The following is a 144,179-nucleotide window of genomic DNA, read 5'->3' as shown; positions in this document are numbered from 1 at the left end:
TAGACGAAGTGCTGCAGGTTATCAGAAAATCAGGATCTTTGAAGCAGTCTTTGGTTGTGCCGAAGGGATAAGAGATTTTCACGTCCCCGCACATGGTATCGCAGCCCGCTTTCTTGGCGGCTGCTAGCGCCGGCGCCGGCGATGCCAGTGTGGAGGCTACTAATGACAGTTTGATCAAAAGCAATAAACTCAAGCCCATGGTTTACCACTGTGTGACGGTGATAATGCAGTGCATTCTGATGATCAGGAAAGCTGATGATCACTATATAAGATGTTGACGAAGACTCGATTGCATTTCCATGGCTCCACAAGTCATTAAAGATGGGTAGTGGCTATTGACGAAGACTCTTGATTGCATTTTCATGGCTCCACAAGCCATTAAAGATGGAGAGAGGCTTTCAGGTTTATTTGATTCTGATTTCTGTTTTTATCTTCTCAAAACAATTTTATACAATAATTTTTTAGAAAAAGTTTTAAGAAAAGGAATAAAAAAATACGATTGAATTATTATTTTAAAAATATATTTAAATTGGTAAAATAAATAGCAAAAAAAAAATTATTTTATTAACATAATTGCCATTAATGAAGGTTTGATGTGATCGTTTGGCTGCCTGTTTTCAAAAGAGTTTTTTGTTCTAAGAAAACCTGTTTGAAAAATGCATATTTTGTTATTTATTTTAAAAAACAAAAAGATAAAAGTTGTTCTAAAAAATTTAAAAAATTCGTTATTTTTGTTCTAAAAATTAGATGTAAGGTGAAAAATTCCATCATTTCATAAATAATAATTATGTTAATAAAATAAATGATTTGTTCATATTCTTTATTTCACCAATGTGATATGTTTTTCAAAATATTAATTCAAACCATTTTTTTAATTTTGTTTTCAAAACCCGTTCTAAAAAACTATTTTACAGAATTATTTTAAGAATATAAAAAAAAAGAAACAAATTAAAATAGTTAAATATTTTCTGTCTTTTCTCTAGTTTTACAAAATAAAAATAACAAAACATTTAAAAGATGTTATGATTTTTTAATTTTTTAAGAATAGATAACAGAAAACATATTTTTAAATATATTTTTTATTTTTTATTTTGCCGTTATGAAAACAGCAAAACAAAGTGAGAGACTTTGACCAATAATGCGACAAGTAACGAGCTAAGTTACATGTATGAGAGAGGACTTGGGCGAGTCCAAGTCTTTGGACGTGTGGTGCTGTCTACTGTGGCCCCCATCTTATGAGTTGGGACCATCCAATCACCATATAATTCTGAAATTAACTTAGATTTTTCTTATTATTATTTTAGACTCCAAGCGTCCTGCAATATATTAAAGTTTTAATTTTCTATCATTTTTATTTGTCATGGTGTTCAAACCAATAATATTTTGTCCTTGAGCTTGGAGGCAAACTTTGATGCTAGTAATGGCCTGTTTGATTTCTGTTTTTAAAAATTATTTATGTTTTTAAAAATAAAAAATAAAAAAACTTGTTTTGATAAGTATTTTGAATTTAATTATTCTTAAAAATGTTCTCTTTTTTTAAAAAACAAAAAATGGAAACATCTTATAATTGTATACATTTTATTTTCTTTGCTTTTAAAACACACTATATTTGATTATTAAAAATTATACTTAGTTTGATTAATTTCTATTATAAACCACTATCATTAATCACTTGTAATAAGCCTATTTTTAATTCTAAAACTATTTTTAAATAACATAACTAAATAAATTTTTATTTTATTTTGTTTTGAAAAATAATTCTAAAACCTACATTACAAAACAAGTTTTTTTTTTTTAAGAGAACAAACACCTAGCAAGCCCTAATGGCATGTTTGGTTTTTATTTTCATTTTTTGTTTTTTTTTAAATTGTTTTGCAATGTAGTTTTTAAAATTGTTTTTCAAAATAAAGCAAAAGAAAAATCTGTTTAGTTGTGTTAATTTAAAAATAGTTTTAAAATTAAAAAATTGATCAATAGTGATGGTCACTAGCGATTAATGATGGTAGTTTATGATAATTATTGTTCAAGATAGCTGTATTTTTTAATAATTAAATGTAATGTATTTTGAAAACAAGAAAAATAAAATTAAAACAGCTTATGATTAATGATAGTGATGGTCGCTGCGACCAAGTCACGATATGTCAAGGCCTATTAACTTCGTGACATGCGCCATGGTGAAGGTAGCATTAACCGTGGTGCACTGCACAGCAATAATGGCAGCACTTTGCTGTAAAACTAGATCTGGGGGCTAAACTTTTGATATACCCTAAATCTCCGTTTATTGTCTAATTAGGGTAATTTAGGTGTCCGCATATAACTTATTTAGCATACTAACTAATGGAATCAGTTTCATTTCCAAATTAATTTATATCATTAAGTTGGACACCTGAAATCACATTAATCATATTTTCACACTTTTAACTTTTCAAGGTGTCCAAAAGCCCAACCAAAGTGCTAAAAGCCCGCAACCACACCTTGATCAAATTCAAAAGACTTATGATAACCTGTACAATGAACCACATCAAACAAAACCACTACCAATATGATTTTCAACCCTCAACCCTAAATTTCATAAAATCAAGGGGGTTTAATACCATTTTCCAACATCTCATTTCATAATTCCTCAAGATCTTATTTGCACCAATAATTTAGTCCTATTCACAAGATCTATTTAATACAACACATAGATCTAGGGCCTCAATTACAACCCATCACATAAGATATGCCAATAGTGCATGCATATTGAATAAATGACCTACTTGGCAATATAATTATCATTCACACATACTACACAATTACTAAAGGCATTTCATTATGAAAAACTTAATCACGTGGCTCTAATGCTTCCTTTTTGCCCTGATCGAGACTAGTGCTTGTAATACATTAAACGATAGGTGAGTGTGACTACTCAATAATTAAATAACTCTAAATCATGCACATGTAAGTCAATCAATCATAAGCATGTAAAGTAGGCAATTTCTTAGTAATCATATTCACGCTCATGAAACATACCAGAATATTCAAATTTTATATTCATCACATATGACAATATTCATTGAGATGCATTAACCTCCCTTATCATCCCATGATACCTCTAATTAAATCCATGGGCTATTAAATCAACAAGTCTGCATCTATATGAATGGACTAACCCAAACTAATCAATTATAAAGAGCCACCCAGTTAATGTTGTTACACTCACTCTTGAATCATGGATTCTTCATTCTCAAATGCTTAAGATGTTGTTGTTGAACCATGTGTTTTGATTACCACAAAAGAAAGAGAGAGGTGTTTGTCACTGGTGCATATTGTAATCATAAACTAAGTAACAAAACCTCTAAGAGCATGAAGACCAAGAGAAGAGTTAGTTTAATAGGTTTATTTATGTTGTTCTTCTTAGATTTAGTTGTGAAAACTAATGAAAGCTATCACATGATTTGAAAACGGTAAGAATGCATCATTTTAAAACCAACCTTAGGCTCATAAGTCCTTTGATCTTAAGTATCAAACCTTCATAATGCACCTAAATTTATTGTTCTAATTCATGCTTGATATAGCAAGGGCTACATGTGATTTGGCTACCCTAAGCGCATGATAGGACTTAGTGGATCCAATTTAAGCCTGAACTAGATTAAATCTAACATGAATTAGATCATAAAAGTTAGATAATACACTGTAAGACATCCCACACTTGAAGCAGAGATTGATCAATGCATGATTTGGCAGCTACATGTAGGGAGTGTCTTTGAGATACTGATGTGTTTTGATTCATGCTTGATTGCATTTTGTGCTCATATTTAAATTGTCCAATGTGTCAGCTTGAGTTTTCCTTAGTGACATTTCACACTTGAATCAAGGTGATCACGCTTGAAATGTAAGTTGCCTATTTTAGGTTTAAATTTGACCTTAAAGAGCCTTAAAACTGAATTAAACAAATTAATCTTGTTTTATAGTATTTTAAGTGTGTTTCATCTCACAAAGAAGCTAGGTGCTTCTATTATCCATTTCATACTTTAATGCGTAAAGTACCCACTTTTGATTTCACTCATAGAGAAGATAGGTGTTTCCACCTTCTATATCAAGCTTGAAAGCATTTTAGCCTTATGCTTGAATTATCATGAGTGAACTAAAGTCAAAGACCTATCTGCCATTCCACGCGTATCTTGTTCCAATTCAGGCATGAATTGGCTCCTTACATAAAATTAAATTCTTCACAAGAAAAGTGACTTTTTTTAATGTTCTTTACTTTTACATGACTTTAACAATCATAATCCCTTCCTTGAGTATTCCTAACAATCTAAACCATCTCAAACTATATATAGGACCTTGTTTAAGTGAGTGGATAAACTTATTAAATGAATTCCCATGCATTAAGTGTTAAAAGTGTTAAAATTCTGCCGTTATGCTTTCAGTCTATGTGAAATAAGCTCTTAACTAGTTTACAGGCCATAAATGTATTATCTACTCTTTTGAGAGTTATATTTATGAGGCCCTAAATTGTTTCTATCATCTCATTAAGTAAAGATTATTTAGGAAATGCCTTCCACTCATTGTTAAGTAAATCAAGGGTTGTTATCCCTTATGCTATCATAGAAAAGAGATCTTCTCTGTAAAAATTGCTGTTAAGAGAGGTATTCTCTTAAGTTTGAGAGAAACAACTCACAATTGTCCAAGTAAACTTGTGGATTCTATTGTAGTGGCAAGAACCAATTTAAGCTTATGAATATAGTAAAAAATCTCAAAGGTGATCTTATCGACTGGATATAAGCTAAGTGATTGGGTTGAACTAGGATAAATTATCCATGCAATATCCTTATCACTATACTCTTTATATTCAGCACTTTCATATTCTGCTCTCTATCTTAGTTCTTAAATTAGGTTTATGAAAGCTTTATCTTCATCCTTAACTATCCTTATTTTCACCCCTTTCTACACTTGATTGTGAAAATCTGATTTTATTTATCCTTCAAAGTGTTTTGATAAATCTCTAGCAACATAAGAACTTGACCTTCACTCCTTCGTTCCTTCTAATGTTCTTGCTGCATCTTCAAATTGTGCCAAAATCATGAAAACTTTTATTTAGTAAAAAATTTTCTAAACACCCAATCTAACCCTTTTGGGTTTTTTTGCATTATATAAGGTTTTCCTTACTAATCCACTACTTAAACTCCACATATGGGTAATCATGGGATTAGTCTCGCTGGATTACTAACTCATTAAGAGAATCATTTATTTTTCAAAGTGTTAGAACTATTTGAAATGGGATCCTAAGTTTTCAATGTATAAAATCCTTATAAAAATCATTTTCATACCAAAATAAGAGTAAAATGTATTTACAGAAGCATGGGATACCAATTTGTAACATATCACTTGCATTTAACTTGAGAAACAACATTTAAGCACAAGAAGGCAAAGATGCACCATGGCATGATCCTCTTTATACCATGCACTGTGGTACATTACACTTATTTGACAACATTGCTGCTATCATTTAACAGTAACAGGGGTGAATTTTCAATGCCTCTCATTTCTCCATTTGATGTCCAATTGAGGGGTTATAGGAATTTACGGGAATCTTTTTTAAAGCTCTAACTAATGGCATTAATTTTACTCATAAATCATTTCTCAATCAAAAGTGGGACACTCAAATTCTAACTTACTACCTTTAAAACACAGTTAATGTGTCTAAAATCATAACTAAGTGTCATAATCTCATAACTACCTCTAAACCACACTCAATCGACTAATATTGACTGGTATAACACACCACAGTTCTCCAATAACACATACAACACATTGTCAATGCTAACCCCTTAATCTAAAAATAATAGAGGGAGTCTCAATAATGTAATTCTATATCTAATTCCTTATCATTCACAAATATACCCATTCCTTACTTGTACTAGTACTTTGGCTATATTTAGATTTCACATTTGAATCACATACATATTAGGGCCTGAAATATGATAGTAGACTCGAGTATTCGATAGTATAAGTAAATCAAAATATGTGATACCTAGCTAGTAACATCATTAAAATTATGCACATGCATACATAAAATAAATGAGGCCTACTAATTATGATAAGGCCTTAAGTTGTTTTCCTTTGTCCTAACCTAATGAATACAATAAACCCATAATAATGCATGTCTATTAATTAAATGCAAGTGGCATACATAACTTTCACATATGCATTTAATTCAAGGATTAATACACAATTACATCATCCATCCCATGTTTTCACATAAATTCTCACAAGGGTCATAATACTAGCAATCATGTGCCATTAATAATATATGCATGATCCCATCTCCCTCATAACCTCTTTATGCCTCTAATATAAAATCGTGGGCTATTACTCAATGGGCTTGTACATATGATAAGATTACTCTAGCCTTACATTTGTGAGAAACTACCTAACCAAGGTTACTTAACTCACTTGTGATTCAAGGTTTTTCCTAAATCTCACACTATGGGGTGTTGTTCCCCTAAATTATCCTCCTCGTTGAACAAGTAGAAACTAGGTCAGGTTCTAGTTTCTCGATAAACTATGGGACAATCCCTTATCAAATAAGTGGTGTGATATGAATATAATTAATCAATATCTGAATGGAAGCCATATCACATGGGTTTAGATTCTCTACTCCTCTCCTTAAGTGAAGTTTTGCCTCACATGGTCATGCTATATACAAATGCACAACTCATAGTTTAACATCCTAAAAATTTACCCTTAATAATAAACCTAATTAAGAGTAATTAAGTAGAATTTATGCGGTATATGGTCAGAAGAGACTAATGGGTGTTTCTAGTTAGGATTTCAAGTATAAATTGAGTTTAAAATAAAATTGGGTCACTTAGGGATCAAAAAGTGGAGAAAAACAAGTAAAAAAGCCTTTGTGCTACATGCTATAGTGCGTACATGGTGTGCCATGGACCACAAGGCCAAGAGATACCAGACTACCTTCTTTATACTACATGCCACTGCGTGTGGTGTGAATTCTGTGAAAATTTAGTCGCGGATCAATGTCAAAAAATAGAGGAGTAGGAGACAAAAACAAAGAGCATAAAGAGGGCTCTATTAAGGCATGACTTTAGGATGGATGTAAGAGGATTTGAAGCTTCAAATCACATAAGGTAAGATTTCTAAACCCTTTACTCCCTTTCTCTTCCATTTTCTCAAAGATTAAAGTTAGGGTTTAAGATATGATGATGATTTTTGGTCCATATAGGTTATGGGTCTGAACCCATTAATTCAAATAGAGTTAATGAGAGTTGTTTAGGGTATTTAAACTTAGAGATTATAGGTCTTGATATTTTTGTTTGGTGAGCTTACTTAATGTTTGAAAATGAACATTTAAATTGAATTATGAAGGTTGTTGAGTCATTACTAATAATGTGATAGCTTAATGAAGCTATTGAGAGCTAAAGAGAGTTAAAATACCTAATGGGTAAGCTCAAAGGTGAGAAATAAAAGTGTTGAGTATTTTAAAAGTGAAAATGTAAGAGTGGAAATGTGTTTTTGATAATGTTGATGAGTTTAAAATTGATTAATTGTATATTAAGCATTTGGGCACCATATTTGGCTTGGGAGTCAAGCTTGAAAGCTAATTATTAAGGGATAAACTTTTAACCTCTCAAAAATTTGAGGTAACCAGGGAAACTTTATCTTGGGTAGTTGTTTATTAATTATAGTACAAAGTGACATATGTTTATCTATATGTATTTTTGTGATTGTGAATGTGTAAATACGCTATGAAACATATGATAGTGTATTCATTTCGATTTGAACACAAATGCAAAGGTGAATTTGAAATGAATTTCAAACTATAAAGTTGTATTATAATGAGAAGTATGTGAGATAGGATGTGATGATAATATGTTTATTTTAATATGTGAGTACTATGTTGTAGCTAAACAAGAAATGGGAACATGTTATGAAATTGAGAATTCAAATAAATAATGATTATGAAAATAATAATTATGCTCACTTGGGTAGTGTATTGTCATAAGTCCAATATGTTAATATTGAATAAATGAAATTGTGAAATAAGTGAGTATTGTACATTCCATAATCAGTTGGCAGGAGTTGCCTAGGAGTATTCAAAATTCATATGATATTTTTGGCTGTCTTTCGGTGTATGAGGGTATAGCCTTGTCTCATAGTTTGTTGAGGGACTAAAACTTAACTACCTCCACTAAATTATCGAGGAGATTAGTTTAAGATATATTGACATCCTAAAGATTCGAGAGTAAGGGAGACTGTGGTTCGAGAATGAGTTATGTGATCTTTGACGAAGTCATACCTCACAATTAATAAGCTTGGGTAGTCTAATCACATAAACGGAGCCCTATTTAGTAATTATAGTTAATAGTTTTAGTTGAAATACATAAGGTGGTTTAATCATGCATATGTAATTATCTGATATTTCACATGGTTGCTTAAGTTTGTGGTAAGTCGTGATAATAATAATTTAGGTCATTATCACATGTCTATATGTCTTATGGCAATGTGCTTTCTAACTTGAGATGATATATGTGAAAGTAAAATGAATTTTGGAATTATAATCTTATGTCACATGTAATTAGACGTTATGAGTAATCAGCTCATATTATGTATTTAAATAAATTGATATACAACTACATAGAGTAAATGTACCTTGGTTATTTAATGGCTAGACTCACCCCTCTTTTTCAATATTTTACTCTAGCTCTAGTGTAAAAAGAGAAAAGACTCCAAAGGCTTAGAAATCTAAGTATTCCTATTGTAATGCCTCCTTAATTTATTTATTTTGTGTAATAGTTTAAATATTGCCAATTAGGTTTATATTTTGCATACAATTACACTTTTGATGTTTATGATTTTTGAATGTATTTTGAACCCTGGTTTGTTATTTATATGTTGCTCAAAAGTATTATAGGGCCAAAATACTAGTACAAGTATATGAATGTTCATTTGATTACAATTATGAATGTTGATATTGAAATATAATGCTAAAATATCCCCTTTTTGTTTTTGGTATTAAAGGGGTTAAAGGGTGAAAATTTGATATGGTGATCTATATATGTGTGCAATGTGTTGCATAGATAGTCCTAGATCTAATGAGTATAGTTTGGATGTTAAAAATGGCTTTTGACACTTGTATGGGGTTTTTAACACCCTTTTAGTTATGAAAGTTGTGAAAATGTGTTTAGGTATCTAACTTTCTTGTGTGACTTATTCTAGAAGTAAAACTTATGCCCTTAGCTAGTTTATAAAAAAAGCTTTTCGTATATACTTAGATTATCTCATTTAGATGTCGGATGGAGAAATGAGACACATTGAAAATTGCCCAAAAATTGATGCCATGTGCAAAGTTGCTGTTATAAACATGCAACACGCCGTAGAAAGTGGCACAAAGAATGAGAACCCACGGTGCATTGTGCACAAGCCGCAGCGTCTTACTTTATTTTTCAAACTATAATATTTGTCAAATATTTTCAAATCATCTCACTCTTCTGAAGTATCCCATACTTTTTTAATTAATATTTGACTTTGATTTGAGATTTATTAAGTGATGTTTTAATGAAATTGACTTACGAAAACTTAGGATTCCATTTCTACAAACTTCAAACTTGGTAATCCCTTAATGGTTAATTCCCTTGATTGCTTTGGATTATGATTTTTAACAATGATTAGATAAGGAAAATTTTACACATAGTGTAACATCCTGAGTTTTAATCCCTTGATTAACTAAGCTTAATTACATTGATTAAGTAAGTTGATATAGTGTGTAGCCAGGGAGGTCTAATGATCATATTTGTTTGTGTTTCAGTCGTAATTATGGGTTTGGTCAAAGTCGGGCCAACTAGGCATTAGAAGGAGAAGAAATAAAGAGGAAGTATTGCTGTGCCATAAGCCGTGACATGAATCACGTCCGCCGCGGTGCATAGACTAATACCAAAACAATTGTAGATTAACTCTTCAAATTCATAATAATCAATGGATTAACCCATAAAGGAGATTACCAATTTTTTTTTTGGAATCATTTTCACATGTTTTAATGCACATCAAAATAATTATATAAACATAAGGTTTCATTGCATAGTATACTCATTAAAAAGTCAAAATTTACATATTAAACACAAGATTCACATCATACTACAATTAACATATAACTACCCAAGTAGGTTCCCTTAATTACCTCAAATCTTTGAGAGGTCAAAGATTTACCCCTCAATATTCTAAGCTTCCACAAGTTGAAATGGTGTCTAAGAGTTTCATCTACAATCCATAAATTGTTAGATTTATCAATATGGTCCACCACAAACTTTTCAACTCTTTTCTTCCCTTTCTAGACTTTAAAATGTCCACATTGTATACGTTTGGGCCTATCTATTAGGTTTATTAACTCTCTTTAGTTTTTAATAATATTAATGGGTCATTAAACTCTCATTAATGGCATTGCACTCTTCTAACAATCCTCATAATGTCATTTTCACATAATAATAAGACCCAACCATTAAAAGTGCTAAAACTTAATATATTTAGGTTTAGATACTCTAATACTCTCATTAACTCCATTTGAGTCAATGAATTTAGACCCACAACTAATATAGACTAAAAATTATCTTCCACTATCAAACCCTAATCATAACCTCATAAATGTGGAAGAAAATGGGAGGTTGATGAATATAATACTTACCTTTGGCGTTTGTAGCTTCCAAAATATTCCAAATGTCACCCTAGCAAAGCTCAAGTAGTTGGTTCTCGATTTCTATCTCATTCTCCCTAATTTCTAACTTGATTCTCAGTTGATATTCTGCAGAAATTGGCAATACACCGTGGCGCATAGCACAGAGAGGTCTCCTCTCATTCCAATTAGTCTATACATCGCGATGAACGTGATTCATGCCGTAGTATGTGGCACAGCAATACTTTCTCTTTATTTATTCTCCTTACAATGCCTGATTGGCCTAATTTCACATTGAGCTCATAATTAGGGCTGAAACACAAACAAATATGGTCATTAGACTTCCTTGGTCACACACCACATTAACTTACTTAATCAACATAATTGAGCTTAGTTAATTAAGGGATTAAAACTTGAGATGTTACACATAGCATGCATATCAATCATCATAATTAGTATGCAATTCTCACATCATTATCATGCACTGGCTTATCATTATTTTCATCATCTCACAATCATCATGTGTTTCTCACATCACAGCTTTACTCATAACTTTACCCTCATAATTTTCACCGCAAAACTCACAAATTTACCTTTATTTCACATTATTCATCGATGACATGAGGTAAAGCAGAGGATTTACTAAATCATATTATATCATATCAATCACTCAATTGAGTATGTTCACACACATTTATAGCTTTTCAATATAACACAAATCATGCTCAACATATAAAATTTTAAGGATATCATGCCATACATTTAAAAAAAAAACCAATATCACATGTCTCAAGAATAGTTTACAAAATAACACGACTAATTAACATACAAAGTTATAAGTAGGTTTTTCTAGTTTTCTCAAACCTTAAATGATCAAAGGTTTACCCTTCAATAATACACTTGCAAATCTTCACAAAGCTTGAAGGATACCAATATACAATTACTTTACAATTAATCATACCAATAAGCATTAATGTCATGATTGTGTAATTCTATACTCCTCGACTCAACACTTTAAACTCCCAAAATCATAATCTCTTACTTTTAAATATGCCCATTGAGTTTATTAACTTCTATTAACTCACATTAGCTTTAGTGAATCACCAAACCATTATGAATAGCTATCTAACTCTTCCAACAACCCTATTTATGGCACAATCTTGGCTATCAATGGCCCTCTAACAACTAACACCTACCAAGCCATATAAATACTATGTTTAAATAACCCAAACATTTATAATTAACTCTACTTAAGTTAATAGACTCGGACCTATAGCCTTTATGTACTGAAAATCATTTTATTCAAGCAAACCCTAACTTAAAAACTTGAGAAAAATGGAAGAGAAAGAGAGTTTAAAGTTTAGAAAACTTACCCAAGGTATTAAATACCTCCAAACTGTCCTCAATCCTTCAGAAATAAAACCCTTAGTAGAGCTCTTGAGTTCCTCTTTGTTTTCTCCTTTTCTTCCTTTTAATTTTGAAATGATGCACACTCTAACTTATCAAAGTTTTTGGCCATGCGCTAAGGTGCATGCTATATGCACTGTGACATATTGCATAAAGAGGTTCTCTTAGATTTTTTGTGACTCGTGCACCATGACATGTGGCACGAAGAGACTTTTCCTTGTTTTTCTCCCTTCTTGAGGTCCAGATGTCATAACTCCACTTCAAACCTAATTATAAGGCTAAAATCATAACTCAAACACTTACTAGCTCTCTATAACCACATATCACATTAATTCACTTATTCAATCTCGTTTAACTTAATTAAGCAAGGATTAATTTTCATGATATTACACCTAATCTTATAGTTGCTAGCCCTAAACTAGTTCCCTCAGTGAACAAGTGAAGACAAGTTAAAGTGATGTTCCTTGACAAACAATGGTACAGTTCCTCAATGAATAAATGAGACATGAGTGGGTCAGCCATCAAGCTTCAAATAATAGCCTTGCCACATGAATTTTATGTCACTATTCCCCCTGAGGTGAACTCTAGACATTAATCATGATCATGCAAACAACCACATTCTTAGCACGCATAACAAACCTCATATCACGATCATGCTTAACACATAGCATGTCATTCCTCAATTAACCATGCTTCACACACATAGCAAAGTTTATTTCTCAACCAATTATGCTTATCATGCATAACATATCTCATTTCACTACAAAACCATAACCATTATCACATAATTTCATTCAATTTCATCACACTCAAGAATCATCATTTCCAAAAATCAGTCATCATTTTGTTACTCATTTCTTTATGAAAATCCACCTAGCTATGTTTTCCTATATACTAACCATGTCCATCATCATATAAAACTTTCTCAATTATTTATAAAAGCCACACTTGCATATAATTTCAAAAGCAATTAAATATATTCAAAGATATAAAAACATGTTCAAAAGTTCATAAACACCCATGATCAATTAAATGAGAAATTAACACAAATTAGATTTTTAAAAGCAATTAAACATCTCGAGAGATATAAAAACATGTTCACAAGTTCATAAACACCCATGATCAATTAAATCAGAAATTAACACAAATTAGATTTTTAAAGTTATCTCAAACCTTTGAAAAATTAAATATTACCTCTTAATTAAACTTGCTCTCCAAGCTTTGTTCTGAGCTCACTATGGTGTATAACAAGGCTAGTCTACAATTACAATAATAGTCATTAATATGACTTCCATTAACCCACTTCCAACTCTTTAATTTCACAATAAATCAACCCACTATCAAAACCTCTTTCATTTTCTTATAACCAATAGGTATATTAACCCTCATTAACTCTATTTAACTCTCATTAGCTTTTATATCACCATTTATAACTCCCATCTACACAGACTCATCAATAAAGTGTATAGGGTTTGCTCAAACTTGAGCACCCACATTTGTATCCTTAAATAAACCTTAACCTTAGGTTTAGAAATGTAAAACAACTCTCATTGATTCCATTGAAACCAATAGGTTTAGTCACAAGCCTCCTATTACAGAAATATTCATCCTCTAAATTCATAAAGGAGAAGGAGAAGGAGGTAGGGATGTTACCTTAATGATTTCTAGTCCAAAAAGCTTCAAATGGCCATCCATGACAAAACCCTAGCAAAGTCATATGTCTCTCCCCTTTTGATCTTCCTCTTCTTTATGTTTTTTTATCAAGTTGAGTGTTAGCTGATTTAATTAGAATTTGAGTTATCCATAATGACAAATGATATAGATAGGCCAGCTTAATTTTTAATTTACAAGTTGGGCCCGAACGGCCCAAAATCACTCTTTGGCCCAATACAAAGCTTGTAAACAAGTTAAATGGGCTCATTGGCCATCTATAAATATCCTCTAAATAATTAACGCTAAAATTGCCCAATTACCTTAATTAACTCATTTAACCTAGGAATTGAATTCCAAGATTTTACATAATGTGTTGTAGTGCATGACACAAAGCACTTCTGCTACAAACGTGTTAAGGTATTGGTCGTAGCTTGTACTCGTTGTGTCATCTGCCGTAGTGGATGGATCAATATGGGAGAAAATGACATTTTTGCCTTTATTTCAATGTCAACCGAGAGCTAACTGTTAGCGTCAACCCAAATCGAATTGCTAGCACCAACCGGGAGAAAATTGCAAGTGCCAACCAAGAACAAATGACCTACTTTGGTCGAGACCAGACTGCCAACATCAATCGAGACTGAACCACTAGCGAAGACTAAGACTAGACAAAAAACTTCAACCGAGACTTGACCCAACACGTACCTAGATCAAATGGCCAACTTCAATTGGATTGAACCAGTAGAATTCAATGCCGATTTAGTGCTATTATCTAGTGTCAATTCTACCACCATTCGATGCTGGTTCGTTGCATCCAATCGATGTCAATTCGCTGTCTGAGACCAGCCTGTGATCACTATCTTTGATCCATCCACCTTCATCATCCGATTGACCGAGACTAGACTATCACTGCCAATCAAGATTGAACCACTGATGTCATCTGAGGTTGAATAGTTAGAGTTGACTGAGACTGGGCCACCAACTTTGACTATGATCAGACTACTGACGTAATTTGAGTTACCTTTAAATTCAAATATAGAATTTAAAATTTAAAATTTTATTTAAAATCTAAACAAAAGATTTTAATATTATAATTTGATATTTTTTATATCATCTAAACAAATAATTTAAAATGTATGAATTTTAAATGTGAGATCTTAAATATAATATTTTAAATTTAAATTCCTAATCTAAACCCGTACATTCAAATGCAACATAATATGATTATGCATTATAAAAGGGTTCCACTCAATGTGTCTTTTTAATTTTTTTTTTTTTTAATTCGTCGGGCGATAGAGGAACGAAACAACAAGGCCAAATTTCAGATGGTCAACCATTTTATGCCTCCATCAATTTTTCTTTATAATTTTATGTGAGATAAGAATAAAATTAAATGAGAGGGTTAGTTTTTCAAGACTCCGGGAGCATTCATTGAAGACAACGATAATAAAATAAATTAGCATGATCCACAATGTTTTATTTTTTTAAAAAAGAAAAAAGAAAATGCTACCGTAGTGATCGATGTGATTACCATGATAATGATTAGCATTTATAGTTTGAGGTGACATTAGTGTATTCATAACGAAGAAGAAAGGGAAGATAATGTTTTAACACTTTATAAAAACAATAATTACAACTAATCCAATTGGTTCTAGCAAGATTAATTAATCCATCGTAACGTGACGAACCTATTAAATGGAAAACCACACTAGACTGGCAGGGTAACATTTTTTTTAACCGGCACAAAAGAAAAAAAGATGAAAAATGGGAAAAGAGGAAAGACTTTTTTCTTTTTATGTTGACGCCCTAATCAAGTGCTCGTTTTGTTTTTTTTTTTTTTTGGTGAGGATGAGAAAAATGAAAGAGATTCAATAGAAAAGTTGAGAAAAGAAGATATTTTGCAGTCAGGTTCCATCTTAAATATATTTTTTTATTCAAAAATTACCAAATCTTCCGCCAAATCATCAGATTGATGAGGCAAAGGTTGAAGTGCCAAAGCTTCTGGTGACGCACGGCGACAAATAGACGAAGAGAAAGTAACAAGTTAGGCTTTTACTTCTTAGGTATAAGTCACAATCCATATCCTCTCTCTGCATGTGTATCTATCAATTTTAATTCAGACCCAAAAAAAAATTAAACTTTAATATTATTATATTATCTTAAAGAAAGGGAGCCCGGGGACCAGGCAGGAAGTGATTTGGAATGGGAGGGAGATGAAAATAATCATTTATTTCTTTTAGACTTTCACAATGAAAATATTTTAATATAATCATACTCAAAAAATATCTTAATATAAATAATTAAAGGATTGTCAAGATGAATATTTAGAATATTGTATTCTATTAGTGTTCTAATTAGTGGTATTTGTATTTTTTATGAGACATTAATCTTGAATGTGGATGAATTTTTTTATAATTAATATCTTTTTATTTAAATTTTATTATTTTAATTATGATCAATTTATCTCATATTTAACCCCCGATTCAATCCCGCTTGAACCATTGACCCTTGATCCGATATCTCGGCCGATTTATTGACCGATTTGGTTTTCAGGATCTTGACACAAATCTAAATTCAAATTTCTGCTAAGAGATGTACTTATTATATTTAATACTTGACAGTGCCTAAAACAAAAGATTATCTTGAGGGAAAATGACAACTAGGGACCCCTTGAGGCCATTAATTACAATTAGAGATATTAAATTATTGATATCTCAATAATGAACTATGGTTCTTATTTGAAATTAAAAACATGCATGATTTTATAAAATTGCCCTTCACTTAGAAAATAAAGAAATGACCTTGTTGGAATTACTATCTTAGGATGAGAATATTGTTAATTTTAGTTGAAAAACTAAGGAACAATAGTTGGAAATGGATTATTTCTTATTATGAAATTAAAATTTGCTTTTGAAACGTTAGAGTGACACTTGTAAACATACAATAGTCACTTAAAAATTTACTAAATTTACTTTTGCATATGAGCTCAATCACTTGTGAATTTTTATACTTATTAATATATAGGTAGATCACTTTGGAAAATAAAGAAAGGGAGAATCATATCTAACCCCCCTCAAAAAAATTAATCACAGATAATGACGAATGCGAAATGAATTGTTATTAAAATAAAAATATGACTTGTTTTTTCTTGAATGAACTTGTTGTTGGTCCTTATTTGTGATTAATTTCCTTGAGAGTGGCTGGATGTAATTCTCTCATAAAGAAATGCCATTGTTGAAATTACTACCATTGAATGAGAATATTGTTAATCTCAATTAAAAAATCAAGGAACAATAGTTAGGAATGAATTGTTTTCCAGTATGAAATCAAAATTTACTTTTGAAACTTTTCAATGACACTTGTAAATATACAATAATCACTTAAAAATTTACTAAAATCACTTTTGAGAAGCATTTTAGATTATTCATATTTTTTAATTATAAGTAAGAATTATAGTCTATTATTGATATTTTAATAAATTAGGGTCCTATTTGTAATTCACCTAGATGGAACTGTTTTTTTTTTTTAAGTTAAAGATTTTTTTTCTACTTGATAAAGGCAAGGTTGGAATTTGGTGGAAAAGTTTAAGAAATATTAGTTATGAATTTTCATATTTAGAATATTGATGTTTTAAAATGATTCATGTAGGTTTGATACTGAGATGATGAATTTATACTTTGAAAGCGATTATATGCTCGCATGTTTAAAAATTATTTTTGAAGGGACTATATGTAGAACACTAATTGCTAACAATAGTTCCATTAACCCTTAGCGCGCTATGGATATGACTAGTTAGTTTGATTTTCGTGAGCATCATACTCACATTTGTTATTAATGAGTTTCGTACCCGCATTTGATTTTCATGGCTTTGAGCCACATTTAGTTAGTATTACCCTTGTAAATTGTGTGTTCACATTTGTTTCTAGCTCAAGTTGCATTTAGTTATTTACCCTCATGAAATGTGTGTCTACATTTGTTACTTGTTCTACAAAGTCCTCAGAATATTAACTTTTAATTGATTTGTGAACATACATTTTATTGATTTTAATTAATAAATGTTACTATTTTTATTTATTTACTTAATCTATTTAGATCAAGTGTTAATGCTATTTCGTTATTGTAAATTTAATGGTTTAGTATTTTTAAAGCTATATAAAGTCTCTTAACCTTCAAGTTCAATAATTATATTACATTGATTGCTCTGTCTTTAATTTGTATATAATTACTTGAATTTTTTCATGTAATTATTTTAATCTTATTATTTGAAATGTTATTCACTAGAAAATATTTTTGGCCTCAGATAGCTTGTATCTCTGTCAGATCAGTCAAGAAATTTTGCTACTGGATTAAAGTTGAGGTGCCATTTTGGTTAATCTCTATTGTTGATGTAAAATTCTAATCTATATATTGTACTTTTATAAATAATGTTTATAAGTGCTTCACATAAGCTATACTTAGGGTTTTTATTTTGTTAAACATTTTGTCTGCCGGTTGGAAGCAACTGAATTCCTAGATGTTATAAGATTTCTTTTAAAATTTGTATTGTAAAATTTCAAGAAAATTTTATTCTCAAGGGAGACTTTATCGAAATTTTCACAAAAATATTAAGATTTTATTTAAATTAAAAATATTTTAAAAATGAAATATCTTTTGAATTAGGCTTAAGGGATGTATGTTTAAATATACATTCTGTGCCGGTCACTCCCATATTTTTGGGTATGACAAAGTCCTATGGAGTTAATCATGTCTACTTAAGGCTATAATTAAATAATTATAAATTTTACATCTTAATTAGATCAATTATAGCGTTAAGTATGTATAATTAACTTTATAGAGACTCTATATTATATGAAGCGTTAAACAATAAATTTAACTTATAAATTATGAATTTTTATTTGTAAACAGTGAAGTTACAATTATAAATGAAAGTCAAGTTAATTGTCAATAACTTTATTAATTAAATCTAGTCTTAAACAATCCATAGGCTAAATATTTAAATATAAAAAACGAGCTCTATACTTTCCAGGCTTCCCAATTAGATCAATTATAGCATTAATTAGTAAATATAATTAACTCAATAAAAATTTTTTTATATTATATAAAGTGTTAAATGAGAAATTTAACTTATGAATTATGAGTTTTTACTTGTAACTTTTAAAATTGTATTTGGAAGTAAAAGTCAAATTAACTAGAGAAGTATTGTCTTAATACACCAACCGCAAATCTCCCTCCTCTTAAATTACCGTCAAAGCTTCACGGGAGTTCTAAATTGGGGGAGAAAAACAAGTCATGGAAAAATGTGGCCTCAATTGTTTTTGACCAGCCGGTGGGCCTAAATTGGAAATATATGTAGGGGTGGCCCACATTTTTCTTCCTCCTTCTAAGAGTTGTATATCTTAAATTTAATTTTTTAAAGTTAAGTTAAATAGATTTTCATTAGAAATATTATTAAACAATTTTATATATATTACTAGATTAAATTTTAAACAGTATATTTTTTAACAAAAATTTAAACCTTAATTTATCATGTTGCGGAGAATTAATCCAATTTTTTAAATCCAACTCCCATTTATAATTAATTAATTATTTGACTATCATCTTTATCATCATCTTTTTTTTTTGTAGGAACATCTTTATCATCATCATCATATTATTGTGGAATTAATTTGAATCTTTTATAATTATCTTATTAGACTCTTAAAAGATCCTTATAAAGTTGTTTTTTTAATCATTTTATATGTAGTCGTGTTAAAATCATATTTTTCAAGGCTTTGTTTCAGTTATTTTGATTTTTGATCGATGACAAACCTCTAGAATATATTATTAACTCATGAAGTCAACCTTAATTAGTAGGATTTTTATTTTTTTAATTAACTCATGGTGTAAAGATACGTTCTATGTTTTTTCATATTTGTTGGAATGTAATTCCATATTTCTTCTTGCTTATGAGGGGCAAAATTATTTGTATTGTTTAGGCAACGTTTTCTTTTTGAAATTCTAGTTCTATGATACAAATTGTCATCAAGTATTCCTTTGAGATATATTAACTTAATTTGTCTATTCGAATTGTGGCTTGTTGATATGTCTGAGGTTTTTGGGACATTTGAGCCTAGAGTAGCCATTTGTGAAGAGCATGCGAGTTTTTTTTTTTTTTCCCTATGAGAAAGGAATGTTAGGATGGGTGAGTGGGTATTATTCAGTTATCCTTTATAAAAAAAAAAAAACTTAAGAGATGATAAGTTATGATTCACTCCAACCCCTATTCTAGTATTTATTAAAGCAATATTTCTATTGCATGGGCTCATTTTTACCTATCTTTGAGTATCATTGATACCTTTTTGTGATTATGATGACAAATCCTTTGAATATCTAATATTTCCTCTGATCTCTATTTTGAGATGTTTTTTAGAAAAAATCTTTGATTTTTAATATAATATATAAGGTAATTGACAGGAAAATAATAACTTTTTAAAATATTACTTCTATTAATAAGACTCAAACTTTTAAGACTTTGTTTAAAAGATATTAAATCTGTTATCGCTTGCTATAACAATGATTAGTATTGAATATTACTCTTCTAATTCTATTAAATTATAATGATTTTTAATATATTTCATTAAAATCAAGAAAACTCTTGACTTTCACGATCTTGACATGCTAGCATAAAATTCCACGGTGAAATATAATTAGATAACAAACCTAGTCTTTTTGTCACACCAAGTCAAAATTGTACCATTTTAAACAATGTTACAGTGACACTGCATCAAAAAAAAATTATCTTAAGATATCAATTGTGTTTGCATAGAAACTTTGATGGTAGATTTATATATTGACCCTACAATATTTCATTTTCTATCAATAAGACACAAAATTAGTTATTGCGATATATCATTCTCATTCAACATTGACTTCATTTGACTTTCCTAATGCATATTTAGTCGACAGGCACTAATGCCTGTGCCACTATTCCCAAAACATTCAATCATTCATAAACTAAGATAATGGAAGGAAATGATTTTCTTATACATGTTCTCTAATTATATATTGTCCTCAGGTTAAAATAAAATTAATTTATTAATAAATATTAATTAATTAATTAAAACCAATAATGGCAGTGGAAGATGATTGGTGCACTTGAATGTTCTAGTGTGTGGCGTTCTCCTGCAAAGCACACATGAAAAGATGAAGATAATATAATTATATAATAATGAGTGTTAATTAAATTAGGATCAGAAAGTCGCTTCACTTTCCTAGCTTCTCTTGTGTGTTTCCCAAATAATGGATCAAATTGGCCATAAAAAATTTTGGTGGGTATGATCGGCATCTATTTCCTCGAGCTGATCCTCGTTACAGAGTGTTTTGCAAACACAAAAATATCCTTATTACAAGGTGTCGAACAAAAAGTTAGAATTAACTTCCTATTTTACCTTTATACTTGAAAATTTTTTTACACAGATAGCCAAGTGACCTAGTTTTATCTCCATATTTTTAATGAGAGTATAATTGAAGAGTTGGGATAAAAGTTAACAAAAAAAAAAACAGCACAACAACTTTTCTTAAGATGTCTTGAATACTTTATAAATAATATTAGAGTGAGTAATTTGTAGAATAATCAATTCTATATTTAACACTGACTTCGAGTGATTAAAAAATCAAACCAGATTGAACAGTCGGACTGGTTTGAAACTGTTTTGGAGGTCGAGTTAGGTTAGGCAGTTTTAGACTGACAGTCGAATCAAGAATTGCGATCAAGCTGGAAATTAGACCTAGCTTTCAAAAACCAGACCGTTCAAAAATTTTTTTATCAATTTTCTTTAGAAAATGACCAATTTTTTAATCATTTAATGTTATATTGTATCATGTGGCTTGTCAAGTCATGATAAACTTAAAATATTTAGTTTTATTTTAAGTTAAGTAGAAATTCCATAACTTATATTTAGATTATTATATACATATATAATTTTTTAATTTAATTATTACGTCATCAGTTTAACCATTAATCCAACCTTGTTGAATAATGCGAATCATGAATTGCTAACTTTTCTGATTCAATATCTAGTTTGATTATAAAAATATTGCTAACTTTGCCTATGTTTTATAGCCAATCCTAAGTCCAAAAACAAAAAGAGAATTGTGTTAGATTGTAAGACACGGAGCTAAGGAGGGCAAGAAGGGATGCTTGGCCCCATATTTATATTTCTTTTAAAAATGATAAAGGTGTTTTTAGGCCCCCCCTATTTAATATGATCTGGAAATCTCCCCCCCCCCCCCAATGTATGAGAGTTTGTATTCATCTTTGTTGACTAACATAAAACATTATCAAATCACCTAGTGAGATAAATCTTGTTATTGTTCTTCAACAATACAACAATTTTTACTCCTTTTTATATAACAAGTTTTATATAAGTTGGATTTTAAAAAACTCACAAGAGTATCATATATAACTAAAAACTCTTAATCAAATACTTATAACTTGCTTATGATTAATCAAGTGTAATGAGAGATTCAAATCCAAGACTATATTGATATAATAGTGTATAGAGCATAAGTCATGCTTTTATTTTTATTTTTATTTTTAATTTTTTTTTGTTCCTCATATGTGTCCTCCTAATATAGGAAATTCTATTTTAAACATAGCCAAATACTAAACGTTAGAACTCCTCTATGAAGAAATTTGAACCTTTATTTGACCTTCATGTTATTAGATATTGGTATGCCCCTTCCACTACCTCAAATTTTCATTGTTCGAGTCATGCTTTTATTAAATAGATTAAGTATTATTAGTTTAGCCCAACTATTTTATGGATAATCAAGTTATATCTGGCCAATTGCATCTCAAGAAATCTCTTAATATAATTCTGCTTAATGAAGGGGTTCCACTCCATATATCTTTTTATTTTTTTTAATTCGTTGGGCAAAAAGAGGAACGAAACAAAAAATCCAAGTTTCAGGTGGTCAACCATTTTATGCCTCCATTAATTTTCTTTATGATTTTATGCGAGATAAGAAAAAAATTAAAGAAGAGTGTCAGCTTTTCAAGACTCTGGGAGCATTCATTGAAGACAACAATAATAAAGCTTAGCGTGATCCACAATGTTTTTTAAAAAATGCTAGTGTGGTGATAGATGTGATTACCATGATAATGATTAGCATTTATAGTTTGAGGTGACATTAGTGCAGGCATAACAAAGAATAAAGCGAAAATAATGTTTTAGCATTTTATAAAAACAATAATCATAACTAATAGGATAAGGTGTAATGAAATAAATAAGCACCGCACAACGTAACAAACCTATCGAATGAAAATCGGATTAGACTGGCCAACTCAATTGGCGAACCAGCCAATCAACTCATTGGTTTGTCATCCGAACCGTTTTGGCATTAATTCATTCAATAGAACGCGGGTAATCAAATGAGTTGGCGGGGTTACATTTTTTTTTCTGGTATAAAAAAAAACCAAAATGAAAGATGGGAAAAGATGAAAGACGTTTTTTCTTTTCATGCCGACACTCTGCTAAAGTGTTCATTGTTTTTCTTGTGAGGATGAGAAAGACGAAAGAGATTCAAAAGAAAAGGTTGAGAAAGAAGATATTTCGCAGGTAGGTTCCACCTTAAATATGAATTTTCTATTCTAAAATTAACAAGTCTTCCACGAAATCATCAGATCGACATTGAGGCAAAGGTTGAAGCGTCAAAGCTTCTTGAGAGTGGGGCGCACGACGGCAAGCAAATGGAAAGAAGATGATTAGGCTCTTGCTTTTAGGTATTATTAGTACATAGTAAGTCATAACCTTATCCTCTCTCTCCACGTGTATCCATGAACTTAATATACATTAGTATATATATACTCCTTTTAATTTTATTTATAAATCACATTTTAAAAAAAATTAATCTCTATTTATAAAAAAATACTTAAATAGATTAGGTCACCATATTATGTACGTTTGTCCAATAAAAATATAATATTTATGTGACATTAAATATAAATTAATTTTAATATTAATAACAGTAGAGAGAGAAAATACAAGAAATCAAATGTGTATTCTGTTATAAAAGTAAAATCAATTAAAAAATGTCATACTAAATTGTTTTTAGATTACTTGAAGCATTTTAATTGAATAGACCATAAATGATATGGTGCACCCAATCGACCTAAATATTTTATAAGTCATGACGTGACTTTCTAAGTAATATTTAAAAGGTATTTTTGAAATTATCCTTTCATGAGAAAAAAAAAAGTAACATGTCATTACTTTTTAAATTTGTTATATAGGGGGATATTTAAATTCTATACACTTTTATTTCTTATACTTTTTTTGTATTAATATTAATGAAATTTGTAGAATAACTTATTAAGAGAACCAAATGAGTATATTATATTAACGAAAGGAAGCATAGGTGGTTGGTGGGAAGTGATTTGGAATTTATTTTTATTTTTATTTTTTAATATAATTGTATTTTTAGTTTAAAAAAAAAAGGGAAGTGACTTGGAATGGGAGGGAGATGAAAACAATCATTTATTTCTTTCTGACCTTCACAATGAAAATATTTTAATATAAATACATAATCATACCCAAAAAAATATTTCAATATAAATAATTAAAGGATTGTAAATATAAATATTTAGAATATTGTAATTTATTATTGTTAGAATTATTGTTGTATTTTTATTAAAAAAGTCATTGTTGTATGAGAGACATTAATCTTGAATTAGATGAATTTTTACAATTAATTGTATTTATATAAATTTTATTATTTTAATCATGATCAATTTTTTCTGATTTAACCCCTATTCAATCCCAATTGAACCACTGACCCTGACTTGGTGTCTTAATTGATTTAGTGATCAGTTTAATTTTCAATACTATGTCACAAACCTAAATTAAAATTCATGCTGAGAGAGGTGCTTATTGTATTTAATGCCTAATAGTAACTAGATCTCAAGGGGAAATGACAATTAGAGACCCCTTAAAATTATTAATTACAATTAGGAACTCTAAATTATTGAAATTTTTATAATAAATCATAGTCTTTACTTGAAAATTAAAAATATACATTAGTTTATAAAAATTACCTTCCACTTGAAAAATAAAGAACTGACACTATTGAACTGACATTATTGAAACTACTATCATGAGATAAGAATTTAACATTAGTTAGGAAACCAATGAATAATAGTTGAAAATTGATGTTTTTCTCCATATGAAATTAAAATTTACTTTTAAAACTTTACAATCGCCCTTGTGAATATACTATAATTACTTGAAAATTTGCTAAAATTACTTTTCAATATGCATTCAGTCACTTATCAATTTTTATATTTGTTAATAACTAGGTAGACCACTTTGGAAAATAAAGAAATGATACTATTGAAATTACTATCATAGGATAAGAATATTATTAATTTCAGCTGGGAAACCAAGGAGCAATAGTTGGGAATGAATTGTTTTTCAGCATGAAACTAAAATTTACTTTTGAAACTCTTTCAAAGTAATCTTGTTATGTTGCCTTGGCCTTGAATGGTGCATTAATCTTTTGAATCCAGTACCAACGAGTATCATTCCTCCTAAAACAACGTTCTCTTTCAAACCTTTCAACCAATCGATACGACCCCAGAGAATGGCCTTTGCTAAAACTCGAGCAGTTTCTTGAAAACTCGCTTCAGATATAAAACTTTGATATAATATTTGTGAACATACAATAATCACTTGAAAATTTACTAAAGTCACTTTAAGGAGCATTTCAGACCATTTGTATTTTTTTTTTAATTCAAAGTAAGGATCATGCATGCTCTATAACTAAGATTTCAATAATTTAGGGTTCTAATTGTAATTAATAACCTTATGGGGTCTCTAATTGTCAATTTCCCTTATTTTTCTAACAGAAAGATATCGATTATTAATAACAAAAAGTAATAATTATAGTTAAAGAGAACATTGGAGAAACGGACTTAATAAGTAAATTAATTTAAAAAAAACCTTTACCTGCTAAACGTGAAAGAAAAAGTATAAAATCATGGGGAGAAAATGCAGATTGTGAAAAAAATAAATACAGATTCTGGCTTAGTCCCTTTTTCCCAATTAATTAGCTGATCAGGTCATTTTTCACATTTTTTTTTTCTAAAGACTAAAAACATTTAAAAATGTTATAGAAAGACTTAAGTGTAATGTTATATGTTCATTCTAGCTGATTAGGACAAAACCTTAGGTGAGAGAGTTAGAATTTTTGATGCTTAAAGAATGAAAAAGAACGTAACCTATATGCTGTTAATGAAAAAATTGAGTTCGAGTATGTAACATAGTGGTCGGGCAATGAGAAACTGATAATAGAAATGAGTTTAGTTAGCTTCACTTAATTTTCGTCCACTTTCTACAAAAATATATATTTATAAAATCTGATCTGACATGGCATGCTGAACTGAAGTATTAGTTAAAATGAATTATTTAGAAGATGAAATAAAAAATAATAAAATCTGATCTGGCATGGCATGCTACACTTTACTTAGTATTCTAGCACGCACGCACGCACATCTCGATTTTATTCTTTGTTTTTTTTTCAATGGTTGGTTTTTATATGAAATAAAAAATAAATATCTTGAAATTTGGAAACAGTAGAATTCTGCATCTTTTTACAATTTAATAAATATATCAAAATTACATAATTTTATGGTATTATTTTGGTAAATAAAGTGTCAAAAAAATACAAAATTAGTCTGCCATGTCATGACTACAAAATATCATGATGTTTCTTGTTTTACGTAAAAGTCATTATCTGAAAAACGAAAAGCAAAATTGAAATGTAAGACATTAAAAAAAAAAACTATTAGAAAAATTGGCACATTAGAGATCTCAGCGCTGTGTGTGTGTGTGTGACTACTAAAAACAAGAACCAAAGTTGGAATATTTTACAACTAATATCTTGGAAATACAAGATAAAGTGCCTGTTGGATATATTTAGAATCAATCTTTAATGTTAAAATAATAATTTTGTGAAAAGATATCCAAATAACCCTATTACATGTTATAATCAATTATGAATCTAAAATTATATTTTCTTAAAAATATCAAAAAACTCACTATACATATTAAAATCAATTATAAACTCAAAACTATAATTTTTCTTTAAATATCCAAACACTTTTATACATGTCAAATCAATTATGAACAAAAAATATGATTTGTAAAATAATTTATATGATTTTTGGATAATTTTTTAAAAAAAGTATAATTGAAAATATGAAATGAAAAGTAGGTAATAGTAGCTTATAAGATAATTATGGTTTTAAATTTATAATTGATTTTGACATACATAATGAGTTTGGATATTTTTTGGAAAAACATAGCCGTGGATTCATAATTGTTTTGAATATGTAATAGAGATGTTTGGATATATTTTTACAAAATCACAATTTTACTTGATTTTCAATTCTGCATTTCTGCTTTTCAATTCCACTTCTCAATTTTGATTAAAAATTAATTATAAGTTTGTTTTAATTTTAGTTGAGTATAATTAATTATAAAAAATTAATTATTGTGATTGATTTTTATTATATTGATTATGTTATAATGTAATTATGTTTTGATGTTACTTTTTTGAAATTGATTTGAAGAATTGAATATGTTTAGATAATTTATCAAAATTAATTTTAAATATATAAATTATCATAATTTAATCACAATCAATATTTTTAATTGATGTATGTAATTAAATAATTATTTATTTAAATAAAAATAATTGAGACAGATTTTTTTGTTCAAAATTCTAATTGAGACAGATCTTTTAATTCCAAATTGCATTTGCAATTCTAGAAGCACTCTCCCTTAGCTTATGATAAAATCAATTAATTGTCTCAATAATCAATTATCACAAAAATTGACTGTTTGGGTAATTCTATTCCAATTGATCTTTTGGGCCAAAAAATTAATTAATTGCTCAATCCAAACAAGTTGTATACACTTCATAACATAATTAATTATATTCAAAATTAATCATATTAATCAGTTTTTTTATAATTTATTATATCCAATTAAAATTAAAATATTAATTTAAAAAACTTTTGCAACGGTTAAAAATATATTTTTGCACACAAGATAGAATGTAAGAGAAATAAATAGAGTAAGGGTGTGTTTGGATTTTAATTAAAAAATTTAAATATTAAAAATTTAAATATTAAAAATTAATTATTAAATGTGATGATGTTTGGATAAATTCTCAAAATTGATTTTAATATAATTAAGATGTTTAGATAATTATTTCAAATTAATTTTGAGTGGATAATTTTACTATTTAAAATAGCAAGTCATTAATGATCGGAATTAATTTTTTAAAATGAAATAAATTTTTACTTATTTTAAATGAAGCTTCGAAAATTAAATGAAGTTTAAAAAAATTAGGATGTTTGGATAAAATTTTTTAAATTTATGTTTTGAACTTAGAATTAATTTTAAAAGGGTATCTAAGGGCCTGAAAACATAACATCTATTGCAAAAAGACATGATGGTGTCATGATGATGAATATGGTGATGTGCTTAATTATGCCAAAGACAGCATGAGGATGGAAAGACAAACCAATTTCGTGCCGTTAAATTTTTTACATTTCAAAATTAATTTCAGGGTTGTTAAGTATAATTATTGCTCTTGCAGCTTGTTGAAATGTCACTTCCCCTTGGAAGAAATACTTTTTGACTACAAATTTGTCCTTGCATAAGCTTTAAGAAAATATTTCGTTTTCAATTTGAATATATTTGAGCTTTTCACATGCTTTTTTAAAGAATCTAAAATACTTTTAATATGTCTAGGTCAAGTCATGGAAAACTGTTTACACGATTGTGCTAATTCAATCTGTTTATAAGTTTTTTAATTATTAATTTATCAAGAATAATAATATAAATTAGACAATAGAAAAAATAATAATAAATAGTTAACCATCTAGTTCTATTCTAACATACCCCTTTGGATCATGTTACAAGTTACTTTCAATTATATCACCACAATTAAAGAAGAGCGGTTGAGTCATTATTAAATCTGTTTTGAAAGTTTAAATTATATACATATTTTTGATAATTTTAATTATATTTTAATTTTGCTCTTATTAAAGAGGAAGAAACACAATATTCGAGTAGCCAGGTAAAAATATTAAATTAAATTAAATTAAATTTTTCTTTAGTAATTTTGCTAGTGATAATTATTTCTAATTGATAATATATCTTCCATGTAATGACTGATATCAATCAATTTAAAAGAGACATGTAACCGGATTTACATCTCTAAAGATGTACATCCAATCTAAATTCTCATCTTTCTTTCTTTGGTCTATAGATGTCATGATGATGTAAAAGCTGAATCCATATATCCCATATTTATAATAATCAATATATCAATATACACTATAAAAATTAAAAAATCATATTATTTATAAATTTTAAATATTATGACCCATCTTAAATACCACGCAAGCACAAACTCATGGTTTAGTTAAAAAGTTAAATATTTTTCATTTAATTGAAACTCTAACAAGTTGCAATATTGATAAGTTATAAATAGAGTATAACTTGCTCTGAATTTTATACCATTTCACGCAACCAGAGAGATACAGTTAAAAAATTAGGGTAAAATAGTAAATTGATTCTTAAACAATAAATTAAGGAATTTTTGGGATTTTGAACTTATTTGTAGTGTAATATTCTCTATCAACTTTTTAAATTTATGCAATTTGACCCTTATCATTAATAAAAGTTAATTTTGATAGTTAGTTAACCAAAAATGACATAAAAAGATTTTAAAAATTACAAAAAATACCAAAAAATTATAGTAAAAGATCCAAAAAATAACAAAAAAGGATCCAAAAATAAAAAAAGGACCGAGAATATTTTATTGTCTTTGTTGTGTAATTTTTTAGATCTTTTTCTGTTTATTTTTTGATTAACTAATAGTTAAAGTTAACTTTTGTTAACAATTGAAATTAGATTATATCATTTTTAAAAGTTTTAAAAAAATTATTGTACCAAAAATAAATATAAAGTCCTAGACATTTTTAGATCTATAATTTAGTAACCAATTTTCCCAATTACCTAAAAAAACTATATTTCTAGCATTGAATTGAAAAGAAAATTGGGATATAAAGGATTATAAACTTAATAATATTTGCAAACCCTGGGCATGTTATCTAATGATTTTTTTTTCTTTTTTTTTCCCTTCTTATTTTATTTGTCAAATATATTCCTGTGTTATTGCTTTGTAGAAGCAGACAAACCTAGGAAAGTAAATAATATAATTGGAAGGGATCTTTAGTGGAGAAAATTAATAGTAGTAATGTCATGCCACCCACATAGGTCTCCATCACACTTTGGTACTACTAAATAGTATTGATTCTCCCACTCAATCTAGCTATGGCCTAGATTTGTTGGGGAACTTGCAAAAACTTTGAATCATTCTTTTCTCTCTTTTTTTTTAAACTTTTTCAATTAAAAAATTCATAATATAATATACAAGGACATTGATTATGGGAAAAAATTACATATAAATCTTGAAATAAAAAAGAAATTATCTTTAGATCTCAATGACTTGTAAATACTAAAGTTTGGCTTATAAATAAGTTGGAAAAATAATTAATTTTTTTATCTGGGATCTGATTGCAATTTTTCCTTAGTCTTTCTTTCTTTTAACCAAAATAAAATTAATTAATTTTGATCCTCCAATCAATTTAAATAGTCTGAATTAAAATGTTCATTTCTGTCCTACAAATTCCCAAGCATCCAAAGATAGTTTGTGGAACTTTAATTAAATAAAGCTGTTTGTGGTTTAGAGTTATGTATGCAATAATTTTCTTAGTTGATTCCCTAATAGTATGTTTCCTACATGATACTAAGCACTCTATTATGTTGGCATCAAAGGCCACTCTTCATCAAAAAAATTTATATATGGAGAGGGGGGGAGTTTAGACCATATCTAATTTGTCTTAATCAATTAAGTGAACAAACTTTATGTAAAATAATATTCTATTTCCCTCTAATTAAAACAAATTGTCTGATGACATGCATGTAGTCATGGTTATGGACAAGCTGAAGTTTGTTGTGATTTTGAACTATGAAGTTGTTCTTTCGGGTGAACCTATGGTGGTTCATGGTTATACCAATAGTTATATGATATCATGATTAAACTATGGTCGCGTTAAATAAATTTATTATTAATTATATATTAAATATTTCAAATAAGAAAGATAATAAATAACGTAACAAACAAAACATGTTAAAAATTCATAACTAATTGTCTTTACATTACAAGTAATGATGTGTAGATTTACAAGTTTATCTATTCATTTAAAATTGGCTAATTTTAAATTCACAAGTGATAATAATTAATTCACGAGACTATTTATTTATATATACTCTCAAATGACTTTCTACTGATTCTCACATATGACATTCTTTAAATTCATGTAATCTTTCATTAACTATTACAAAAATTATTTATTTTAATTGAAAATAAAAACCAAGATCTTTCATTCACATTTCAATAATTCAAAATCTTCAATTATATATCTCATCAATACAATCACAAATCAGGAATTGTCATTTCCCTAATATCTTTATGTGACAATACAGGCTAATCCAAAATCAACGTACAGATGCAATGTCAGAATAAAGATAGATTGATTATCTCAAGATTATGATTCTGTGATGAATTACTAATCAAATTGATTAGTCACCCAAATAGGGTTCAATTGAGTGACCCATATAGTCTCTGATCAGACCTGCATCTCTCGTTTTTGCCTTGACCTTCTTGTGTTTGTTGGGACCCTCACAACTTTGTTCCCATGTGAACTGTAAGTTGGTCCTTGGAAAATTCCGTCTTTCTTTTGAAAAAAATTCAAACCAGACAAATCAGAAAGCAAATCAAGGGGCGAAAGTTAAGTAACTATGCAATTTATTTATATTCAATAATAACTGCAGTTTTTTTTTACTATTCACGGATATTCTCTTGTTAAAATAATCTTATTTAAAATACGATCCAACATTAAACAGGGGCAGAACTAGAATAGGATGAGCGTGAGGGGCCAAGGTTATGCAAAAGTTATGCTTTTATATTGATAATTTGTTCTTTAATATTTAGAATAAAATTTAATTCAAATGTTTTACAATGTGGAAAAAAATCTTAAGATAAGAATCATTTAAAATTATATCATATTTTAAAAATTTTAAAATTAAGTCCTATATTTAATTTATACATTTGAAAGAAACTCTAAAAAATTACATGCTTGATGTACTGAAATCAATATTAATCAATAATATATGCAAATTAAATAATAAAAATAAATTTATTAAATTAATTACTCAATTTCTATAATAATAATTTATACAAGAAAAATGTTTTTTTTCAAACAATCTAGTGTTTGTGTGAGAAGGGGAAGGTATAATTTTATTAAATGTGGGTACATTTCATAGTTGGAATTCAAATAGTTAGTCACGTTGTAAATGAAAAACTCTTTAATCCAATTTCTGTTAATAGATTAAATTTTAACCTTAAAGAAAATAAGTTGTAACTTTAACAAGTACCAATATTAACTAGAGGTTCTAGTTAAACATTAACTTTTTCCGAAGACAATAAAAGTAAAAGTAGGTTTTAATTAAAGTTACAACTTGTTTTCTTTAAAGTTAAAATTTAATCTTCTTAATGTTAGAAAGATAATTTAGATTTCTGTAAAAAGAGCTTTCTTGAATCTATAATTTATGGACAAATTTACATTTAACTAAATTATAAATAAAAAATAAATTTTTTAATTTTTTAACAGAATATTTCAAATTATGTTAATGTGGACTAAAATGTAATTTTTGAAAATAAAAGAATTGTTTCTACAATTATAATAAAAAAAAGGGAAGTCACAATATTTTATTCTAATTAATATCAATTACTAATGTTAATTAATATTAATATATTAATCAATTTATGAAAAACATGTCATATTTTTTTAATTATATGTAACAAATGGGATTGGAACTAGATTGATGACAAACAACATTACTTGTAATCTATTACTTCCGTTTAAAAATATAAAATATTTTTAAAGAGTTAGATGTTTAAAAAATATAAGGCATTTTAAGTTTTTTAAGGTGAAATCATTACTTTTTTTTAAGTGTTCTTATTAATAATGATTTTATATTTATTATAGAATGTTTAATAGAGGTAAATATAAAAAGATAAGGTTAATTAAAAAGTAGTAATTATTTTATTAATAATAAAATTTGATTAAAAATATTATATATTTTTGAATGGAAGGTATATAAATAATGTGACATATATATATATATTACATTACACTTCCTCTAAGAAAAATATCTTTGATTAAAATATAGTAAATAATAGGGATGACAAGGATGAGAGTGAAGCATAGGCTTGGGATACATTACACCCTTATAGATTATAATAATTACTCAACATGTTCCGTCTCTTGTTATTATTATTTTGCTTAAAGTAAGTGCACAAAAGGGGTCCCAAAAAAAGGCACCAAAGATATTTTTACTTATAAAATTATTTTTAGTTTCGTTTTCATTTTCATTTTATTTATGAGCATATCAGACATAAAACTCAACTGCTCATTACTTCAACTCAAATGTTTGTGAATTGAATATATATATATATATATATAATTGTGCAAACCATCCAATCCGAATTTTATTTAATGTGTTAATGTAATTAAATACGACAAGTTATATTGATTTATAATTTATAATCTGTTGTAATTTTTTTATTTTGTTCAGGTTGACCTATCATTTTTATTGCAATAATTATACATTGATTGGGTATTCATTAATTCCAATAAATTCTCAAAGAATGAATGAAGAAGACGCAAGTTCGAGCATTTCTTCTCTCTCTTCATCTTTCTTGTCTCTCCTCCTCTCTTTTTCTTTCTGCCGTTCTACAATATTCTTTCTCTGAGTATGCTTATTTCTTTCAATTTTAAGAAAAAAATGGCAAATGTCAATTGAAAAATCCAGCTAGAAAATGGCAATGTAAAAAATGAGAAAATTAATTGTAAAATTTCGATATTTCAATTGTAAATTCTTGATATTTCAGTTGTAAAAAATTATTAATATTTTTTAAGGGTTCTTACTTGTCATTCTCCCAGAAAAAAACTGCATGAATTAACTAAGAATGGTTAAAATAATTAAGTAATCTTTTAAGCTCATAATAATAATTAGGAAAAATTAGTCAATAGATCCTTCTATTTTTTTAATTTTAAATTAGGTCTATATAGTTTATTTTATTTTAATTAAAATTTTATATTTTGATTGATTAAATATGTTATTCACTAAAAATTAAAGTCATTAAGAAATGATTGAATTTTTCAAATTAAAACACTTTTAAAATTCATAGAAAAATTGGTATAATACTTTTAGCCAAAAAAATTATTTAATACAATATATATTTAGAAAACATAACCTAATTATATAAATTTTCAGTTATAAAAATTATGTAATAGATTCTAAAAATATATAACCTTTTAATAAACATATAAAAGTCCTTATTTCATTTTTAAAAAAAAAATTAAAGGATTTTAATAATCAAAGATTAACATATTTAATTAATTCAACTATATAGATTTAATTCAAAATTAAGTAAAACTATATCGAATTGTAGGTCAACTTTCTCTAATAATTAACAAGAAACAGACAATAGGTACTTGATCAAATCAACTGTCATTGTGAACCCTGAATATAACAGAAGGTCTAAATTAGTTCATGTCATATCAAGTCTCTCTTTGTTCAATTTTCTGATATCAGAATCTGTATATTTACGGAGGCAACATATTTACAAACTCCATCCATTTAAAAATAATAAATATTTTTTAAAAAATTAAATATTAAAAAATAAAAAATAGTTTTAATTTTTTAAAATAAATTAAAATATTTAATAAATAAATATAAAAAATAAAATAATTTTAAAATAAATAATTATTTTAATTAAAAATAAAATTTAATTAAAATATTTTATATTTTTAAATTGACGTGTATTTTATATGACTTTTGTCACAACGTCGTAAATAAAACGACAAAAGTGAAACCCTAATTTTTCAAAAGGGGGGATGAAGACGAGTCTTTCCCTACGATAATAAAGCACCTTTGTTGCAAGTTGGGACAGATGTAGGCCCCACCCTCTTTTTCTGTACAAAGAAGAAAAGAATAATTAGATGCTACTATGTGTTAGGACGTATAATCCCCCCCCTCTCTCTATACATATGCGCACAAATTACATTAAAGGACCAAAGTAATAGAATATTTATTTAAAGAGAGTTATTTTTCTTTTTATTTTTCAAGAGAGTTTCTTTGTTTTAATTATAGGCTAATATTTTTTTTATAGAAAATTAATTTGTAGATCCTCATGGTTCTTATTAATTTTAAACTAAATCCTTAAGTTTATTTTATTTTAATAAAATTCTTGTAGATTTGAATTTTTGATTCATTAAATATGCTAATCCCTGAAGATTAAAATTGTTAGTGAATGATAAATTTTTGTCCACAAAAATGCTTTTAAAGTTTATAGAAAATTTGACTTAATATTTTGTCCAAAAATTTTTTTTATTAAATTTTGGATGAAAATTTTATATGTGTTAGTTTTAAAAATTTATGGAATTAATACTAAAGTTATATAATCTTTTAATAAAATATAAATTTTATTAATCTTATTTTAAAAAATTTATGAATTTTAAGCTTTAGGGTTTAACAAAATCTAACTGATCAAATTATAAAAGTTGGATTAAAACAAGATAAATTACAAGGGACTAACTCAAAATTAAGAAATATAAAAACTGTAAGAACTTTAGATTAATTATTTTTCTCTTTTTCCTATAACTTTAACTTTTAGTCTTTTCAGGGATTTCTAGTACACTAATTTAAAACATTTATATTCAACAAAAAATTAATATGTTGATGTGACTTCAAGGGAAATATTCCTTTGGAATGGTCCTCTATTATAATTTTCCCTAGATATATTTATTGATTGTCTTAAAAAACTATATAGCAGCCATTAAGCTTTTGGGATAAATACAAGCACTAGCCAGCAACAAAAAGTACATCAACACCACCATCCACCGCTGAAGAAACCATTATTGAAACCCCTTCAAGCTCTTTCTTTTTCTCTTAAGCTATCTGATCACTCATCACTCACTCATCACTCATCACTTCACAACCCTCCTTCATAGAAAACTGATCACAAAACCACTCTCTTCATTTTGAACTTCTAGCTTCCTTCCAAAGCAAAAAGATCAGACAACAAAGATATATAATTGTCGAACGATATATGATGTGGCGCCTTTTTGCTGCTGTGGCAAGGAACTTGGAGAACATGAAGAAGAGTTCTAGGGTGCAGATGAGAACATGATTGCAGCAGAAGAGGAGGAAACCTGGTGATAGAGCTGAAGAAGAAGGAAGAAGAACAAGAACAAGATCAAGAAGACAAGGATTATCTCTGATACATAGTATTCTTCTTGCTCCTATGTCTGTAATCTTATGTGTTTCTTCTAATAATGGTGATTATTATAATCATGGAGCCAGTGGGAGAGGGATTAATGATGGGTTTTGGGGATCTGGGATTATGAACGTTTTTCTGATATGAATCAGATGATTGTGAGTGATAGTATGAGGTTTGCAATTTTGATGTAGAAAGGGGGGGGGGAACTATGTTAGAGAATAATTTCCTGGTGAAATTAAGAAAGTATGTACAGACTTTAGTCGTTTGCTACAAAGTTGTTGGTTAATTAGTATACGGTTCATGTGTTATAGTTTTTTGAGTTGATCTCAGAGAAAAAATACAAAGAACTTAATTAATGCATCTTTCTCAATTCTACTTTTGAAATTAGATCCTTTATTGGATAAAGCTCTAACTTCTTCATAAAATTTGCAATTTTAGATTTAATTGAAACAATTTGAGTATTAATTTTTTTTAAAAAAGTTGTTAGGATGCTTAATCAAAATAATCCTTCATTTTCAACTCTCAAAAGAGGAAAAAAAATCTACATGTCAAAATTACAAATTAAAATATGAATTGTCTAAATTAATATGAATAGTTAGATATAATGATTGAGTTGATTGAGAATCATGTCGGTTGAGAGCAAAGCGCGCTCTCTCTCCACACACACCACAATATTTCACTGTTTGTGGATTTATAATATAGATAGCATTCCTTCAGCAACATTTATAAAACAATTTTTAAAAATAATTTATAATTTAAAATATAAAATACTTTATAATAATTAAATTATTTTTTTAAAAATTATTCTTCTTAATTAGTGTGAAGAGATTTAATATAATTGTATTATTATTCAAAATTAAAAGTAAGAATAAAAGTATATCTCACTTTTTTTATGATATTAAAAAAAATTAATTTTTCTTACAATGTGTGAAAGGTTGAAAGTGTTTTTTATAAAGAGTGAAGAGCGGTGGAACACTATGTTCAAAAGAATAATGAATATATAACATTAAAATTATAACAAGCATTACTATTTATAAAATATCAATGCTATAGTTTATTTCTCAAATTCTGTACAAGACTTAAAAAAAAGTATCTAATCTTTTTTATATTTTCGAGTGTAAAGGATGGATACCAATGAGGCATATATATTTGGATATGTATGTAGTTATCAATCAAGTTCCTCTTTATCTCCACTTTCACCCTTTCTCACTTTCCTTTTACTGCTTTTTCTCTGGGGGGCATCATGTCCACTATGCTTATAAATAGATTATATAGATATTTATATAACATAATCCATATCTAATCAAGTAGTTGATTCCACCGCACGCATCCTAAGAACTGCGGGAGTTTTATCACCTTTTTCAAGACTAATATGAACTCTTGCTATATGTGATCATTTTTATCAACAATGAACCCTTGAGGATTTCAAAAATTTCTTTAATATTTTTACTTAAAATCATTGCAGATTTTAACACTCAAACCTAAGCTTTTAAAATAAGCTAATTTAATTCCCTCGACCAATATAAATTGTTGATATATTTGAATGAGCTAAACCTATTTTTCTTTTAAATCATCAATTTGAGGTAGACCGTAGAGATCAAATATGTACACCAACATAGGGAGAATCTAAGTTAAAGGGCTTGTTATTCTGTTTTCATATTATTAAAACAATTTTAGTTTTTCAAAAAAAATTGAAAAAATAGAAAATCTGTTTGAATCGTTATTATTTTAAAAAACATATCTAAATGATGAAATAAAATGTAAAAGAATAATTTATCTTAATTACACTAATTTTTATTGATAAAAAATAACAAAATACCTAAAATTTTTATTAACATAATTGTTATTGATAAAAAAATAACAAAACACCAAAAGATATTTTTTTATTGTTTCTTAGAACAGATAACAGGAATCACATTTTCAAACAAATTATTTCATATCGTTTTGTTCAAGCTTTTCTTGCCTTGTATCGCACAAAAAAAAAGTTTTTTCACATTTTTTAAACTGTTCTGAAAACAAATAATCAACCCATGCTCTTAGTTTTTTCTTATATGCCTAGTTTATGGACAAGGAAAGTAAAAGATCAGAATATATAGGCTGTGGATTTCAGTTCTTGATGTGTTTTTTTAATGAATAATTGATGTACATTGACAGAAGAACAATGGGTCACTTCGAGTAAAATCAATAAATGATTCCCTCTTCTTTTTCCACAATTCTTTGACTTTGCTGAATCAGCTTTAACCACACCAACCGTGCATGTTTACTTAAAGGTAGATTGATAAATAGAACAGTAAAATATAGAGCCCAAAAATATTCTTCCGTTACATAAATTATAAATACTACAACTTATTGCTTCTTATATTTTATAGACCACGGGAGTTTATTTATTAAAGGAAAAATGAGTAAATTATTTTATAAACTTTAATTTTAATAGCATCATAAACTTTGAATTTATTTATCGTGCAAATTATTTTTCCACTTTAAAAACAATACAATTTAATCCTTATTGTTAAAAAAAGTTAATTTTAATTAGATAATAGAAAAAATAAAAAAATACAAAAAATGAAAAAAAATTATCTTTTATTTTAATTTTTTGAGTCCTTGTCTATATATATTTGGGTTCTTTATTGTAATTTTTTGTCCTTTTCTGTAATTTTTTAAGTCTTTTTTTATTATTTTCTAATCAACTAACGATTAAAGTTAACTTTTGATAATACAAAGAGCTAAATTGCATTATTTTCAAAAATTGATAAAATATTTGTCAATAAATGAGTTCAAGGTTTATGATACTACTTGACTAAAGTTTAGAAGATAATTTACTCATTTATCCTTTGCTAAATAAGAAGGATAAAAGCCTTTTGATTTCCAATTAGTATCGAATACAAAATAAGTAAATCAATAGCTGGATTAAACAAGAAGAAAAGAAATCCTAAAAATAACTACAGCAATTGGGCAACACCGGTTCAATAAAATGTCACAGGACTCAACAATTAGAGCCTCAAATTTCTTCATAGAGAAAATAGATAAGCCCCTTCATCATATGTTCCATCATACTTACGATTTACAGATTAAAAAACCATACATCTCTATGGTCAGTTGGTCACACAAACAAAAACAAAAACAAAAGGGAAAATCATACCTAGATGACACAGAATAAATTTAATTAGCAAGAGATCTCATGAAATATGGAAAAAACTTTCGAGTCTCAAATCTTACACATTTACAACCATACAAAGGAAAATGATAACTTGAGTAAGAATCTAATATCAAGTTATCATTTTTCATATATCTCCGTGGCCACACGAAAACAAAAACCATACATCTCAAGGAAAGCTGACCAAGAGACAGCTTGTGCTAGGAAACCATTTTGTTTTGAGCAGTCATTTATTGGAAAGATGACACAGAAGTATTTTTGTTGTTGATGGATAAAAAAGGCAAAATGCATTACTCAAACTAGCACAAAAACTGTTCACCTTATTGTGAACACTTGAGATGGTACAAACCCCACACACACGTACACACAAACATGCAGCGACAATGAAACAACATGAGCTGATAACGAGGTGAGAGGCCATCAAAGGCATTACCAAAACAATAATGGTCTGTAACACAAGAGTCACGCAGCTTCAAATGTGGGTTTCTTCACTTCAATTCTCTTTTTCCACCCTCATCAAAATCCATTAGAATACACTTACCATTGTTCTGCCTCTTCGTTGGCATCCATGTCAGCATCGTCATTGGATCAATGACAACTTATTAGACAGAGATATAATGTGCAAGAGGAGACTTATCGAGGCTTAGAAGCAAGAATGAGACATCTGAGTTAACAAGAAAAAAATTGGGAGGCAATTTTTGTAGTCCTATAGTTCTTAACATTAGAGTAAAAATAACACTAAAGGATAACCATAGGACTCTAGGACAATAATAAACTTCAAGATTCCTGGATAATAATGGATTCTCAATCCCTTGAAATTACATTTTACTTAGTAAACACTTATCAACATTTTCCAACAAATTTCATCTCAAGCTTCAACATTTTTAAGGAAACTTCACAGAGCAAAAGAAACAACCCAACAAAAGGCTTTTTGGAAAAGCTTGGCGCAGATGAAAGAATGTTTTCAGAACTTAACAAAAATATAATTGAGTTTTATGTCAAAGAGGAATGAGGCAACTGTAATGAATAGCAGCATGCTTAGATCATCCAAGTTTTTCAACACAATAAAAATGGAAAACATGTAATAAAGAATATGTAAACAGTTGAGAAAATACATAAACAATTATCAAATGATTGTTATTATACCTAAGAAAATCTAGGAAAATAATTTTCAAGTTTCTTAAATTAACTTCTGCAAATAGAAAATGAATTTATAAGAAAGGCAATAGCAATGACCAGAAGAAAAAGAGTGTAGAACAAAAGTAATTGAAGTAGCAATGGCCAATGAAGAAATTAAATTCATGCAATCTCTACCTTATTTGCAAGATTCCCAATCTGTCCCACTTGTCTTCACATTTTCTATGACTTACATAATGGCAAAACAATTTACAAATGCAATGCATTCATCATCTTTGCTCCTCACTGAAGAGTTATTTCATAGGTACAATCACATAGATCTTGCAAAAACGGCTCTAGAGTCTTAGCTGCAAAATATTATAAGTTAATTAATCAGAATGAATGGATTGGCAAATAATGTTTGTAAAATGTTCGAGCATTGTTTAACAAAATATCTTGTTGCCTTCAAGCATTGTGTAACAGTTACCTTCATCATCATTGTCTTCAAAATCTTCACCCATAGCATCATCCATCTCCCCAAATTTTTGCAGCACACAAATAAAATTAGCATTAGTAATATCAGCGAGAGAGGGGTAGAACTTATGAATTACAAAAGAACGTTGCATGACGAGAAGTACATCCCTCCCAAGCCCAAGCCACCAAGTGCTCTGATCACAAAGTGACAAGTCATTATGTTGGAGCTTAGAAATAAAGTATCTTTTTATGACTTATATTTTAGAATTCAAGTAAAATAACATGACGCAATACGAGAGCGGATACTATACAAGGAAAATAATAAGTTTGGTCAATTTATAGAAATGAAACTTTTTCTTAGCATCAAACAAAACAAGGTTACAATCCTTTCATAAAATAATCCAAACAAGCTTTTGGTGAGTAAAATTCAAATAAGGCAGAATGACAAAAAGACAAAGATATGAACACAATCTACACATATAATATGAAAACTCCAACAAGTACTACTTAATCATAAACAGTTATTTTTTAAACTCTATGCAATGAACAGGGCTCATGCTAGTCTCTGTCGAGAAAAAAAATACGCCGTATCAAATGAAAAATAGCAAGATACTTGCTTAAATTATACAGGCATGCTCTTATTATTCATGAATGCAGCTATCGGATGCGAAGATTTTGTTCTTCTGTTGTTCTTATTCTCCTTCTTCTTCACATTACTTGCATCGCTACTCGAGCCCCTTGATTTGCCCTTCTCACTTTTGTAAAGATGATTGGGTTGGTCTCTGAATTCGTGTTGCTTTGGCAATTGAATCAACTCCATGTATGCTCCTCTACTTTGGCTTTTCAATGTCTTCTGAAGTATCACACTCTTGGGCTCTGCTTCGTCCGGGATCTTAGGCTCAACCGCAGAGTTAGCTTTCAACTGTGTAGGTGGAAAAGTCAGAAGAGAAGGCAGTGGCGTGATGGGTTTGGCCTTGGGTGGTTGTATTATAGTCTAAACCACCTGTTTCTCGAAGGGACTAGACCCACGAGCCATGGCCTCACCTTTGGCTGGGGAAGAAGTAGAAGCTAGTTGTTTGATCTAAAATTGTGTCGTGACATTGTCATCATTTTTGCCTAATCAATTAACGGTTCAGATTTTGCTTTTCTCTCCTGCACTAACAATTTCTCAAATCTCGTCCCTGGTTTTTCCTTCTTATCTTGCTCTCATCCTATTCTCCATCAACTGATCAAGAAGTCCTAGCTCTCAAGGTTTGATGCTTGGACTCGCTTTCCTGAACCATCACATTGCTTCTGGGTGGACGGAGAGAGGAAAAGCAAGAAGAAAGGATGAGAAGTGGAAGAGGAGGAAAGAAATTGATTAACTTCATGTCAAGGCATTACACTCCCCCAGGAGGGTAGCTCAGTTGAGTGTCCTATACCCACTTACATAGTCAAATCTTTTTTAAGTGTCTCTAATGTAGAATGTATCAGCCCTCTAATCAATGTGACGCCCTCATCACGAATTGCCTACTCAGAGGGCCCATTATTTAAATAAATTTGGGTTTGATTTTGATATCTTTTTCCAGAAGGCCATTACTCTCTCTTCAAATGGCTAGTTTGGTGGGATGTACAGTACACCCACTTATATAGTTAGAACCCTCCCCAACATGAATGAATTTAGAACTCAGTAATTGAGGGGCCAAACTAAAATAAATTAAAAATGGAGGGCCAAAATCTAATTTAAACTATTTTACAAAAAAAAGTAATTTTCACCAAAAGGCAATGATTTATGGGGGCAAGGGGGCGGCATTGCTCCCCAAGTCCCTCCAAAATAAAATGAAAAATTCAAATAATCGAGGATTGCACTATAGAGAAACTTCTTTTAGGTTGTGTTTGGATGGATGAATTTAAAGTAAGAATTTTGAATTTAATATTTTATATTTGAAATTTATAGATTTTAAATTCTTTATTTGGATGATATAAAAAATTTTAAATTATAATATTAAAATTTTTTATTTGGATCTAAAGTAAAATTTCACATTTTAAATTCTATATTTGAATTTAAAAGAAACTTGAAAGATTGATCAAACTCAACCACCTGAATGACCAACTTCCAACAAGATTAGACAGTCAAAGCCGATTAGGATTGTGGCACTAGTGACGACGGGAGGGGACGCCCGACTTTCATTGGGATCGAATTGTCGCATTGACAAGAACCAGACGGCCAACTTCTATCGGGTCTAGATCGACGACAATGACGAGGACCAGACGGTTGACTTTCAGTAGGAACACACCAATGGCGACGATAAGGACTTGACAATCAACTTCCATCGAGACCTAACCGATAACAACAATGAGAAGGAGGATTGGACAGCAAACTTTTATCGGGACTGGACTAATGATGACAGCGAGGATTGGACAACCACTTCCACTAAGACTAAACGGCCAACTTCCATTGGGACCAGACCGATGGTGACCATTGAGACTAAACCCATGGTGACAATTGGGATAGGACAACTGACTTTTACTAGGACATAACGATCGACTTTTATTAAGATAGGAACGGGATAAGTGATTGTTAGGTCCCCATCATTGCTGTAGATCAAGTTCATATGGAAGTCGGTCATTTGATGGTCGTCGTCGATCCAATCTAGATGGAAGTCGGTCCTCCAATCTTGACATCATTGTTGATTTGGTCCTAATGAAGCCGTTCGGTCCTCGTCATCATTGTTGATCTGATTTGAGTGAAAGTCAGTCATTTGGTCCTCGTCGTCGCCTTTGGTCCAGTCCCAGTGCAATTCAACGTCTGGTCCTGATCGTTGTCGTCGGTCTAGTCTCGATGAATTTGGCCATCTCGTCTCAATCATTACCATCGGTTTAGCCCCAATGAAAGTTAGTAGTCCCACCTCGATTAATGGTGGTAGCTTGTTTCTGTCAACTTCAACAGTCCGATCCAATTACTATTGGCAGGTTGATCGAGCCTTCATGAATTTAGGTCAAATTACAAAAAAATTGAGTTAAGATTTAAAATAATAGGGGTTTAGAAAGGATTTCAAATTACAAAGAGATTAAAGTAAACTTAGGATTTGAATTTGAGTCCTAAATCCATACATTTTTAATTACTCAAATAATGGATTTAATTCAAATCCAAATTCAAATCAAAATCCATGTACATTCAAACATATCATAGATGTATTTAATGTATTTTAAAATTTTAGTTAGTCAAGGATATTTTAGTCATCACAAAAACTTGTTCTTGGATAAAAGTATAAACAATCACATTCCTAAAATTTAATTTCAAAATTTCGTGATCTCAATGGTTATTTGCAATTTTCGGATGTCTTTGTTTGTGATTTTCCCTTTCCTAATTATATTTATAAATAATGCGAGTCCACCTAACCATCACGGACTGCGCTACAGAGGAACTCCCCCTTCTTTCTTCTCTCCCTAAACCTGATCTGATGCCCTAGAGCTCGTGGCATCTTGGTAAACCCTTCGACTTGGCCCCGAACGACACTTAATTGACTCAGTGTATAGCTTTGTTCCTTTAAGCCATGCAAGTTCTCTCGAATGCTCGCCGATTTTCTAAGGCATTGCATTCTCAGATTTTTCTCAACTCCTATCATTTCCTTTCTTTTGACCTTCAGAGCATCGGAGATCCTCACTTGGTCACTTCATGGCGGAACACCAGAAGCTTGCCTTCAAAGGCCCCTTGGTTCTCAGGTGGCGTCCATGTCTTATGATTTCCGTATAAAATTTTGGTACTTCACTCTATAGTTTTTTGTTGATTTGAGTTTTTTCTGCTACTTACTTAATTGAATGATTCATTGACACAGGGACGACTCAATCATTGACAACTGAATCATTGCCAATGCACTTCTTGATGTCAAAATCATTTTCTACGTCAAGAGCAAATACTGATGAAGGGGATACAACAGGTTCTTGATTTTAATTTACATCATTCCTTTAAAGATTTTTTTTTTTAAGTGTCCTTTTTGGATGCCTGATTTCCAGTGTTAAATGCAGAGGCCGTGAAGGAACTGTATGACAAAATGCTGGAATCTGTAAATGTTAAACGATCAATGCCTCCAAATGCTTGGTTGTGGTCAATGATTGAGAAGTGTGGGAACCATGATGATATTAGACTTCTGTTTGACATTTTGCAGAACATTCGCAGATTTGTTAGTTTCTATTCTTTCTTCATTGGCATCGTCTGCTTCAAATTAAATTAGTTGTTTCTTCTCTTTGCTATAGTGATCATTTTAATCTGTTTTGGAAGCAGAGGCTGTCAAATCTTCGCATTCATGCAAACTTCAATGACAACCTCTGTCGTGAAGTTTCTAAAGCATGTGCTAGAGTAGGAGCTCTTGACTTTGGTGGGCATACTGAACCTGTTCCTGTTGTTTTTTCTGGGTCTTCTGTTCTGCCAATCATGCTTTATCGTCTACACTGCTTAATTAGTTGTCTGTTGGATAATTTTTCTCTTATGAATTAATACATGCTACTTTGTTATGGATATGAACTATTATTTGCATGTTACAGAAACATCCAATGAAATTTTAAAAGAATTTTCTTAAATGTTTATGCAGGAAAGAAAACCTTGTGGAAGCATAATTTGTATGGATTGACTCCAAGCGTTGCATCTGCTCACCATTTGCTGGTATTGTTAAAATACTGAAATTCTAAATGTTTTCATTCTGTCTCAGATTTGCAACTCGTAAATTACCAGCAGTTGATTGCAGTCATATGCTAAGAATCACAATGATAGTAAACTGTTAATGGAAGTGATGAAACTTATAAAGACCAATGACCTACCATTGCAACCAGGCACAGCAGATATAGTTTTCAGGTATATTGAGATTCTGGTGGTTTCATGCTTTTATTTAGCAGCGTAAGAGTTCTCATATGCAAAGATTAAGTTTTGCATATGCCCTAATACTGCACCTGGTTTGGCCATGTGCAGCATTTGTTACAATACAGATAATTGGGAGTTGATTAATAAATATGCAAAGAGGTTTGTTAGGGCTGGTGTAAAACTTCGACAAACCTCGTTTGACACATGGATGGAATTTGCGGCAAGAAAAGGTGGGTATGTTTTCACTTTTCTTTTTGATTTTCTATGTTGCTTGCTTATCTAAAAGCATTTCTGTTGATTCTTTTCTGTTTGAGTTGAAATTGCATCTTGTTGAATTTGATTCATCTGTTGAGCTTTATTTTGTTTCACTGTTTCTCTTAACTGCCTCTTTTTTCCCACATTGCCAAAGTTGATTTTTCTTGCTTTGAAGAAAAATAGGCAAAGCCCCAAAAGCCATATCATGAATACATAGCAACGTTCTGGAGCAGCAAAAGTGTTGCTTGCTGTCAAATACGTTTTTGCTCGTTCTCTCTTGTGCTCTTTATTTAAGTTCTACAATTAAAAAACCTCTTCTTTTCAAAGAATACTTGTTTTATGAGAAACTGCATGCATGGAAACCTGCATGATTGAAAGGTTGCACCATTCTGTTTGTTTGGGCTTGCTGCATCAGTTGCTGTTGATGATGAATGTTTATGAACCTTTTGATGTGCTTATTTGTAGGAGACACAGAATCATTGTGGAAAATTGAGAAGCTGAGATCTGAGTCAATGAAGAAGCATACCCTGGCAAGTGGTTTGTCATGTGCCAAGGTAGAAATTTATCTATGTTTTTGTCTGAATTGCTAGTGGTTTTATTGAACTTTGGTTACTGAGTTTATTTGCTGTATTTACAATGCATTTCATCATGTTGGGTCCTAAGTGATATTATAACCAGAAATTTGGTCTTATTACTTCTATTTCTATCAATTTCATAATCTGCAGTCATTAGAACAGAATCTAGGTGTACATTTTCTATAACTTACAGTAAACTTGCCTTCTACTCTCTGAAGAGATGTTTAGATTACAAGGTGCTCTCCTTTATCGTGACAATGTACATCAATTCTTCTGAAGTTAAACATGATAAAATACTCGTGGGAAAAATATTCATTTCTTTTATGAGAAAGTACATTAAAATGAAAAAGGAAAAAAAGAGAATTTTTTATTCCAATGTATTTATTTTGTTTTTTAAAAACTATACATTCAGCTTATTCTAAATTCAAAAATTGACTATTATATATTGGTCAAATACATGTTTAATACTTTTTATGTTTTATAAACAATAGATAGGCAGGTATTTTGATGTAGGGAAGATCAATGCATCACAAGATTTGATTTCAGGGGAAAGGAGTGTAATTCATCTTGAAATTTTTCTTTTTTCAATTATGGAAAATGTGGCCAGTCTAATAAAATTTTACCTTTTCTTCACATAAGTTGCCCAGAACTACTGCCTACAGTTGCTTGGTACTTAGGTTGGGTCATAAGTCATAACAATGTTACACTTTGAAGCAACTTTATGTTTATGACTGTGCAGGGTCTTCTGTTGGAACATAAACCTGATGAAGCAGCAGCTGTCATTCGGGCCTTAAATGAGGTATGTGTGGTGCTGTGCATGTTCTTTTGTGCCTGCAATGTGTTATTTTACCTGATAAAATGAAACAAATAATTGCAATAGCATTTAGAAATAAAAAGTGAATAGATAAAATAATTTGGCTATGCCCTGAATTATAGTCCTAGAATTAGAAAAATATCCTTTAGATAAAAGAAAATTTATGTCAAGGTGTAACGCAAATATGTTTTCAAAGGGAACTAAAAACTAAATTGATTCTGCACCAACATGGGTGATGAAATTTTGTTCTTTTCAGCTATTTTTGGAGAGGTGTTTTTGGAATTTGGATTTTATGATACCATTATTCTTGACGGATCTTAGACTATTGTCAGATTCAGAGAGTCATAGAAGAAGATAGAGAGGAAATCGAGAGAAGAACATGGAGAACAGAAGGATCAAAGGGGAAGAGATTGAGAGGTATTAGAGAGGAAAGGAATTCTAAGAACTGTGAGTTTATTAGTCTGTCATCATGCCATGCATTCAGACGTGAGGATTATATATATATATATATAGAGAGAGAGAGAGAGAGAGAGATATAGGGACTTAACCATTAACAGAACCCAACGGCTACTTAACACACCTACAGTACCTAACGGCTAAATCCCCTAACTAACTAATGTCATCATTATAAAATCATAACAATACCCCCCTCCCAAAAGACCTTTGCCCCCAAAGGTCATGCTGAACTATTGGGAAAAAAAACATTAAACTCTTAGAAGCTACTGTTCATTGTTCTCTGTCACTGTTCACTGCTACTGTACACTGTGCTGAATAAATGGAAATAATGAGTTGAGCCCAAAAGCATTTTTAGTAATCCTCCTCTGTACCATAGAACAACAAACAAGTGGGTAGGGAAGAGTTGAAGACAAAGAAAAGCCCAACAAGACAGATTTTTCAATGGGCTGATTGTAACATCTTTGAGTGATGTTGGCCCATGCAATTATCAATTCAGAAGCTGGTTCAGGTTCAGTAAGGATGAAAGGTACAGCTTATGCGTCTGAGGTTTCCACCTACATGGCAGAATAGCTCTTGACTTTTTAGGACCTAGCGACATGACCTTCTGAACAGAAAAATCACGGAGTAGTTCCTTTTTCTTTCTGGAAACTTGAACCCATGTATTGACTATCGGTGTTGGCTGCCATCCACTAAAATTAATCCCACTTGATATGAAAGGTAGCTATCTTTGACCCATGCACCCATGTGTGCAAACCCCCCCCCCCCAAAAAAAAAAAAAAAAACCCACTGAAGCTTACTCTCACATGCCCCCTCTGTTGCAAAAAGTTCACCCAGGTTTTGTAGCCGTGAGAAGTCTAGAGTCTTTAGATGGGTATGGGTAAGACATACACACGTTGATAAGAAGACAAAAGGGGGTGGTGATGATGGAGCAAACAGCCATGAAGCATTTGAAGTTACAGAATCAGATTGCAATGGAGAAACCAGAGAAGACAGCAACGATGACACCCTAGGAACAAGAGACAGCAATGGAGAAGCTTGTGGTGGCAGCAGAAAAACATAAATGGGTAACGATAGGCTGATCAGAAATAGAGATGAAGAGAAAGTTGGAACAAAGGGTGACGATGGCTTTGCAGGTGGGCAACATTGATGTTTCGAACAGTGTTGGGTACCCAAACTCAAGTCAAGACTGACGGTTTTACCCACACCAACAGTGAAAGAGCTTAAGAAGTCATGTTTAGAGATGTTTGAGCCTACTTTACTTTCCAACTCACACAAAGAAACCTTGAAATCATTGCCATTATCTTGCAGTTCTTGCACTGGTAAGGAAGACCCAACTTCAACATCAATTGTCCTAGGTGCAGGATCCTCATGATTTCTAATGCCATTCTTAGCTTGCTGATTCCTGCAATCTTGTAGAGGGGTAATTCCTTCATTGTTCCCCAAAATCTCTTGTGACCCATAGTTATCTTGTAGTGCCTGTGCCTTTTCTTTTCTGCTTGACGTGTTAGCTTGATTTCTTGCAAGATTTCTTGCAATCTTGCAAGACTTCTAGTTTCTTGCATCGTTCTTGGTTTGAAGAGACGAACTGGTTCTACAAGTTTTGGTTTGAGCCCAGCCACATATGCAGAAACCAAATATTTTTCTTCCAATTTTAATTTGCTGGTGTGGCTATCAAAGAATTCATTGAATTCTTTCACACTTGCCCGCTGACGAAGCCACATCTGGTGGTCATCCTCATATTCCTAGAATGAATGGTGTGCCATGGCCGAGGATGATTGGCTCTGATACCACTCTTAGACTATTGTAAGATTCAGAGTCATAGAAGAAGATAGAGAGGAAATCGAGAGAAGAACATGAAGAACAGAAGGATCAAAGGAGAAGAGATTGAGAGATATTAGAGAGGAAAGGAATTCTAAGAACTCTGAGTTTATTAGTCTGTCATCATGCCATACATTCAGACATGAGGATTCTATAACGGCTAAATCCCCTAACTAACTAATGTCATCATTATAAAATCATAACAATGGATCGTGAAATTAGTCTGAGGTGTGAGCTGTTGCATTATAACTGAGGTGTCACTTTGGAGATGTCAATTTTGTTCCTTCATATATTTTTGTTTTGCTTGCTCTGCTAAGATGGTGGTTGTGTTTGATTAGATTGTTAGGGAACTAGGTTATTTATATCTTGTCTTTCTTTTGACACTATTGGAGTTTATGCTTGCCAGGCTTTGCCTGATGCTAAAAAGACAGGCATGAAGGATGAACTTCAGAAGCTTGTATCTGAGTGGCCTTTGGAAGTTATAAAGCACCAAAAAGAAGAGGACCGAAAGGTATAACTTATTGGGTTGTGGAAGAAAAGGGAGAATTGCCATTTAGGAATTCCTAATGGAAATATTTCCAGATTATTATTTGATTCTCCCCAGTTTTTACTGCTGAATTTGTTGGGTTCCGCCATGTCAAAGAAACTAATATATGATTATACGCTCTTTTTTTTTTTTTTTCCTACCGGACTGCTAGGCATTGGCAGCCTCTTTGAAATCTGATGTTCTTTCCATGGTTGATTTACTAAACATGGGACTGGAGGCAAACGTTAACATGGAAGACCTGAACAGAAAAGATGAAATCCTTCAATAACACAAGTTCAGAATTTGATGAAGGCCTTGTCTAGGAAGGAGCTCCACACAAGGATTATCCAATGGCTCTTGTTAGATAGATACTGAAACACTGACCTCAGCATTTCTTGTTGGTTTAGATTTTGAAATATATTTATTCTTTTTTATGCGAGTCTGTTCCATTTCTTTATGTCTCTCAAGTGATATGCAAATTTGTAAGCATGTCTATGCAATTTAGTTCTTTAACGGCTGAAATTTTGTTGTCACTGGTTTTATTGTATAAATAATCTGGCTGGTCTCTGGCGCATGCAAGAATGTTCTTCACTACGGGTGACATGGAACAGAAGGTTGGTGTTCTGTTTTTCTAGTTACGTTGCATTTGAATTTAGATTCGTGAGGCGAATATTGATGATATTACGTTTTCTGATTTTAGTTTACAACTCCAAATGTGTGTGTGTGTGTGTGTGTGTGTGTGTGTGTGTGGGTGCGTGCATGTATGTATGTGATAGTTTCCTATTTCATTCATATTGCTCTGCATCCTAGATTCCTAGTGGCCACTTTGGTTCCCTCGTTTTGTTTCCTTCATTCACATATTTTGAGAAGTTCTTAACTGCAAACTGGTGATAGTGAGCCTTTTTTTTTTTTTTAATACAAGGGAAGGCAGTGTGTTGGAATAGGGGAAAAAATTATTCCTTAGGAGCAAACATGTCTCTAGTAAAATCAAGCTGCATAAACTTCACACTGAGGAGGGGCTCTCTTTAACAACTGTTTCCTCTGTAATCATATCTTGAGCTACTTTCGCCAACCAATTTGCATAATAAATTGTTTCTTTGCTAATATGGTCATATGAGACTTCCCAATTTTGCATGATCAGATATTTTATTTCTTCAGCCATGTTGAAGCCGGAAGATTTCTATTATGAAAATCGGAGATGTTATAAAGTGCTTCTGTGAAGTTCGAGAACACTCGAACCTTCTTGTATCCTTCGTTTCAGCAAAGCTGCAAACATTCAGATTTTCTAGATCATTTTCGTAGTAGTAATTGGGTAAAATCCCAATTTTTTCCTAAAGCCACATCCCCAGCTACCATTCTTGTCTCGCCTTCACGTGTAGCTTTACTCTGTGGCTTGATTTGGATGGAGAGAAAAATAGGGTAAAAATATGATGAGGAAATTAGGGGAGATTTTCTCAAAATTAGTAATTTTTTTGGGTCAATGAGCAAATTATTTTCTGAATTTTAAATCATTATAAATTTTAAATTCATTTATTGTACAAGTTTTTTCAACTTCTAATAACGGTGCAATTTGATTTGTCCTATTATTAAAAGTTAACTTTAATTGTTAATAAAAAATAATATAAAATGTTCAAAAAGTATAAAAAAAGGCCAAAAATAATTTTGGTCCTTGTTTGAATTTTTTTGGGTCCTTTATTATGATATTTTTTGGTTCTTTTTTTTAATAATTTTTTATGTTCATTTTTGACATTTTTGATCAACCAATGTTCAAAATTAAATTTGATTAGCGACAAGTTAAATTATATTGTTTTTAAAAGTTAAAAAAAATTACATAATAAATGAGTTTTTGATTTATGGCTATTAGATTTAAAATTTAAGCAGATAATTTGCTTATTTATCAATTTTGTTAATTATTTTTAGGATTTTTGTTTTCATGGTTGTCCTATCTCTCTATTTTTCTCCACATCAATTGTAGGGTAAGTGTTAATTGATCCATCCATCTTCAGTCTAATCCACCCAGTTCAGCTTCCTCCTATTGGCTCTTAACGTGCTTTGTCCACTTCTTAACTTGTCTTTGAGCAATTCTAGTATCGTGTCACTACTTACTTCATGAGTAGCTTGGAATGTTGTGTCCTTTTCCTTGACCTCCATGCTCCCAAGAGCTTTGCTGCAATGAGCCTTGGTTTTTGAGTGGGTCTCTATCCGCGTTCTTGTGTTAACCCCTTTGCGAGTTCTTCCACCTTAAAAGGGGGTTGATTTCATCAATTTGGCATATGAACAAAGATTTATTAAAAACAAAAAAAAATTTATTGTTTATGTTCTGTTCAAGGGTTGAGAGTTAGAATATAGAAAAAATTTAATTAAAGATCATTGATGAGACTTAATTATTAGTAGATTTTAATTTTTTTTTTGAAATTTCAGTTTGGTCTGAAAGAATTAAAGTGAAAATAATTTTAATAGTAAAAAGATTAAACTACCTTTTACTTGTTATGTAGAATTATTAGTTGTTAATTTTTTTTATTTTACTTGTTAATATATTAATGAGTTTTAAATTATGTGAATTTACATGTTAATAATTATATAAGACTTTGCATCATTTGTTTGATTGTAAACAATAACAACAGTTGTAAATTACAATTAACGTTAATAAATTAATAAATAAAATTAATAAATTAACAATTAATGTTGCTTTGTTTGATAAAATGATGTAATTTACAAGTTTTATAAATTAATAAGTAAAATAAGAAAATTAACTAATAATTTACATAATAAGTGAAAGGTAGTCTTACCTTTTTACTATTAAAATTATTTTTACTTTAATTTTTTTAGATTGAATTGAAATTTTAAATTTTTTTTAAAATTTACTAGTGATTAAGTCTCATTGATAATATTTAATTGAAATTCTAATATAATTTGGGATAAAGAGCGGTCAGATGGTTCCGAATTCCATTGTATGATTGTGAATTGGATATAGCCAGAGGGGATTTGATTGATTGATTCAGCCACAAGCACGTCAGAATATTGATGATAAAAAGTTATATTTTGCCAATACGTAGAAAAATAATAATCATATTTTAGCGATGCGAATTGAGAATTAAAGTTCCTTTGCATGACTCTTCCTTTCAAAAGCATTCATTTTATGGTTTTCATTCTTTGTTTGGCGGCGGGAATATTGCATTGTGCCGAACAAAATTCCTTTTGCGAGAAAGTACCAAGCATGTGGATGAAAAACAATCTCGTGAAAATTGCAACTTGAAGCCAAAGAATATGGATAATTTAAAAATGTATTTTTTATTTTTTTAAAAAATTCTTTTTTTATAAAAAAACATTAATTCAATTATTTTGAGATGAATTCTTATTGGTTACCCCGTTGATCGGTTCACTCAATATCTGGTTCTAAGGGTTGTATTGGAACGGACCAAGTGCCAAATCTTGGTTTAATGAACTGGCCTGTCCAGGTTTTAAAGACATGTTAATTTGACATAGATATGATTAATTTGATTAATAGTTACTATTATTATTATTAGTTAACTAATTAATTGACAAATTGAGTGTCTCAAAATAGTATAAATTGAAATGTGTGATCCACTGAGACAAAGTTAGAGATGATGAATAATAAATTAGGCGATAGTGGAGGAATAACAAATTAAAAGGAAAAATTAAATTAAATAAATAAACAGTTTTAGTAAAATTATTTAAAAGCAACGTTGCTATTTAAAAATATGCCTATGATTTGTGCATTGTTTTAAAAAACTGGATTGAATTGGACAGTTGAACTAGTTGAATTGTCGACTGGAATCATGAATGGTTCAGTTTTAACCAAAAAAATAATTTTTATGGTTAAGCCATTAGTGAGCCAAAAATTAGAGTTAAACTGGGAATTGGAATAGTTTTATTGAAATCTGTACTATTGTAAACATAATATTAATAAAAGTTTAAAAAAAATTAAAACTTAGACCTCCAGTAAAGACCAATTTCATTTTTGAACAATTTATGTGTATATAATATAATTTAAGATCTTATATATATATATATATATATATATATAAATAAAGATTTTGACAACTATAGGGGTAAATGTAGATATTGTACTCAAATCTAATTTAAACAATTTACCAAGTTATAAAATGATAATTTATAATTTTATTAACTTATAACCATATTATGTTATTTTAATATTTTATTAACAATTGGATATACAAATGTAGATTTGTTTCTTATATGTATTTTATATATGCATTAAATATTATTTTTTATTTTATTTTATTTTATTATTATATTATCAATTTGACTACTGGTAGAACCATAGGAATCAAGAACCATTAACTTTTCTTGTTTAACATCATGTCCGCCTTTCAAAACATTGGTTTTATGTTATAGGAGTGGCAAGTGCTATACATAATTATATATAATTTGAAAAGATGAAGATTTATATATTTAAGCATATAAATTAAATATATTTTTATCTAGTCAAATAAATTTTAAAATGTTAATAATATTGATTAAAAGATTTTATTATAGTATAAATAATTTATAAAAAATGTACTTCCTTAGATTGATTGGAAATCAATAAATTAACTATATGATTTTATTTTTTTTTAAATGAAAAGGCTTATATACTTATCTTTATATATGTAATATACTCTTGTCCAATCAAATTAAAATAAATAAATTTTAAAATTTTAATAACATTAAAAAATAATTTATTATAATTCCAGCAATTACAATTAATATTTTTAGAATTTTTTTAAAAAATTTTTTTAAGAGAATATCAGTATTTGGATTTATCCTTACCTTAAACGGATATTTGCAATCTAAGAAACGCTTATATGGATACGTGATATGATACAACATGATTTGGTGGATGGATGTTTCAATTATCACAATTTTAAAATTCGTAGATCTATGAATAATTATCTTGAGTTTTAATTAAATATTTCTAAAATAATATAAAGATAATCTAAAAATATTTAAAACAATCAACCAAAGTATTTAGCTCTTTGCCTTTTTAAGTTTTTAAGTAATATATAGATATCTTTTGTTGAAAATAAAAACAAAATCATAATAGAAAGAGTAGAATGTAATGTGTATCATGAAGTACAGTTGTGTATTGTATCATATACCTACTAGATATATGTGCGTTTATATTCCATATATTTTAACTACCGGCATCTCATACAACTATATATAATTTCAAAAATTCAATCAAAATTAGATTCTCCTTTCGTTAAAAAATATAAGGCATTTTTAACTGAATCTCATCCCCCAATAACTTTTTAACTAACCCTATTTTTTTATATTTATTTCTATTAAACACCTTACAATAAATATAAAATTGATTAAAAATATCATACATTTTTGAACAGAGGGAGGGAGTATGTAGTATATTTTTGAAGTCAAAATCTACTTTAAACCTCAAATTTTATAAAACTTCAGTTGAGTGCTTTAATTTTATAAAATATTTTTTCAATCTTCTAATCATAATATTATTAGATTCAAATAATTTATTTTTATGCTAGTCATTTTTATTTTTAAAAAAATAAAATCAATAAACCAATATTTGATTAGAATTTTTTTTGCTAATATTTAAAAATTCAATATATATTTTTTTTGTTAATAAATCTAAATGTTAGAGTAAAGTACGGGGGAAAAACACTTTGTAATGTTAAAGGATCTTTGATCTAATTTTTTTAAAAAAAATCAATAATTTGCTCCAACAATCCCAATTAATAATTGTTAAACATTTTTTAAAAAAAGTTTTGTTAGAGAATATCGCTCTTTGGATTTATTGTTACCTTAAATAGTTTTATTCTACAGCATTGCAATCACAGTGCCATTTTTTTCATCTGAACGACGATCCATTCTGTGAGGTGCAGCAGCAAAATGGAAAGTGATGGCAACGACGTCGTCGGCGGCGACAGTGAACTACGGAGGAGAGGGTGTACGTATCGCAAAAACGACTTCCTCCCTGAGGAGTCGTTTCGGAGCTGGAGCAACTACGGGAGGGCGCTTTTGGATACTCCCTTTCGGTTCAAGGATCGGGTCGTGACCCGCTCCATGGATCAAACGGAGCTCGTCGAGATGAAGTCTCGCAGTCAGGGCGAGATGAAGAAGACGCTCAACTGGTGGGACCTCATATGGTTCGGCGTCGGAGCCGTCATCGGAGCCGGAATATTCGTGCTGACTGGACTTGAAGCCAGGGAGAAGGCCGGGCCGGCGGTTGTGATCTCTTATGCCGTCTCCGGCGTCTCCGCCTTGCTTTCCGTCTTCTGTTACACCGAGTTTGCGATCGAAATTCCCGTTGCAGGTGATTCGTTCAACTGATTCCAATTACTACGTGATAGTGTTAGTGGTTAATTTTCTTTACACAAATTTTCAAATAATTAATTAACTTTATCCTATTTTAGGATGTGACTTAGAATATAACTAACAATACTTTCAAATTAAAATAGAGAGATAGGTTTGTAAATTTTTCATTATTGATTATAAATTTATAATTAATTTTTTTATAACAAGGGAAAATAAAATCCTACATAATAATGCAAGCTATTCAAACATTTGCGTCTGGGTCAGACTGGGTGTGCGGGAGAAATTTCACTATCAACCTCAATAGTGAGGTTTGATTTTTTTTTTTTTTGACCAGTAGAGAAGACTTCGTTAAGAAATAGATAATACAGAGTTCAATAACAGAGAGCAAAAGCTGCAACTAAAAGTCATAACTCATAAGCCAACAAGGCAGAGACATGAACAAAAAAAGTGAGGTTTGATTGAAGGGTGAGTTTTTAAATTTATGATAATTTGATTTGATGTCTTTAATATAAAATCAAAAAAGTTATTTTACCTAGAGAATAGCAGGGATTGTGTGCACTGAATATGTACATAAATTATGCCATTGGTAGATAAAAAAAAGTATTTGTTTTTAAAAAGGAAATTATTAATATATCTATTCCATTTTCTTGATACATACATATATATATACATATATATATATATATGCATTTTCCATTTCAATTTTTTAAAAATACTTTTTCATATAGTAAACATTTTTATTTTGCAAATAAAAGTTTAGGTAATCAGTTAAAAAGCTCCTTCAGGGAAATAATCATAGAGGTATTTACCGATCTTCTTCTATCAACGAAGTATTTGGCAGTAAAATTTGAACTCATCAATTATTATACATCAAATCTTATAAACTGAACCAATCTTTACTTTTTGCTTTGCATATAGAAGCACACTTGAAGTATTAGATAATTTACGATCTCAACTCGTTTTTATGACTATTTTCGTAAAAGTGGCTTAATTTAGTTATGCATGTTTATTTTTGAACTAATTAAATTAAGGGTCGTTTATATTTATTTGTCATTTTTCAAATTTGAAGCATGTCATTGTTTCTTAAAATATTAATACTTAGTTTATTTAATTAAATCCAACTTAGCTTGAAATCCAGAAAGCAAAGAACGAAGTAAAGAACCCAATCTGTTCATTTATTTCTTTGAAGAACAGTGTTCAGTGTTCAGTAATGTACTTCTTTGTTTTCTCAGGCGGGTCATTTGCCTACTTAAGGGTAGAGTTAGGCGACTTTATCGCCTTCATAGCTGCCGGAAACATACTTCTCGAGTACACAGTCAGCTGCGCCGCCGTGTCCCGGTCATGGACCTCCTACTTCGCCACCCTCTGCAACAGAGGCTCCGACGACTTTCGCATAATCGTTCCCGGCATGAACCCGAGCTATGGCCACCTGGATCCCATCGCCGTCGTGGTTCTAGTCATCATCTGCATCCTTGCCGTCTTCAGCACCAAAGCTTCCTCTCGTTTCAACTACGTCGCCTCCGTCATCCACGTTGCCATCATCATCTTCATCATCATCGCCGGTCTCATCAAAGCCAACCCTCGCAACTTCCAACCCTTCGTCCCCTACGGACCACGTGGCATCTTCGTCGCCTCCGCCGTCCTCTTCTTCGCCTACGTCGGCTTCGACGCCGTGTCCACCATGGCCGAAGAGACCAAGGACCCGGCCAGAGACATCCCCATCGGACTCGTCGGCTCCATGGTGATAACCACCGGAGCTTACTGCTTGCTAGCAATAACCCTCTGCCTCATGCAACACTACACCGAAATTGATGTAAACGCACCCTTCTCCGTCGCCTTCAGCGCGGTGGGGATGGATTGGGCGAAATACTTAGTGGCCATCGGGGCGTTGAAGGGTATGACGACGGTGATACTGGTAAGCGCCGTCGGCCAGGCTAGGTACTTGACGCATATAGCTCGGACCCACATGATACCGCCGTGGTTCGCTCACGTGGACGCCAAGCTGGGGACGCCGGTGAATGCGACGATCACGATGCTTGCAGTGTCGGCGGTGATAGCTTTCTTCACGGAGCTTGAGATTCTGTCGAATCTGTTGTCGATTTCTACTCTGATCATCTTCATGCTTGTTGCTGTGGGTCTTCTTGTTCGACGATACTACACAACTGGAGAGACGACGAAAGCAAACCAGGTAATGTTACTTCATTTTCTTCCACATTTTTCTTACAATTAAATTATTTTTAAATTAGTCATAATTAAACTAAACCTTCATATATACTCCCTCCATTAAAAATGTTAAAAAATATAAAGTATTTTTAATTTTTTGAAGTGTAATTATTATTTTTTTTAAGTTTCTCTATTAATAAATGACTTTATATTTATTGTATGGTGTTTAATAGGGGTAAATATGAAAAGGTAGGATTAGTTTAAAAATAAGTAACTATTTTATTAAAAAGTGAGATTCTGTTAAAAATACCTTATATTTTTGAATGGAGGAGTATATATTTATAAATATATACACATACATTAATGTTTCTTTAAAAAAATATGAATATTAATATAAAAAATGTTTTACTCCTCCAATCTTATGTTTAGATAAATTTTCAATAAATGCGGAGGTAATATGAATTAATTATATTTTATCCTCTTCATTTGCCCAGGCATTTTTACTGCTCTTAAGTAATATAGTTTAAGATTTTGGGAAAAAAAAATCTGAAAAATGGGTCTTTTAATTTAATATGTTTATCATAAAGAGTAAAATTAAATATAACCTTCTCCAAAATAAATACTTCCAACATGTTTCATTGAATTAAGGAAATCTTAAAACTCCTTAATTATATCTTGTCTAAAACATTAATAAGTTTTTTATTTTACTGCAAGTGTAAGAGGAAAAATTAATAATAAAAATTCAATGAAATGTGTTATAAATTGGATAAAAATATTTTCTCTCATGTAGTTTTTTTTTTTTTGGTGGGAACTGTTTGTGTGTGAGACTTTATAGAGTATCGAACTTCATGAATATATGATCATCTTCTTCTTTGAAGTTTCATTTGGAAGTACATTAGTAGATTACTTTACCATCTAACTTCTGTGAATCTGCAAGTTATATGTGTTTGTCCGCAAATTCATCGAGTACATATACAAACCCTAGCTATTACTTTTTTACAGACAAAGCTCATAGTGTGCCTAGTCCTAATTCTGGCCTCCTCCAGCGCCATTTCCGGGTACTGGGCAATGAGCGATGGGTGGGTCGGGTACGCTGTGGCGGTGCCGTTCTGGCTAGTGGGCACGGCGGCGCTGTGGTTGTTTGTTCCGCAGGCGAAGAAGCCGAAGCACTGGGGAGTCCCACTGGTGCCATGGCTTCCATCTTTATCAATAGCCATCAACATCTTCCTGCTAGGCTCCATAGACAAAGACTCGTTCATAAGGTTTGGGATATGGACGGCATTACTTTTGGTCTACTATGTCCTGTTTGGCTTGCACGCTTCTTATGACACTGCCAAAGAGCTTGAGAAGAACAGGCAGATTGCTTCTTCTATGACTGATGATATTGTCATGGAAGAAGGTGTTGTGGCTTCTTCTCCTGCACATCCAGCTTCACAGAACAGGTAGATATCTGTCTATGCATAGATACAAGGGAAAGATTTTATTATTATTATTATTATTATTTGTACTTAGAATTCATCTGTTACTATTCTTTTCTTTATTGCTGAAGTGTACGTAAGTGCTGGTTTTTAGGATTTTTTTCTCCTTTCTACTTTTTTTTTGGCATGACAGTTTTCAAGAACTATATATCAATCAAGTTTGTTATACATGGCACTTGGAATCTGATTTTGTTTTAGTTTTAGGAGTAGTCTCACAATTTCTCTTCTCTTTTATATGATTATTTGATTAAATAATATTCAAATATTGTCAAGTCAAATTGAGGATAACTCTCCCAAAAGTATTTCGCTCTTATTACCATTGTTGCCCTTTTCTCCTCTCATGCTACTCTGTAGGCACTAGTGCAAAACATAATTTTGACTACGCATTTTTTGTCATAATTTGTTAAAAAACTGTGGCAATATAAGACATCAATGGCATAGATGTAAATAACAAGAAAAATGCATCATTCTTTGCCACGGTCGTAAATCAAATTGTCACCATAAATAGATATTAAATCAAATTAAATAATTACATTACATTAGTTAAAATAAATTTTCAATTAAATTTTTTATTGTTTTTTATTAAAACACATTTAATTAAAAATAAATGATAAATTAATTAAATAATTTAATTAAGTAATAATGCCTGCAATCAGACACATTTATATGTCTGTAATCATACACTATTAATTATTGAGTGTTAAATTAAAATATTTTATATTTATTTTTTAATTTTAATTTTATAAAAAATATTACCTAGAATGCACCATTAATATTTGTCTTAAATAAGACATGTTTTAAATTAAACATAATTTACCGCGGTCAGCACTACCGACACTTACGGTGGCCTGAGTGGTGGCGTAGTGATGGTGGCGGCGGCCGGGATATTCATAGGCGTCCTTTTTCATACAATATCATGGTGATGTGTAAAAGGAAGACACTTGAAAATCATAAAGTAAGAATTATAACAGTTTAATCAGAAATTTTGAGTTCAAGTCCGAAGAATTAATGCATTAACCTTAAATATTTCATGGCAAAGCTTGCTACCTGACAAGGTCACCGGCTGTATTCAAATTAATTTGGGCTCCAATTAAGTACTCCCAGCTTAACTTGAGGCAGACCCAAAATATTAAGTGCCCCAACGGCTTAACAAAATATTATCTAGAAAGCAAAATGAGAAATGTTAATGTGTCTCAATTTTTATTTTCACATCATCTTTATAAAAAGAAATTTTGCATGTACCCAAGGGTTTGCTAATTAAAAAGCATAACGTTGGTGTCTGTGAGATGAGCTTGGGATTTAAATCCTCTAAAATTAAGATTCCAGAATTTAATTATGTAAAGTTTTTTTAGTATTTTATACTTCATTATCTTATATAAAATATAAAATTTCTTTCTTTTCTTAAACAGATAAACTTCAAATAAATTTACATATATCAATTTCAAAGGATTTAAACCCAATGAGCTTGACAAGGAAAAGCACTTTACTATGCAAAAAGAAGCAAATTCACTCATTATCACTTATTAATTAATGAAGCAATATTAATAATTCTTTAAATTCTGTGTATTTAAGGATGTGTTATTATTATTATTATTATTCACGTGCTTCTTCTTGTTACTTTCGTCGCTTATTTTACACTGTTCACTTGCATTACGCAAGGTTCATGTGATAATTTCTATGTCTCACTGCCTCCAAAATTTCTTTCTATTTTCTTTTGCTTCCCTTTGAATCTAATCTATTCTCGATAGGGTTTTATGTGAATTTAATTGCTTCAAAAAGTGCACTGACTTGTCTCTTATATATGTCCACAATTTGTGTTGGCTATTTTTCTTTAATTTCTTCTATATGAACAATATTTATTACATAATACTTTTTTTTTTTTGGATTAGGATTGTGGGTTTGGATGGTAGCGTGGGCCAAATCAGTCGACCTTTTTTTCTAATCATTTTTTTAACAAAAAAAAAAACTGATAAGAGTTTCTCATCAAAACAATTTCCTATATCTATTATTCAAAATCATAGCATAACTATATGTAGAAATAAAAACAAATTTAAGAAAAAAATCGCAAATATAAACTGAAAAGATTGTCAAATTAATATACAAATAATAATAAAATCTTACTTTGACCAAACATCTAAATTTCAGAAGTTGATTCCTTGTCATTTGTTTTTCTGGTAAAGATTCTTGGTCTTTATCTCTCCATTTTTTTTTTTTTGCCATAGATGATAAAACAAAAACACGAACTATTATTAGTTAATGGATAATAGTTAACTACATGAAAATAACTCGAACGCGAAGAGGAAAGGGAAAGAAAATGTCTAAGTGTGTTTAGGGGTGGGAATAGATTAGGCCCTTAATAAGAACCTACAGCCTAACCTAACCTACTTACTAAATGAAATCAAGTCAGATTCAAGCTTTTAATTAAGTCTGTTTAGTTAACTAAGCCATGTCTATTTTTTCAAAGCCTAATCTATGAGACAAACAAGCTTGCCTATATATATATATATATATATATATTATGTAATATATCACAAATCAAATACATCAGTTTCACTATTTAATTTTTAATCAATCTATTTTTTTATTTTTAGTTATATTTTCAATCATATTAGACCTATATATTAATCGTAATGTTGTTATTTTATTATCATATTATATTGTAGTTGGTAAATCTTTTTTAAGTATTATATATTGTAATTAATAAATTAGGTTATATATTGTATATTATAATAGTTTTAAAATATATTAATTTGAGACATTTAAAACTAAAATGCAAACTTATTCAAGAGGCTTACTTTTAAGTAGGATTTTAAATAGGTTTTTAGGCCAAGTTAGGCTTTAAGTAGGCTTATGCCTAAACCATAAAAAGAGTCTTATATAAGTTTCAGATTAAGTTTAGTTCTTTGATTTACCATATTGGCTTGGGCATATTTGGCCAAAATTAGCTCGGCCTAGCATATTTTCATTCTTAAGTATGTGTCTAGTTTACAATTTATCATAAGTCTATTTGTCAAAATAAAAATTGGTTTATGTAATGGGATTATATGTAATTATTAATTAATATTTGTTAGGTAAACTTGATTTGTTGAAAAAATTATAAATAATATAAAATTTATTATGTTAAATAAAAAATAATTTTAAATAAAATATTATTACATTTTGATTTAGTTTAAGCTATTTATATTATAAAAATAATTTGACCTATCTAATAACTTTTTTAAATTTGCATGTAAATATAAGGGGGGAATGACAAATAAATTTTATTGAAATAATCAAATGATAAGAGAGTATCACAATATGAAGTAATTATTATGAAATCCCTAAGGAATTATTTCACATAATTTTTGGTTTAAATGAAAAATTGATCTCTAAATTATAGGTGCATGAATGTCTGGTCCTAAACTCATTTTTGTTGTAATATATTTAATATTACCTTTATTGTCAACAAATGTTAACTTTGATCATTAATTGACTACAAAATTATAGAAAAGACCCTCAAAAATTACAAAATGGAATTTATAATTTTTTGTCATAATTTTTTAATCAATTAACAATCAAAGTTAATTTTTATTAATGATAGGGATGACATTGCACCATTTTAAAAAGTTAAAGGAGATTATTGCACCAAAAAAGTTTATTATGTTTTTAGATGCTCCTGGACATATAATTTAAGAGTAAAATTGCACTTTAATTTTTTTTTTTGCAAAATTATATTTCTAACCCTAAATAAAATTTTAGAAAATGTAGTTTTTAAAAAGTGAATTGAAGCATATGGGGCTTTCCCGAAGCCAAAAGATAATAGCATATGAGACGGTAACATGGCAATAAAGAACGTTGTTAAAATGGCTAACCTTTAGTAATTAATGCCAACGTCTTTTATTTTTTAAGCATTCGTTATACTAAGCTTGCTCTATATTAAGTTGAGAAGGTTTTAACACGAGGCCAAAATTAAACCGAATCAAGCCGGGGTCAAGACTCTTTCATGTAAAAGCTCTTTACCACCAACATTACTATATTTCTCTGAGCTTGAATTTGAAACATTTGATTAAAAAAGTCAAATTTTCTTATTTGTTGAACCAATCATTGGATCCACTATTTTTCAAACTTAAAAGCAAGTGGGGGATTTTCCCAAGTTGACTTTGGGCTTTTCCTCAAATTTTTTTTTGTAAACGAGCCCAACAAGTCAATGATGGTAACATTGGAAGAACTAACAATAATCGTATCATGATAAGGCTAGGAGTCATATATTTAGGTGGAGTTTGGTATGGTATGAAAGCGTGAACCTTAGCCGCAGGTATTACAACAGGCAAATGTATGGTTGCGGGGAAAAAAAGGAAAAAATGATTTTTATATTAAAACAAGGTTTAAAAAAAGCGGGTGGTATATTCTTTCCATTTTGAGTAACACAATTGAACATAAAAATGCTACTCCTTTTGATCTTATTTATAAATTATTTAAGCATGTTTCATCGGAATAAAAAAAAACCTTAAACCTCATTAATTTTGTTTTAAAAGTTAACAAGTTTTAACTTTTACCTCTAATGAATATTCTTAAATCTCATTACTGACATTTTCATTCAAAGAATTTAATGAGGGCATAAATGTAAAGAGGAGCATTGAAAATTGACAAGTGTCTTATATATAAGATCAATTTCTCTCTCTCTCTTCTCTGCCCTATAAATAGGACTAGAGGAGTATTTTTTAGCAATTTTTTAAAAGTCAGACCGTCTCGATTTTTATGATCTAACCGGTTAAACCAGCAGTTGGATCAGTGATGTCATAACTAAATAAATAATATTAAATATATATAATAAATATAAGAACAAATCTATGGTATGTTAATAAAATAACATAACATGACCGTAAATTAATAATTTTTTAAATTATAATTTTATAACTTATCAAATATAGGTGGGTCTTAATTGAATTAGATATGAGTAGATTTAAAAGTATCAACATTTGCACCTATAATTGTCAACATCTTTATAAAAAAAATAGTTTCAAATCATATTCTATACATGTGTATTCTCCAAAAATAAAGTTAACTTTTAGTAGGATCTAATTTTTAAAATTTTTATGCTTTTTTTAATATTATATTTAAAACTGTTCAGTTTTTTAAAAATTGCTCCAATTTTTGATTCAATTTTCATTTTCAGATTAATAGTGGATCAACTTCAGTCCAATCCAACTCAATTATAAAAATAATTTTTTAATCTAAAATGAGTCGTTAACGGCTTTGATCGACAATCCAACTGTCTAGTTTGGTCCAGTTTTAAATAATTGGTTCTACCACACGGCTGGGGATTATAAGATTACTTTTTTGGTTTTTTTTTTGTCATGACTTTATTCTGTTATATTATACATACAAATAACTTTATTATGTGATTTTAAAATTTAAATATTCACTTAATTTTAAATGAGAATTTTTACTCCCTCATTAGTTAGTTATTTGTAAAAAAAAATGTGAGCTATTTTTTTTAAACTACCCCTTCTTTCAATTATTTACATTAGAGTATTACCAACACAGCTTATACATTATATAATCTAGAAAAGAAATAATAATGATGGACACAAAAATTGATTAAAGTCTACGATCAAAACAAACTATTTAAGTATCTCTTACATTTATGACATGATGAAATATATTTATTAATTCTTTTAAAAAAATTTGCCAATGGCTCGAGTTCATAATGTGGGAATCTGGGTTAACATGCTCGATACTAGCAAATTTCTAAACTAGTGTTTGACTATTTTAATAAAATGTTTTGTTTATGACTAGTATAATCACTGTTTGATTATAATTTTGATAATTAATATTTGAACAAGTACCTTAACTAATGCAATGCTTATAATTAGTGATGGATTGGAATATCTGTAATTAATTTTAATTTTTCTAGTAGTGATATATGTGTCTGTATATATATTAAATTTGTATGTGATTTTAACATTTAAATATTCACTTAAATTTAAATGAAAATTATTACTCTTTTGGGTTCTAAACAAAGAAACTAGTTAATCGATTCATATAAATTTAAAAGCTTATATGATTTAATTATATGTAAAAATGTTTGTTAATTTTACAAAATACCCATCTTTTTATCATTTATATTAGAGTATTATTATACGTAATACAATTTAATTATAAGGATAATTTTCTGGCCAAAAAATTATGAATATAATTTGAAAAAATAATAATAAAGATGAGAGACAAAAGAGATTGAGATCCAATATTTAAAATTAAAATTAATCTCTTAACTTAACTCTGCATCCACGATACGGTAAAGCAATTTTTATTAAAAAACCGAAAAGTAATATTTATTAATTTTTTTAAAAAAGAAAATTGCCCCAGTCGGCACGAGATGCTTCATTGGTCACTGATGAACGTAACAACTTGTTTTGGGTCAACATTACATACTGACATTAACAGTCTTTTATCCAACTTGCATAAGTCTGGGTTTTTTGTTTTTTTTTTTTTTTTATTTTTGTTTGACCCCTAAACTTGGAAAAAAATATAAGAAGGGATTATATATTTTACTATTTTGCACTTTTTAATTCAAATATTTTGTACCCTTAAGTCCAACTTTAAAAATATTTGAGTTTTAAAAAAATTTTAAATTTAAATATGTTCAGTTGAAGTCCAAAAGGATATTATACTTTTGGCCTAAGATCCTGGCACCACTGTGTATGACTTAAGCTTTTTTAGTTGTTAATAATATCTTCCCTTCATTGAAAAATATACTCCCACACACAGATCACGCACATATTGCATTTTCTAAGAATACTGTTTAATTTGGTTCAAAGTAAGAGTATTAGACATTTGGTAGATTTGATATATTCTTACTTCATTGTATTCCACTCGTGCAATTAATAATAATATTTTGAAAAAATCAAATGTTATATTCTCTTTGTTTTAAATTACAAGATACTTTTTAAAGGGATTTGACTTCCTAAAATATAGTAAAAACTTTGAGATATTAAAATTTTATTAAATACATTTATTATAATATTACCCTTTATTTTTATTTAATTTTCATTCTTATCTTTTTTCAATATATTAAATGAATGGTATTTTTAAAAAATTATATTTTTATTTTTTAAAAATAAGGTTCTCAATTGTATTTAACGATGTTTATTGATATATGAGATTGTATCCAAAAGTATCATATAATCTGAGATGAAGGGAGTATTTATTTCACTAAATGTGTGATTGAAAATGTGTGAATTTTTTTTAAATTTAGATTTTAACTAACTTTTTTTTAGAAATGTAAATAGTTAATAATAACTTATATTTGTGGTTTGGATGGAGTATATATTAGTTTAAATACCTAATTTTTGTAGTATAGTATTCTCCATGTACATGAAAAATGTATACTCCTTTTATTAAGAGTTATTTTTTTCCCTAACAAAGTATAGCTAGTTGTTTTTATTCTTTTTATAATCGGCCAAATTGTTTCAATTCAAATCGTGTGATTAATTACATAACTTAATTTTAGACAAGCTGCTTCCAACAATTTCACCATTTTTGACACTTTGAATACTTTCTTACAATATTGTCTAGATACATTTACTCCATGTAAATAGAATGAAGTATGAAATTACCTACATTATTTATAGCCATAGCAATAATATTTGTTAAAAACATTATAATGAGTTAATGATGTGTTGAATACATAGTATATTTATTTGGAAAAAATATATATTGATTGTATCTTTTTTTTTGTGAACATTGATTGTATCTTTATTACTTGATGATACATGTATTTGAATAAGCGAAAACAACTTTAATTATCATTAATATTAATATTTGTTTAATAAATATATTAAAAGCATGCCGAAATACCTATAAAATCATTATTGATAATAACAATCCCACATAATAGAAGGTCTAAATTAGTTTGGGTGGGAGACAACAATACTTTCAGGTTTCCAGAGGATGGAATTAAAAAAAATAATATTAATATCATTAACATATTAAGGTACTAATATAATATGTAAAACTAATAGAAATTGCACATTTTACATGCTATAAATAAGTAGTGTGTGATGAGCAGGTTCTGTTCAATACTAAGACCGAGCCCTCCCTAATGTGTTATTGTCCCTGGTATAGGAATATATATATATATATATATATAAATCTTTTTTGAAGAGTTATTTCTTTTCCAAAGAAAGTAGAACTAATTGTTTCTTTCCATTTTATAATTCAAAATTTTTTAAAAGGTCATATTAAAACTATAATCCTCCAAATCTGTTATGATTCAACGTCAATACGTTTATTCAGCCAAAAAAAAATATTCAAAACGTTTACATAATTTTAAACAGTCTGTTTCGAATTAACAATATAATATAACTATAATATTGTCTAGATACATTTACTCATACATACATGAGAAGTAATTGAATGAATTTTGAGGCTTATGATTTATAAAAATATTGTCCAAATACAGTTTGATATATTGATTATAATGTTAATAACAACCTAAAATTAAACAGTCATTTAATTAGATTATTATAAGTGAATGAATTTTGAGGTTTATGATTTATAAAAATATTGTCCAAATACAATTTGATATATTGATTATAATATTAATATTAATAACAACATAAAATTAAACAGTCATTTAATTAGATTATTATTAGTTTCTCTTATATATATATATATATATATATTTTTTCTCCTGTTCTAATTATAAGACAAAGCTTTAAAGCCTTATTTCAGTATTTAGATATATATATATATATATATATATATATATAACTATACAAGTGGGAAAGTGCACTAGGAGTGGGTACACGGAAGCAATTATTATATACAATTTGATAAATCAATAATTTCGGCCAATAATTGCAATTAAAATTTTGCATGATGCATTGTTTAATTTGGTTGAAAAAAATATCGCAATCACAGTGGAGACTGGAGACACATCGATTCGGTTCATGCTTCCTTTAAATAGTGTCATCCCATCGCATAAAAATCAGACAGTCCCACATTTTCCTCTAAAGTCTGTACGACGATCGATTCTGTGCGTTGCGGCAGCAAAATGGTGAAGGACGGAAACGGCGTCTTCGTGGACGACGGTGGGTTACGGCGGAGAGGATGCACGTTTCGTAAAAACGACTTCCTCCCTGAGGAGTCGTTTCAGAGCTGGGGCAACTACGGGAGGGCGCTTTTGGATACTCCGTTTCGGTTCAAGGATCGGGTCATGACCCGGTCCATGGATCAAACGGAGCTCGTTGAGGTCAAGTCTCGTAGCCAGGGCGAGATGAAGAAGACGCTCAACTGGTGGGACCTTATGTGGTTCGGCGTCGGAGCGGTCATCGGCGCAGGAATATTCGTTCTGACTGGCCTTGAGGCAAAGGAGAAGGCCGGCCCGGCCGTCGTGATCTCTTATGTCGTTTCCGGCGTCTCCGCCATGCTTTCCGTCTTCTGTTACACCGAGTTCGCCGTCGAAATTCCAGTCGCAGGTAGCTCATTCGTTCGATATCTTCTATGAAAATCTCATCATAAAAATTATATGTCCTCGACGAAATTAATTTTAATGAATTATTTTAATTGTCTTCCATTTAAAATTGAAGAAGTCATTATCTAGTTCAGTGAATCAACTACGTAGAGTGAATATTCGCATAAATTAATCCTAATCGGCATTTGGGTGTTATCCGTAGTCTCGCGCGCGCGCGCGCACTCACATATATATATATATGCATACATAATTTCAGTAGGTTGGTCCTATCAAAAAAATAAAATCAGTAGGTTCATGAAAGATATTTTTTTTCCTTTTATTTTGGCTTTGTTTATAGCTGATTTTTGTTAATTAATAGGTTTCAGTTTCTATTCAAAAAAAAATTCAGTAGGTATGGATTTGTTTCGAATTGTGGATATATAGTTTTACTTTTATTGAGTATAACAACAACAAAAAGTAAAATTTCAGCTCTTAAAAATGCGTTTGCCTGTATATATAATTTTCATAAAGGAGTTGTGCATTGCTTGGAGGTTATTTTGTTTATGATTTATGAATGAGATAATTTTTATATGGTGTATTATTGATTGATTTATTGATTTATTATCAGAGAAAAATACCCTACTCTTACTCGTAAAGTTAGAAATATAAAAATAATGAACTCATAGAGTTAATCCGAATGTTTGGCAATAACGCATGCGCACACTTTATGTCAACTGTCAAGCGTGTACTTGTTTATATTGAATGTGATATTTATTTATTTTTATTTGATACACTTAATTCGGATAAGATTGTTGAAATGCCCCAAACAATTTATTACATAGACGTTGAAATTTTAACACTTGAGTAAGGACTATTTAGGTTAGGACAGACTGTTACACTATTTTAATTGTGTATTAACATTAACAATTGAAGATTGTCAAACAAAACATCAATTTAATTGATTTTGTTAATTAACAATTTGATCTTTTATTGGTGTTAAAAATGTTGATTTTATATTAGGATAGGATAAGGATGTTAAGTATTTATTAAATGGTGTATTAGTATTAAAATTAAAACTGACAATAAAAATCAATACAATTGTCAATTGATTCCATTGATTAAGAAAGTTGATTTTATAGAAAATTTTATTAGACTTCTGGGTGTATGCATGTGCATGGTTCTTATTTATTTATTTATCGGCAAACTTATTTATTTATTTTTTGGTCAACGGCAACAATTGTATTAACTTATGAATGGTAGACAACTGGTGCTTGCGTGAAGTCAGTGATGTGCATTATTAATCTTATTCTTCTTATTATTATTATTTATGAACTGAAAAGTCTTTGTTTGGCCAAATATATAGTATGAAATGTTTTAGCGGGGGAAATATCTATGTCAGCTAATTGATTGCTAAGTTTGACTAATTAATTCACGGAATTTGAATTGTCTTTATTATAATGAATGAATGATGGCCATTTTCAAAATGGAGGTGAAATTTCGATTTTATTTAGTTCTTTAAATTTACTTGAATTATGTTAGTCTTTATATATATATATATATATATATAAAGTTTACTACTTATCAACTTAATTGGACTATTTCTTTAAATAATTTACGTCAACTCATGCATTTTGTGATGTAATTTGGCTATTAATTATGTTTTACGTTTGAACATGATTCCACTTTATTTAATTTGAATTAATCCGGATCTAATGTTATTCGAATTTAATATGGTAATATTGAATTTCAGGCAAATGTATAAAAAAATAATTCAATTTTTTAAGTTAGAAAAAAATTATCTTGGTTCATCATTAACACTAAAGTTAACGCTTATTTTTAAATTCGATGTAATGTATCAGTGAAGGATAATTTTTAGAAAAAAATATCAATTAAGGACCGTTGGAGGAAATTTATATCAGTCAATTATTACTTATTGTTAAAACTCAAATGAATACTTGTTAATTTGGATTAGTCTTTTATCAACAAGTATTTATTCAGGTTTTAATAACAATTTATTCTAAATTAATAATAGTTTATTTAGGCTTTTTTCATTCAAATTTTAATAACAACTAGTACTTGACTGATATAAATTTCTTCCAGCATTCTTTCATTGCTATTTTCCCTAATTTTTATTCATAAAAATTTAAAAATTATGTTTCTTGGTTTCTAATAAATAACGTCTTCTTTTTATGAATTGCTTATTTTAAGAAAATATAATTTTTTTTGTCAAATAGGAAAGTATAATGATGTGGACTTTGATGGTAATGTTATAAACTTATAATTCCGTATTTATTTCTTTTGAGTTTCTTTTTTTTTTTTAAGAAAAAAAAAGTGACATGAGAATGATGCTATTGTTCTTTACACTCACGTTGTTGGCCAAAAAAAAAAAAAAAAAGCTCTTTACGTTCACGTCACGCTCTTTTGTTTTTGTAATCAAGTCACTGTTACATTACACGTCAATTTCAACGCCTAAAAGTCTTTTTTATGTTCTCTTTTTCAGACGTGAATACTTTTATTTTTTTAATTCACAATAACTTGATATTATAAATTCACTGCCCCTAATTAATCATAGTAAAATTTCACTTACGTGGTTGATGAGTTATACTAATCTAGGTAGTCATTATTTTCTGCCCGTGTGGCATGTATTTTTATAGTAAGTTTTCAGAATAAAGACTATACTTATTAATATTTCTCCAAAAAAAAATCTTTTTAAAAAACCTAGCTGACATAACTGATTTAAATCTTCTGAAATTAAAATCGTTAAATTTAGATGAAGTTTTCTTTCTTTCTTTTTTTATATTTTTCTCATTTTATTATATTTTCATAAAATATAATTTTTTTAAAAAAAAATTTACAGAAATTCACTAATCCCAACTTAATATCTACTCCTTTTAATCCTTTTTATAAGTCACTTCCAGCATATTTCATTAAAAGTAAGAAAAATTTTAAATCTCATTAACTTTTTTTCAAAATTTAATAAGTTTTTACTTTTATCCCTAATAAATATTCTAAAATTTCATTACTAATTTTTTATTTAAAGCATTTAATAAGGGTAACAATGTAAAGTAGGGTATTGAAAATTGATAAGTGTCTTATAAATAAAATTAAATATTTTTTTTATTTTATAAATAAGATTATAGGAGTAAATTTTAATGTAATTTTAAAAAATTATTAATATAACTATTTTAAAGTACCAGTCAGAATATTTAAATAACCTTATTATTATTATTATTATTTTTTGGGTAAAGTGAGAGGGCGGAGGGCCCAAGACCAGTCAAAACCGGTTACAGTAACACAAAAGCAAAAAACTCAAAAGACGCAAAACGAAAAACAAAACGCAAAACAGATAACGCAAAGACAAAACTTTGGCATTCCCAAAGTATCTTCAACCAGGATCACGAGTCATATAGTTCAGATCCAGATTCTCATCGGAGAACTCCGTTGATTTTCAATTTTTTTTGGGTCAAAAATATTATTTTTCAATTAAATTCCAAGTAATATATATTTTTTCCTCCCAGGTGGATCATTTGCATACTTAAGGGTAGAGCTAGGTGACTTTGTGGCCTTCATAGCCGCCGGAAACATACTTCTCGAGTACGTGATCGGTGGCGCCGCCGTGGCCCGATCATGGACCTCCTACTTCGCCACCCTCTGCAACAGAGGCTCCGACGACTTTCGCATAGTTGTTCACAGCATGGACCCAGACTACAATCACCTGGATCCCATCGCCGTCGTGGTTCTAGCCGTCATCTGCGTCCTCGCCGTCTTCAGCACCAAAGCCTCCTCTCGCTTCAACTACATCGCCTCCGTCATCCACATGGCCGTCATCATCTTCATCATTGTCGCTGGTCTTATCAAAGCCAACCCTCACAACTACCAACCCTTCGCCCCCAACGGCCCACGTGGCATCTTCGAAGCCTCCGCCGTCCTCTTCTTCGCCTACGTTGGCTTCGACGCCGTCTCCACCATGGCCGAAGAGACTAAGAACCCCGCCAGAGACATCCCCATCGGACTCGTCGGGTCCATGGTGATAACCACCGGAGCTTACTGCTTGCTGGCCATAACCCTCTGCCTCATGCAACAGTACACCGACATTGATCCCGACGCACCATTCTCCGTCGCCTTTAGCGCGGTGGGGATGGACTGGGCGAAGTACATCGTGGCGGCCGGAGCGTTGAAGGGTATGACGACAGTGTTGCTGGTGGGCACCGTGGGTCAGGCTCGGTACCTGACGCACATAGCTCGAACGCACATGATGCCGCCATGGTTCGCTCACGTGGATGAGAAGCTCGGGACGCCGGTGAATGCAACGATCACGATGATAGTAGCGACGGCGGTGATAGCTTTCTTCACGAAGCTGGAGATCCTGTCGAATCTACTATCGATTTCTACTCTGTTCATCTTCATGCTTGTTGCTTTGGCGCTTTTGGTCCGACGACACTACTCAACTGGAGTGACGACGAAGGCGAACCAGGTAATTGCATTACTTTTTCTTTTTTCTTTTTTTTTTTTAAATCAGCGTAATTGCATTACTTTTATTATAACGTTCCCTTGCATAGTCAAAGTTGCTCTATAAAGTTACATAGAAAGGATCTTCTTTCATTGTAAGATTTATAAAGTAAAATTTCTTAGTATTAGTATTTTCTTTTTTGGAATATATGATTTGCATAAAGGATCTAATTTCATGAATATACAACTTGAATAAGTGATCGATTATCGTCTCATTTGATATTTCATATGAATTTAACTATATTATAATTACTAGATAATATTGCTTCACCATGTAACTTTTTTGTATCCACAAGAGTTTTTTTGGTTTTTGAAAGAATCCATTTGAACATACACACACATCCACTTACGGATGACTTGGATTCTCCATGAGTGAAACAAATCCATTCATTAATAAGTATCTCATGTGATATGATAAGAATCATTAATTTATTAAACGGGTGAAAAGATTTTGCCACATTATATACTTAGAATGCAACAAACATCACTTCTCACTTTTCAGATCACATGGCAAGTTGAATCAATAGCTTTTATGAATTTTTGGAGGGGACAACATACTTACATACATGAGAGGTGTTTTGATCATGAAGATTGTTATAAATTTTTGACAAAATTATGAATATTTTAAAATATTAATGAAATTAATCAAATGGTTTATGCCAGTTACTTGATTCAAATCTCACACTCACGTACACGTGCGAACTTGTGGCATCCTTCACAAAGGAGGGTTTCGTGCCACTAAATCCAAAGGCCTTTGGCATGCATTGACAAGAGTGTGCGTACGAGAAGAAAAATTACATGTACACCAAGTCTGATATATACAAACCCTGTTGCTTTTTTCAGGTGAAGCTCATAGTGTGTCTAGTGCTAATACTAGCATCCTCCGGTGCGATTTCCGGGTACTGGGCAAAGAGTGATGGGTGGGTCGGGTATGTGGTGGCGGCACCGTTCTGGCTGGCAGGCACTGCGGGGCTGTGGCTGTTTGTTCCACAGGCAAAGCAGCCGAAGCACTGGGGAGTCCCACTGGTGCCATGGCTTCCATCTTTATCAATAGCCATAAACGTGTTCCTTCTAGGCTCCATAGACAGAGAATCGTTCATAAGGTTTGGGGTATGGACGGCATTTCTTTTGGTCTACTACGTCTTGTTTGGCTTGCATGCTTCTTATGACATTGCCAAAGAGTTTGAGAAGAACAAGACTGCTTCTGTTGATAAGGTCATGGAAGAAGGTGTAATGGCTGCTTCTTCACATCCAGAATCAAGAATGTAAATATATATTAGTTTATATATATATATATATATATAATTTCTAATTAAGCTTTCCAGATGATTGATTATTAGCGACGAGTCTAAATTATCTTGTGTGCGTTGTCGTTGTGTTGTTGTTTTAAATGAATTTCTTGTGCAGTTGTTCGAGTTCTTGGTGTAATTTTGTTTTGTCCATGGGTTTCTGTTGTGAACTTCAATTGAGTTTTAGATTTCTATTATCTATTTACCCCCTCTTTATTAGTATCTAATCTGAATTGTCTGGATTTAACAATCCAAATTTAACACAAATTTTTTTATATTTTTAATAATTCTTTATTTTAATAGATATAATATTTAAAATAAAGATAATCTTATAATTGTCACTTTGTTAGAAAATAATTTTTTAAATGAAATTTACAGATTAAAAAATTTTAAATGAGTGATTAAAATCAGTTTTAGATGGGTCAACTCTCATAGCATTGATGAGCACAATGGTGTTGCAACTTGCAATCGCTTTACCTACTGCTATTACTCAATGAATTCGAATTTATAATCTCTAGTTTGACGAATTGATCATTCATATATTTTTTTTTAAAAAATAGAGTGTGGGAAGGAGCGAACACACACACAAAATGATATTTAAACAGTTCACATTTTTTATTAACATCTGGTTATAGAAAATAATTCAATCAACAAGGATTGAATTCACAAACTTAAACAAGGGCATCAATTTTTTGACTTCAAACCAATTGTATAAAATTATCGCATTTTTATCTATATAGTTATTGTTTAAGGATAATTAATGATTTCAAATTTACAATGATAAATGTATTTGACATTAATATTTCAAAATTTGATAACGATATTTTTAAGTTGTACTTTATTTCAATGTAAAATTAATTAATGACCTTTGGTCCTTTATAAAAAAAATATTGACAAATGTCTCTCTTATCAAATTTTGTAATAACTTGAAATCTCGCAATAATTGGTCATAATTCCAAAATTTTAATCTTGCTCTGTTAGGCAAACGATGCTGGAGAATTCTTACAGAACCTAATGCTTTCTGGGTGAAAATTTTGAAGGGCTTATACTTTCCTCATTGCTCTTTTCTTAATGCTGTAAAAGGGGGAAGAGCTTCTTGAGCATGGAGTAGTCTTTTGGCTGGAAGGGCTTTGTTTGCTGATAGAGTTTACTGGAGAATTGGCACTGGGGACTCGGTTAGTGTCTGGTATGATCCATGGCTGCCTAACGTTGATAAATTTAAATTTCCAGCAATGAATATTCCCTTTGATTTGCAATGCCGGAAAGTGTCTAATTTGATTGTTAATGGGGTGTGGGATTTGTCAAGACTTAATCTCCCTTTTCACATTTAGGGGCTATTTCTGAGGTTGAGTTACCTAATGCATATTAATGATAAACTTCTATGGACTGGTAGCTCTAATGGCGAGTATTCTGTCAAATTAGGCTATAGATAGCTCTAATCTTGGTTGTTGAATTGTAGGTGATCTTAAGGGCGATGAATTTTCTCAGGCCTCAGTGGCTTACTTGTGTTGGTATGTGTAGAAAGCTCGTTGTGATGTAATTATTAATTAATATCTGTTAGGTAAACTTGATATGTAGAAAAACTATAAATAATATAAAATTTATTATGTTAAATAAAAAATAATTTTAAATAAAATATTATTATATTTTCCTTTAGTTTAAGCTATTTATATTATAAAAATAATTTAACCTATCTATTAACTTTTTTAAGTTTGCATGTAAATATAAGGGGAGAATGACAAATAAATTTTATTGAAATAATCAAATGACATGAGAGTATCACAATCAATGTTTTGAAAACCAGACGATCAGACCGGTCCGACCGTCGACCGATCTGGTTTTCGGTTTGGTTCAAAGGAAAAAATTATTTTAAGAGTTGAGCCGGGTTGAGCCATTTCAAATCGGCAGTCAGACCGGGAACTAGAATCAAGGTGGGAACCGGATCTAGTTTTCTCAAAAATTACCAAATGAAACCGATAATTTTTTTATAATTTTCTAATCAATTGACATTTTTGTTAATGGTAGAGATGATATTATATTATTTTAAAAAGTTGAAGGGTTCTTTGCCCTAAAATAAGTTTATTATGTTTTTAGAGCGAAATTGCACTTTAATCTTTTTTTTTTTTTTTGGCAAAGTTATACTTCTGACCCTCAATAAAATTATAGAAAATGTAGTTTTTAAAAACTGAATTGAAGCATATGGGGCTTTCCCGAAACCGAAAGATAATAGCATTTGAGATGATAACATGGGAATAAAGAAGGTTCTTAAAATGGCTAACCGCTAGTAATTAATGCCAACATCTTTTATTTTTTAAGCATCCAGTACCTGAGTTGAAAAGATTTTAACATGAGGCCCAAATTAAACTGAATCAAGCAGCTCGAGACTCTTTTAAGTAAAAGCTCTTTACCACCAACATTACTATATTTCTCTGAGCTTGAATTTGAAACATTTGATTAAGAAAGTCAAATTTTCTTATTAGTTCAACCAATCATTGAATCCACTATTTTTCAAACTTAAAAGCAAGTGGGGGATTTTCCCAGGTTGACTTTGGGCTTTTCCTCAATTTTTTTTTTTAAATGAGTCCCAACAAGTCAATGATGGTAATATTGGAAGAACAAATAATAATCCTATCATGATAAGGTTAGGAGCCACATATTTAGGTGGGGTTGTTATGTATGAAAGCTTGAACCTCAGCAGCAGGTATTACAACAGGCAAATGCATGGCTGCGGGGAAAAGAGGAAAAATAGTTTTATATTAAAACAAGATTTTAAAAAAAGCGGGTAGTATATTCTTTCCATTTTGAGTAAAACAATTGAACATGAAATTGCTATTTTTTTAGCTAAACAATGTAAAATTGTTATTAACTATAAGCCAATCGTTCCACCCAATGTTTTAAAAGTCGGAGCAGATGTTGAACAGAAAAATTCAACAGTCCATGATTTTTATGGTCTAACCGGTTAAACCAGTGGTTGAATCAATGATGTAATAATAAATAAAAATAACATTAAATATATATAATAAATATCATATAAGGAAAAATCTATAGTATGTTAATAAAATGACATAATATGATCATAAATTAATAATTTTTAAATTATAATTTTATAACTTGTCAAATATAAGTAAATTTTAATTAAACTAAATATGAATAGCCACAAAAGTATCAACATTTACATCTATAACTGTCAATATAAAAATAGGTTTAATCATATTCTATACATATAAATTCTCAAAATAAAGTTGGCTTTAGTAGGATCTAATTTTAGAATTTTTCTATTTTTAAATTTTTTTATGCTTTTTTAAAATATTATGTTTAAAACTATTCAGCTTTTTGAGAACAGCTCTGGCTCCTAATTCAACTCTGGTTTCTAGCTGAACATTGGCTTAACTTCGATTCAATATGCCTCAATCATGAAAATAATTTTTTGATCCAAACTAAGTCATTAACTACTTCGATTGACCGTTTGATTGTCTAATTCAGTCTGATTTTTTAAATAATTGGTTCCACTACACGGCTGGAGAGTATAAGATTACTTTGTTTTTTTTTTTGGATCATGACTTTATTCTGTTTTATTATACATGCAAATAATTTTATTATGTGATTTTAACATTAAATATTCACTTAATTTTAATGAAAATTATTACTCCCTCCTGTCCTTAATATAGGAACTAGTTATGATTTGTAAAAAAATATGAGCTATTTTTTTTCTAAAATACTCCTTCTTTCAATTATTTACATTAAAGTATTATCAACACAACTTATACATTATACAATCTAACTATAAGGATAATTCAGAAAAAAAATATAAAGATGGACACAAAATTGATTAAAGCCTACTACCGTTTATGATCAAAACAAACTTTTTAATTATCTCTTACATTTATGACATGATGAAATATTATTTGTTAATTTTTTTTAAAAAATTGCCAATGGCTTGAGTTCATAATGTGAAATCTGGGTAAACCTGCTTGATACTAGCAAATTGCTAAACTAATATTCGACTGTTTTAATAAAATTTTGATAATTATATTTGAACAAGTGCCTTAACCAATTTAATACTATATTATTAGTGACTGATCTTCAATCGGTCACTAAATATCTGTTATTAATTTTAATTTTTTTAGTAGCGATATATATATCTATATATATATATAATTGGTATGTGATTTTAACATTTAAATATTCACTTACTTTAAATCAAACTTATCACTCTTTTGGGTTCTAAACAAAGAAACTAGTTAATCGATTCATATAAATTTAAAAGCTTATATATTTAATTATATGTAAAAATGTTTGTTGATTTTACTAAAAAATGTTTGTTGATTTTACTAAGTAACCCATTCTTTTTATCATTTATATAGAGTATTATTATACATAATACAATTTTACTTATAAGGGTAATTTTCTGGCCAAAAAATTATAAATATAATTTGAAAAAAATAAAGATGAGAGACAAAATAGATTGAGATCTAATATTTAAAATTAAAATTAATCGCTCAACTTAAATCTGCATTCTCGACACAGTAAAGTAATATTATAAAAAAAAACCGAAGAATAATATTTATTATTGTTTTTTTTAAATTGCCCCGGTCGGCTGGAGATGCGTGATCGGCCGCTCATGAACCGTGTGAACGTAACAAATTTTTTTAGGTCAACATCAGATACACTGACATTTCAGTCTTTTATCCAACTTGTATAAGTTGGGGTTTTTTGTCTGACCCCTGGACCTTGGAAAGTTATTATTTTTTACTTTGTATTTTTTGGGACGAATATTTTGTACTTCTTGGTTCATTTTTAAAAATATTTGAGTTTCAAATTTTTTTAAATATATTCATCTTAAACCCAAAAAAAATTATACCTTCTAACCCAAAAAAAAATTATACCTTCTAACACAAGATATTTTTAAAAGTTTATATTTTATTTTCAAAATATAAAGTTACTAAGTGTATTTAATGAAGTTTACTAATATGTAAGATCATAATTAAAAATGTCTTGTAATCTAAGATGAAGAGAGTATTTATTCAATTGAAATGTGTGAAAAATTTTAAAAAATCAAGATTTTAACTAGTTTTTTAAGAAATATAAATTAATTAATAATAACTTATATTTGTGGTTTGGATGGAGTATATATTAGTTTAAATACCTAAATTTTTGTAGTATAGTATTCTCCATGTTACATGAAAAATGTATACTTCTTTTATTAAGAGTTATTTTTTTCCCTAATAAAGTATAGCTAGTTGTTTTTAATCTTTTTATAATCGACAAATTATTTCAATTCAAATAGTGTGATTAATTACATAACTTAATTTTAGACAAGCTGCTTCCAACAATTTCACCATTTTTGACATTTTGAATGCTTCTTATGATATTGTCTAGATACATTTACCCCATATAAATAGAATGAAGTATGAAATGAACTACATTATTTACACCCATAAGCAATAATATTTGTTAAAAACATTATAAGGAATTAATGATGTGTGAATACATTATATATTTATTTGGTAAAAGAAATACATTGATTTTATCTTTATTACTTGTGATACTTGTATTTGAATAAGCAAAACAATCCCACATAGTAATATTTTTAAATAAATATGTCAAAGACATTTCAAGATACCTACAAGATAATAACAATCCCACATAGTAGAGATTTGAATTTGTTTGGGTGGGAGACAATAACACTTATAGGTTTCCTAGAATATTAGAGGATCAAGTAAAAAAATAATATTAATATCATTAATATATTAATGTACTAATATAATATATAAAATTAACAGAAAATTACACATTTTACTTGCTATAAATAAGTAGTGTGTGATGTGCAGATTCTGTTCAATACCAAGACCGAGTCCTCCTTAATTTGTTATTGTCCATGATATAGGGGAATATATATATATATATAGATATAATCTTTTTTGAAGAGTTATTTCTTTTCTAAAGAAAGTAGAACTAATTGTTTCTTTCCATTTTATAATTCAATTTTTTTAAAAAAAATCATATTGAAAACTATAATCCTCCAAATCTGTTATGATTCAACTTCAATACGTTTATTCAGCCAAAAAAAAAAAACCTTCAAAACGTTTACATATAATTTTAAACAATCTGTTTCGAATTAACAATATAATATAACTATAGTATTGATACTTCTTATAATATTGTCTAGATACATTTTTTTGTGTGCTTATTGTCTAGATACATTTACTCATACATACATGAGAAATAATTGAATGAATTTTGAGGTTTATGATGTATAAAAAGATTGTCCAAATACAGTTTGATATATTGATTATAATATTAATGACAACCTAAAATTAAACAGTCATTTAATTAGATGATTATTAGTTTCCCTTTTATATATAGCCATATTTCAGCGCGTGTGTGTGTGTGAATACATAAATATATAAAATGCAACTATACAAGTGGGGAAAGTGCACTAGAAGTGGGTACACGGAACCAATTATATACAATTTGAAAAATCAATAATTTCAGCCAATAATTGCAATTAAAAATTTTCATAATACATTTTTTAATTTGGTTAAAAAAAGAATATCGCAATCACTGTGGAGACACAGTGATTCAGTTCATACATACTTTAAATAGTGTCATCCTATAGCAATAGAATCAGAAAGTCCCGCATTTTCCTCTGAAGTCTGTACGACGATCGATTCTGTGCGTTGCGGCAGCAAAATGGTGAAGGACGGAAACGGCGTCGTCATTGACGACAGTGGGCTACGGCGGAGAGAATGCACGTTTCGCAAAAACGACTTCCTCCCTGAGGAGTCGTTTCAGAGCTGGGGCAACTACGGGAGGGCGCTTTTGGATACTCCGTTTCGGTTCAAAGATCGGGTCATGACCCGCTCCATGGATCAAACGGAGCTCGTCGAGGTCAAGTCTCGTAGCCAGGGCGAGATGAAGAAGACGCTCAATTGGTGGGACCTTATGTGGTTCGGCGTCGGAGCAGTCATCGGCGCTGGAATATTCGTTCTCACTGGACTTGAGGCCAGGGATAAGGCCGGACCGGCGGTTGTGATCTCTTACGTCGTTTCTGGCGTCTCCGCCTTGCTTTCCGTCTTCTGTTACACCGAGTTCGCCGTCGAAATTCCGGTCGCAGGTAACTCATTCGTTCGATATCTTCTATGCAAAGTCTCATCATAAAAATTATACATCCTTGATGAAATTAATTTTAATGAATTATTTTAATTGTCTTCCGTTTAAAATTGAAAGAAGTCATTGTCCAGTTCAGTGAATCAACTAGAGAGTGAATATTCGCATAAATTAATTCTGATCGGCATTTGGGTGTCATCCGTAGTCTCATAAAAAAAGATATATATAAAATTTCAGTAGGTTGGTCCTATCAAAAATAAATAAAATAAATGAATCAGTAGGTTGATGAAAGATTGTTTTTTCTATTATTTTGGCTTTGCCTGTAGCCGATTTTTGTCAATTAATAGGTTTCAATTTCTATTCAAAAAAATTCTGTAGGTATGGATTTGTTTTGAATTGTAGATATATAATTTTACTTTTAATTTTTTAGTTCTTTTATTGAGTATAAAAAAACAGAAAGTAAAATTTCATCTCTTAAAGTTGCGTGTGCCTGTATATATAATTTTCATAATTTTTTTTTTGCTGTTGTGCATTGCTTGGAGGTTATTTTTTTATGATTTATAAATAAGATAATTTTTTATATGGTATATTATTGATTTATCAGAGAAAAAAAAAATACTCTACTCTCCGTAATTGTTCATGCTCCCAAAAAAAAATTATCTCAAACTTGTACTTATTTCTTTTGACGAGGTATGAATAAATCTTTTTCTTATGGGTTTCTTTTAGGCCCAGTAATATGATAGAATAGATGCAAAATTTTTAATCTTATATCTTGTGTGGAATCTACAAATAAGATGTAAGTAGAGAGAATATACATGTGTGTGTGTGGGGACACGCACACTTTGTCTCAACTGTCAAGTGTTACTTCGGATAAGATTATTGAAATGCCCCGAATAATTTATTACACAGATGTTGAAATTTTAACACTTGGGTAAGGACTATTTAGGTTAGGAGACTGTTATTATACTATTAATTGTGTATTAACATTAAAAATTAAAGATTTTCAAACAAAAATTATACAATTAATTATTGATTTTTTATTACAAATTTGATCTGTTATTGGTATTAAGAATGTTGATTTTATATTAGGATAGGATAAGGATGTTAAGTATTTAAATGGTGTATTGATATTGGTATTAAAATTAAAATTGACAAAAGAAAATCAATACAATTGATTCCATTGATTAAAAAAGTTGATTTTATAGAAACTTATATAAGCGATCACGGCAAAGTTTGCGGTGGGTTTATGCATGTGGTTCTTATTTGTTTTGTTTATCGGCCAAACTTAATTATTTAATTTTTGGTCAACGGGTCTAAGTGTGTTGACCTATGAACGATTGACAGCTGGGGCCTGCGTGAAGTCGTGATGTGCATTATTTGTCTTATTCTTCTCATTATTATTATTTTATGAATTGAAAAGTCTTTGTTTGGCCAAATATATACGAAATGTTTTAAGTTGGGAAAATTTCTATGAGCTCATTGATTGCTAAGATTGACTAATTAGTTCACAGGAATTTGAATTGTCTTATTATGGCGACGGCCATTTTCAAAATGGAGGTGAAATTACGATTTTTATTTAAATCTTTAAGTTTACTTGAATTATGTTAGTCTTTATATATATATATATATAGTTTACCCCTTATCAACTTAATTGGACTATTTCTTTAAATAATTTACGTCAACTCATCTATTTTGGGATGTAGTTTGGCTCTTAATTATGTTTTCCTACAAAATAATAAGTTATTTGAGTTTTACGTTTGAACATGGTTCCACTTTATTTAATTTGGATTAATCCGGATCTAATTTTATTTGAATTTAATATGGTAATACTGAATTTCAGACAAATGTATAAAAATAATTCAATTTTTGTGATTTAAAAAAAATTATCTTGGTTCATCATTAACACTAATATTAACGCTTATTTTTAAATTCTATGTAATGTAATGTTTATTTTTTAATATTTTAAAATTATATATCTTGGTTTCTAATAAATAATGTCTCCTTTTTTATGAAAAGAATAATTTTTTTGGTCTAATTAGAAAATATAATGATGTGGACTTTCAGGGTAATGTCATGATCCGTATGATTTTCTGTTCATATATTTCTTTAGAAGAGTGACATGAGAATGATGTTATTGTTCTTTACATTCACGTCACGCTCTTCTGTTTTTGCAATGAACGCAGCGGTACATTCCATGTCAATGTCAACGCCTAAAAGTCTTTTTCATGTTCTCTTTTATGGACGTAAATACTTTTATTTTTTTTAATTCACAAACTTGATATTATAAAATTCACTACCCCTAGTTAATTATAGTAAAATTTGATCACTTATGAGGTTGATGAGTTATACTAATCTAGCTAGTCATAATTTTCTGTCTGTGTGGCATGTATTTTTATAATAAGTTTTCAAAATAAAAACTACGTTTATTATTTCTCCAAAAAAATTCCTTGTCAGAGAACTTAGTAAACATAATTAATTTAAATTCTCTGAAATTGAAATTGATAAATTTAGATGAAGTTTTTTAAATATTTTTATTATTTTATAATTTTTTAAATATAAATTCTCTCCCTCTCTAAAAAAAACTTTACAAAAATTCACCAATCCCAACTTATTATTTAAATCCTACAAAAATATTTAAATAAATTGATGCATCATATTATTTATAATTTATCCAATTAAAGTGTTCAAAGTAATCTAAATAAAATCTTGTGTGATATTTTTAATTAATTTTATTCTTATAACAGAATACACATTTGGTTTCTTGTCTTTTATCTCTCTATTATTATTGATATTAAAATTAATTTATATTTAATACTATTTAAATGTGATGTTTTTATTGAACAGATTATAAATGATGTTGTGCACTCAATTACTTAAAAATTTCTCTCAAATCCTAATGTAACTTCCAAAAAATTATTAATTTAAAAAATTTAAAGTACCCTTCAAAATCTTAAGATTAAGAATAAGAATATTTAAATCACCTGGCCTTTTTTATTTGATAGTTCAGATCCAGATTCTTATAGGAGAACTCCGTTGATTTTCAATCTTTTTTGGGTCAAAAATATTATTTTTCAATTAAATTCAAAGTAATATATAGTTTTTCCTCCCAGGTGGATCATTTGCATACTTAAGGGTAGAGCTAGGTGACTTTGTGGCCTTCATAGCCGCCGGAAACATACTTCTCGAGTACGTGATCGGTGGCGCCGCCGTGGCCCGATCATGGACCTCCTACTTCGCCACCCTCTGCAACAGAGGCTCCGACGACTTTCGCATAGTTGTTCACAGCATGAACCCAGACTACAATCACCTGGATCCCATCGCCGTCGTGGTTCTAGCCGTCATCTGCGTCCTCGCCGTCTTCAGCACCAAAGCCTCCTCTCGCTTCAACTACATCGCCTCCGTCATCCACATGGCCGTCATCATCTTCATCATCGTCGCTGGTCTTATCAAAGCCAACCCTCACAACTACCAACCTTTCGCCCCCAACGGCCCACGTGGCATCTTCGAAGCCTCCGCCGTCCTCTTCTTCGCCTACGTTGGCTTCGACGCCGTCTCCACCATGGCCGAAGAGACTAAGAACCCCGCCAGAGACATCCCCATCGGACTCGTCGGGTCCATGGTGATAACCACCGGAGCTTACTGCTTGCTAGCCATAACCCTCTGCCTCATGCAACACTACACCGACATTGATCCCGACGCACCATTCTCCGTCGCCTTTAGCGCGGTGGGGATGGACTGGGCGAAGTACATCGTGGCGGCCGGAGCGTTGAAGGGTATGACGACAGTGTTGCTGGTGGGCACCGTGGGTCAGGCTCGGTACCTGACGCACATAGCTCGAACGCACATGATGCCGCCATGGTTCGCTCACGTGGATGAGAAGCTCGGGACGCCGGTGAATGCAACGATCACGATGATAGTAGCGACGGCGGTGATAGCTTTCTTCACGAAGCTGGAGATCCTGTCGAATCTACTATCGATTTCTACTCTGTTCATCTTCATGCTTGTTGCTTTGGCGCTTTTGGTCCGACGACACTACTCAACTGGAGTGACGACGAAGCGAACCAGGTAATTGCATTACTTTTTCTTTTTTCTTTTTTTTTAAATCAGCGTAATTGCATTACTTTTATTATAACGTTCCCTTGCATAGTCAAAGTTGCTCTACAATGTTGCATAAAAAGGATCTTCTTTCATTATAAGATTTATAAACTAGAATTTCTTGGTATTAATATTTTTTTTTAATTTGGAATATATGATTTGCATAAAGGATCTAATTTCATGAATATCTAACTTATTTAAGTGAACGATTATCTTCTCATTTGATATTTCATATGAATTCAACTATATTATAATTACAAGATAATATTGATTCACCATGTAACTTTCGTGTATACACAAGAATTTTTTTTTTTTAAAAAGATTCCATTTGAACATACACACATCCACTTTTGGATGAGTTGGATTCTCCATGAGTGAAACAAATCCATTCATCTAATAAGCATCTCATGTTATATTAATATATTAAACTGGTGCAAAGATTTTGCCATATTATATACTTAAAATGCAACAAACATCACTCCTCACTTTTCAGATGACATGGTAAGTCCAATCAATAGCTTTTATGAATTTTTGGAGGGGACAACGCACATGAGAGGTGTTTTGATCATGAAGATTGTTATGAATTTTTGAAAAAAATTATGAATATTTTTAAAATATTAATTAAATCAAATGGTGATACTCATTTGAGTGATGAATAGATTTATGCCATTTACTTGATTCAAATCCCACAGTTACGTACACGTGCGAACTTGTGACATCCTTCACAAAGAAGGGTTTCGTGCCACTAAAACCCAAAGGCCTTTAGCATGCATCTACAAGCCCGAGTCGAATTTTGTTTATTTAATTTTTTGATTTGATTTGATTTTTTTATTTTAAATATTTCAGTTGATCAATTTGATTCGGTTAGTAAAATTTAAAATTGAATAGACCGAACTGACCGAATTACATATAATTTATTAATTTATAAATTATATTTAATTTATAAATTATTTATTTTATTTTATTTTATTTTTTATTTTAATAAAGAATAAAAAATAATAACATTACTTGAAATCCTATTTCAATCAATCACTCTCATCAGTAGGTGTTGTGACTAGATTATAGGGCCATTATTTGAACATCAGTGTTTATTTGTAATAGTTTATTTGATTATCCATGCCTTTATAATATTTAGGCTTTATGTCATATGAGTGTAATTATAATGGGCTTATATTAAAAAAGACAAATAGAAAAAAGGCCAAATTTTGTAGTGTTATTTTTTTAATATTTAAAAAATGGGCCCAATTTCAATAGCCCAATATGAAACAAAAAACCGAATTAACCAATCGAACCTAATTATCAAATTTCGGTTCGATCCTTGTTCGGTTTGATTGGTTTATTTAGTTCGATTCGGTTTTCATTTTTAGTGTTATTCGATCGATCGGTTCTGTATATTTTGGGACCGAACCGACCGTTGCTCACCCTTATGTGTGTGTGTACACACACGAGAAGAAAATTACATGGACACCAAGTCTGACATATACAAACCCTGTTGCTTTTTTCAGGCGAAGCTCATAGTGTGTCTAGTGCTAATACTAGCATCCTCCGGCGCGATTTCCGGGTACTGGGCAAAGAGCGATGGGTGGGTCGGGTATGTGGTGGCGGCGCCGTTCTGGCTGGCAGGCACGGCGGGGCTGTGGCTGTTTGTTCCGCAGGCGAAGCAGCCAAAGCACTGGGGAGTCCCACTGGTTCCATGGCTTCCATCTTTATCAATAGCCATAAACGTGTTCCTGCTAGGCTCCATAGACAGAGACTCGTTCATAAGGTTTGGGGTATGGACGGCATTTCTTTTGGTCTACTACGTCTTGTTTGGTTTGCATGCTTCTTATGACACTGCCAAAGAGTTTGAGAAGAATAAGACTGCTTCTGCTGATAAGGTCATGGAAGAAGGTGTAATGGCTGTTTCTTCACATCCAGAATCAAGGATGTAAATATATATTAGTTTATATACATACATACATATATATATATATATAATTTCTAATTAAGCTTTCCAAATGATTGATTATTAGCGACGAGTCTAAATTAGCTTTTGTGTACGTTGTTGTTGTGTTGTTGTTCTAAATGAATTTCTTGTGTAGTTGTTGGAGTTCTTGGTGTAGATTTTGTTGTGTCCATGGGTTTCGGTTGTGAACTTCAATTGAGTTCTAGATTTCTATTATCTATTTACCCCCTCTTTATTAGTATCTTATCTGAATTGTCTAGATTTAAAAATCCAAATTTAACATAATTTTTTTATATTTTAATAATTTATTATTTTAATAGATATAATATTTAAAATAAAGATAATCTTATAATTGTCACTTTGTTAGAAAATATTTTTTATACGAAATTTGCAGATTAAAAAATTTTAAATGAGTCATTAAAATCAGTTTTAGATGGGTCAACTCTCACAGCATTGATGAGCACAATGGTGCGCAACTTGCAATCGCTTTACCTACTGCTATTACTTAATGAATTCGAACTTATATTCTCTAGTTTGACGAATTGATCATTCATATATATATATATATTTTTAAAATAGAGTGTGGGAAGGAGCGAACACTCACAAAATGATGTTTAAAAAGTTCACATTTTTTAATTAACATCTGGTTATGGAAAATAAGTCAATCAACAAGGATTGAATTCACAAACTTAAACAAGGGCATCAATTTTTTGACTTAAAACCAATTGTATAAGATTCACATTTTTATCTATGTAGTTATTGTTTAAGGATGATTAATGATTTCGAATTTACAATGATAATTATATTTGACATTAATATTTCAAAATTTGATAACGATATTTTTAAGTTGTACTTTCTTTCAATGTAAAATTAATTAATGACCCTTGGTCCTTTATAAAAAAATATTAACAAATGTCTCTCTTATCAAATTTTGTAATAACTTGAAATCTCGCATTTAATTGGACATAATTCCAAAATTTTAATCTTGCTCTGTTAGGCAAACGATGCTGGAGAATTCTTACAGAACCTAATGCTTTCTGGGTGAAAATTTTGAAGGGCTTATACTTTCCTCGTTGCTCTTTTCTTAATGCTGTAAAAGGGGGAAGAGCTTCTTGAGCATGGAGTAGTCTTTTGGCTGGAAGGGCTTTGTTTGCTGATAGAGTTTACTGGAGAATTGGCACTGGGGACTCGGTTAGTGTCTGGTATGATCCATGGCTGCCTAATGTTGATAGATTTAAATTTCCAGCAATGAATATTCCCTCTGATTTGCAATGCCTTAAAGTGTCTAATTTGATTGTTAATGGGCTGTGGGATTTGCAGTCAAGACTTAATCTCCCTTTTCACATTTTAAGGGCTGTTTCTGAGGTTGAGTTACCTAGACTGCATATTAATGATAAACTTCTATGGACTGGTAGCTCTAATGGTCACTATTTTGTCAAATTGGGCTTTAGATGGTTGAAAGACCAAAAAACTCTACGTATAAAGAAGAAGGATACCCCTTGTTCTTCCTCTCCTATATCCTCAGATCTCTGGAACATCATTTGGAAGTTGAAAGTACAACAGAAGGTGAAACATTTTCTCTGGCGTGCATGTTCCAAGGCACTCCCCATGAGAGGTGCCCTGTGGAAAAGAAAATGTAATGTTTTGCCTTTTTGTGTACACTGGGATGACTTAGCCGAATCTGCTGAACATTGTTTGCTATTGTGTGATTGGGTTCAAACACTTGTGGTTTGCTTCCCCTCTCTCCTTGCATGTGCATGAGATGAATGGGAGTACCTTAGTCTTGGTTGTTGAATACTCTAGGTGATCTTAAGGGCGATGAATTTTCTCAGGCCTTGGTGTCTTGTGTTGGTATGTGTGGAAAGCTCATTGTGGTGAAATTTTTGAACATAATAGGACTGATTATAGACAGGTCATTGATTCTGCTGTAAGAAGTGTTCAGGAACTTTGGTTGGCTCGTAATTGGACGAAACCCTCTACTGATGCTGACCTTAGTGAACCTGAGGACTTGTATTGGGTTCTTCCTTCACCTAACAAATTGAAATTAAATGTTGATCGTGCTTTTGTGTCTGCTACAGGGAAAGTTGGACTGGGTTACCTTCTTCGTGACAACACTGGCAAGGTGGTCGACTTGGTATGCCAACCTAGTGAAGCCTCGTCTGCATTCTTCTGTGAAGCAAAGGCACTTCATACAGTTGTTTTCTAGTGTTGGAACCGCAACCTTGGACCCATAGACATTGAATCAGATTGCTTGCCTTTAGTTGAAGCTGTCAAAGGCCGTGCCTTATGTCCTAACTGGAAAGTGAACTTGTTGGTGGATGATTTGAAATGCCTATTCAATTCTTGCCCCTCATTGAGTCTAACTTATATTCCTCATTCTTGTAATTTGGCAGCAGATTGGCTTGCCAAATCTGGATGTAAGGGGATGTCTGCCTCTGGCTGGGTTCTTTGCTCACCATCCCCTCTCTCTGATTTGATTACTAGGGACTTTGATTGGTGTAAACAGGGGATATTTTAGGGCTTGTTTGGTTATTGTTTTCATTTTTTGTTTTCAAAAGTTATTTTATAAAACAATTTTAAAAACTGTTTTTGAGAACAAATAAAAAATAAACTTGTTTGGTAACAGTAATTCAAAAACAGTGATAGAATTAAAAAAACAAAGAAATTTGCTTGGCAAAATTAATATTAAAAATAAGTTTTAAAAACTAAAATATAATAAAACTCGTTTGGTAAAAAAAATTTTGGATGTTATTTTGCTTGGCAGAATTAGTTTATATGTTGCTGCCAATAAAGTATAATTTATTTTTTAAAATTTCCCTATAATTTACAAAATGAGCAATATTTATAAGAACATAAAAAATTATAGACGTAAAATTATTTGTTTAATTTTCTAATTAAACCAAAATAGATATGTAATTATTTAATATTATTAACACATGAAAATTTATTTATTTAATTTAATTAAATAAAAATATGTTAAGTGTATAAAGTTATATACGTAAGTTTGCTTTTATATATATGTGTGTGTGTAATAAAACATTAACAAAAACGGAAACATTTTTCAGAAAATGAGAAATGACAAATTTATATTATAATAAAATGAGATATTCTAACAAATATTAAAAGAATCTACAATTATTACAATAAATGAGATAGAGATATAGTTAAACAAAATAGAGTAGAATCAATTAAAAATCATAAACCAATCATTTTGTATAAATAAAAAAAAGTCTTAATATAAGCCTAATTATAGGTAGATCGAATCCAAAGAAATCAAATAACAGAGCAGCACGAAGTTGAGGAAGACAAAACTATTTGAATTAGTGATCACCAAAACCATCCTCCTAACAGTGTGGGAACAAAAACAACATTTTTTGTTTCCTGCTTTTACTTGATAAAAACAAAAAATAGGAATAGAAATAGCTAAAAGTTGTTTTGGTTTTCTTGTATTTAAAAACAAAAACTTAAAAACTGTTTTCAAAACAAAAATTAAAAACTCATTAACCAAACAAGTTTTATTGTTTTGAAAATATTAAAATAAAAAAATTATTTTTAAGAATAGAAAACAAACATGCTCTTAATTTTTTTGTGAATTTTTGCAGTAATGAATATAATCTCTTTTTGTCCCAAAAAAAAAAAAACCAACACTAGTCTGTTTAAGAAAGAGGATTAAAATATTCATTTTATACACCCATTAAAAACAAGAATTGTATTTTTGAAAAAAATTACATTTGTAATATATTCATAAATCCTAACTAACTATAACTCTGTTTTTTGATATGATAAATTAATTATTTATTCCTTATAAAAGTTTTGGGTTTTAGAATTTTCCGCTCTAAACTAAAATTAAATTTATCTTCTTGTTTAATTTTTCCCCCATGCAAGCCTAACATGTAGATGTAGTGATAACCCACTAATAAGGCTTAGCTATTGTTTGAACCAAAAAAAAAAAAAAAAGGGGTAAGCCATTGCAGTTCACCAAAAAGAAAGAAAAAAAGGAAGCTAAGCTATTGCAATCTTGGCCCAAAACAAAAAAAACTAAAAACAGAGAAAGGAAGAAAGAACCATCGAATTCGATTTTTCTCCATCTCTAGCTCATCGAACCGGAGGGGTTGGAGCTAGAGCATTGAGCAGGAAGTAAACTCACCGTTGGTTCCTATGTTTACTTCCATCTCTCTGGCCGACTTACAAAGCTGAAGATTGATACATGTTCTCCGTTTCCTCAGCTTCACTTTCATTTCTGGTAAACATTTTCAACCCCGAATCTTTCTTACCTTTCTATCTTTAATTCGTTCGCTGGGTGATTTAGTCTTTTAACTCGAAATTGTTGTTGGCGTATTTTGGGATGTTTGTGCTCTGAATCATGCCTTTGTGGAATTCTTTATCTCTCTTTCTGGTTTTTCCTTGTAGCCTTAATTCGTTAATTAGTAATGAATTGATTGATTGATTTTTTGCTCGAAGTAATCATGAATTTCGAGTTAGTGCGCTTTATGCTAACACTTGCAAAGTGGTTCGAAAGTGTCGTTTTTTTCCTCTTCATTTATGCGGCAGATAAAGTTGAAGTGAAATGGAATGAATGTGGGGGCTATGGTTAATCTTAGCTCTCTTCGGTGAACTAAGTTTTATGGTTGTTGGCCAGGGTAACAGTGTAGTTACAAGGAAAGATTTTTGTTTGTACTTAGAATCGAGTTAATGTTTGTGATTCCAAACAATTAGTAAAGCGAAGGTGCAGTTTTCAGGGTTTTTTTTTTTTTTTGGTTGGCCTGACAGTTGAGAATCGTCTATCAAGTTTCTAATGAAAATGCACGTGGATATTTTGACAACTAATTAACATATCGTTGTCTCTTTTAGAATAATTCTTCATACATTAAGTTCTTAATTAGGAAATTATGAAAAACATCTAAGAAATTTTTCTTATCTTTTATTTTCATTTTCAGCTAAATTATGCAAGTAAACCAAAATGGTGGCATGGGGGAACAATCTTTCTTATTTTTAAGCTTGCCATGCTTTTAGCAAGACTTCTAGATTTGGCATGTTTAATCACCGATGAGGCTTCTGACAGGTGCCCTCTCCCATTGTTATTTCATAGTCACTGATAGTGCATTCACCAAAAGTATTCAATAGCATACTGATTGGAAGATTTGACCTATATATAAGTACAAAACCTGAAAAGTAACCACAGCCACAATTATGCTCATTTCTTGCTGATCAATATGTAAGCAATGCTTGTTGGAAGGCCATAGTAAGTAGGTGACTCATTTGTTTCAGATTTCATTGGTGAAGTTGAAGTAGATACTGGAGTATTGCTGGCATATATGGCACTCAGAACTATGAGTTCATTAACATTGGTCCGATTTGAGGCCACAAACTTTAATGGTCTACCTCCGCCTCACTCTCCCAACTCATTGCCTCATCTCTCATTCACAAAGCCATCTTGGGTTGTGAAGACGGAGTCAAATGTTCGGAAGAGAAGAAGAAAGAAGCCAGATCCTCCTTGTGTAGTCTGTAAAGGGAGTGGAAGGGTTGATTGCCACCAGTGTCATGGAAAAGGAAGGACAAACAAAGTTGATTCAGAAATGCTCCCAAAAGGTGAATGGCCAAAATGGTGTAGGACTTGTGGTGGAAGTGGCCTTGGTTACTGCTCTCGCTGCCTTGGGACTGGAGAATATAGATATATTATGGGCTTCCATTTCATGAAAAAGGATGATATTCAATCCCAAGAAAACAATTCTTAGGTTCAACTTTTTTTCTTATTATTTTGGTAATAATTAGTTCGATATTATAGAGAATGTTTAAGTGCAGTAAATTATTGTGAAACTCCACTAATTTATTGTTTCAAACTGTTTCAGAGATCGATATGATATTTTTATGCGGGCTGGTATTGAGTGCCCTGAATAGATAATATAGTTGAGAAGATTGCCATATAAGTGACCTAAACTTGTTTCTTATAAGAAAAGATCAAAGTCTCTAATTTGTAATGTCTGCGACCTATAAATCTTTAATCTGTTATGAGATGTACATTTGTTATGCTTTCGTAGCACTCATTTAAGATGGTGCAAGACACTCTGATGTGCAAGCTTGGCCCAGACATGCTACAGCTGTTGGTGTCCATAGCTTTCGTCTAATTAACTAACATCACTGGAATAGTGATACATTTTCAACATCTAGGAAGATCCAACCAGTTAACCACCCACCAAGTGGCTACTTATTGCCCTTTTTGTTTATGGTTGCCACTTACAGAGCAAGTATAAAGACTTGGCACTTTTGATTTTTAAGTTTTGTTGTTTCCACTTGTGTCTCTCATTAGAGAGAGTAATAGACACAATCTTCCAGGCTAGCTGATTATGAGGGAAGTGAAGGTTCCTTCTTGCTAATGGTGAAGTAAGTGTGACAAGGAGTTTGTGACTGTGGCTTGCTTTAATTTTTCTTTTTCTTTTTAAATAGATAATTTTTTGGCATTCTTGATCTTCAGTATCTCATTACAAGTTCGCTGACATGAAGCACTTATTTTTTTGTATTTGTATTACATGATTGTGGAGGCACTCACTTTTAAACATCTATTCCAGTCAAGATTACTTTAGAGTCATTGTTCTTAAACAGATTTGGAGCATTGCTTTCTTATAGGTTTCTGAAAAGATAATGGTTTTCCTTAATTTTTCTCTGAATAATTTATGATAGCTGTTATCTTGTGATTCTTTAACACCATTAGATATTTCTTACAGTTACAAATATAGAACTCTTTGTTGCTCTGTTAAAAAGTGAATATATAGGCATGGTTTATCCTTCAGGCACTGGCATTAATCTGAAAATTTTCAGTCATCTCCCAGAGCACTACCATTTAAAATGCAAATAAATGAAGAGAGTAATAGACCTTGCCTAGAAGACTCTTCTCTACAGTGGAGTCAATGGCAGTTGCTTGATTCACTTCTCCCTACTGGTGGATTCGCTCATTCTCTTGGCCTTGAAGCAGCAGTTCAATCCCACCTGGTGTCTGATCCCAATGAACTTAAGACTTTTATTATCCACATTCTGGAGAATACAGGAAGCTTACTTCTTCCCTATGTGTACTCAGCCGCCTTGTCGCCAAGTTTGGAATCCTGGCACAGGCTTGACAGAATGTTGGATGCTACCTTAACCAATGAAGTCAGTCGAAAGGCATCGATCTCGCAAGGATCTGCACTGATGAGGGTGGCTTCAGCCATGTTCTCTGAGACTACTACTCTTAAAACCATGAGGGATACTTCTCTTGGGTTAGGGTCTGTATGTTTTCACCATGCTCCAATATTTGGACTTATATGTGGAGCACTTGGATTTGACATTACTGTTTCCCAGAGAGCTTACTTGTTCATCACGATGAGAGATGTCATTTCTGCTGCAACAAGGCTGAATTTGGTGGGACCTCTTGGGGCAGCAATGTTGCAGCACCAGATTGCACCTATAGCTGAAAATGTATTGGAAAAATGGATGAATCGTGCGGCAGAGGAAGCATGTCAAACAGCTCCTCTGCTAGATGTTGTGCAGGGCTGCCATGTTTACTTGTTTTCTAGACTGTTTTCCTCTTGAAAGGCACGAACCTCAGGTGTTTGAATGAAAGATACACAAAAGAGGTGCACATCTGGTTTCCCTGACCTTAGTGTGTTGATTTCCTTAATTGTTTTAAAATGTTCAATGGTCGCTTTTCACTTATCTCCTGGCGTGTGAATACGTTCAACAGTATTATTCTAGGCATTCCCCAATAATTTTTCCAGGTCTATAAATCCATTTCATGTAATAGGTTTTATACCTGGTGTTGGTCTTAGAAGCATAGATATAAGGAATAACATGAAATACTAATAGACATGATGAATCATGTAATGTTTTGACCATAATACAATTCATTTTCTAGAAGTTTTGTTTAGTCCAAAATATAGGATATTGGGTTGGTGTTATACATATTTTTTCCAACTACAACCTTACTTTATTGGGCAATTAATGGGAGTGTTTTGAATAAATTACATATTTTATTTATTACGCCTAAGGGCATGATTGGAAAGATGTAAAAATTTTTAGAAAATCAAAATTTTAACCAATTTTTTTTAATAAATGTGAATTAGTTAACAATTATTTATATTGTAATTCACATAGACTATGTATTAGAAATGATAGGACTTTATTTTTAAAGAATTGCTGTTTCATAAATGTTGGTCTTCTTGCTGGGGCCATGCTGAATTTGAAATATTGTCGTCTTACGTTGCTTCTTGTGAATTTCATTTTGGTGTAAGTGTTAGCTAACCCTCTTTTATTGAAGCTCAAATTCCATGAGCTTCATTATTTTCCTTCAGGCTTTAGAGACGAGAATATGAAAAGAATAATTTGTCAAGAAACAGAAGCAGCCTGTGGTTTTTTCCTTGGCCAACAGATTTAATTAAAAGATTATTAAATAATATTAATATAAAACTAAAGTGTAGTTTAGTCCAAAAAAGTTGAAACGTAAAAGTTTGATTTAACCATGGTCAAGCATATGGGAAGATGGGGGAGATCCATAGAATGGGACTTCATAATTTTAGGGGACATTTATAGAGGTGTTTAAAGTAGAGAGGGATTTTGTAATTAAGTTCGAATAGATGAGATGTTAGTTTTCACTCCTGATACAGTTATTTAATATTGGATACAACCTAAGTAAATTTGAGTTTTGGTTGGTTTAATTAGAAGCAATTGTTTTAACATGATTGTTTTTTTTTAGGAAAAATATATTTATTGAGCCTTATAGTTTCTCTCAATTTTAAATTAGGTTCTGATAAATTATTTTTTTAATCAAGCTCTTATATTTTGATTTATTAAATTTTTTTAATCTCAAAAGTTAAAATCCTTAAAGTTTTCTTTAAAAAATAAAGTTAAAAACTTACTATATTTTTTATTAAAAGATTATATAGTTTTAGAATTAATTATATAATTTTTATAACTCAAAATTTATATAATTAGGCTGTCTTCTAAATATATTGATACACATAACATTTTCATAAAAAGTTAATAAAAATGTAAATATTGTATTAAATTAACATTTATTTTTTATTTTTGGCCAAAAATATTAAATCAAATTTTCTATAAACTGCAAAAGAGTTTTTGTTTTGGAGAAAATTAATTATTCATTATTAATTTTAATATTTAAAGATTAATATGTTTAATGGTTTAAATTATAAGAGTTTGATTAAAATAAATTAAATTATAGAAACCTAATTTAAACTTGAAGAAAGCTATAAACACTTGCAGATTTTTTTTTTTTCCAATTTATTTGCAAGATTTGAATCTTCAACTTTACTCTAGAAGAATTGAATTTCCAATGCTCAACCGAACGACCTATAAGTGTAATGAATTACAGTTAACATACAATATTTACAAAAATATAATATATAATTAAAATTATTTAAATTAAAAACTTCGTATGGAACTTGGGATGCATACTTATAGGGTACGAACATGTTTCATAACTTTGCCGAAGTGTGTTGTTATGGACTTACGGTCTAAGCGTATCAATCGAGAAGGATTGGGTTGGTCTATTGGGCTGATTATTGGGCCCAATTCAGACAAATGAGATCTATAAAAAAACGTCGAACATCAATTTGTCCATCACACCAACAAAGATTAGTCTAATTAATAAAAATTTAATTCATAATTTATAAAGTTATGTGATTAAATTTTATTATCGATATGAGAATTTTGTTAGAGATGATTTTAGGATTTAGCTCGCCTGAACTTTTCAATGCAAAAAATAAAAACAATTGCCCATCACATATTTCACCAAAAAATCCCATCACATCAAATTTAGAAAAAAATAAAAATAAATAAAAGGGGCATCCGTCTATTGCTTCATGCCTCTTTGGCTCTAACATTCCTTGGCGAAGAAAAATCATTTTCAGGCATTTATTTCATTCAAACCACTTTTGCATTTTTAACACGTCAAAGAATTTTAGACCCATAAATGTGCTCTCTGCTGAGGAATCAATGCCCGTGTCCTCTATGATCTATCGGTGTGAATGAAATCATAAATATAATAAAAAATAATAATGGATTTTGCCAAAAAAAAAGTTTTTTACATTATAACAAGCTAAAGTTTAAATTTTTCACTGAAAAATATGCTCATATTTAGTATTTAACCACGTCTTAAACATGATTGTATTTTATAGATGGATACATGTGAGTAATAAAAAAAATTACAATTAAAGATGTTATAAAAAAACAATTAAAGAGATGAAATTAGTAATAGAAAAAACTATTAAAGATGTTATAAAAACAATTAAAGAGATGAAATCATATATTAAATGAACTCAAATTTTGAAGGATTTAATGACAGAAGATTTTAATTTGAGATCTTGCAATATAAATTTTTGAACAATTTTAATTTTTGATCTTAGTTCTTCAAAATTTAATTTAAATAGTCTTAATATAGCGTTGGCCTATTCAACTCTTCAATTATAATTTTTCCTAAATTAAATTAAAATTTCTAAATGTACATATATTTATTATTTAATCCTTAAGAATTGATTTCAAATTTTTGTATCGAAATTGAATTGTAGTATAATCTTAGTTTCAATCAAAAAATAAAATAAAATAGAAGTCGTGGGAAGTTTGTCGTCCTAGGCTCTCTATCTCAGGTCTATAAATGAAAAAAATTGTAAAAGTTCAGTCCCTGAAAATTCTACTATGAAAAAACACCTTTATTTAGAAATTTAAAAAAAAAAAGTCTCAAACCTAGGCAATTTATTCTATTAAATTTTATTGAAAATTATTTTTTATTAAAAAAATTTAGGTGAGTTATAAAAGAACACTTATAAAAGATATTTATAAATAATCAACTAAGGAGATTGTTATATAGATAATGAGATTTAACCTCATAATCTTTTAAGTTAAATGTTTACTAATTGGATCAATCAATATGTTTATCTTTTTTTTTTTTGTGTTAGGCATTATTAGAATAAGAATTCTTTCTATAAAATAACATTGGGATTAATTGTTAGGCACGTCATGATCAATATAACCCAATAGAATTAAATGATCACTAGTTATTTGGCCTTAGAATGATATATTATTCTATGTAGACTTAAATTCGATTGCCTGTTATAGTCATCACCAAACATTTTAAGAATGGTTTTTTCCCAGAAGAATCTGTGTTGATCATGTGGAGGAAATTGTCTGTTAATATTGTATTTCAAATTTGTGAATTTACCATATTTCATTGACTTGAGCATCATAGGTTCGTTGACCTTGACTCACTTATGTTAGGGTCTAGGAAAGCAAATGAATTGTAATGTAGGGCCTCATGAACTCGAATTTTCCCAAAAGCTGTTGTTTGGTTTCATGATAAGGGTGCAAACAATATGGACCTCACGATAGTTTGGTGGAACCCAAAAAGAAAAAAAAGAAAAATCTTTTGAGTAACTTCCGGGTTTGAATTTTTTAACGGTTTGAATTTTTTAATGGAATAAAATTACATTAAATATTAATTTAAATTGGCGTGAGTGATATAAATTTTTATTAATTAAACAATTAGTTTGAGAGTTTAAATTTTAACCCTTTTATATATATATATATATATATAATATAATATTTTAGTTAGGAGAGGCTTACTTATTGTCCTATGTAAATTTGTGATTTATAAATAAATTAAAAAATTGGTTAATTCATTATTCAAATTATTGTTTTAGTTGTATTTGATTGATGGACACATTTACAAAAATGAAGCAGTCAATTTTTATTTTATTTTAATCAATAACTTAATAAAAATAATTGTTTCTCAACATATAATAATCGCTAAAAGCAAACATGTCATTTCATCAAACATTAAAATATTAAATAAGATGGACTAAATTATAATTTTCATTTATATATTTTTAGTGTATTTTTTATCCTTTTCCTTTTAGTTTTTGGCCAATGACTTTTACTCAATTTACGATTTCATTAACCTCAGGGTACATTCTTTATTATTATTATTATTATTATTATTATTGGTGTCTGGCAGGTGGCAACCAACTTGGGACGATTCGAGAGGCAACTTCACTGCAGCAGCTCTGCGACTGACATTTATTACTTTTACGCGTTTGTTTGATTTACCTGTTCTCTCTCTCTCTCTCTCTCTCTCTCTCTCTCTCTCTCTCTCTCTCTCTCACACACCATCTTATAGAATAAAAAGGGTATTATTTTTCACCTTATTAAATTTTTTATATACTCTTTCTGTGAATATTTTTTAAAAATTAAATATTTAAAAATATAAAATATTTTTAATTTTTTAAAATATAATTATTAATTTTTTTTAAAAAATATTTTTATTAATAATGATTTTATATTTATGGTAAGGTATTTAATAGAAGTAAATATAAAAAAATAGAATTAATTAAAAAATAAGTAATTACTTTATTAAAAGTGAGATTCGATTAAAAATATTTTATATTTTTAAATGAAGGGAGTAAAGTTTTTTATCCTTCATTAAATATTAAAAAAATATATTATTAAAGTTGAAAATTTTAAAATTTATTAAATTTTAAGATAAAATTAATAAATTTTATTTTTTTTATTTTAATAAAATATATTTAAAATAATTTATAAATAAATTCATAGGAATATTTTAAGGTAGTCCCACACACGCGCGTAATTTGGGGGTTGGGGGGGTGGGGTTACGAAGAAAAGAGTATATATAATTCTAACGCGCAAATTTATTTAGACTTGTCTTTGCTGATTGGGACGAACAGGTCTTCTTCTACACTCTTCTGCTTTCTCTCTCCCTTTCTTCCTTCGGGGCTTGGGATTTCACGTCTCCATGCCTCGAATCTTATTCTGTGTTTAGATTTTTCGTCTTTCATTTTCCTCCCCAAATCCCTTGGTAAGTTAATTCGATGAATTCTGAAAATTTCATTATTTTACGGAATTTATTTTCCATTTTGCTGTTTTGATTTTGTCCCCTCTGTAGATTCCGTGTAAATATGAAATTCATCTAGTCCTTGGAGTCAATGGGTTTCGGTTAATTGATACGTTTTTAGGTTTTAGAATCCCTAATTTAAAATTTTTGTACTATGGCGATGATGATGTTTGGATTTGACTCGGTTTTTCTCTTAATTTTTTCAGTTAGGGTTGTTTGATACTTTATCGGTATTAATTGTTGGACAGAATTGTTCTGACTGTTGTTGCACTCATGGTGATGACTGAACATACATGTTATTTGTTATTTCTGTGATTGAAGGCTTGAAGCCATTTGATTTTTTTTTTTTTTGGTTAATAATTTGCTTTTTAGAATTTTATTCCCATCAAGGGAAAATATATTTTCATTAAATTTTCTGGGAGAATATGTACGGATTATTTAATTTACCATAATCAGTGTACTTAGAGCTTCTCTTTATGGTGCTCATGGACTGAAAAGAAATAAACAAAAAGAGTAATTATGATTGTTGTGGGAAGACATAAGATATCAAGCATCCTATGTAACTGGTTCGGTAATATTTGAAGAATGAGATGCCCTTTATGTTCTCTTTATGTCAAATTTGTCTAATGACCAGAGATATATGTTACCATTTACCTGTAGATCAGGTGTGCAAAGTGATTTTGCTCACTCTCAGAGTCTCAGCTGGAATTAGGTGGTAGGAGAGGTATATGGCATAGCATTCATTTGCTCCATTCTTTGTTTTACCATTTTAAATTTAGCAGCTAGTTCGTATACCTAGTAATTATAGACATTTCCATGAAGTCCAAGAAATGAATCACACTGCTGCTAGCCATGGATTTTTTATTGATATGTTGTCATTTGCATGCAATCAATTTAAGCATTTCTTCAATTTTTATGGAATCTACTATTTGGAAAATAGGTTTTTAAGGATCAGAACGTTATTTTTACTAAGCTATCTGACCTAGTTGGGAGATTTAAGTTTGGGTTGGGAGAAAGCTTTAATTTCACTTTTGTCCTTTTGTTGGTTAACAAGCTTTAGACTTGACCTCGCTCTTTGTCTCATGGTTACTGTTTTACTCCTGTAAATATTTGCATATCAACTTTGGGTTACTAGCGTGATTGGAAAAAGTCACCACCAGAGCCAATTGGCATGTTGCTAATGCAGCACTTTCTTTTCTTTGATTGATGTTTATTGATAAATTTTAGTTTTATTTATATTGGGAACCTATTATTTCTGAGGCCAAATTTTGGATGAGTAACATTTAAGTGCAAATTTTAATATTTAGAAGCTGGTGAAAGAGAGAGGATGTCAAGTGGAGCAACGCACTGGTGTTATGAGTGCAGACGGACAATCATACCTGAAGGAAGAGATTTCACCTGCCCTTATTGTGGTGGAGGCTTTGTGATAGAACTTGATGAGATGCAAAGATCGGGAAATCTGGAAGATTTTCATGAAGTACCCGATATTATTGGTGCTATTCATGCAGTTATGGGGAGGGGATACCCCGAAAGAAGATTTCTTGATTCAATTGATAGTCTCCTGGGGCAGAGAACGGCTGGACGATACCCAAACTTTGATGTTAGGGGGAGATCTATATCTGCCATGGGTCCTGATCAGAGTTGGGGTTTTATTAGTTCTGGTCCTTTCGTGATACTTCATGGTCATGTTCCTGGATTTACTTTGACTAATGGCATCCCTAGAGCTGGTCCTAGGCGTGTTGACGTTAGTGATTACTTTATGGGGTCTGGACTGGAAGAACTTATTGAACAGCTGACCACAAATGACCGGCATGGTCCAGCCCCGGCCTCACGTTCTTCAATTGATGCAATGCCTATCGTAACAATCACACCAGCCCATCTTCGTTCTGATTCTCACTGCCCAGTTTGTCAGGACAAATTTGAACTTGGTTCTGAGGCTAGGGCAATGCCATGCAGTCATATTTATCATTCAGATTGTATTGTTCCTTGGTTGGTTCAACATAACTCGTGCCCTGTTTGCCGTGTCGAGTTGCCACCTCATGGGCAAGTTGGTCGTCATGCCAGTCGTAACACAGGAGGAAGTAATGCAGAAAGCACCAATAATGATAGCCTTAGGGAGAGAGAGCAAAGCCAGCAGAACCAAGGAAGGAGAAATCCGTTTTCATTTTTGTGGCCATTCCGTTCTTCTAGCTCTAACAGTAATCAATATGCCGAGACAAGAGGTGGCAACTCTTCAAACAGTCGTGACCAGAATAATGGAACAAACTATAGCCGATGGCGCTTTGATGAATGAAGTTTCTTTTCCTGTCCTTTCTCGGTATTAGTTACTGTCTAATAATGCTTTTGTAAATTAAGTGGTATGGGAAAAAAAATTCTTGTTAAGATTGTAATTTCAAAAATTTCAAACGTATGCAAGCCAGATGATGGATGGAAGCTTTTGAACATCACTTTGTTCATGTATTGGTGCTTGGTGAGTTGAATGAATCTGCAGCTTTCACCTGCTATCATGCAATTTGATTATCACTTGTGTTGATTATTGGATTGCGCGTCCATTCCAGAATACTTTGCAGGACTGAAGCCTTAACTGCTTTTTATGGCACTAATTTAGGGAGATGATTAATTGATTTTATTATTGTTGCGACTGGTGATTTAGAAATTTGATGCTGTTGCAGTGAGCTTGAGAAGTTTTGCCAAATGCTTGGAAAGATAATCAGTCTGGCATTTCCTCTGATTTAGTGATGCTTTCCATGAACCCATATCACGTGATAGTCTTTGTAATTGCTCTGACTCAATGCAATAGAACAATGAACTGTAATGATTTTATTTTGGTTTCTGTATCCTCATCCAACCTTTCCCGATTGGAAAATCTCAAAATATGATGCTGTGTTGAAGCTTGTATTTGGCAATGTTAATAATATAGTGGATCAAAATTATGACTAAAGCATTGACTTTGCATTTTGGATGTATTCAAGCTCATTGACCTACCTTTGTCAAAAAAAAAAAAAAAGAAAAAAAGAAAACCGCATTGACCTACCAATTATTATTTGGCTTATATACTGGAAAAAAAAAATCTTTTAACATGCTCATCCTTGGATGAACCAAGGGGATTGGGATGTCCACCGTAAGTGGAATTATTGTATTAAATTAGATGAGTTGTTAAATTGGTTAAGATATTCATTCATGATTAAATGTTTAGACTGAAATTGAATGGAGCGTGACTAGCAGCATGTTTGTTTCAACTTATTTTATGAAAAAAATCATTTATTTTTTAGAAAAAAATATATTTTGTGAGTTTTAATGATGTTTCTTTAAAATTTTTAAAAATAATTAGAATCCAAAAAAAAGTAAATTTCTAACTATTTTAAAAAACTATTTTGAGTAGTTTTTGAAAATGATCTGGTGTGTTAGATAATTTTTTTTTAACAAAGCGTGATATGTAAAAATATCATGCAATTTTAAAATAATTAAATAATAAATTATTTTTATAAAATGAAAATCAAATAAGATATTATAAAATTGAAAAATAACTAGCTAATAATATTTTTTTCCAAAAAAATAACTAAGTAATAATTATTCTTTATTACTGTAACCGAACATGAAATAATGTATACATTTTATGAATCTCTACCAGATAAATCTTTTTATAGAATCTCTAATCTATTTAAAAATTACTTATTTTTAATTTTAAATAAACAGCCCCAAATTAATATATTCTGATTCTCAAAAATTAATATATTTATATATATGTTAATTTTTTTTAAGTACAAGGAATATACTATGTCAACAGTAAAATTTTCTATTGGAAAAAAAAACAATAAAGATTTTCTTCTCTGAGGAGATTGGGATATTGTAGGCAAATACACAAGGGTTGAGACAAACTTCCAAACACTTGTTTAAGTGGTGAGTGCTCCTATGTTTCATATCAACTTCAGTTGATTGCTAATTATTTTAAATAAGCATAAAAAATAACACAAATATATATAAATTGATTCCAAATAAAAAATAAAATTAACTAAAATTATAAAGTGTAAAGGGCGTTCTAAATTAGGATTTAATCATCATATTAACCATGGTTAATCAAGGACTAACCCAAATGGATTATCCAATATGAGATTAACCCAAATGAATTCTTAATATGTATTTTTTTTAAAACTATTTAATATAAAAGGATCCTAAGTCTTTAAAATATTTTAAAAACTCATATCATTCAATTAAACCTATATGAAAGCATAATAATAACTATTTTTACTTGTACAAATATTTTGGCTCGTAATTATAGCACAAGTATCAAACCACATTTCCCAGGGCCCAAAATATATTTCCCCCAACACAAAACCCATAATGCAAGTGGATCAAGAATATATTATCCTAATTGGCAATATCATAAACTAAATACACATATCAAATAAAAGGAGAAAGGCCTACAGAAGTGATTATTATCACTTGGCCTAATGCTCCTTTTCTCTGTTCTTCTGAGATGAGCTAGCTCCTGTAATATGTTAAAAGAGAGGGGTGAGTACAACCACTCAGTAACCAAGATATATCTAAGTTATACAAATGCATGATAATTAATCATGAATGCAAGTGGCCAATAAATTTATCAAGCTGACCATTCAAACAATCACATTAATAACATGTTAATCACATTAACATTTAACTCATGTAAATAATTTTAAGAATAAAGTCAAGTATAAAATTTGCACAAATAACCACATATATATTATTCACATAATTACTGCATGTTCTCATTTCTACAATTATAATCATATTCTCAACATAGCCATCAGTCACTCAAATGGCATGATAGTAATAATATGCATGATCAATCTCTTCCTTATATCCCTACTTATTTCCTCTGACATGAAATCCGTGGGCCAACAACCAGAAGGGATCGTCCATGTGGTAAGACTACCCAAAGCCTTAATCATATCATGAGGAGCTACCGGGCCAGGGTTACCTTACTCACTTATGAACACGGTTTCCCCCAAATCATACACTATGGGGTGTCATATCCAAAACTAGCTCTGCCCAAAACTCCAGGTAGGTAGGCCAGTAGGGTCAAGTCCCTTAATAGGAACAGTGCTACAGTACCTTACAAGGTAAGTAGCGGTTATAATCCCTAGGATTATTAGTTAATAGTCAAGTACCATATGGATTTTGCATAATCGCTAACTCCTTTACTAAGGCGAACTCCCGCCATATGATTATGCTCATGAGAAATTGCATTTCAAAAACTCAAATATATAATTCACAATTATCCCACATGCTCATCAATTTTCTTGCTCAACGAACATCAAGAATCATCATATTTCAATTATGCCTCTTGCATCAATTTTTATATTATCACATAAAGCCACATTAGCATCATATAAAACTCAACATGCTCATACAATTTATCACTGTGCATAATCCACAACTTATAACCAAGAGTGTACACATAATCATCAACCATCAATCTCATTACTCACACTAAGTCATAATTAACTTGCTCACAAGTCATAGAGTCTCAACAAAGTCACATGCATTACAAACAACTATTTCAAATTTAGATATATATATATATATATATTCTTTTGTTTCACTAACATAATTAATTAATTAACATACAAATGTATAAAATAGATTTTCCCCTGGTTACCTCAACCTTTGAGAGGTCAAAGGTTACCCCTCAAGTTATAACACTTCCAAAGCTTTCCAAAGCTTGAATGGTGTTAAAAGAAAATTAATCTACAATTGATCATATCCCAATGTGTCAATAATATTATTAACACAATTTTTACTCATACTTTAATACTTAAGTATTTATTTTATTTTATTTCATTTTTTTAAGACCTTAGTTTTAGCCTCTTAAGTTCTAAAATTTAATTTTATGTATTTGAACTTATCTACTTGGTTCAATAGTCTCCTTCATAATAATTTAATTCAAATAATTATCTAATATCAAAATTTCCCTTTTTATTCCAAAAATTCGCACATAAAAATACCCAAAAATTGTAAACTTAATTTCAAGCCTAGAATCATTATTCTATAGCCATAATAATTCATTTCTCATCTCAAATAATCATCTAAATATCAACAAATCAATTTATATTTTTAAATTTAACCAAAAATCTACTCATAGGGATTTATGGATAAACTCAAATGCCTCAAATTTTAATTCTATCAACAAAATAATACTCTAAAATATTTATTATACTACCAGCAACCTCAACAATCAGATTTTCTCACCAAAAATTCATCCCTCTTTCAAACCCTAGATTTTCTAAAATCTCAAAATCTGCAATCTCAGAAAAAAAAAACGACTAAGAAAATATTTAGAACACTTACCTAGTCTTAGAATACTTAAAATCTCATCTGAAGTATCCTATTATGAAGCTTTATCTTCTAAACAGTTCCTATCGCCGGCGACGCTCTCGCTCTGTTCTTCTTTTCTTTTTTGAACTTCTCTATTGCGCGCACGGAGAGATGAGGAAGAGATCAGGAGAAATGAAAAAGGCTTGTGTGTTTTAAAATGGGTGTGAGTCCCACGACAATAATTTACACCACTCTTCCGTCTCCCATCTCCTTTTCTTTCTCTCTTTTTTTTATATAATATTACACACTACACACACACCAACGTCTATATTCCTTCTCCTTTTTCTCTTTTTTTTAATATAATATTGCACACTACACACACACCCCAACGTCTATATCCCTTCTCCTTTTCCCTTTTTTTTATATAATATTACACACTACACACATGTACAAACGGATGAAGTCCGTTCCCAATTTTTTTATTTCATTCATATCCCTTTTTTTCTTTTAATGATAATGATAATAATTCTATTTTCTAAAAATCATAATTTAGAATTTGGATTTATGCTAAATTAAATCCAATAATAATCTCCTAACTAAAATTATTTATATCTAAATATTCTTTCAAAATTACTCATTTACTCTTGATTAATTTAATTAATCTTGGGTTAAATTTTGAGATGTTACATAAAGTGAGTAAAGATGACAAACAAACATGCGATTTAAAAATATAATAAATATTTTATAATTTGTTTAAAAAATTAATTATGATGTGCAATGTTTCTATAATAAGGATATGTAATTATTACTATCTCTGTGCCAAAAAGAAATTACTACTATTTGGTTAATAAATATTTGGGCCTTCTGCAGGGTTTTTGAGGAAAAAAACCTAGAAGGCCCAAATGCAACAATTTTTCAGCCCGATGAGTGATGACCATTCTCATTGAACTAGACACTCCACATTGTGGAGCCCAAGAAAAGCCCAAGATGAAGTTCGCCAACAGGAGACGAACCAATTGATGGGCCAATCACAAGATTACATCAAGTTCAAGTGACACTTAATGGGGTCAACACTCAGCTGCTCTTGTATGTATGCAATTCTTTCTCTAGGTCCTCTTGAGTCATAGCCAAGTTTTTTCTTTTTTCTATGATAGATTTGATAGATTCAAGTTACGTTCCCTGTGAATATTCTGTACAAGATATTATAGGGAGGTTACGTGATTTATGAGATACTATGTACATATGACTGGGGATATTGTTATCAAAGCGGGTTATATGCGAACGTCTATGTATATATTGCCAATTATAAATGAATAATATTCACTTTTCCCCTTTAATACTTATTAGGGCATCAGGACGGTCAGTTGCAAAACATAGTCAGCGATAATAAGAAGGGTTAAGGGTCATTATTATTTCTAAACTATACATGAAAGATTAAAAATGTCCCTAAACTAACTATGAGTTAATTCTGTCCTTCAACTTTAATGATTTCCATCTTCATCACCTTACTGTTTTCTCACCATTAGTTAACTGTTAGTAGGCCCCCATATTATATTTTTTAATATTTTTATTATAAAATATGGAGGGTCAAAAAAGTCCCTGAAGTACACACGAAAGTTCACAAATGACTCTAAACTCAATTATGGGTCATTTATATCTCTCAACCTCAAAGATTCTTAAATTCGTCACCTTACCATTTGTTGATCATGTTTTGACCATTTATTACACTGTGGGACTCATGATTTGAATTTTTAATCCATCACCCCTTCTCTCCCCCTTATCCCACTCCCTTATATCCTTCTTCACGCATGTACATGATATCTTCTTTTTTTTTCGCGAAACAAGCTAGCCCTTATATATACTCACACACAAACTCAGACTTTTAGCAGGAGGAGGATGGCAGAATCAAAGGAAATATGGTCTACGCCTATAACGCCAATAATAGCTTTTGTCATGGGCACACCTACATTGTCATCTCCACCACTCATGTCTTGTCTTCCTTCTCAGTTTCACTCTCCTTCTCTCTCAAGGTTGCCTCTTCTTCATCCTCAAAATAAAGAAGAAGCTCCTCTTTATCCCTATACACGTGATCATCACGTGAGCAAGACTCCTAAGACTCTTAGGACTCCTAGAACCCTAAGGTTATCCGTGTCCAGTCTCATGTTGAAATTCACCACTCCTTTTGGCATCCCTATGAGGAAGGCCTTGAGGTCCACCAAGCTTGATCCTTAAGACGTATGGCTTCTTATCACAGAATCAAAAAATGGGAATAAGTTTTACGTTTCTTTTTCATATTCTCTGCTCTAGGATCAGTATTCATGCGCTGGTGCTACCTGTGGCTTTCACTATTCTTGGTTATTATATATCATTAAGTGATCATATTTGTAACACACCAAATTTTTTTTTAAATAATTTAACTCAATCATAGTTGGATTACAGCCACCCAACACATTTTATATCAATAATCTTAATATAAAAATATTTTATAATTGGTTTCAACTCGCACAATACAACATTTCAGCTAAATTTTTTACCTCCCACATGCCATTAGGCTAAATCACATTTGTCCATCCTTATGCTCCCAACAAGTAAACTAAATCACATTTGTTCATCCTTATATTCCCAACAAGTAAAATAACTAATTTAGTAAATTTTCAAAACAAGCCAGTTATTTGGCCTCATAATCATGCCATTTTAACCAATCCAAAGTAAACCAAATATTAAAATTACAGTCATCCAAAGTGTACCAAAAATAAAAATAGTTTGAAAGGCATGATTACATTTATATATTCATATAATTGTCAATAAACAAAAAGTCCTAATATTGGCAATATAACACATTATAAATCATAAATCAAATACCCAAAAGAGACAGTGGATCTATGCCACTAAGCCTCTGGGACTCCTCCACGTGTCACTCGTGGCTCTTCTCCTGAAAATTGTTAACCACATAATGAGACTCAAAAGTCCCAGTGACCATAGCCAATTTATGATAGTATATACAAACAGTTAAGTGTGTGCTTATTAAGTGAAAATAAAAAATAATATAATTCTAACAAATATAAGAAATATTACAATACACATAAATAACCATCCTTATATCCCTCAATTAACCTCGAGTCGTAGCCCTCACTCGGTGCTAAATTACTCGGCCAAAGGTAGATTAGCCCGAGCCCTTACAAGCCACCTATTGAGCTCCAATAGGGGCGTACCACGTGGCACATAAATACAACAACAATAGCAAGTCTCCCAACACCTCCCACAATAATCAAACAAATTCATAATAATATTGCACAATTATACAATATTACAAAATTCATAATTTTCTCAATAATCACCCAATTAACATGAAGTAACACTAATCACAAATTAAAAGCATGGTTACCTTGTGGCTTTTTCAATAAATTATTCCTTACAATTTCTCTCCCACCACAATCTTCACCAATAATACAATCTACAAATAACATATTATTTATAAATATTAGTTTCAATTTTTGAAACTAATAAAATAATTCTAATAATAGAATAAAAGAATATAACACAATTCCTAATCTCAATCTTAATACAAATTTAGAGTTAATACTATTAAGTAAAATTTTTAACTCCTCTTTTACTCATCAATAAACATTAATAATCTAAAAATCAAATTTTAAACTAATTTCTATTATCAAAATTTTATTTTTATTTTATAAATTCACACCTAAAATACCCAAAATTAAAAATTGAGTCTCTAGCTTAGAATCATAATCCTATAGCCATAATAATTCATTTCTCATCCCAAATAATCATCTAAACCTCAATAAATCAACATATATTTTCAGATCTAGTTTAGAATTTGATCCGTAAGCCACAAATTCAAAGATCATCAACTAATTTATACTCTAGAACATTTATTATACTACTAATAACTTCAAAAACTATATTTATTCAACATAAATTCATCCCTCTTCCAAATTTTAAATTTTCTACCATTATAAAATCAGAAACCAAAGAGGAAGGATGACTAAGAAAATTTTTTAGAACACTTACTTAATCTTGAAAAGCTTAAAATCACACCCTAAACATCCTATTAAAAACTCTTACCTTAAAAACTCAGATCTCCCGCACCGACAAAACTAGACGCTCTCTAAGCCTCAGCTCGCGCACAGGGAAGAATGAAGAAACGAAGGAAACAGGTGAGTTTTTATAAAAATTCAGTGGGTTCCACATTTTTTTTTTATTTATTCTTTCCTCTCTCTTCTTTCTTTATTTTTTTTATTATTATATAATAATCATGCGCCGAAAGAGCATGCGCCGAAAGAGGAAGCCAACTTTCTTCTTCTTCTTTCTTTTTTTTAATACCTTTTCCCTTTTTTTATTATAATAATAATTTAATAATATATTTTTATTTTTTATTATTTTATTATTTTTAATTTAGAATTATATCCTAAGTTAGATTTAATAATTATCTCCTACTAATTTTCTTACCTCTAAATATTTTTCAAAATTTCTATTAACCCAAATTAACTGTTAAAATTTAAATTGGGATGTTACAATTCTCCCCTCCTTTTAAAAATTTTGTCCTCAAAATTTGAAGTTAGTAACTATTAACTACTTACTTAATCAAAAAGATAAGGATAATCACGTCGCATACTTTCCTCGGTCTTCCAGGTAGCATCACCTGGAGTTGTGCCCTTCCAAATTACTTTAACCAATCTAATAGTCTTGTTTCTTAATTGCTTGTCCTTGTAATCCACAATCCTTTCTGGTTCAGCTTTGAATGTCAAATTCTCTTTGAGTTCAATTTCCTCAGGTTCAATTATATGGAAGGATCTGGTTGATACTTTTTCAGTTGTGACATATGGAATACGTTGTGTATTCCAGCAATTTGGGGTGGTAATGCTACTTGGTACGCTACTGGTCCAACTCGTTTTAGGATCTCAAAAGGCCCTATAAACCTTGGCGTCAACTTCTTAGCCTTAATAGCTCTTCCAACACCAGTTATCGGAGAGATTTTCAAAAATACATGGTCACCTACTTCAAACTCAAGCGGTCTTCTCCTCTTATCTACATAACTCTTTTGTCTACTTTGAGCTGTGAGTAATTTTTGCTTGATTAAAGCAATCTTTTGGGTAGTCTTATCAACAATGTCTGGCTCCAAAACAGTTCTCTCACTTAATTCTGTCCAACACAGTGGCGATCTACATTTTCTTCCATACAATACCTCATAAGGTGCCATCTGAATGCTAGAATGAAAACTATTATTGTAGGCAAATTCAGCTAATGGCAAGTGACTATCCCAATTACCTCTAAGCTCAATGGCACAAGCCCTCAACATATCTTCAAGAGTTTGTATGGTTCGTTCTGTCTGCCTATCGATCTGGGGGTGGTAAGCGGTGCTAAAACTCAGACGAGTACCCATGGCTTCCTGTAATAACTTCCAAAAGTTTGATGTGAACCTTGGATCACGATCAGTTCACATCGGATCACGATCAGATACGATATTTGTCGGCACTCCATGCAATCTCACCACCTCTCTTATATAAATTTCAGTTAATTTTTCAAGAGAATATGTGACATTGGTAGCAAGAAAATGAGCTGATTTGGTGAGTCAATCTACGATTACCTATATAGTGTCATGACCAGAAGATGTTTTAGGCAATCCTGTAATGAAGTTTATAGAAATACTGTCCCATTTCAACTCTGGAATATCAAGAGACTGTAGCATTTCGGCTGGTTTTTGATGCTCAATTTTGACTTTCTGACAAGTCAAACAACGAGTTACATGTTTAGTTACATCTCTCTTCATCTTTGGCCACCACCAACCACATCTCAAGTCATGATACATCTTAGTTGCTCCTGGGTGAATGGTATATCTACTTTGATGAGCCTCCTCAAGTAGGATATTTTTCAATCGAGCATCATTAGGCACACACACTCTACCTTGATATCTTACGACATCATCATCAGTCACATCAAAATGTTCAGCCTTTTCAGCCCCAATCTCTACCCTAACCTTATTCAAATGATTGTCCTTCTGCTGTGCAATTCTAATTTCTTCCCAAAAATTATTCTCAAATTCAGTAATGTGTAGAGCAGCCAAACGATTCTCGACTCTTTTACATTTACTGCATGGAAACTACTCCATAATTCATGTTCTCTAACCATCATGTGAGCAGTATATACAAGCTTCCTGCTCAGAGCGTCGGCGACTATGTTAGCTTTTCCTGAATGATACTTCAACTCAAAGTCATAATCCTTTAAAAACTCAATCCACCTGCGCTATCTCAAGTTGAGTTTCTTTTGATCAAACAAATATTTTAAACTTTTATGATCACTGAAGACTTCAAAGGAAGAACCATAAAGATAGTGCCTTCAAATCTTCAAGGCAAACACCACAGCAACAAGCTTCAAGTCATGGGTAGGATAATTTTCCTCATGAGGCCTCAACTGTCAAGAGGCATAAGCCACTACTCGATCCTCCTGCATTAATACACAACCTAAACCTTTCTTAGAAGCATCAGTATATAAGGTATAAGGAGCAATTAGAACAGGTAAGGTGAGCACCGGTGTGGTGGTCAACCTTTTTTTTAGCTCCTGAAAAGCAACTTCACACTCGTTCGTCCAAATAAATGGAGCATCTTTCCTGGTCAACTTAGTCAAGGGCATTGCAATTTGTGAAAAACCCTTAATGAAACGACGATGGTAGCCTGCAAGACCTAAGAAACTCCTAATTTCTGTCACACTTTGAGATTGTTCCCATTTCATCACTGCATTTATCTTACTGGGTCCACTGCTACCCCTTCTTCTGAAACAACATGGCCTAAGAACTTAACTTCTTTAAGCCAAAAATCACATTTGCTCAGCTTGGCATAGAGCTTGTGCTCTGTTAATATCTCCAAAACAATTTTGAGATATCTAGCATGGTCTACCTTATCTCGAGAATAAATAAGTATGTCACCAATAAAGACTACAATAAATTTATCGAGATAAGGCCTGAAGATTCGATTCATATAATCCATGAAGACAGCTGGGGCATTTGTTAACCCGAACGGCATCACCAGGAACTCGTAGTGCCCATATCTAGTCCTAAAAGCAGTTTTAAGGATATCCTCTGCTCTAACCCTCAATTAATGATACTCTAATCTTAGATCAATCTTAGAAAACACTGTTGAATTGACTAATTGGTCTAACAAATCATCAATTTGAGGTAAAGGGTACTTGTTCTTGATAGTTACCTTATTCAATTGTCTATAATCAATACACAATCTAAGGCTTCCACCTTTCTTTTTCACAAACAGTATCGGTGACCCCTATAGCGATACACTCAGTTTGATAAACCCCTTCTCTAACAACTCTTCAATTTGTCTCTTCAACTCAGCTAACTCTGACAGAGACATCCTATAGGGTGCCTTAGAAATAGGCCCCGTACTAGGTACGAGCTCAATCGAGAACTCATCCTCTCGTTCTGGAGGCAAATCGATCACTTCAATAGGAAAGACGTCAGGGAATTCTCTCACTACTGGAATCTGATCTACACCTTCTTCAATCTCTGCCTTGATTGAGAAGAAAATCATAAAAGTTTGACAGCCCTTTCTTATACACTGTTTTACTTGAGCGGCAGACAACAACATAGGACTTTGGGACTCTACAGGAGTTACAGTAAGAGCTGAGAGTGACACACTCTTTTTCTGACAATCAAGTACAGCTCCATTTGTGGATAACCAATCTAACCCTACAATAACATCAATCCCTAACAAAGACAAACAAATAAGGTCTATGGTGGTCTTTTGACCCTCATACTCAACCTCTACATTTAGACATGCCTTAGCAGTCCTCACAATTAAACCAGCAGGAGTAGAAATCTTCACATCAAAAGGTAAGGTACACACAGGCAATTTACATCTTTTCATACATTCATCAGACACAAAAGAGTGTGTAGCACCCGAATCAAATAAAGCACAAATATTGTTATCAAGGATTCAAATTATACCTCGGATAGTATTAGGGTTGTTAGCAACCTCCGGCCCAGAGAGGGCATACACTCGTGCTGGTACTGTAGGTCTCTGATCATTACCCCTATTTTGGTTCTGATAGCAGAATCAAGCAATATGACTAGGCTTCTGACAGATGTAACAAACCCAACAATCACTAGAATGAAACTTCCCACACTTATTGCATGCTTGATTACTAGCAGCACCAGAAGTAGGAGTAGAGGTTGCTGGGCTCTTGTAAGACCCCTGACTCCCACTCTGATTCCCTCTGTAGCTTTGGCCCTTATGGTGGTAGCCCTTCTTCTTCTAATTTCTAAAGCCTCCAAAGACTTGACTGCTCCTCTTCTCTACTCCACCAATGAGTCTGGTGTGGATAGGGGGCTTCCCATGAGGTTCTTTCCTCCTCTCTCTATCAGCTTCTAATCTAGCCTCTCTCTTCCTCCGAGAGACTATTTGAAGCTTATTGCACATCTCACTGAATGTCTTGATCTCAAAAGGGGCTAATTGTTCCCTTAGATCAGGCCTCGCCTTCTCTAGTAATCGTTCAGCCATCCACTCCGTGTCTTCATGTTTCTGGAGGTAAGTAGAATATTTAGATAATTCTGAGAATTGTTTAATAAATTCATCCTCATCTAGATCACCCTGGCGGAATGCATGAAACTCAGCCTCCTTTTCTGCTTTCAGTACAGTAGGAAAATAATTCTCGAACAATATGGCTTTAAAATCTTCCCAAGCAAGAAGGAATCATCCTTCGGTCCTGATGTTTCCCACCACTTCTTAGCACTCTTTTGTAACAAGAATATTGCTAGCTGCACCTTCTGATTAGAAGTGCACACAACCATACAAAAAATACTCTCCAATTTATCTATCCATTTTTCAACCACTGCTGGCTTAAGATTTTCATTGAAAGTAGGAGGATTAAACTTACGAAAAGTACTCCAGATCTTTGTGATTGTGGATGTTTGTTGCTCAGAGTGGAGACTCACATTCTTTGAACTAGTCTCATGGTAAGAATAGGAAGGTGAGCCTTTATCAGCAGATTAGCTCACATTGTATATCTTGGTATGGCTTCCTTCTTGTTGGCCATTTCCCTCTCGGTTGGAATTCTCCTTATATTGTCTTAAAGTGGCCAACTCTTCTTGTCTCTTCATGCGATCATTAAGATTTTACAGTAGATCCATCATTTGCCTCATGGTTGGCTCATCCTACTTTAGTTGTGACTGTATGGGCTCGTCCTGCCCCATTTGTTGTTGTGTGGGCTCCGGTTGTGGTAGTAAAGGTATGTCATTTCCTATTGGTTCTATAGAATCACCGGCAATTTCGCCACCTCTTCTAGTTTTGGACACCATCTCTCCCCTCCTAAAGGATGGAAGTCATATAATTAAATCAACACTAATCTCAAGACAAGAAAAATAATAGAGAAGCATTATGATTTAATAATGTATATTGCCAATAAACTAGGTTAATGTATAACAATTTCATAATTTATAAGAATTTGAAACATGTAGCTCTGATACCAAGATTTGTAAGACACTAAATTTTTTTAAAAATAATTTAACTCAATCATAGTTGGGTTACAGCCACCCAACACATTTTATATCAATAATTTCAATATAAAAATATTTTATAATTGGCTTCAACTCGCACAATACAACATTTCAGCTAAATTTTTTACCTCCCACATGCCATTAGGCTAAATCACATTTGTCCATCCTTATGCTCCCAACAAGTAAACTAAATCACATTTGTTCATCCTTATATTCCCAACAAGTAAAATAACTAATTTAGTAAATTTTCAAAACAAGCCAGTTATTTGGCCTCATAATCATGCCATTTTAACCAATCCAAAGTAAACCAAATATTAAAATTACAGTCATCCAAAGTGTACCAAAAATAAAAATAGTTTGAAAGGCATGATTACATTTATATATTCATATAATTGTCAATAAACAAAAAGTCCTAATATTGGCAATATAACACATTATAAATCATAAATCAAATACCCAAAAGAGACAGTGGATCTATGCCACTAAGCCTCTGGGACTCCTCCACGTGTCACTCGTGGCTCTTCTCCTGAAAATTGTTAACCACATAATGAGACTCAAAAGTCCCAGTGACCATAGCCAATTTATGATAGTATATACAAACAGTTAAGTGTGTGCTTATTAAGTGAAAATAAAAAATAATATAATTCTAACAAATATAAGAAATATTACAATACACATAAATAACCATCCTTATATCCCTCAATTAACCTCGAGTCGTAGCCCTCACTCGGTGCTAAATTACCCGGCCAAAGGTAGATTAGCCCGAGCCCTTACAAGCCACCTATTGAGCTCCAATAGGGGCGTACCACGTGGCACATAAATACAACAACAATAGCAAGTCTCCCAACACCTCCCACAATAATCAAACAAATTCATAATAATATTGCACAATTATACAATATTACAAAATTCATAATTTTCTCAATAATCACCCAATTAACATGAAGTAACACTAATCACAAATTAAAAGCATGATTACCTCGTGGCTTTTTCAATAAATTATTCCTTACAATTTCTCTCCCACCACAATCTTCACCAATAATACAATATACAAATAACATATTATTTATAAATATTAGTTTCAATTTTTGAAACTAATAAAATAATTTTAATAATAGAATAAAAGAATATAACATAATTCCTAATCTCAATCTTAATACAAATTTAGAGTTAATACTATTAAGTAAAATTTTTAACTCCTCTTTTACTCATCAATAAACATTAATAATCTAAAAATCAAATTTTGAACTAATTTCTATTATCAAAATTTTATTTTTATTTTATAAATTCGCACCTAAAATACCCAAAAATTAAAAATTGAGTCTCTAGCTTAGAATTATAATCCTATAGCCATAATAATTCATTTCTCATCCTAAATAATCATCTAAACCTCAATAAATCAACATATATTTTCAGATCTAGTTTAGAATTTGATCCGTAAGCCACAAATTCAAAGATCATCAACTAATTTATACTCTAGAACATTTATTATACTACTAATAATCTCAAAAACTATATTTATTTGACATAAATTCATCCCTCTTCCAAATTCTAAATTTTCTACCACCATAAAATCAGAAACCAAAGAGAAAGGATGACTAAAAAAATTTTTTAGAACACTTACTTAGTCTTGAAAAGCTTAAAATCACACGCTAAATATCCTATTAAAAACTCTTACCTTAAAAAACTCAGATCTCCTGCACCGGCGAAACTAGACGCTCTCTCAGCCTCAGCTCGCGCACAGGGAAGAATGAAGAAACGAAAAAAACAGGTGAGTTTTTATAAAAATTTAGTGGGTCCCACATTTTTTTATTATTTCTTCTATTATTATATAATAATCATGCGCCGAAAGAGCATGCGTCGAAAGAGGAAGCTAACTTCTTCTTCTTCTTTTTTTTTTAATACCTTTCCCTTTTTTTTATTATAATAATAATTTAATAATATTTTATTATTATTATTTTATTATTTTTATTTTTAATTTAGAATTATATCCTAAGTTAGATTTAATCATCATCTCCTACTAATTTGCTTACCTCTAAATATTTTTTAAAATTTTTATTAACCCAAATTAACTATTAAAATTTAAATTGGGATGTTACAATATTCACGGTTTTGATTTTTGTTTTAAGTTTGTGATTCATTATTAGTTTGTTGTTCGATACAAGAGTTGAGAAATAATAAGCTTGAGGTGGCATTTATGTGGCAGTGTTACATACTATGGTTGCTGGTTCACCTTCATGAATTTATGGAACAAGGAGTTCATTATAGTCGCTACCTCTATGCCTTCAATAGCACTCGATGACTATCAGTGGTAAGGTGTGAAGTGCGCCTATTGTAGAGTCTTTCATTTGTCCTTTAGAACTTTGAAATTCACGTCCTTAGTCTTTGCAACAACTTTCTCTGGTTTAAGATCGAGTAGCCTTGCTAGAGAAGGCCAAACTCATCTTAACTGTTGTGTGAGAGGGAATAAGCTTCGACGATTGAGAGAGAAGGGGAAAGGAGAGAGAAGAAGGAAGAGAGAGTTGTTATATGAAGGTGATGATAAAGGTGGGCTGCCTCATGGTCATTAATGCCATTTATCTCTCACAGACCACTGGTGAGGCCATTTTGATTTAGGATGATTCATATCTCACCTCACACTAAGAACACAATCTCATAGTTGAGGACCACCATGGTTGTTGCATGGCTGTCATATATGGGAGAGAACTTTTTTTTTTTTTGCAATTGAGAGACAGAGGGCAACAAAGAGAACCACCATGGCTATCATAAATGGAAGATGGAGAGAGAAAGTAGGGAAGGGAGAGAGAGAGAGAGGAGAGGAGATGGAGGTCGAGAGGGGAAGGAGAGAGGGAGAAGATTTTTTAAATTATAAAAAAAAATAGGGACCCACTACACAATATTTTATAATAAAAATATTAAAAAATTTAGATGTAGGCCCCACAAAATGGAAAAAATTAACAGGACAAACGGCAGGGTGATAGATTTATAAATTTTAACAGTTAAGGGATATAAATGACCTATAATTGAGTTGCAGGTCATTTATAACCCTTCATGTGTACTCAAGGACATTTTTGACCCTTAACTCAAAATAACCCTTAACCTGATTAAAAAATATTAAAAAAATAGTGGGATTCCTTGATGACTAATGGACATTAAATATTTTTAACATTACGGTGATGACAGAGGAAATCTTTAAAGTTGAAGAACATAATTGACCCATCATTGAGTTTAGGGGCATTTGTGACCTTTCATGTATAGTTTAGAGACAACAATGACCCTTAACCCTAGTAAGAATGTTAACAAAACTATTCTCCGTAGCACGCTGAGTGGAGGAGTAGATGTGATGTCACCATACTATAATCATGCTTTCAATAACCTCTAACAAGTCTACATAGCAGAACTTCGCAAGGCAATTATGGAGAATGGGTAAATGATATAAGCAGTTCTTTATTTGCCAAAAACAAAATAGGCTTTATTGATGGCACAATCCCACTATCAGTAGTAAACTCTTCAAACCTTAGTGATCAGATGCGTTGCAATGCTATAGTTAAGGGGTGGCTGAAAAGTGTGAAGGATAAGGAGATATAGAATAGTGTTCGTTTTGCAAAAGCAGCAAGGGAGATATGGCTTGATCCTGAAGAACAATTCAAGAAAGTTAGTACATCAAGAGCATATGAATTGAGACAGGTTGTACACATAATACACGGGAAGAAAAACAATTTGTGCCGATCTTCTTCACAAAACTAAAGGGTTATTGGGATGAAATTGATTACATTGTGCGTTGGCTAAAGTCTACTTACGGTGAATGCAAGTGGAACCTGCATAAGCAACTGGTAGAGATGAAAAGGAACAAGACCACCTGTACAATTTTCTCATGGGTCTAGACGAAGGCTATGCCACCTTTAAGACACAAATCGAGCATGAAGCCTCTACTATGACTTAGTGTTGCGTACCATTTGGTGATGGAGGATGATCAACACAAACTGATTACTACCAGAGGTAGAAGCAACAGCTTTTCACATGCAGAATAATCAACAAACTAGAGATGGGAGGGATAAAAAAATGAGAAAAATCGAAGTGCAATCACTATAACAAAATCAATCATAGCAAAGGCTGTTATTACGAATTGGTAGGTTGTAATGACTTTAAATTTTAAATTAAATAAATATTTTTTCTTAATAGATATTTTATTTAAATTTGTTTTACAGCAAGTGAAAAGTAGTAGTTTATTTGAACTTATGCTTATAATTTTTTTGAAGATTTAGAATTTAAATTCTATTGAGCAAAAGTTAGTTTTATTTTGTCTTAAATATTTATAGGAAAATTTTGTACCCTTGTAATTTTCCTTATGCCCTTTTTTATAATTTTTCTCATGCCCTTTCTTGTAATTTTTTCAATTATTCTTTTTTTTATAAGAATTTTTTTCAATTATTCTTTTAATAATATTTGTGGAAAAAAAAAACATAACATTCCATTTCTCTTTTTCCTTCATCGACAGCGTGCTCTTCTTCTCTCCTCACCATCGAACTCCTTCCCTTATCATTGGACTTCTCTCCTTACCGTCAACCTTCTCCTCTGCTCGCCAAAGCTGCGTCACCGTTTGGAATGGCGGAAGCCGATTGATTGCTCCTCTCTTCCTTGGTTGCTGTTGTGCGAGTTCAGTATAGGTGTGTAGATTTGTTGTTCTTCTTTTCTTTCATTGTTGCTGGTTTCTGAGCTGAGACCTTCAAACCCCTTAATTTTTCATTTATCCATTTATTTCCTTCAAGTGCTGTTGAATTGGGTCTAGCTATTAGCTTTGTGTTCGTGGTTGCCGTGAAAAATTCCCTGAATCCAACCACTTGTTTTCTTGCTTCTTCCTCCTTAGCTGCTGGGAGTAGAACATGTGTGTATGGTGAGCTTGATTCTTTCTTTTTTGCTGTCACGATTGTTGCTCTCTTCTTAGTGGTGGCTGTCGTGGCAATTGGAGAAGTTGATTGAAATTTTATTTAAATTGTTCCAGCTGAAGATTGTTGAAGAAAAAGGAAGTTGAATTTCTTTGTTGTTTAAAGTAGTGAGGGAAGAAGTTGTTTAATGAGTGTATATATATGTTAGAAATTCTAGTTGAAGTTTGTAAAGTTGGTTGTTTCCAATTGTAATTTAAATAGTTGATTGGGATTTAATTTGAGATGTTTTGTGTTCTTAATGATGCTTAAGTAGTGTGTGGAAGCATGATTTAGGAATCAAATGATGATGATAAGAAGTCAGAATGGATGAAAATTGGTTATGTAGTGTGCAAATGGGAATACTCTCAAGAGGTTTGTTTAAATGCTTAAAAGAAAGGTAAGGTTGATAGATTAATATAGTTAAATTTAGGTTTATGGACACGAAAGGAGAAATTTATATGTTGGTTAAAAGTTTATATTGTTGATGAGAAAGTTTAAAGAAATTACGTTTGAACATAAAAGTGTGGTGATCAGTTTTAAATTAAAATGCTCATTCCTAGATTTGACTTAGAAATTACTTGATAAATAATTTAGAATGATTTATTTGTCATAAAATTAAGAGATAATTAGAATTAAAGTGAAAATTTAAGAGAAGCAAGCTTTAGAATTCTTGAGAATTCCTTAGGTGTGTGAGTGTGTCCCAATTAAATTTATATATCTCTCTACAATAGCCCCAATCTTCTATGTTATTCGAACTTATTCTGTGTCCCAAAGTTAGTTCCTAAATGAAAATAAGTTATATATGTCTATAGCATTGTTGGCGTCATTTATAGATTTATATATTCAAAAGTCGTGCAAATGCTAAAATTATCAATAAAATTATGAAACCAAAAATAGGCATATGCCGTTTTACACGGCCGACAAAATATAGTTCGTTCAGTGCTCACTGCACAAAAAATTGGGAGGTCATTTCGTTTTTTCCCTAACTGTTTAAATCTTTAGTAAAATACAAAATATAGTTCTTTTTGTGCTTACTGCACGAATTGGGACGCCATTTTATCATGCCCCTAACTTTTTAAGTCAAGTCTATGCATCCCTTTATTTTTATTTTTATTTTGGAAAAAATGGCACAATTATGCTGGAAATTTTTAAAATAAGAATAGTTGAATAAGCCAACTAACGTTGGTGAGTAGTAGGAACCCTTGGTATCTCGGAAGAAATAATTTTTATGTTGGCGGAGCCTACTTATTATATATATATATATATATATATATAAAAGAATAGTTCAATAATTTTTTTAGGGGATTCAATTTATGATTTTATTTTTAAATTGGTGTAATCAAATAAAGAATATAGTTAAATAAATTTTTCAAGGGATTCAATTCATTTTTTAATTTTAAATCAGTGTAATCAAATAAAGAATATAGTTCAATAAGTTTTTCAAGGGTTCAATTCATGATTTTAATTTTTAAACTGTGTAAAGTAAGTGTTATTTTATTTATGTATTTTTTGTACATTCACATAACTTAATTTGGGAATTTCAATGTAATTAAGTGTGTGCCTCCTTTTATCGGCAACAGTCAAAATTAAACTACTGAGATTCAATGAATTTAGATGTTACTCTCTCTTTTCACTAATCATTAAGATGGCTATAATGTGGGGAAGAAGTTATTTGTTGAAAGTATTGATGATGACGGACTGGAGTATAGGGCAACTTTGTCACTCTCATAAATTCATCACCAAAATAATTTTAGGTGTTATCAATGAAATATTCTTGATATACATATAACTGAACAATGATCAAATTGTAAAATTATGATTTTTTGACCGAAAAAATAATAAAATTATTCTTATTTTGAAAATAATCAATCTTAATTCGATTCTCTCTCTCCCTCACACAAGTAATTCTTTTTTTCACCTTTAATTTATTGGACTAAGTTGGGAATATGAGCCACATTATTTATAATTTATGAATTGTTCAACTAGTTATTGACTTTATACTGATATTTCTTTGACTAGCATGGATTTTATAGGGAGAATATTGATGAAAGACCCTCAAAAGAATTTAATATCTGCCAAGTATTTTGAAAGAATAAACATTAACTAGTTAGATTAATATATCTCGAAAGAATTAACAAAATTAACAAGTGAAGTTATGTTTTAATAAGTATTCAATTTATCCAGAGTTCTTATCAGATATTGATATCTTTCATGTGTCCTTCCTTCATTCATGTTCTATTTTATATTGATATGTTGATATTGATGGGCTTAATATATTCATGGTTGGTTTTTTCAATTGTAAAATCATGGGTCCATAAACTTTAATCGTAAAATCATGGTTGGTTTTTTAACCAGCAAATTAAGTTATGGTTGGTTTGAAAGAGAAGTCCTCCTTAATTTGATTTTGTCCATTTCCTTAAGTATTTCTATTTGAGAGATTAATTCAATCTAATATGGTGTTTCCAATTAATAATTATCTCTTGATTAAATTAAATTAATTAAAAACATTGAGCCATAATGTGACTTTGAGTTGTCACAGTTATCTTAAGTTTAACCAGTAAGATTAATGATGGTTTTCTTGTTAGATCTAGAATCACACATTTCACATATTAATTCATAACTTAATTCCTCTGATAAGATTATATGGCATGCGATGCACAATCTAGTATTAACTACGCACTAAGGAATTAATTATTTTATTCCTTGACTTCTCCCTCATCCTAATTTATCAAAGGGCTTTTGCAAATATCTTGCAGAACATGAACATAAGGTGAGAGCTTAAGTTATGGACCTATGTTTCTCACTGGAGACTACATGAGTATGTTTGAGAAAGAAGGGACCTATGTTTCTCACTGGAGACTACATGAGTATGTTTGAGAAAGAAGGGTTTATCATGGGCTTGTTGCCATGAGAAATGTTTTTTTTTTTCCTGTTTTTGCAAACATGAGAAATGGATTAATCACTAAAACATGCATGGATTTTCCAATTGATGAATACAAATACATGAACAATCAGTTAATGGTTCGAAGTATGCGACTTCTTTGCATACATAGAGGATAAAGTAGATATGCTTACGAATGCTCAAGATATATCCACTATCACCAATCACATTACACTGCCATATGGATCAATTATGGACTCTCACGAGTGTCCTTATGTTGTCACTGGTGCTATTAAGACTCTTTAAAAAGTTCATTTCAGCAAGTGATAAATTGTAACTTTAATTTCACTTTGAGGCATGGTGGCTATTTGCCACTAGTGTATCCAAAGAGCACTAGTCAATAAGTCATGATAAGTGAAAAGGATGGAATATCATTAAAGTCACAATTTTAAACTTTTTTAAACTTTTTTTAAGTATTAGGGGTAAGTTGCATTTTTAACTTTTTTTTTAAGGCACAATGGTCAGCTTAGGGTGGCACAATATCATTCCTTAAGTGTTAAAAAGGATGGAATGTTGCCTCTCATTAAATCTCTGTTATTTTGACCAATTATCACTATTCACTGCGGTGGATTACTGTTTAAGAGATCAGATCAAGTGATGAAGTTTTTGAATAAAGTTATCAATTTTTCATATTTTTATAAACAAAGTTTATAGGGAAATGACACTTTTAGATCCTAAAATCCTAAAAGGTCAACTTAATTATAGTTAAATTTATAAAATTTTAATGAAAGATGAATTTGGTGAAGTTAAGATGACCTACCCTAATTAAAAAGTTGTATCTATAATTCTCATTTCTCATCCGTAAGTTGTAACCATGAACAATTTTCAAGGTTAAAAAAAAAAGGAAGTTGAAGGCAGTTAATTGTTAACTTAGAAAAATTCAAAAGCCAAGAAAAAATATGCAAAATATTCAAATTCTTGCTATGAATCAAATATAAGCTTCTTTATCCCAATCATCACGGGAAAGAAACAATAGGAAATTAAATGACAAATTGGTGGTATTTTTTATTGTGTACATATGTATCTTCTTTTTATCATTTCCTTCACAATTTCATTATCAATGCTCTTGTTACTCCCGTCTCTTTCCTCATCTTTGGTTCTTGTTTCATACGTGTTAAAGAACAAAAGTAAGTTTGTCACTCACAATCTTTTGTTTTAACTTCAAACCTTTGCAAGCACTTTTGAAATTGAAGGCCTATTGTATCTTGGCGAGCCTATAAAATCCAACCCACCACCTAAATTTTTGTTATAAAAAAAATGATATTTCAAATATATGCTTTTCAAAGTAAAAAAAAAAAAAGAAGAGGCTTTTTAGTCTCTACCATGAGGGACTAAGAAAAATTGGGAGGCCATTTTATCTTTTCGCTAACTTTTCAAGAAGTCCATGCATCCCTTTAATTTTTTGCGCAAAAATGGCACAATGATGTTGATTCTTGGGAATAAGAACAGTTCAATAAATCAACTAAAGTTGGTGAGTGGTAGGGACCCTGAGTACCTTGAAAGAGATAATTTCTATTTTCGGCAAAGCATATTTACTGTTAAAAAATGAAGAGTTCAATACATTTTAAGGGATTAAATTCATGATTTTATTTTTAAATCAATGTAATCAAAAAAAGAATATAGTTCAATAATTTTTCAAGGGATTCAATTCATGATTTTATTTTTAAATCGGTGCAATCTATGTTATTTTCTTTATGTATTTCTGCTCACTTAACCTAATTTTCGTTCAATGTAATTGGAATTTCAATGTAATTAAGTGTGTGTCTCCTTTTATCAGCAATAGTTAAAATTAAACAACTGAGATTCAATGAATTTATATATTACTCCCTCTTTTGACTAATCATTGAGATGGCTACAACATGGAGAAGAAGTTATTTGTTGAAAATATCGATGATGATGGAATCGAGTATAGGGCAACCTCATCACTCTCATAAGTTCATAGCCAAACAAATTTTAGGTGTTATCAATGAAATAGACTTAATATACATATAATTGAACTATGATCAAATTGTAAAATTATTCTTTTTTGAGCATAAAAATAATAAATTATGCTTGTTTTGAAAATAATCAATCCTAATTCGATTCTCTCTCCCTGTAGCTCCCTCGTAATTCTTTTTTGCACCTTTAATATATTGGACTAATAAGTTGGAAATATAAGCCACATTATTTATAATCTGTTAATTGTTCAACTAGTTATTGATTTTATATTGATATTTCTTTGACCATCATTGATTTTCTAGGGAGAATATTGATGAAGGATCGTAAAAGAATTTAATAGTTGATAACCATTTCGAATAAGTAAATATTAACAAATTAACAAGTGAATTTATGTTTTAATAAGTATCCGATTTATCCAATGTCCTATCAAATATTGATTTCTTTCATGGGTCCTTCCTTCATTGATATTCTATTTTATATTTCTATGTTAGTATTGATGAGCTTAATATATTCATGCTTGGTTCTTTTTAATTTTAAAATCATGGGTAGTCGTCCTTAATTTGATTTTGTCCTTTTATTAAGTATTGCTATTTGAGAGATTAATTCAATCTAATATGGTGTTTCCAATTAATAATTATCTCTTGATTGAATTAAATTAATTAAAAACATCGAGCGATGATGTGACTTTGAGTTGTCACAATTATCTTAAGTTTAACTAGTTAGATTAATGATGGTTTTCTTTCTTAGATCTAGAATCACACATTCCACATCTTAATTTATCACATAATTTCTATGATAAGATTATATGGCATGCAATGCATAACCTAGTATTAAGCACATGGAGTATGGACATAGAAGAGATAAGAGCTCCAATTGTTTTATAAAATATTAATTTTAGGGCTAATGAGCATTTTAGACCTTAAAATATTATACAAAAAGCATTCTGAACTCTTAAAATGTGCAAAATGGACCATAATTTTCTAAATCTAGAGCAAATTACCTATACCATTAACTAATAAATAACACCATTACTGTTTACTTAGTGAGGTTCAGTCAAATGCTGATGTGTCATTTGTTAATGAGCATCACATTGCATGAGTAGTATCCTGGATCCTGAACTTTAAAATTTAAAGAAAATTACTCCCACCATTTATGTGTAGAATGTTGACTGTTATGTAGATCAAATTAGCCTCAACGTGGTCCGCCACGATAAACCTATTATTGGTTGAGGAGAACGACCTAGAATTTTGTGAAATGACCTTTTTTTCTCCCTTTTTGTGCAATGTTTTTTAAACGATTAGTATCTTATGCTTTTGCATACTCTATAACTTTGATTTAGTCTTTTTTGAATAATATTTATTTAATGGTGAAAACTTGGAATCCTACTTGAAAAGAAGTTTAAGTATCAGAGGATTTTACAAACAATTGATACAAAAGCGAACAATTTCATCAACAGATTTCAACCCCAAATTAACCGGTTAATTAAAATCTTTTGATATTTAAACTTTTTTCAAATGAGATCCCATATTTTCACCATTAAATAAATAAATAATATTCAAAATAAGACTAAATTAGAGTTATAGAATATACAAAAGCATGAGACACTAATAGCTTGGAAAACATTAAAAAAAGGGGCAAAAAATATCATTTCACAAAAAGTTGGGTTGTTTTGTGCGGCTAACAATGCGTTCGTTATGGTAGACCATGATGAGGTTCGTTTGATCTACATAACAGTTAACATTCTATACATAAATGATGGGAGTACTTTGCTATGAATTTCAAAGTTCAAGTTTAGGATGCTATTTGAGCAATAATTTAGGGCCTGTGGTGCTCATTAACAAATGATACATCAATAAGAGACTCGCACATTAGCATTTGATTAGACTCACTAAGTGAATAGTAACGGTGCTATCTATAAGTAAACGATGGGGGGTAATTTGTTATGAATTTATAAATTTAAGATTCATTTTACATATTTTAAGGGTTTAAGATTTAGGATACTTTTCACCTAATACTTTAGGATCCATAATGCTCATTAACTTTAAATTTTAACCCAATAGCCAAATATATAAAATTCAAAAAAGCATTATCCAAACTATTAAGATATGCTTTCATTGATAACAAAACTATTGACGTTGTATGAATGAGAGATTCTCAAATCTTTTACTACTTATTGATGGGTCTAAAGAAATTAAACTGCTATTTTTTCAATTATTTGTACATATTTAGAGTTTCGGGAAAAAAACATATTTGGAGTTCCTTTGAATCATAAAAATTCATATTGTTGAAATTATGTGAATGGAGGTGTTTTTACATCTATTCATATGCTCCTCTAGTTCTATAAGAAAACTTTTAGAAATATTATTTAATCCTTAATATAAGGCACATAAAGAGTTATTTATGATCATTTTTAAATTTTACCCCATGATAAATTTAATTTTATAGCTTATCATATGTGTATTCCTCTTTTTCTATTTTTAATTGGGGTAAATTTGATTTTTTTTATTTCAAGAGAATTTAAGTAATTAACTATCATTCTTTAACGGAGAATAAGTTAAAAGTTCCATATAACATGGATAAAAAAAAAATAGTTCATTCATGTCATTGAAAGAAAATAAAATTTCAATTATTTAGGGCCCACCTTTTTCCTTCTCATCGACCTACGTCTATGAGGGATGAATAATAAAGTGTCATTACTAAACTAAAAGTTATAACGGTTAATAACACTATTTCCTTGAACCTTGAGCTTGCACCAAACCACTGGTGTTATGAGCTAGGAATATATTAAGTCTATGGAATTATAATTCCATTTATTTAGAGCCCACCAGTGTCTTTCTCATCTACCTATTTCTATGAGGGGTGAATGATAAAGTGTTATCATTAGACTAAAAGTTATAACTATTAATGAAGGTGTGCAACTATTTCCTTGAACCTTTAGCTTGCATCAATAATTGGTGTCATAAGTTGAAACGTTAATTAAGTCCATTATTGAATTATAGGGAAGACTTTGACCAAACTAGTTCAATAAGGGGAAACTTTTTATGAGAAAGACAGACAGCTAATGAAACTCATAATGAAACTCATCATTTCATCAAGGAAATTGTCACACCCTAGTTTTAAGGGTGTGACCAACACGAAATATAAAATAAATTCATATTTCATAAGCTCTAATTATCCCTATATTAAACTATAATAGTGATAAATAAATTATACTGATCAATAAATTATATAACACACAATTATAATGTTCATGAAGTTTTAAACATTCGATAAAACTTTTAGCAAAACCTCCTCTAAAATTAGGACATCTCAAAATTTCTATAAACAATAAACCTGTTAGTCAATCTAGAAAAGGAGCTTAGCTCCACATCAACTGATTGCATGATAACAAAATATGACCAAAATCTAACTATGGTATACGTGAAGCATCAATTACTATTGTATAATATAATGAGTATTTACATTAAAATAAATGATTGAAGTATGCTTCCACTATCCGAAGAGCAATAGAACCCTTTAATAATTAGCAAGAGGTGTAAGGTCAACTATATTATCTGAGACTAAAAAAACTTTCAGTGAGTAGCGTCCCAATGAAAATTATAGATAAAATATGTAAAAGTAATAATTAATAAAATTTAGTTTACAACAAATTAATAGAATATTAAAACTCATATTTTACTAACAATAAATGACAAAGTTGCTTAACAATATAACTATGAACTAAACCAATTATTTTGAAGTTTTATAGGTTATCAAGAATTATACAACACATAAAAATATATTAAAGGAATTCAATTAATGATAAAAAATATTTGTGAATAACTAATATAAAGCAATGAATTTTTAAAACCAATCTAGGAGGGAATTTACCATATAAAATCACATACGATCAAGAAATAGTTTGTTTAATAGAATAAACATAAGAATAATAAGTTTCTAAAAATTCACGTTTAGTGGGATTTTATCAGAATGATTAACAAATGTGAATACACAGTTTACGAGGATAAGTAACCAACAACTCAGCTTAAAGCCATGAAATAATTAAGCACAACTAGAAGCCACTAAACAAGCATAGGCACGAAGCCCATGAAACAAACATGAGTACGATACTCACAAATATCCATCCCTTCATTCCACGTGCATTGGCTAGTGCATGGGGCTAATATCTCCTACAAGCACTCTGCTAGCTAGGTGTACCATAGTATGTCAAGGGTTAACAAAACTGTCGTTAGCATTTATTATTTTGAACTTCGTCCTCCTAATTAAAATCGAGCATGCATAGAGTTAAAACATTCATTGAAAATCATTCTCTTCAAAATATAACATTCAATTGTCATATTTTCTTTTCAATTTTCTCTATGCACGAATCATCATTTTTTTAATAACTATAATATAAATCATAAAATTTAAACAACAAAAATGTTTAGAATAAATATTCTGTTAATAATATACTGGATCCAAATATTCTTTAATAATAGCATAATTCTTCATGAATATAAAGTAAATTCCATAATAACCAGCTAATATAAAAGTTAGGCAAGTAAAAGTAATTGTATTAATTCTAAAATTAAAATTGAGAAGAATATTTATACAACTTATAAATAAATAATGTACAAATTTAAATAAAGAAATTTTATAAACTCTTTGTAAGAAATTATTTGAAACACTACCTACTCACCTGAAGGTTTTTTAAAATTCTAAAGCTTGCATATCTTAACTTTTCTGTTTAATTTTAGTAATGCTCTTAATTTCTTGACAAATAAATCAAATTTTAAAATCATTTATTAAGTAATTTTCTAACATTTGGTAAACATTTAAATTCGATTCCCAAACATCATAACCTAAAATATACAATCAATCAATTCATTATCAATTAGCTAACTTATTAACAATACAACTAAAACAAGAGAAAATAATTTTCACCTCTTTTGTACCTTCTTAAAACTTAATGAAATGCCACAACCATCATTTACTTTAACATAATTTACTTTAGGTATTTTAGGATTTAAATTTAATAACTCAAATTATTACCTATGTATGTCCTTTTAAAACTAATTAATAATATGAAAATTGAACAACTTACATTCAATCAAATTTTTCTCTTAAACATCTCAAGCTTAGCATCACATTATCTATAGACACAAACAATCATACATATACTTCACTAAACTTCTATATAAAAATTAACCATTTGAATTTAATCAAATTACTCTTTTAAGCATTTCAACAATCTAAATATACTTGAATTAAATAAACTATATATTTAACACATCTTAATTTATCCTTATACCTTCTCGTAACTTATCCTCAGTTATAAATCATAATAAATCATATCAACTATTCTTATGCATTCTTTAAACTTAAATAAAGTATTATACCAACATTTTATATAATCCTTGCTCCTAATTTAGTATTTTTAAATTTTAATCAACATCTTAAGCCAATATTTACACATATACCTCCAAAATATGAAATAAAAATTTAACAACATTTATCCCCTAAATCCTTCACTTAAGTATTTTAACAAATACCTTAACGGCATCAAAGTTTGAACATATACCTCAACCAAAGCACAGTAACAGCTGCAGCACCAAGAAGAGGAGAAGAGCTTCAGCTTGGCTGCCCGAAGAGAAGGAGACAAAGCTGAAATTACAGACCCAAAAGAGAAAAGATTTAAGCTTACTAAGCACACACAGATGGACGTTCAGCAGCTGATAAGGAAAGGAAGAAGAAAGATTGAACACGCACGCACGCACGCACCTACCTCCGGCAGCCACGCAACAGAGCAAAAGAGGAGAAGAAGGAGAAGAACTTCAGCTGCTCCACCGGACAGAGACGGAAGAACGGCAAATGAAAGGGACGGATACTTGCCGGCGGTGAAAAGACAAGGATACTAATGACAAGATGAAGACTGGAAAGAAGGAGAGAAACAGAGACAGACGCGAATGCTTTGTCACACTCTGTTCTGCAACTTCTAACCGACAAGGAGAAGGGAGAGAATGATATAACATTACCAAATGAGACCCAAAGCTTGTTGTAAAAAATTACCAAATAGGGCCCCACCAGATTATTATTGTCATTATTATTATCATCACATTATTATTATTATATTGTAAATTTTGTTGGTCGTTACAGAAACTGAATGACAAGAAAATTTGAAATGGCAATATTATTCACTATTTTATAACTAGAAAAGTATTTTTTTTTTAAAAAAGGAAAATTCACCTATCTACATTTTCCTTTTTCTTTCTAAAAAATTACTTTTCCATATATCAAACACACTTATATTTATGCTTTTTCCATATGTTCTAGTCAATAAATGCCTATAGTTCTAATGGCACAATAGAACAAGACTATCAAAATTAAGTGAATCTAGACATTAAACCTACCAGTAAGATAGCTATAACATGTAAAAGAAGTAATTGATTGAGGTTCAAGAGATAACTACGTACTAAGGAATTAATTATTTTATTCCTTGACTTCTCCTTTATCCTATTTTACCAAAGAGCTTTTGCAAAATATCTCACACAACATGAACATATGGTGATAGCTTAAGTTATGGGACCTATGTTTCTCACAGGAGACTTCATATGTATATTTGAAAAAGAAAGTGTTTCTCATGAGCTTGTTGCCATGAGAAATGATTTTTTTTTTTTTTTCGCGGCAAACATGAGAAATGAATTAATCACTAAAACTTCCTAGGATTCTCCACTTGATGAATGCAAATACTTCAACAATTAGTTAATGGTTCAATATGTGCGATTTCTCTGCATATATAGAGAATAAAGTAGCTATGGTTAAGATATAACCACTGTTACCAATCACATTACACAGCCACATGGATCAATTATAGCTCTCACAAGTGTCCTCACATTGTCACTAATGTTATTAAGACTCTCTTGAAAGATCTTTTCGGCAAGTGATAAGTTGTGACGTTAATTTCTTTTTGAGGCATCATGGCTATTTGCCACTAGTGCATCCAAAGAGCATGAGCTATGATAAGTGTAAATTAATAATTATTAGGGGTAAGTTGCATTTTAACTACTTTTTAGACATAAAGGTCATCTTAGGGTGATACAATATTATTCCTCAAGTATTAAAAAGGATGGAATGTTGCCTCTCATTAAATCTCCGTTATTCTGACTGTTAAGTTGATGGAGAATATTATAGAAAAGTCTCAAAAAAGCACAAATAAGTTTTCTATAAAGAAATTATTGTTAATTAAGTTTCCAAAATTATAAATAAATGCGAAGAGATTGTTATTTTTTATTTATGTAAAAAACTAAAATACCATTTTAACTAGTCATTTTAGCTAGTTATCGGGCACCAACCTCTTTGCTAAAGACAACATTAGTGAGTAATTAAAAAATATTACTTGTAAATAGTGTTTGAGCTCAAACCATAATTGGAAATCAAATAAATATAAATACAGAAGCATGAAAATCAAATAGCCTTCAAATCAGGCTGAAACAAGCCTTTTTTAAAAAATCTGGTCCGTCCACCATGGCGCAAGCCACACCCACCGCAGCAGATGGCACAGAGGGACAAATTCCTCGGAAGGCACTTGCGCCATGGTGTACACCTACTGTCATGACAGTATATTGTTGTTATGATAGCACTTTGAACTTTTAAAGCACGCCGTTTCACCATCTGATGTTCAATTTAGGTGGTTCAAGTGTTCACATGAAGCTCTTCGAGCCCTCTAGCTAATAGCAGCAGTCTCACACTCAAAAAATTATCCACTAAAAAGATGGACACCTAAATCTAAAATTGTTTGTTTCTACCTGAAAACACATATAAAGGTGTCCAACTCATAATGCCTACTGCAATTAGCCTCAGAGACACTTTGACCACCTTAAATGGACCACACACAATATGAAAATTCATTCATATCACCTAAATAAGAAATCACACTTAAAATGATCACCGAACTCCCATTTGACAATAACACAAAGCGGTAGATAAAATTTAGCACACATGTCAATTGGTCACACTTGTCATAAATTCATACAAGTGACAACCAAAATAATTTCATGTTCCTAAGTTAGCATTATAACATAGCATATTCGTTATAAACCCAAAAAGGAAAAGGAAAGAGCCATACAACTATCGCTCTTTACTTTTTAGTTGCCCCTTCCTTCTCCTTACCTTTATTGGAGCCCTCACTTGTAAAATATAACCACGGGGTGAGATAAACATTTCAGTAACACAATAATTCACTACCATTAATTAATATGCACAACTATTAGGGCATAAAGCTATTAAACACTAAAATATACTTTTACATATTATAACATACTCTTTTTCATCAACACAAATCATTTACCACTAGTATGATTATTCTACCTTCCCAGCCTCTATATCACCCCAATTAAAACCATAGGCTCTTGGACCAAGTGCACATTCACAATGGTTGGAGCTCACCTTCAGTGGTAGGATCACCCGGCCAATGGTGTCCTATCCTACTTCTGAACTATGGTCTCCTTCTATCGCATATGAATCAGGGTGTCGTTACTCCAATATTGCATCATTAATGTTAAGGAGTGTCACTCTCTAATACCGTATCTTATATGGATACTAAGAAAAAAATCTCTAACATCGTGGCTCATTAGATACTAAAGAAATGCATGTCATATGGACTTCCACTACTTCTTCCTACGGGTGAACTCCTACCCTCTAACATGATCATGCTCACACTCATCATATATAACACATATACATTTCAAATTTCTCAACCAATTCATATAAATTTTCACCATTCTCATCATTTGCAAATAGTTTTTTATGCACAAAATCATATGTCCCAATATGCAAGGTTATCAAATCTCAATTTCAAATTAATATATCTACTCACAAACAGTTAAGAAATATAATCAAATAGTGTAAATTATTCCATTACCTTAACCTTTTGTCACACAAAAGAGTTATTGTGGCTTAATGTTAGCTCCACACGTTCTATATGTACAAGGTAGCTCAAGCAACACTCAATCTACACAATCAAGTGATAATCATCAATTATCACTCTGGATAAATTCTAAATTTTCTAGATTCTAAGTGCCCATAGTACTTAATTTATTTATCTAACCACACTGACCATTTCAAAACATTCAAACCATCTTATTAAACATCTCAACTACACTAAGTTCATCATCCAATTTTTTATATTGTCTCAAAATCTTCAAATTATACCTAGGCTCATCCAAACCCTCAACAAAATTCCCAATCATCATAAAACTCATAAGCCTAGGGTTAGAAGCTTGATTTAACTCCCCAAGACCTTAAATAAACTAATGGGTTTAGTCTAAATCCAAGAAAACTAAGATCAAGCTCCACACTACTACTTAAGTCAGAAATTTCACATAAATGGGGGGAAGGAGAGGGAATGTAGTACTTACCTAATGGTGATTCAAGCTTCAAATGCTCTTAACGTGGCCTAAGGATTACGCCCTAGTAGAACACAAGCTTTTCTCTATTGCTCTCTCATTATCGTTCTTTCTTCCTTCTGTTTTCAGTCTATTTTTCGCGTTTGATAAGTGCAGACTTTGTATGCCCACCGTGGCATATGACACAAAAAGTCTCACTAAAATTTAAAGTCCTTTCTATACCATGACCCACTCAAACATCTCCCTAGCCCTTTTTTAAGGCTATCTGATGATTCAAAAACTATATTAGTCTCCCATAAACCTCATTAATCAATAATTTATATAAATTAACCAATTTATCCTTGAAAACATCGATAATTACTAATTGAAAACTTAGGATGTTACAAAACAAGCATTGGCAAAAGACTCATGAAACAAATGTGAGTATGACACTCACGAATAACCATCCTTCCATTCCACGTGTGTTGACCATTGCATTATACTAGCACCTCTTAAGCACCCTGCTAGCTAGGTGTACTATGGCACGCTAAGGTTTAACGGTATTACTGTTAGCAACTAACATTCTGAGTCAATCCCACATTTTAAATCAAACATGCATGGGTTGATAAAATCAATATATCATCTCTTTTCAACATTTCTCATCATACTCAACATAAAATGAATTCATCTGTATATATATATATCCCATGCATGAATTATGATAGATAAATCGTTCTTTAAACATAAAATCAACATTTTCAATATAGCAAATATTTTTAGATGATCAATTAAAAGATAAGTCCAAGTATTTCTATATAATATAATAAAAACATTTTCATGTATGATAGTTGATAATAAAATTAAGATTATGAACCAAAAATAAATAAATAAAAAAGTTAAAATAATCTATTATTTGTTCTTGCAGAATAAAAAGAGTTATATAAATAAAAGAGATGGCATATGATTGTGGGAAACCAATATTTTATGAAAATGAATTTGCCAAAGAGTCATTGAGATGCTATTCACTTACATATAGTGTGCCTAAATATTATAATTTATTTCTTAGGATGTCAACTAAATCTTCCTTCCCTTAAGCACCCTATTCAATATAAAGAAAGATTTAGTGGAGTTAAATAAATTATCTTGCAGTATTAGCAACACTATAATCAATCAGGTTCCAAATCATTATAATTTAATTAACCAACTCTCAATTTCTTCAATCCTTTCAATAGTTTACATAATCACTTCTTTATCCAACCATATAGCTCTCAAGAATTCATCTAGTAACACACTAGCCCTATCTTTGACAAATCTCTCACAATACTCAAATTAAACTCACAAGTAATTAATATCCAAACCAAATATGCTTTCTAAGAGTTATCAAAATTTCAAAAAGTACATAAACAAACAAAACTTCCCCTAACATTGTTTATCAAATATCTTATGAGCACTAATCTTAAAATTTAACACCAAGCTCTTCTTGTTCAATCTCCTTATAATATACAATAAGATTTTGTTCAACTCCCTACAAATCTAACAAAATTTCCTTTTAACATTGCCATAACATTCTATAAATATTCTAAAAATCATTAATATATTTATCACAATTATTTCCTCCCATTCACCAAAATTCTTCCTTTCAATTTTATCCAACATCTTATTTGCATCAAAGTTCAAACAAGTACCAACCATCTTTCTTATCAATTTCCTTCTAAAATTTATCCCAAGAACAATATCTAGAATTAATCAACCTCCTCAAATTCCACACTTCAACAAATATCAGCTTTAAACTCAAATGAAGAACCAATTTCACATTCATATCGCCACTGGTAACAGCCCAAATCAACCACATTAAAATCAATTGAACAAAATATTCACTTAAACTTTAAATTTTCCAGTTCACTCAAATCCCCTTCTAAACAAAATTTCAAGCCGCAACAAAGCAAGGAAAAGAGAATTCACAACCAGAGCTTCCTAAATACACTCACAGAATCAGCAAATAGAGAAGAACTCGAAAATCCTCACCTCAAGTTAGCAATATCAGCAGCAAGAAGAATGACTTGAGCCAAAATAGAGAGAAGAAAAATCCTGACAGCCACGGAATCATATCCTCAGCTATGGACTCACAGTGGACCTAACAGGGACAGCAACGGTTCCCACAGCAGCGTACTTTATAGAAGAAGTAGGGGAAGACGAATAATGAAGAGAAGGACTCCGGTCATCATGGTTTCCGACAACGGACGAACTAAACAACAACCAGAACAGCACCAACGCAGAACAGTAGGAGGAGGAAGAAGAATGACATACGATGCAGAAACAGAGGAGGAATAGCGGAGGAATCGCGAGCTTCAAGGAACCCACAATTACGACGAACGGCACACCCATTTTTGCCAACGATGATAAATCGGAATAGAGGATAGAAGCTTGTCGATCCATTTCTTCCCAAATGGGTTCTCTCACTCTTTCCCAGATACATTTGACGGAAGATGGAGCAAAGCAATGAAATAAAAATCTGATGGGTTTATTATTCTTTTAAGCAAGGGGCATTTCTCTAATTTTCGCAATGCGTAAACAAAGTAAATGTCTCTTTTGCCCCCGACAGATTCGAGCTCTGTAGTCTGTACCCAAGAGCCAAATGCCAGAACAAATTCCACCAAGCCACCAGTTCATCTTGTGATAACTACCCTAAAATTTTATAAAAAAAGTCAAAATACCTTATTCTTAAATTTTAATTCATTATTATTTCTAAGGAGACTCGAACTACCTGAAGAAATACAAACATGTAAATAATTATCGTTATCAATTCACTCTAGTTAAACTACCCTAGAAATATATAAAAATATAATTAAAATATGTGACCATTAATTCAAAATTTAATTAAATTTCTAGGTCATTAAAATGAGTCTAAATAATTATTACGGAGAGCATCTTTGACAAATCTTCACATGCAATTTATAAGTCAATTTTTACGGTTTACAAATCTTTTAGAAATTCACAGCATAACTCCTGTTTATGTGATTTATAAGTGAGTACGCCGTAATTAATTTATAAATATTTTTTTTACCAAAATCATAAGTACTCCACCAAAATTAATAATTCATCTTTATGAAATTTAGAATTTATAAATATATATTTTTAGTTAATCTAATGTAGCTTATATTGCATTAAATCTAACCACAATTTTAACAGTATGGAGATATGTGCCAAAGTCTGAAAGTTGAGGATGTGATTTTTAGACATCTACAATGGGGGATTTTATATGCAATAGAGCTAAAGCTAATTAGAGGAATTATTCGCGTTTCGGCCTTTTTCAAAAATTAATCTGTCTCGTCTAAAAAAGTAAAGCCGAAACCACTCATTGAAATTTCAACTTTCAACTTCCAAGTCCTCTTCAGGAAATCTCAATGGTTGGAATTTAGTTGTTAAAAATATCGATGAAGGCGGAATCTCACTGAATTGGAAGTTGAAAGTTGTAATTGCTGTCTCAATTTCAAAATTTATGTTTGAGAGATCAGATCGAGTAAAACTAATAAATTTATGTTTGTCTCTCTTCAGCTCCTTGGTTAATTGATAACTTTTTCATCTTTTCTCCCTTTCTTAATGAAATACTCTATATCAATCAAAAGGTGATTTAGAAAAGTTGTAAATTAAATTTTTTTGCAGTCATTTAATTAATTGTAACTATTTTTTTATTAATCTCATGAAAATAGTTTATAAGGGTTTCTTACAAAAAGACACAAAAGATGTACTGAAATTCAAATTTTGAATTCCAATCTATTCAACTCTTCAATGATAAAAGTGGAATCAAAATTTCTGTCTACCCAAACTTTAATCTTGATCCTGAGTAGGTCATCAAATAGTTTAGAAATAATAACCATGATTGTCAAAATTGAATTAGATTGGCTGATTTGATCGATAACTAGCTTTTAATTAGTCTGGTCTGGACAACGATAAGAACTAAAGGAAAAACTAACCTAGATAGAGTTGGTCAAAGCCAATGAAAATTGATAAAATTGATGAAGAATTGATTTTTCATTTTTTTTAAAAAATCAATAACCCAAAATACTACTATTTTATGTTTTCATGTGTCTTGTGATTGGTTTTTCACTAGTGTTATATATGATGATGATTCAATGGTAATTTTTACAAATTATGGAATATTGTGTTAGTTTGGTTACACAATTAATGTGACATATTCCTCTCATTTTTTAATATAAGCAAATTTTAACTAGCTCACATAGTTTTAAAAAGTTAATTAATTATATATGAAATTTAAAAAATTTTAGACTAAAATTTCCTATTATAAATTTTAGTGGTTTGTGATGAACAACAGATAGTTTTATGACAATCTTAGTGGGATTACCTATATAAACTTGCTACATATTATAAGAATATGAATAAATATTACTTAAAATATTTTTTTTTTTTGCATTCATATTATTTTAATTAAAATCAGCCCAACTATGGTTCGGTACCCGAGCTGGCTGAATACCTACTTACTTGTTAGATCCTACAACAGTTAAAAATAATTTCGACAATTGGAAACCTTTGGGAACTTGCATGTTAGTGACGTCATTTTACAAGACGTGAATTTGCAAGTTGCACCGTTAGAATAAACGGGCCAGAGACGCCCCTAAGAACAGCCATAAATTCTACACCAGAGAGAAATAAAACTTGAGCAATTAAGATGTTTGCCAAGTTATTGATATTAGCTGTGCTTTTGGCTTCTGTTAAGCTATCTGTGATCCCAGCAGCCTCTCTTGAGGATGTGAACCCATCACTCAACCAACACAAACCTACCGGCGATTCAGCACCGACACGGCGCCGAGTGTACAAACCACCACCCCTGCTGCCACCGCCCCTAGACAAATCTCCATCAAGAGGCAATCAACTAAGCACACAGGACAATGAGCCTAAAACAGGAGCACATGATGAGGTTCCACCAAAATACAAGTCGGCTCCAAGGCACAAGCCACCCTCTGCGAATTAGCTGGTGATTATTTTCGTCATTGGAACCCTAAATAAAGCTTTACATTATATGTGTGTATGTTGGAGTAAGAGTGCTTTCTACTTATGTGTAAATATAATGCTCCTTTTATGTATATTTATCATGAATATAAGATCAACTGCGAACTTGTGCGTTTGCGTCTATATATACTCCCTGTGTTGTGAAATTATTGCTGTTTCAGAAATTCAACGCCAGTTCGATCAACTTTTCCCCCTATTATTATGCTCTCATTTTATAATAACCCAAGAATTTAAGCAGGTTTGAAATTAATGATATATTATCTTGGATATAATAAGAGAGAATGTCGGTTTAAGCTTTATTCACTATTGTGTGCTGGCTTATCTGGAAGAGGAGAAATGAAAGAGTTTTTGAAGGAAAATTCAAGTTTCACGAAGCCCTTTGGGTAAAAGTCTGACATTACTGTCAAATAGCATTAAAATTAATAAAAACAATATTTTACAGTAAAGCGCAACCTAGGTCGTCTCTCTAAGAGTCAATAGAGTAATTATTTGAATTATAATTGTGAAAAGCTAAAAAGTGGGTGTTTTGTGATGATAAAATTAAAAACTAAATTAGAAATAAATAAATAGAGGAAATTCAACTAAGAAAATTATTAAGAACAAGCAGCGCAATCAATCATAACTCAATCACCTAAATTTAATCTTCCTCGTCCACAAATTAAATTAATTTTATTTAACTTTATTATTCTGATTTTATTATATATTTTTCAAATTATCATTCAAGAATTAAATAAAAAATTAAGTTATAGATTAATTGAAATCTCCCTTAATCCACAACCTAACAACTGTTTTATGTTAGCCACACCAACAACAAAGCATGAGTAATCACTCAAACTAAGCTAAATTACTCTTAAGTTATTATATTAGTTGATTATAGTAAGTAAAATTTCAGATAAAATTTATAACTCAAAAATTATGCAGTAAAGCTATTTTAATCAGCAATAGCAGTTAAAACATAAAATTCAGAGGGAGAGAGAAGAAAAACAAATTGAAATAAAACTAGAATAAAATCTTTTCTAAATATCAAAGACTCTGATTAAAATTTAAGATTATAGTTTGTGATTGATTATATTAAAAAATTAACTATTTATAAAATTAAAAATCAAGAATAGGAGAGGCCAATCGCCTGTATCGAAGAAAAGAAGAATAGTAATCGCTTTTTGTGGTTTTCTCTGCTCACGCCGCCAATGTTTCCTCTTTTTTTCGTAAAAGTCGTGCGTCCTTTTTTATATCACATGTTCGTCTCATGTGCGGCTTTCTTTTATATAAAATGGTGTTGCATTTGCGTATGGCCAAAGAAAAGCTAATAATAAAATGATAAAATTATTTTAAATAACTTTAATTAAAAACTATTCTAAATAACTTAAAATAAATTTAAATAAAAATTTTAAACATTTAATTCTTAATTTGATCTTCAAACATGCCCATATTCTTCTTATCCAAAATATTCTCTATCAATATCTTTTAAATTGAATCTAAAAAATCTGTACAAATAAGATAAAACTAAATAGAAATTGTGTAAAAATATTAAAGATATTATTTATATTTTAAAATTAAAGATTTAGATAGTTAAAATTTTAAAACTGAATATTGATTAATAAAATCAAATAATATTTAATTAAACTCAATTAGTCTCAAATAAATATTTAAAAGTTTAAATTAAAAGAATAAAAATATATAACATTATTATTTATCAAAGCGAATGGTATTTACAAGTCTTTGACCATTGCCAGAAGGAAGGTGTCGGGAATAAATTGGAGCGGGGCAGTTCTTGGTGATAACGATCAGACGTAGACTTCACCAGAGCATGATTGGGTCTCAATTTGTGTTGATGGAGCTTACTCCCATACAACAGGGAAGCCAGGATGTGGAGGGGTAGTTAGGGACCACACAGGAAATTTTCTGGTAGGATTTATCCATAGCATGAACCAAGGAGACAGTCTTTTGGCAGAACTCTTGGGAATTCTCCACGGCCTACGCTTAGTTTGGGAGGCGGGCTTTCGAAAAGTGAAACTCCAATCGGACTCCACGAAAGCTATAAGACTAAGGTCATGCAGAGACATTAGCGCTCATCCTAATGAAGACATTCTAGCAGAGATCGTTAAACTTAGGAGGCGAGACTGGACCTTGCAACTTTCACACCTCCCGCGTACTGCTAACGCAGCTGCCCACCATCTTGCTCAACAAGCTCTAGTTATGGAGCACGGTTTTTATACTCTTAGTTTACCTCTGATTGTCTTTTACGTTTATTGAATAAGGACAAAAGGACATGCCTAATGCCAGGGCCGGATTTAAGGTCTTTGTGTTATAAAAAAAAGAAAAAGAAAATCGGTTTAATGAAAATTGTGCTTTGAAACGGAGTTTGACTTTTGGTTTTCAGTCTGTTGCCATTATGCCCTCGTCATAATCAGATTTTTTTTGGCTTTCTCCCTTGTCCATTTTCGTGACTTGCATCCGTTGAGAGTGAGAGTAGTCTTGATCCAGAAACTTGGCCCTCCATCGTTCCCTTCATTCTCCCTCCACCGTTCACTCTCGCTGCGGTCGTCGGTGGCAGTGGCTGTGCCGGAATCCTCCTCTCCTCTCGTTCTTCCTCCCCTGTTCCTTCTCTGATTCGTGCGACGGCCTCTCCTTCCTGGTTCAACGTTGTCGTCGTACTCATGTTTTTGTGACTGCGGGTGTGTCGATTTCTTCCTCCATTTTCACTCAGCCAGCTTCTTCATGCTTCTGGCA

The 144,179-nt window shown here is 30.7% G+C and overlaps 7 protein-coding genes and 1 pseudogene across 17 annotated transcripts in view; 7 read left to right on the top strand and 1 right to left on the bottom strand.

Moving 5' to 3' along the window:
* The window catches only part of LOC129318510 (putative wall-associated receptor kinase-like 16), a 4,463-nt gene extending 4,053 nt beyond the window's left edge, over positions 1–410 (bottom strand). Inside the window, exon 1 of the mRNA XM_054963333.1 lies at positions 1–410. This exon is cut by the window's left edge and continues 654 nt beyond it. Within this exon, the coding sequence (XP_054819308.1) occupies positions 1–199 (199 nt within the window). The 5' untranslated portion in view covers positions 200–410.
* A 43,971-nt stretch (positions 411–44,381) lies between these two features.
* Positions 44,382–50,852, top strand: LOC129317697 (uncharacterized). 2 transcript variants are annotated; one of them, XM_054962050.1, is made up of 11 exons: positions 44,382–44,642; positions 44,756–44,857; positions 44,946–45,100; positions 45,202–45,295; positions 45,509–45,579; positions 45,662–45,768; positions 45,883–46,004; positions 46,495–46,583; positions 47,344–47,403; positions 50,099–50,203; positions 50,391–50,852. In XM_054962050.1, exons 1-11 carry the CDS (start codon positions 44,474–44,476, stop codon positions 50,505–50,507), a joined length of 1,191 nt encoding a protein of 396 aa, XP_054818025.1. In that variant the 5' UTR covers positions 44,382–44,473; the 3' UTR covers positions 50,508–50,852. The 2 variants fall into 2 exon arrangements, with proteins under 2 accessions (XP_054818025.1, XP_054818024.1); XM_054962049.1 differs by having other exon boundaries at positions 44,934–45,100.
* A 5,221-nt stretch (positions 50,853–56,073) lies between these two features.
* LOC129319016 (cationic amino acid transporter 1-like) lies at positions 56,074–60,321 on the top strand. The gene is made up of 3 exons (XM_054964046.1): positions 56,074–56,525; positions 57,760–58,715; positions 59,693–60,321. The coding sequence occupies exons 1-3, from the start codon at positions 56,102–56,104 to the stop codon at positions 60,134–60,136; spliced, it is 1,824 nt and encodes a 607-aa protein (XP_054820021.1). The 5' UTR covers positions 56,074–56,101; the 3' UTR covers positions 60,137–60,321.
* Positions 60,322–69,094: 8,773 nt separating this feature from the next.
* LOC129318847 (cationic amino acid transporter 1-like) lies at positions 69,095–88,687 on the top strand. 3 transcript variants are annotated; one of them, XM_054963820.1, is made up of 3 exons: positions 69,095–69,629; positions 73,123–74,078; positions 88,113–88,687. In XM_054963820.1, exons 1-3 carry the CDS (start codon positions 69,206–69,208, stop codon positions 88,536–88,538), a joined length of 1,806 nt encoding a protein of 601 aa, XP_054819795.1. In that variant the 5' UTR covers positions 69,095–69,205; the 3' UTR covers positions 88,539–88,687. The 3 variants fall into 3 exon arrangements, with proteins under 3 accessions (XP_054819795.1, XP_054819794.1, XP_054819796.1); XM_054963819.1 differs by lacking the exon at positions 88,113–88,687 and adding an exon at positions 74,957–75,607 and having other exon boundaries at positions 69,096–69,629; XM_054963821.1 differs by lacking the exons at positions 69,095–69,629; positions 73,123–74,078 and adding exons at positions 82,031–82,519; positions 85,623–86,574 and having other exon boundaries at positions 88,109–88,687.
* A 3,950-nt stretch (positions 88,688–92,637) lies between these two features.
* On the top strand, positions 92,638–94,378 carry LOC129317659 (uncharacterized). 2 transcript variants are annotated; one of them, XM_054962003.1, is made up of 3 exons: positions 92,638–92,795; positions 93,490–93,614; positions 93,821–94,378. In XM_054962003.1, the coding sequence occupies exons 2-3, from the start codon at positions 93,599–93,601 to the stop codon at positions 94,285–94,287; spliced, it is 483 nt and encodes a 160-aa protein (XP_054817978.1). In that variant the 5' UTR covers positions 92,638–92,795; positions 93,490–93,598; the 3' UTR covers positions 94,288–94,378. The 2 variants fall into 2 exon arrangements, with proteins under 2 accessions (XP_054817978.1, XP_054817979.1); XM_054962004.1 differs by lacking the exon at positions 93,490–93,614 and having other exon boundaries at positions 92,639–92,795.
* On the top strand, positions 92,654–97,202 carry LOC129317658 (urease accessory protein F-like). 2 transcript variants are annotated; one of them, XM_054962001.1, is made up of 3 exons: positions 92,654–92,795; positions 95,369–96,159; positions 96,840–97,202. In XM_054962001.1, the coding sequence occupies exons 1-2, from the start codon at positions 92,760–92,762 to the stop codon at positions 96,113–96,115; spliced, it is 783 nt and encodes a 260-aa protein (XP_054817976.1). In that variant the 5' UTR covers positions 92,654–92,759; the 3' UTR covers positions 96,116–96,159; positions 96,840–97,202. The 2 variants fall into 2 exon arrangements, with proteins under 2 accessions (XP_054817976.1, XP_054817975.1); XM_054962000.1 differs by lacking the exon at positions 96,840–97,202 and having other exon boundaries at positions 95,369–96,439.
* A 4,043-nt stretch (positions 97,203–101,245) lies between these two features.
* On the top strand, positions 101,246–103,961 carry LOC129318721 (probable E3 ubiquitin-protein ligase RHC1A). 6 transcript variants are annotated; one of them, XM_054963643.1, is made up of 3 exons: positions 101,255–101,405; positions 102,102–102,165; positions 102,752–103,961. In XM_054963643.1, exon 3 carries the CDS (start codon positions 102,769–102,771, stop codon positions 103,732–103,734), a length of 966 nt encoding a protein of 321 aa, XP_054819618.1. In that variant the 5' UTR covers positions 101,255–101,405; positions 102,102–102,165; positions 102,752–102,768; the 3' UTR covers positions 103,735–103,961. The 6 variants fall into 6 exon arrangements, with proteins under 6 accessions (XP_054819614.1, XP_054819616.1, XP_054819618.1 ...); XM_054963640.1 differs by having other exon boundaries at positions 102,749–103,961; XM_054963644.1 differs by having other exon boundaries at positions 101,264–101,405; positions 102,107–102,165.
* A 5,670-nt stretch (positions 103,962–109,631) lies between these two features.
* LOC129317314 (lysine histidine transporter-like 8) lies at positions 109,632–119,557 on the top strand (annotated as a pseudogene).
* The last annotated feature ends 24,622 nt before the right edge of the window (positions 119,558–144,179 follow it).

The sequence above is a fragment of the Prosopis cineraria genome, unplaced genomic scaffold (genome assembly GCF_029017545.1).
Source record: "Prosopis cineraria cultivar Desert tree isolate PC_DT_omini unplaced genomic scaffold, ASM2901754v1 PC8, whole genome shotgun sequence".
In the NCBI taxonomy this organism is placed as follows: Eukaryota; Viridiplantae; Streptophyta; class Magnoliopsida; order Fabales; family Fabaceae; genus Prosopis; species Prosopis cineraria.
This window is presented reverse-complemented; position numbering and strand designations above follow the sequence as displayed.

What these genes read in the sequence shown, in the direction of transcription:
- LOC129317697 (XM_054962049.1), top strand. Translation starts at nt 44,474, where the DNA reads ATGCAAGTTCTCTCGAATGCTCGCCGATTTTCTAAGGCATTGCATTCT. An exon ending in CATCTGCTCACCATTTGCTG is followed by an intron (nt 45,580 to 45,661) that starts GTATTGTTAAAA and finishes AGTTGATTGCAG; the next exon opens with TCATATGCTAAGAATCACAA. An exon ending in TCATTCGGGCCTTAAATGAG is followed by an intron (nt 47,404 to 50,098) that starts GTATGTGTGGTG and finishes TATGCTTGCCAG; the next exon opens with GCTTTGCCTGATGCTAAAAA.
- LOC129319016 (XM_054964046.1), top strand. Translation starts at nt 56,102, where the DNA reads ATGGAAAGTGATGGCAACGACGTCGTCGGCGGCGACAGTGAACTACGG. An exon ending in GATCGAAATTCCCGTTGCAG is followed by an intron (nt 56,526 to 57,759) that starts GTGATTCGTTCA and finishes TTGTTTTCTCAG; the next exon opens with GCGGGTCATTTGCCTACTTA. An exon ending in AGACGACGAAAGCAAACCAG is followed by an intron (nt 58,716 to 59,692) that starts GTAATGTTACTT and finishes ACTTTTTTACAG; the next exon opens with ACAAAGCTCATAGTGTGCCT.
- LOC129318847 (XM_054963820.1), top strand. Translation starts at nt 69,206, where the DNA reads ATGGTGAAGGACGGAAACGGCGTCTTCGTGGACGACGGTGGGTTACGG. An exon ending in CGTCGAAATTCCAGTCGCAG is followed by an intron (nt 69,630 to 73,122) that starts GTAGCTCATTCG and finishes TTTTCCTCCCAG; the next exon opens with GTGGATCATTTGCATACTTA. An exon ending in TGACGACGAAGGCGAACCAG is followed by an intron (nt 74,079 to 88,112) that starts GTAATTGCATTA and finishes TGCTTTTTTCAG; the next exon opens with GCGAAGCTCATAGTGTGTCT.
- LOC129317658 (XM_054962001.1), top strand. Translation starts at nt 92,760, where the DNA reads ATGTTCTCCGTTTCCTCAGCTTCACTTTCATTTCTG. An exon ending in CAGCTTCACTTTCATTTCTG is followed by an intron (nt 92,796 to 95,368) that starts GTAAACATTTTC and finishes GAAAATTTTCAG; the next exon opens with TCATCTCCCAGAGCACTACC.
- LOC129318721 (XM_054963639.1), top strand. Translation starts at nt 102,769, where the DNA reads ATGTCAAGTGGAGCAACGCACTGGTGTTATGAGTGCAGACGGACAATC.